General features: G+C 35.7%; 1 protein-coding gene across 1 annotated transcript; it reads left to right on the top strand.

The window, feature by feature from the left end:
- The first annotated feature begins 17,647 nt into the window (after nt 1–17,647).
- Nucleotides 17,648–84,564, top strand: LOC138702774 (potassium channel subfamily K member 13-like). Its single transcript, XM_069830074.1, has 3 exons — nt 17,648–17,684; nt 76,597–77,036; nt 83,785–84,564. Exons 1-3 carry the CDS (start codon nt 17,648–17,650, stop codon nt 84,442–84,444), a joined length of 1,137 nt encoding a protein of 378 aa, XP_069686175.1. The 3' UTR covers nt 84,445–84,564.
- Nucleotides 84,565–144,179: the final 59,615 nt, after the last annotated feature.

Consider the following 144,179-nt stretch of genomic DNA (forward strand, 5'->3'; position numbering starts at 1 on the left):
CATTACTTTAATTTTCACTTTTCGTTATATGAAAGTAGTCGGGCACTTAATTCATACACAGAAATTTAGTATCGTGTGAACAGCGCTCTCTTGCATTTCGTTCGTTGTTTATATCTGCTCCAAAGACATCTGGTATAGAGTGTAGTTCTGACGGCAGGAGCTTTCGGAGTTGCGCTTGAGCGTGGGTGCGATTCCAGCTTGGGGCGAATACCTATTTGAGCTCTTTCCTATGTTTTTCCAACTGTAAGGCGAATGTCAGGTAGTCATATTCTCAGCTTCATCTCGCCAAATACTATCTCGATATTACCAATTTGATCGGAACTGTTCGTATGTACAACGTCGTTAAATAACCTTCTATTATAAAGGCACTTTAAACCTTAGGTAATAATTAACTTCCAGATTTCCATGTTTTTGCATATTATAAATGTTGACGAGATGTTAAAGTGAAGATTAAGTCTACCGGCAGAATTCTATCAGGTAACTTCTCGTTAAACAATTGAGACCCGTAAAGAGTTTCGTAAACATTAAGGACGTAGATAAAGAATGTATTTGAAGAAATATTAATAGACTATTTTGTGGTACACCAAGACAAGTACTAAACCATATCAACTTCAACTAAATTATTTATTATATATATATATATATGATTTCTGACATCATTCTGATGAAAAAAGTTCCTATATACATGTGTCCGATTTTGAATAATTTCGGATAAAATCACGTTTCTTTCTTCCGTAACACGCATTCTTGTGAACTCTCTCCCTCTGGACGCCTGGATCTGTATGTGTTAGCAGCGACACAAAATCTCGTGACATCAGGATCACGGTTAGAGATAGCGCAACACTATACAACGTATCTATCTAGCATCCGAACAACGGAAGTTAGGGAAAGCTGCGCGCGCAGTTCACACTCGGGCGGCTACGTGTATTACTGTAAAAGGTGGGGGTCTTTGAAAACCGGCTTTAATGCAGATTTTTCAGGTGAGTAATAACTTGAATGTTCTTTAATGAATTTATAATACACCCAGAACCATTGTTGTAAATGATTTAAATGCGTAAACCTTCATAATATCTACGTCTATGTTTATCAACCATAATATCTACGTTTATGTTTAACTCACTCAATTTAAAAAATATTACTTATTTTTATATGAACTTTTTTCATCAGAATGGTGCCAGAAATCACATCCTAGAGTATTGCATAATCTTCGTGAATAACCTATATATATATATATATATATATATATATATATATATATATATATATACAGGGTGTATCAAAAATACGTGTACAAACTTCAGGCATGGGTTCCTTGCACCAAAAGAAGGAAAAAAGTTCATATGAAGATATGTCCCATAATCCTTTGTTTCCCCGTTAGGAACTGTTCAACACATTGGTACACTCATAATATGCCAACACACAAAACTCATAACCAATGCTCGAAATGTCCTCCTCTTGCTTCTAGACATGCATGCACTCGTCGAATCATGGACTGTCGCACCCTATCAAATACTCCGGGATGATGTTGAATGATTTCGCAGGCTTCCGTGGCACGTCGATGAAGAGTTTCTTGATCCGGGATGTCTGCTCCATAAACCAATTGTTTAAGGTGGCCCCAAAGATAAAAATCCAAAGGATTGAGGTCGGGAGAACGTGCTGGCCATTGAACTGGTCCTCCTCTGCCTATCCATCTGTCATGGTAGACACCAGTCAGTGTATCTCGAACAAGGCGACTAAAATGTGCTGGAGCCCCATCATGCATGAACCACATGTTTTGTCTTATGTTCAGAGGCACATCTTCGTACAGTAATTCTGGAAGAGTGTTTTGGATAAAGTCCCTGTAGATAGCACCTGTAAGACGTGCTGGTAGAACGTATGGACCTACCAGACAGTCACCTACAATTCCAGCCCACACATTAATCCTAAATTGTTGCTGATGTCTAGCCTGAAATACAGCACGAGGATTCCGATCTGCTCATACGTGTTCATTGTGGAAATTGGTAATTCCATCTCTCCCAAACGTTGCCTCGTCTGTAAACAAAACTGATGAGACAAACAACGGATTGGCTATTTGTGCTAGAAACATCGGCAAATGTTCTCCCGTGGTGGATAATCGGCAGGCGAAAGACCCTGCACACGTTGCGGATACAAGAGCTGCTCGTGAAGTACCCTCCATGCTGTACTGTGTGATGTACCAGTTGCCACAGCCAATTGTCTTGTACTGATACCTGGATCGTTTTCGGCACAGTGTAAAATGTCTTCTTCGAGGTTCGGCGTACGAACAACTCTTGGTCTTCCTCGATCACCAGTCTGTGGTGCAATGGTTCCTGTCTCAGCAACGCGACGATACACAGCAACAAAGGTTTGATGATTCGGTTGTCTTCGGTCTGGAAACGCCATCTGATACAGCAGTACAGCCTCGCGTCCATTACCATTCGCGCGACCATACATAAAAATGATGTCAGCCTGCTCACGAAATGAATATCGTCCTGCCATGGTTGAACGAAACACGTTAACTCACTCCACGTTCACAATTGCAACTTTGAAGACAGACTAATGACAAATGACACATGTAAACAAGTCTCCATGGCAGCACTTCGCCATCTGCAGTCCATTTCTGATACAACGAGTCACAGCCTTCTATGAATGAGTGCATAAAGAAATGAAGTTTTGAGGTTGGACCTCGAAGGCCGTTGAACGCAAACGTTTAGTAATAAATGAATAACGGGGAAACAAAGGATTATGGGACATATGTTCATATGAACTTTTTGCCTTCTTTTGTTGTAAGGAACCCATGCCTGAAGTTTGTACACGTATTTTTGATACACTCTGTATATAGGTAGTGTTTAGACAGATCCATTTTTTCGGATCCGAAATCAAAGGTATAACACTGTAAACATAATCTTTACGCAATTTGCAAATCTACATCCATACAACCCCTGACTCACTCAATGATGCAATACACAATCTTAATGAGGACCTTGTTCTATATCGGCATGAACCAGAAAGTTCGGTTTGACTCTCAATGTAATAAAATCACAAGAAATCTTAGTGGGACATCAACGTCTATTATTCAACATTACTCCTGCTCTTCCAGTCAAATTAAATGACACAATAATCGCCTTTACTTCCTGTGTTAAAAATCTTGGAGCTTACTTCAGGGGGGGGGGGGAAGCTTTCCATACTACATTCCTTAAACAGCATTAGAAAATTTCTCTCGCTATCGCTAAAAAAATACAAGTTAAACACTAGTAGGCTAATGCACCATTTTGATTATTGTGATTTTCTACTGACTGACCTCAATGTCAATGTCAACCAGTCGCATAGATTACAAAGTGTTCATGATTCTTGTCTTCGCTTCGTCTACAATGTCCGTCACGCCGACCACATTACCCCATCCTTTCAAACTCTAAACTGGCTACGGCTTAATGAATGTACAAATTTTTATTCCTTTGTTCTCCTTTTCCAAGTCCTTCACACCTCTACACCTACCTACCTACCTTGCCTCCCGCTTCAGTTACCTGTCACCGTATCACAATCTGTAACATTCACGCAAAATAGCCGTGTACTAACCATACCAACACATAAGACAACATCATATTCATCATCATGCAGAATCTCGCTATCGCGCTTGTGGAATACCCTACCCAGTGTCATTAGAGACTGTCTGAATTTAACTATTCAAAAACAAATTTATTAAGGTATATGTATACATTAGGGGGTGAAAATTTAAATTAGGCAATATTTAGGGCTCTCAATATTTTTAGCTACAAGAATACATTGTTATTAAGAGATTTAACTATTTTTAAACAATTGTTCTTTGAAATTGTTTATAATAATATTTTTTTTTGTTTAAAAAATTTAATAAAACGGTAAACATGATATCCTCTTTCCTAATGAAGCTATTTTCAAAATTCCTTCACTGTTTTATAGGAAAAATGTTTGTCTAGTGCCTGAATAAACTTTGAATAACATTTTGCTATAATTTACCATAAATATCTTAAATTTTGTAAAATATTAGACAAAAAAAGTATGCAACCTTCAAGAAAAAAATTTTTAATGGGACTGTGAACATGTAGATCAAATTTTTATTTGATTCATGCACTAGATTACATTCCAAGCTTCAAAATGATACCAGAATCATACGTCTATCTTTTTTCTTGGATGAGATATGATGTTTTCCTTAAGCCAATATGTCAAGAGACTGTACTTACGGGAAACGGCAGTTGAAAGTTAGGCTGTCAAAATCCTCCTGCTTCATACGTTATACCCTCAGCAGTAGTCTCGCGATCCACCTTCATTTTTTTTCTTCCTCTCAGGTATCTTCTTCTGCTTCTTGCTTCTGGTGTAGCCTGATTTCTCTTCATTATATCCTTTACAACCTTCGAAGAAGATACGCCCGTAGTTGTGTTCAGTCCAGGTTCAATTCCCATCTTCCTTAGGATGTCCAGCTCCACTTCAGGACCACGGTTGTAGTGGCACACTGCATCCATTACACACAAATTCAGTGTTGCATGTCCCACATAGGTTTCTTTTGGACACCTTTTCCAGATCATCCCATTGAAGGACTCGTTAATGTTCTGGGTCTTCCCATGCAGGCACTTCTGCAACATTTTATCGTCCGTCAGTCTTTCGTAGACCGGTTTCATTTGTCTAATCACTGCAATGGGAATACCAGGACCTTCATGCCTTTTGCTTTGGCCACTTGATAAGTGCACCAACTGTCTTCACCTAGTGGACACTTTGCATGAAGTGGCTGGCTGTCATTTGCTGCGACATGGAACATAGAGGCCCAGATAGCTCTTTTCATTTTTTCTACACTTTCTGTGTTAGACCTGAGGGCAATACCAAAGTAATTTTGAAGTTTGTCTATGAGGGCTTGAGTCAGTTTCCCCTTTCCACCGATCTTTTTGGTCTTAACTAATTGCCTAAGACCTTTGCCTAAACGCTTTTGGTAATGCCCCACACATTCTAATTTCACAATCTCTTTCCCATCATATGGGTCAAGTTCAGATACAGTTTTGAAACTTTTTGAGTCGCCATCTCCTAAATATTGAGTATAAAGTAATCCTCTATTTTGGACTGACCTCAAAAAGAGCCTACCTGCCCCAACAGGTTCCATGTTAGGTGAAGATCCCTTGTAGTTACAGGAGCATACTGGTACATGGTCTGCTAGCCAAGTCTGATATGAAGGTGACTTTTTGTCTTCCTTAGCATGCATTCTGCAAGACATGCAGCTTTTGGACATTACCTCCACATCGAGAACTTTACCAGTTTTTACTGACATGGCTGTCACAACACCCGACAAAGAAGAAAATCCCCTCCGTTGCCACGTTCCATCAACTGACACTGCACATTCATTGCTACCAGTATTTTCACGTACTTCATTAGCAGCATCATTCATTGTATCATAAGCAAGCTGTGTTACCACTTTGTTTACATACTTGATATGACCCTGATAAGAATTTTTACTGAGGCCACATGGCAAGCCCAGAAGGTAACATAACCTGTTCAGTTCACTATAGCCACAACCAATTTCTCGGCTCGCATAGACAATTCTCCTGTTTATTTCAAAATATTTTGAAACTTTGTGGCTTGAGAATAATTCATCAGAATTATACCCACAGGCTGAACAAGCTAGTTTCACACATACTGCCAAACCATTTCTCTTGCCACTATTCAAACATAATGAAACTGAACCCACCATAAGACATTCTGGACAAGCCAGTAGTAAAATTAATTTTGTTAAATATCTAACATAAAAAAGAATAAAGCCATAATGTTCTGTGTGTTCACTTGATGGTGGACAATGTCTATCTGTAGTTACATTTGTTTCCTTCTTCTTCCCATAAAATTTCCTTTGCTTCTTCCTGCTTGTATTACGTTTGTTAGCCATCACTGCCACACAGCACTATAAAATAACACTAAACTAAACGCACTATAATAACTAACACTAAAATAAATATGCAAAGAGAACACTAAACTGAAACTAAAGGCACAAACAGCTGGAAATAATATTCATAACCTGTGTAACCACGTGTATGAAACTTGTACATAAACAACTTTTCTTTCTGCTGATTTATTTATAATTTCTGTTCATAGATGGCAGGAAGGCTAGAACTGTGCACTATCGCTATCTATGAATTATTTGTGAACTATTAGAAATTCCAGAGTACTTTGAAATGGGTAAAAATGGCTTAGTATTTCAGGAAAAAAATCTGACATTTTGACAGATAAAATGGGGTGTAACCATTTGTTACTATCATAGAAAAGTGCCATTATCTACAAAACTACCAGTCAGAATTAAATAAGCAAACCAGCAAATGAAAGAAGAAGAAATGCTGCATCCAAAACATACTGTTTCAAAAAATGCCATTTTTCATAATTTTTTGTGTTTCTAACGTATACATATACCTTAAGCATTTTCTTACTGCGTAGAGTGCAATGCAGTAAACTGAGTATTCTAACTTATTGCAAGCGTTTCGAAATTGTTACTGTTTTGTTTCTCTTGATATCTGCACAGTCAGTTACTTTCTTCTAGATATCTAGTCATTTTCCTTAATCCCTAACATATTACGCAGTCAATATATTGTACTTGTCTGTGTCTGTGTCTGTGTCTGTGTCTGTGTCTGTGTTTCTCCTCTTTTTGCATTTTTGCACTTGTGATTTTTGTATTTGTAATTTTATTTCTATTTCTTATTTACTTCTGCTCTCTGCATTTGTTTTTTGCATATGGCTATTCGTATTCTAGTGGTGTGGTAGAGAAGGCCTCACGGCCTTAACTCCGTCAGATTAAGTAAATAAATAAAACAATAAATATTTGCAGTTTAAATAATTGATTATGAAATCAATTTAATTTCAGGAATCATTTTCAGACTTATTGCATAGGATAAATTAACGTTTGTAAACTTCGAATATTTACAGTATATTTATGTATTGTTTGCAGACAACGAAAATTTTCTTTATTAAAAATCAAAACAAAAATATTCCTATTGTGAGTATAAATATATGGATATGTGCTGAATTTATTGCATACCGAATGTTTATTTCATATTTTAAAACCAAATAGCCTACATATAGAATTAAGAGAAATGTATATATTTTCTGGTAACATTGTCGTATTATTGTCACTTGTAGCACTATCTAATCTTATTGAAGTCAACTAACCTTAAAATAATTTATAATTGCAATAATGAACCTTCATTGATTTGGTGTTAACTTATTGAGAATTTAATTTTTATTTAATTTTATTCTGTTAATAATGTACTGAAGATGTTATTATTACAGATAATAATTAATAAAATGAAACCCTATAATTATATATACTGTATTGCGATCAAATTCCAGCAGAATTAATATAAGAGGGTGGAAGCGCATTATCTAACGAAATGTATAAGCTTGTACTTGCTATTTGGGAAAAGGAAATTGTACCAGAGCAATGGAAGGAGTCCATAATCGTACCTATCTTTAAGAAGGGGGACAAGACTAACTGTAGTAACTTTCGAGGAATATCACTTTTGTTGACGTCGTACAAAATTTTGTCCAATATTCTTTTGAGAAGATTAACTCCATATGTAGATGAAATTATTGGGGATCATCAGTGTGGTTTTAGGCGTAATAGATCAACTATTGATCAGATATTTTGTATTCGACAGATAATGGAGGAAAAATGGCAATATAAGGGTACAGTGCATCAGTTATTCATAGATATAAAAAAAAGCATTTGACTCGGTTAAGAGAGAAGTTTTATATGATATTCTTCTTGAATTTGGTATTCCCAAGAAACTACTTAGACTAATTAAAATGTGTCTCAGTGAAACGTACAGCAGAGTCCATATAGGTCAGTTTCTGTCAGATGCGTTTCCAATTCACTGTGAGCTAAAGCAACGAGATGCACTATCACCTTTACTTTTTAACTTTGCTCTAGAGTATGTTATTAGGAAAGTTCAGGGTAACAGAAAGGGTGTGGAATTGAACGGGTTACATCAGCTTCTTGTCTATGCGGATGACGTGAATATGTTAGGAGAAAATCCACAAACGATTAGAGAAAACACGGGAATTTTACTTGAAACAAGTAAAGAGATAGGTTTGGAAGTAAATCCCGAAAAGACAAAGTATATGATTATGTCTCGTGACCGGAATATTGTACGAAATGGAAATATAAAAATTGGAAATTTATGCTTTGAAGAGGTGGAAAAATTCAAATATCTGGGAGCAACAGTAACAAATATAAATGATACTCGGGGGAAATTAAACACAGAATAAATATATGAAATGCCTGTTATTATTTGGTTGAGAAGCTTTTATCCTCCAGTCTGCTGTCAAAAAATCTGAAAGTCAGAATTTATAAAACAGTTATATTACCGGTTGTTCTGTATGGTTGTGAAACTTGGACTCTCACTTTGAGACAGGAACATAGGTTAAGGGTGTTAGAGAATAAGGTGCTAGGAAAATATTTGGGGCTAAGAGGGATGAAGTTACAGGTGAATGGAGAAAGTTACACAACACAGAAATGCACGCATTGTATTCTTCACCTGACATAATTAGGTACATTAAATCGAGACGTTTGAGATGGGCAGGGCATGTAGCACGTATGGGCGAATCTAGAAATGCATATAGATTGTTAGTTGGAAGGCCGGAGGGAAAAAGGCCTTTGGGGAGGCCGAGACGTAGATGGGAGGATAATATTAAAATGGATTTGAGGGAGGTGGGATAATATGATAGAGACTGGATTAATCTTGCTCAGGATAGGGACCGATGGCGGGCTTATGTGAGGGCGGCAATGAACCTCCGGGTTCCTTAAAAGCCAGTAAGTAAGTATATTGCATCACTAACGTCTACTGCTTGGAAGCCCTTTCGGCCCACTCCGACCATTTCTTATCAAAGAATCAGTGTCGCGTTGCTAGTCCAGCAACACCACTTCCTGATTTGTAAGTCTCAATTTTCTCTCAAGCTGATTTCTTGTTCGCACACTTCTTGAAGTTATCATCTACTTACATTAATATTTTTTGTTGGTCGTTGCATAGAATCTGTTCTACCGTTGAATTCGTTATTTAGTGTATTCCATATCTCCAATTTTTGTTTTCGTGTAAATGCATCGGTCTTTTTAAACTATGTACTGTATTACATTGCTATATTTTTTTCACCAAACTGAATAAAAACTTATTTTCGGCCTCTGAGAAATTGCGCTTCCCTTTATTTACGAAATTATGTTCTACAGCAATGTTCAATGTAACTTAACCGAATTTTTATAATAAACATTGAAAAGTTAAGCTTCATCAGAAAATAAAATATTAAAACCACTCATACAATACCAATATGGCACGGTGGTGTGGTGCTTAAGGACTTGCATTCGTTGGATATGGTGAGGATCCATGTACTGTATATGAAGAATAGAGCAGACAAGATGATGAATTGACTACTGTTGCGTTCATCTGATGAAAGTTTTCTTCTACTTGTCGTAGGATCCTTTTCCTCTCGTCCCGATATCCGCTTCTCCATATGAGATGTGTGAACTGAGCACAAGTGCGTTGTTTGTGGTGCTAGAATTCCAGTTTCTGCAAATCGCTGGGAAAGCTTATTGAATATATTTCCGCATGTTATTTTGTGCGTGCTGGATATTTTTTAATGTTGAGGACATGGATTTGCCGGTTGCTTCCATTTTCTAAACAGTAAAAGAAAACCATATGGGCAACTCCCGTGTGAAATAGTCTCCCATTGTGAACGTTTACTACCTATGTAGTATTCTGACTAGATGAACGTCGTAAGTACGAGTACAAGTATGATAGTACTGACAGTAGGCCTACTCGTTTCATTACTGCCCTGCAGAAGTGACTGAACCAATGAACGATTTTTGCCACTTAAAATGAATTCAGCAAACCCGCAATGGACATCCTGGAGAAAGAAATCGAAATTAGTATAATTAGAATCATATTTCGCTTAACCACACTAGGGGTTATAGAAATTGGACTTCGGAAACTTTACCTCAGTTAGCATTGCAGTATATCGCAATAGTCATCTCCATGTTCTTAGGTGTAAAGGATCGTCGGTTTTCTGACAGCATGTTGCGAGACATCGAGAAACTTCTCTCCACATCAACGGATGTCATTGGTGCATACTTGAAGCAAGTGAGATCTCGTAGTGAATTGTACAAATTGCAGTAAAAATGTAGTCGAAAGAAACTGACGTTGCAAAAAAGCCGTAAAAACCTAAAAAAAAAAAGGCCAAAAAGGACCAATAAGTCGAAAAATGTCAAAAAGGCAGAAAAGGGCAGATAAAATCCACCATTTTCTGACCTATATTGATCCAAAATGAACATATAATATATTGGGTCTCGTCTTCGGACACTCGAAAGAAAAGTATTTTTCCTCAACTTCCGAGCCTTAGTGATGAGACTGTTTCAGTCGACATCAAAATAACCACGACTTGCTAAAAACTACCCAAAATATGACATGATCTGTTGCCAACTTTAACATAGTCGACCAAAAAATCACGCCAGTTGGCGGAAAATCATGTACCCCAATTAATTTAAGCCAGATTCGAACCTATGCTCGTGCGCGGCCTCACAACCCGAGTCCAATTCGCTATACCTCAGCTACCCCGGTGCACTGGAAGTAGTTAGAAGGCTACTTTAAGAAAGCAGTAATTACTTTCTAGCGCACTGTCTTCATCAAGATTTTTGTTTTATATTTAGATTCCAGTTTACCGTAGTTCTTTGGCTACACAAAGGAAGCAATAAAGAATTGTCTCTTTTCTTCTATGTAGTCGCGCGTTGGCAGACTTCAAAGCCCTACAAGTACCTGCGCAATATCGCAAATTCTCTTCCCTTTTTTTAGAAACCTTCTAAGTAATGTAAACAGTGTTCGAAACGAGGCGCCTGCGATGTGTATGTCTAGGCTCTTCGATGCTGTACCGCAGATCTCTGACGTAGTATCCTATGGGAAACAGGAAATTAGATTGGTAGTATGTCTGTGGATTCGCTTGCAGTGCTAATGGCACTATCATTCCCGACCTTAGTCAGGGCTGATTACCCCATGCAGTCGCTCCGTGAACTTCCCTCTTGTAGCCATCTTGCGATGCTTATAATTAGTTCAGAAAATATGTACACTAATTACGAGAATATTTTTTAATTTCCCTATTTAGCAAAAATATTACCTTGTTTTGGTAACTGCAGGCATATCCGCCGCTGTGGCTATGTGTATAGCTCGTCCGTTCTCTTGTGATTGTCTTGTTACACGGGGTGATTCATGAGGATGTACCGTCCCTTACGGAGCTTATTTCCGAAGACATTCTGAGCAAAAAATGTCATATAAACATTTTTCCTAATCTCAATAGTTTCAGAATTACACTAATTTCAAATTGTTAGTAAAATATCATTATTCTTGTGTTTTAATGGTAAAAGAATTTTACAGATAGAGATGAAGTATTGAGGAGTATCATTTCTTTGATAAGCTAGTAATCTGAAGCTAAAAACGTGTTGTGAATTCCATAGTTGCTTCGTACAGATTTTTTTTCGATTTTTAACTACAAAACTACATTTTCTTGCTCATTTATCACAACAATTGTTACAAATCATGCCGCTCGCGTAATTAAACTGTAAAGAATCAAGTTTTTAAAGTCGTATGATTTGTAACAATTTTTGTGATACCTAAATGTGTAGGAATGATATCATTTTTAGTTAAAAATTGAAAAATAAAATATATATATAAAGCAGTTAACAACACATTTCTAGCTTCAGAACACTAGCCAATTAAAGAAATGACACTTTTGATTAGTTCATTCTTTATTTGTAATATTTTTTTACCCGTAAAACTAAATAAAAAAGTATTTTACTAACAAATTCAAATTAATGTAACTTTTCAAATATTGCGATTAGGACAAATGTTTATATGACATTTTTTGTTCAGAATGTCATCGGAAATAAGCTACGTAAGTAAAGGTAAATCCTCGTGAATCACCTTGTATATTTGCATTGGACATGAGTTATGCCGAACCGATGACCAGGGAGCCTGCATTTGTGAAATGTCAAGTGTGTGATCAAAAAATCTCTCTCTTCTTCTCGCAGTGGTAAGTCAGATAAAAAGAGGCAGTTGAGCATAGTAAGAAAGAAAGAAATGTAGTTATACATAACAGAAAAAAATACAGTATAAATAGTCGTAAATTGGATGTTAAAGAATCTCAAGAAATTGAGAGGATATTAACACTGCACAAAGCCGCGTCTGTGGCTGTTTTGCTAGATCGCTGGACTTCCATCCAGGTGGCCCGAGTTTGATTTCCAGTCAGGTCTGGGTGGAATTTGTGGTCGACAAAACAGACGTTGCAGCGTAGGATTCACGAATACTACCCAAACCACCTGCCGGACTTGGACAATTATCGTATATACATGGTGAACCTTAAATAATGTTATTAATTTCCAGGGTTATTCTTTGAGAGATTTCAAACTAAACAGTTCAATACAATTTTGCTCATTTATGCTTCCTTTTCGAGATAAAAATTGTTTTATGTTAAACACATTTTTATAGCGTGCTTTGAGAAAGCTATTGAAATAATTCCCTATACTTTCAGTCAATTTAAGAGAGCAGTGTATTATGATAATAAATGATGGAAATAATTTTAGTTTTGTCCTTTAAATATGCAGATATTTGATCCGAACAAATGTACCTTTTCGTTCTGTAATAGTAATATGCGTTACAAGAGCGGTATGTTGACGTTTTCATGTTCGAGGAAAAGATTTAAAAAGCGAAACGTAGTTGTGCGAAGATCGTTTATTACATACCTGAAAGAGGAATTTCTAATTAGTTTCAATGAAATCTCCATCTTGGTTTCTGTTCAATGACGGCAACTTTGGAAAACAAATATATCTATCTTCAACATTGTTCCTATAAAATGTTTTCTGTGTATACTATACTGCAGCAGGCCGTGATATACGTCTGTCTTTTTTTTTCCCCCAGTCTATGATGAGTCTGGAATCTTGTTGATTTTTCACGGCTTCCTTAATGTTACTTGCATTACAAATGCAGTAACTTTTGTGGTGTTGTAGAGTTTACTTAATTTTTGCAAATATTTAAAAACAATAATTAACAGTGCAATTTAGGTGAAATTGCAGTGGTAAGTTTCCAATTTATAATTATTACTATATTGAACGTCTTTAAAAATAATATGTTGAAAGCCTAAATCAGTAAAATGAATATGACGCTTAAGCGGTAAGAATAGGGAAATTGTTATGTGTGTTACGTTGGGAATACTGAATGTGGTATTTCACACTTACCGCGTATTGGTTTTGTGCGGAAAGCAAGCAAATACGCACGATCTCGCACAAAGGAATTTTACAATGTTATATGAATCCAAATATGCCAAAGAAAGATGCTGAGAAAGATACTAGGCTTATCACTGAGGGACAGAGTTCCAAACGAAGTGCTACAAAAGATGGCAGCAATTAAAGATCCAGCACTGCAAGCCACCAACAACAAATGGAAGTGGGGAGGCCATGTTGCACGACTTAGAGACGGAAGATGGACGCAAAAAGTCACACTATGGGATCCCCGCATTGGCAAGAGATCACCCGGAAGACCAAGACGAAGATGGGCCGACCTCTTGAGTGAACGAGTAGGAAGCCATTGGTCAAGCAGAGCAAGACATAGGGAAGAGTGGAAAAACATAAGAAGACAAGTGAACAGCGACTAAAGCCAGTGCGACAGAAACAAGCGAACAATACCAAACTGTGCAGAATGTGAACCAAGTGAACAATTCCACTCTTACGCGGAATAGCTCACCGCGTGAGACAAATAGAGCTCTCCCTCTATAGGAGGAGGCCTTTGCCCTTAACGGGACATTTTTAGGCTAATCATCATCATCATCATCATCATCATCATATGAATCGTGAATTTTAAAAACAACATAAGTGAATTTTTTAGAAAACCCATTTTATTACCGAATCTTGAGGATCTTGTATTTCAGAAATTTTAATATTTCAGCTGCGTATATTATGAAGTGCCCTAGTTTCGGAACTGTGATGGGACATTACTTTGGTCATTTTTTTTTTAATTTGTAGGTCGTTTTCTTTTCCTTTTCATACAGTAATTTAGCTGCAACACATAAACAGAGTGAGTCAGGAGGAAAGGTACATGGCGTGAGGTGCGATAATATTGGTGATTCTGAACAAAAAAGTTTATATAAACATATGCCCTGTTCTTAACAGTATCTGACATACAGCTGCTTGAAAATCGGGGGCGTCAGTCACATGTCCTTCATTAGCAGTGACATGCAGAAGCAACAAAGACGACATTAGGTTGCAGTAGGATTAATGAAACGTATCCTAGACGTTGGATCGGTCGCGGTGGAATCATTTCTTTGCCACCGACCTTACTACATTGCATTACTGTGTGTGGGGTTGGCTTAAGAGCGAAGTCTACAAGCGCAAAGTGGAAACAAGGGAGGAACTTCTCGCTCGCATGTTACATGCCTGTGCTCAAGTAAAGGAATGTTCGAATCAGCTCAGATCAGCAACACAGCAGCTGTCTACAAGAGCTGCAAAGTGCATTGAAGTTGACGGTGGACTTTTTGAACATATTCTGCAAGAAAAGTACACAATTAAACAGAACATAAGGTAACCCTGTTTTAATTTACTATCCACCTGCACGTTTTCCGTTCCTCATTGTTTCAATTAGTTTTCTCTGAACCGTTAACAGGGCATATGTTCATATAAACCTTTTTATTGAGAATTACCAATAATATCACTCCTCAAACCATGTATCTTTCCTCCTGATTCACTCTGTATGTATTGCAACTTATATGCTTTATTTTACAAGTGTTCTTCAGAAATTTCTTTCTAATATTTTGTCTCCGATGCGGTTCTCAAATACATTCAAGTGAAATATGTGGCATACTGCAGTATTATACCAGATCCTTTGTACAATTCCGGTTTGTTTATCTGAAAGAAATAAAATGGTTACAGAATTGATGAGTTTATATGAAGCATATTAAGAGCGGTGTTCTAAATCAGGGCTGGGCACCGGAAGCGAATCCAGACTGTAAACGGGGACGCTTAATATTCATCCGTCACGGAATCAACGCTGCGAGGTGTTCGGCGGGGAAGAAAGGGGTTGAAGAGAAGTGATAAGACTTCCCGTGAGAGAGAGTAGAATCCGCTCTTGGTGCCCAGCCCTGTTCTACATCTTAATATACTGATATCTGATTTTAATCTTTCTTCTATAAACGATGCCCTAAAGTGTACTTATAATACTAAATATTGTATAATACAAATTGCTTTTACGGAAAAGGTTTAACTACATTAAGAGGTTAGGTACAGGACAGCTTACAGCAGTAAAATGTTTGAAAATATTCAACAATTTTTTCCTCCATTATAGTATCTTGCACAATACTGAAAATTGATATGTGTAAAACACTGTCCTTCTGCTATATGAAAAAAATATATATATTTTTTTTACGATTATTTATTTTTTTTTTTCAAAATTAAAAATGTGAAATTCACTGTGCAGTGATGAAGCGTTTCCCTCATAACTCATAAACTTGTTAACTTTTTCATATTCTCTCTCCTTTATTTTATTGCTGAAACTCATGTTTACAATATCATGCTCTTTCAACTACATTCCTTAATAAATATTTTTTTTTATTTTGTGTTAGAAGAAAATACTGATATTTGACCATTTTGTAAAATGAATTTATTTTTTATCAGACAATCTGTCAAAGATAGAGAAGTGATCTTGCATCATATTGTAGATATTATGACATGCATTAATACACACCTGAAATATCATCACAGAATGTTGGATAGTATTTTAGTTATGTGGGAAACGCTTCATCACTGCATAGTGAACTGAATTTTGAAAAACAATGTAAATAATTTTTTTAAATCGTAAAAATATTTTTTCATATAGCAGAAGGACAGTGGCAGTGGACATATACTAATTTTCATTATTTGACAGGATACAGTAATGGAGGAGAAAATGTTGAATATTTCCAAACTTTTACTGATGCAAGCTGTACCTAACCCCTTAAAACGAGTAAAGGAATATAGAAAATATAACCCTAATTTTAATACTTCAAATTCTGACCTACTGTCGGAACCAAGAAGACAGAATCGATGCCTCCACTATTGACTGTGCTGTAGGCCAGACCAACTACGTACGCTATCGTAAACTCTGAATCCAATCTTGTAGTACATCGTATTTCAACTGAATGAGCTTATTTCCATTCTTCTCTTTGGGGTTACTGTTAGGAGTTTCAATCATGAACTTATTTTATTGCAGTCGTTTTCTTAAACCGCATTCGACTCTTGAAGTCGTCCTCAATCTTACCGATATGCATTTCATAAAATGAGAGTTGTATTTTCTGCGTTGCTTTACTTAGTTACAGTTTGGCTCCATAAAAGTAAATTTTATTGTAATATAGTATATGGTTAGTTCGAATGGAAGACAGACAAGGCTTCCTATGTTCAACAGGAGTATTGGCCACAGTTCGCTTTCAGGATATTGGCAACAATGGTTATAGAATTTCTATTGTTAGGTGGGGTTGTCATTGCTGATTCGAATAAATTAGAAAAAGAAAAGCGAATGGTGCAAGATAAAAGCACCCAAAAGTAACAGCTTGCTGTAATTTGTCTCTTGACTGCAGAAGGGCGTACACCTGCTGAAATCCATCGCAGAGTAGTTGCAGTATATGGAGAGACATGCCTAAGGAAGTCAGCTGTAAAATATTGGTGTGTGCAATTTCGTTCCGGACGAACATCTCACGACTAAGGAAAACTCTCAAAGCTACTAGTATAATACCACATTAAATTCAACATGTTGATGCTCTTGTCTAGGGTGACCAGATGTCCACTTTCGTCCGGACATGTCCTCCTATTTAGGCCTTTATCCGGGGTCCGGGCGGATTTTTTAAAATCAAGAATTGTCCTCCTTTCCGTAACTTGTCTGTCTGATATTTTGAAAATATCTGATTTGACGCTTTTTTCAAGTAATTTGCCTGTATGTGGCAGCAGCATCGACGGAATATACTCTTTGCCAACGATCATAACTCTATTGATTCACATTTTGTGCGGTCTTTTTATATATTTTGATAATTATAGTTCCCATGGCTTTCATGTAGTTAACTGTAAAATCATTTTGTATTAAGTTTTATCATACGTATACTGTAACAAAATAGATATTAACATAATTTTAAGTATAATATGGGCCTAAACCTAAATGTAAATAGATATTTTCTGTCCTCTTTAATAACTTTCATTAACATTATTATCTAGTTTTATCATATCAAGTTTCATCATAATTATTTTGTAATATTAACATACTTGTAAGTATGATATGTCTAAATCTGTACTGTAAATATTTTGTAATAAAATAGATATTGACATAATTTTAAGTATAATATGGGCCTAAGCCTAAATCTAAATAGATATTTTCTGTCCTCTTTTTTTCAAACAGTGTCCTCTTTTTTTTAAGATTTGTGTCCTCTTTTCTATCGATATGAATCTGGTCACCCTACTCTTGTCCAAGAGAATAGAATAACGATTTAGCGAATGTCAGCCAGGGAAGTACCAGTATTTATAAAGCTCTCTATAACACCTGCAGTGTCACAGAGTTTGCTAGCTGGAGATGCCACATTCTTTAACTGCTGAGAAGAAATAAGAATGTTTGATGAATCTGCAGGACGATATGAGAAAAAAGGTGAGTGTTTCCATAATTTTGAGTAACACCCCCGTCGGTCTAGCATGGAATGGAAACACACCTGATCTCCTAGCCCTAGAAAGCTCAATTGCAAGAATGTACAGAAAAGGCCTTCTTTCGTTTTTTTTTTTCTTTACGACTATTAATATCGAATTCATTTGTAGCGAAATTTCTAGAGCGTGGACAAATTATCAATTACCAATGCTATACAGACATTCTCGGACATCTTAGATAAAACATCAAGAATATATACCCAGGCTTTTGATAAGAAGAGTGATTCTACTCGATAACAATACTCGAGCTCAACTGCCAGATCAAGAAGTTTAATTTATAAAAACAAGCTAGTTTTAGAAAAGGACGATCCTGTATGGATGATATTTTTATTTTAAAGATAATTACAGATAAGAGAAGAGAATTCAATTTACAGACACACCTAACATTCATTGGCTTTGAGAAAACCTTTGATAGTGTTAACAGACAGAAGTTATGGTTATGAGATATCGTATTGAAAGGAGGATACCGTGAACATTTACGACAAGCTGTAATGAACCTTTACAAGAACAGGATCCGTTCGAAAGGAAGCCAATTACAGGATATAAAAACTAACCAAGGCCATAAACAAGATTAAAGCTTATTCTCGACACTTTTCAATATAATTTGATATCCTAATTAGAGAAAGGGAGCCACCGACGTGGCTCAGTCGGTTAAGGCGCTTGCCTGCCGGTCTGAAGTTGCGTTCGGGCGCGGGTTCGATTCCCACTTGGGCTGATTACCTGGTTGGGTTTTTCCGAGGTTTTCCCCAACCGTAATGTGAATGCAAGGTAATCTATGGCGAATCCTCGGCCTCATCTCGCCAAATATCATCTCGCTATCACCAATCTCATCGACGCTAAATAACCTAGTAGTTGATACAGCGTCGTTAAGTAACCAACTAAAATAAAAAAAAACGGAGAATGGAAAATTAAAATTAAAACTGAATTAGAGATAAAACTAATATTATTATTTAACAACTTACATTTCGCAGACAATTAAGTGATAATACAGGAAAATGACTCACTGCATGACATTAGCAAAAATTATGAAACGAAGACTATGGCATTCTGTGGCTAGTGTCCCGTTAGGATAAAAATAATAGACTAATTGATTATTCATTTTGGAACAAGTTCCCATTTTCAATATTTGGGATGCAGTATAACATATGACGAAAAAGATTTAGATAATAAATTGTATCGATACCAAGTCCTATATGGAAGAATAAGAAGACCCCTGAAATGAGAAATACAAAGTTCTATAAGGTAATGGAGACTCCATAGTTGATATATGGGACTGAAACACGGACACGTAAAAAGCTGAAATGAACAAAAAAATCCAAGCAGCAGAAATGAAAATTCTTAGAGCTGCAAAAGGAGCTATTACATTAGATAAAATTAAAAATGAATTTACAGTTCCGTCACCCCAACATATGTAATATGCCGCACAGCACAATGGAACTTGGACAGTGACATATACGCGATATTTTTCTGACAGCAGAACATCACACCAGCATAGTAAATTCTTCGTTAACACATACTTATCACATCCAATTTTCACACAAATGTTAAAATTTATAATATTTATGTAGTGTCACACAGAGATAAATTCGTACCACTGGGTAAACAACGCTTGTAACATACCTTTCAATTGTGTTCTCGTCTAATCTAGAAATGAAAAAAAAAGAGTAAACTTAATTTATGATTTCCAAGTTTTGTAATAAAATTAGTCAACTTCACTTAAAGCTATATGTTGTTGCATAGAAAAAAGTAAATTGCAATGTAACTAGACAGTCAAATTATACAGAATGTTCGGAAAGTCACTATATAGGCTACTTGTATAACCCAGTCATAGAAACTTTTCTTCTGGTGTTATATTTCCAAACTCACGGCCACGTTGTTATCTACAGCTTTTGTCTGATTTTTTAACAATACATAATCTTCAAAAAAATCTATGACCCCCACGCTCCCCACACCTACCACCAGCAGGCTTTTGCAAAATGTGCAATTTATTGAGATTACTTACGCATACTTGATGAATTTCAAACTGCAATAAACGCGTACACAGAGAGAATTTCACAACGAGACTGGTGAAAATGTTTGAAAATAAAACGGGTACATACATGTATTAATGTTCGTGGCACTTTCAACATTTATTATAAATTTACAGCGGAAGTGCACAGTGACTTTCGTAACATCTGTATAATGGACTAACACATAAATGTAACGAAAGCGAACTCCTTTGATTATTATATAAGCTAAATACGTTTAGATTAATTCGTTATCTGTTTCGATTTTATTATGTAACAACGGTTAGTACTTGAGTTGCACGAAACTCAGCGGACTCGAAGCCAAACTATAAACAGTTCTGTAAATATATTTAATTAGACACAGAATCTAAGCACAGTTGGTTCTGTCGCTACAGTGACAAACCACGGACTAAAAGATCCCAGTTTAAGTTGAAAATTTCAATATCGTCATAATTGTCAGAATGGCTCCGGATTCAATCATTTTCTATCCCAAGGATAAAATGCGGCCGGAACGTGGTGCTAGCCATGTCATCTCTTCTACTGCGTAGGAACTCCACCTGTCGACCTTCTTTGCGCTTCACGGACCATTAGAAACTTAAAATCAGAAGTAATGACGAAAAGTTGTGAAGAAGTGTAAGTTATTTTATCAAATTGTACTATTTGTTTTATAGCTGTTCAAGTTTTGAACCAAGAAAGTGCTGGATGTTTATTGTTTCGTTGTTTAATCGACTGCCCGAAGACAGGTTTGAACCTTAGGCCTATTGTTTGTTAAATATTAACTAGTAACTTGAAACAACACTAAGTACGTACACATTAAACGCTTAGCTATTAATTGCACTGCATCATAGACTTAGTTGTTTAACATCTATCTCAGAAACAGGAAAAATAGTGTGTGTCTATCACAACAAATACTTTGAAAAATGACCTATTGATTTAGATAAATTAACGGAGGTACAGCAATCGGCGTCCACAGCTCATCTTGCTTTCATTAAATTTGTTCTGTCTATTCTCACTGATGTTACGGTCAGTCTGTCGCAGCTGTGATGACTACAGCACTCTCCAATATCTAGCCTATTAAATATTCAAATAGCCGTCCTTTCTTCACCAATTCTAGCAGGTACAGCACGACGAGAACAGCACAGATTGTTCCAGCAGAACGCATCTAGTTTGGTTGAAAGCCGAAACAGAAATTCGCTTTCTCTATAAAGCAAAGGACGACGTAATAAAATTACGTGCAATACTAATTTTTTGACTTCAATTAAGACAAACAGTAACTTCTTTTCCATCATCATCATCATCATCATCATCATAACGATGTGTCGCTTAATCCGTTCCGTTCAAACTTCTAGCGTTGATCTCTCCATCGTGCTCTCGGTCGTCCTATATTTCTTCTTACTCTGACAGAATAATTTAACATTCTGTGTGGAATTCTACTTCCTGTCGTGTGGTTAATATGGAGGGCATCATGCTAGAAGGACGTATCAACAAAACTGCAAATTTACATTAGTCATTTAAATATAAAGTAATTTTTTCTATCCTGTCTACTTAACAGGTTCATTCTTTGATCCTTCCTCATGCCCATTGTAATTCTCAAACGATTGTTTTGAAACATAAATAAGCTTCATTAGAATATTTCAATAACGCTGCATTTGTTGATAAGCCCTTCTAAGTATGATGCCCTCGTTGTGTTCTTGCCAGTTTCTTCTGCGATCATTTATTTATTTTTTTTGCATTAAAATTCTTCACACAAGCTCATTTCTAATATCTTCACTTCTTCTCCGTCTTGGAATGTTACTCAGCTACCGATGTCAAGAATCTCATTTCTCACGATTCTAGTCTTTTCCTGCCCTTTTGTATTAGGGTCCACGTTTCGGAACCATATATAAAAATCTGGAATGGCCAACTTTATCTGCCTCTCTCTCTACCCCTAGTTAAAACTTAAAAAAATGAATGACGTATTGGCGAGTTTATCTTAATTCATGGTCAATTTACTACATTGGTCGAATGGCTTTACTTTCGCATATTATGGAATTTTTATTCAAAATCATTGGCTTGAAACTACAAAACTTTTGAGAAGGAAGCATAATATCTAAATACATATTTTAGTATCTCGTACAGTGAAAATTATTTTCGACTACTGTGTAATCATTTTTTGTGTGTTAACAGCATTTTCTATTAAGCTATTGAAAAAATCCCTTTTTACTGTAGATTTAGTAAATTAATTTTATTTTGGAAGATAATTTTTTCTTAAATGTCTTATATAACGTAAGAATTTTAAACTAGCAAGAATAAAGGAGAAAAACATTTTTCTTCGAAATCATTTATATAAATTTATTTTCAATTATATTCCTTATGTACGAAAGTCTTGGATATCAGTCTTAAGAGTCGACGAACTATTTCTTTCTAGCAGCTACTTTATGAATCAAAAGAATTTACAAAAATTAAACCCAAAGAATCGTGTCAAATTACTATAATACAAGTTATATTATTTTTATTTAATTTAACGCCTGTAAATTATATTAAAGGAAAGGGTTACATATCTAAATTCTATATAACCATTTTCAGTAAAATTATATAACTTTTAATGCATGAATTTTAAAAAATGACTGCACAATTTGAATTAGGTGGTTGTTTTTACTTTAAATCTTTTCTATTCTACCTCCTCTTTCATCTGATTTTCACAGCACTGCGATTTGCGAAGGGAGATTAATTGGAAAGCACTAGACTTCTCATAAATGCGGGTGTTCCTTGTCATGAGATCGGGATGACGCAGGAGCCACCGCTGAGCCATCGCATGACAATGGACAAACATCAAGTCCAGTGGACGGATGATAAATTTCTTCCATTGCCTACGCCGTAAATCAATCCTAGGAGGCGCATTCTCTAGCCACATAACTGTCTTGATAGCGGACATTTGTAAATCTAGGTCTAGAACTTTAAAATATTGGTCACAATGTACCTGAAATGCTATGGGAAAATAAGAGTACAAATTAATTTTTATGTTAATGCTTTTAATTTACTCAGGCCCAAGCTACATGTGTTGCAGACATACTCTATATGCGTATCAAGTATATTAAATTTGTCATATATACTCGTAGAAAGGGAGAGAAGCTTAATCTCGGCTCTGAACTTCTCAGACAGACGTAGAGCGCATCACACTTCTTAAGAATATTTCACTTCAGACGAATTCATCAATTTGGCAAGAGTCTTGTGCATTTGAACTTTATTTTTTAATATCTAAAGTGTACGACTAACTGACAAACAATACCATAATGTAGATTGACCTTTTGTAGTATTGAAAGCATATCTGACGCACGTTTGTAGCGCTTAATTTTTTTTTTTTACAAAAAGAGAAAACTGTACATAAAAGACATAAAATTCGAAACATTAAAAAATTTCGAAATTTATTCAGAACTTATGAAAGTCAATATTTTTATATTCACACAGAATTGATTCCTAAGAATTTGTCCCTGGAAATTTTCTCTTAATCATGAGTGTAAATTGGTATCATCATTTATCTCAAGAGTCCTCATCTAAGAGAAATACATCGAAATTTGTACGTACATCATTTACCTTTGTAAGAGGTAGTGAAACATGTACTTTATATCAAAATTATAATGAAAATGATGCTGATGATTAGTCACTGCGTTGGAATGCCTGCGAGGAAAACGGAAGTATTCCGCGATTTGTTTCTGCAAACACAGTTTTTGTCTACCACAAATTTCGCACTGTCTTGCCAGTATTAGAGAACGACATAGAAAGATGATACACTGATCTAGGATTCCTACATTTTATCATCAAAACAGGACACTTTCCGTAACTATATCATAAAAATAACTGCGTGTTATTTGCGTATTATTTGCACATCATTATTTATTTATACTAGCCTTTAACTTGTAGAAAACACCACAGAGCATAATCAATAATAAATTTTACCTGAACTACACTATTAACATCACAAATAAATACCGGAAGGAAATAAAAACAAATGAATGACATATTATACCTTTCGTAAGGTATATGAGAGAGCTTTGTTAAATAAATTTAAGGTATTAGGTACAGCTTACAGCAGTAAAAGTTTTGGAAATATTCAGCATTTTTTTTTCTTCATTACTGAGCAATTCCACGTGTAACTGACTGACATTTACAGTACACTTTGACAGCAAAATGTCTGCCTAAATTGTATAATGGGTTGAAATTAGACTGTGTCACCGCAGGATTTTATAGAGGGAAGTGTACACTTAAGATACATATAAAAATAAACGTCTTTAATAGGAAAAGTATACTATTTATTTACGTCCAAAGTGTGTGTAACAGACTGACATAAATGTCAACTCTCTCTTCGGGTGAACATGGTTCTCCACAGATTTCTCTGAATTGTCATTGCTGATACAATTTTGCAAAATATAGTTCGGAAAGGAAATTGTAATCTTCAGTTTAAGTTGAAAACGACCTCCAAACCACGATTAGTAATGGAGTTATGGCCGAAAAAGTGATGTGTAACAGACTGACCTCATTCTGTAACTGACTGACATCTCTGAATTATAAAATGAAGTTGCACTTACAGAACCGTAAATAGTACAAAATAAGTAGTAAATTAACATAACGATTAATTTAAATGAATAATATGTTTTCTTTCTTTCTTTCTCTCTTTCTTTCTTTCTTTCTTTCTTTCTTTCTTTTTTAACCTCTCCCTTGTAGGTTCATTTACACGACGCACGCCACCCGGGCCTTACAGGGCCGCGACCTGTCGGGAGAGGAATTAAACTGTGGATCACATACATACTTTTTTGACCACACAAGGACATGGAGGGCCTCCCCGGACGAGGAATCAGCTGCGATACAACACAAACATTGAAGACATTACACAGCATTCACTCACACACATGAAAGGATTAAGGGAAGGATCGCCGTCCATGGCCGGACTTTCAAGAGGTACAATCCCGGCATTTGCCTGGAAATAACTGAGGAAACCATGAAAAACCTCAGTTAGGATTGCCGGCCCCTGGGGTCGAACCCCGGACCTCCCGAATGCAAGGCCAGCCCTCTACCACTCCGCTAGCCCTCTCGGTTAATATGTTTTCCAGAATACAAAAATTAGTTTGCTTAACCATGCATCTTAAATGACACATATTAATGCACATACAAGTATTACATAGGCCTACTTAATAGCATATATAGTTCTTTCTCTGTGATTAAATACTGTATATACAAGCCATATGCATTGGTGTTTAATTTTAGGACTATAAGAGTGTCACAGCAACCTTGACAGCGCTTATCACTCTGTATGGCATCAACTCCCCAGCGTAAGACCGTATGTTACGTTATTCAAGCGCGTTCCTAATCATCTGGCACTGACCTCCTTATCTATTACGATAAGGTGATGCAGATCACAGTTTATATTTCCCATGCCTATGGCTGTTATATATTATGTTCATAATAATAGATTAGAATGTTGAGTTCTACTTTTAGATTGAATTTGAACCATTGAAATTAAACACGTAGAAGCATTCCACGGCACTCGTTGACTCACTCATTTAGTCTAACAAGTACTGTATGTACTGCAGGAACACTGTCAATATGTCACTTGTTATCTGAACAAACTTTAGTTTCTTTTCACACACGGAACCTGTAGACCTTTCGCACTGATTGTTCACAAGACAGTTGTACATATTCTACAACATAGGGATCTAATACTTTCACTTAATGAACTCCATGAGATGCCGGAATAGGTGCAAGATATTCAAATCGTTTTTCGAGATACTTTTTTCCTTCGTCTATCTCAATCTGTGCTACTTCCTTAGCAATAATTTGGATGTTTTTATTGCTCACAATGTTACAAAATTCTGTAGCGCTTTGTATCTTCTTCCCCGATTTCGCAAGCATCCATGCCATCCTTTTTACTTGGCCTCCAATCACATCCACGGCCCCTTTGCCATGATGTGACCGAAAGAAGTTCCATTCTATGTTAAATCCAAATATGCGAGCATTGCTCAATGTTTACTTCTGTTTAAAATGACTCGCTGCTTTATCTGAAAATATTTTTACCACCTCAATATTCGGAAGAATCGCCAAAATTTCCGAAAACATTTTTCATAGACAAACATTCACTGCATAGCCTATTTGTCATGTGCTACATAATCTGACACTAATGCAGACGATTTCTTCTGAACTTCCCTGTCACCTTCCTGTTTAAACCAGGCAACAGCAGTAAATATTGAGACTTGCTTATTGCTCCAATGAGCTGCCTGAATCTCATTTTGCTTTTTTCAGGTATAATTACTGCACACTTATCACCAGTTCACGTATAACTTCACCAAGGCCTTCCAAGTAACTAAGCATGCTGTGAGAATGAACAGCATAACAGCTGAGAGCGCGACATGTCAGTCACTCACAACGCCGCTGCGGAAAACGAAATCATTTTAGAAGAAAATGTTCTAATACTTTTGTATTGGTCATGTACTGATAACGCAGAATAACCAGAATGCAGTACAAATAATTATAATGATTTTAAGTTATTTAGGATCTTAGGATACTTCAACTAATTACATATTTACTTCAAGGAAAGACCAAAATATAGTATAAAAAAAGACGGCTCGAAATAAAACAAATTTACGTGTCCAAATTGTGACACGAAACATAAATATCTATACGTGTTTTTTTAAGCGTTTGGAATATGACAAGATCTGCAGCAAGTTATAGACAAAAAGAAAGAGTATTTTAAACATTATCTTACGAAATAAGGCGATTTAAAGTATAAAGAAACATATTTCTTCAACAAAAATACTCCTACATCAATTTCAAGAAATTCACCTCAGTATGACATTTTCGTGGAATTGCTCTACTGTATCTTGTACAATAATGAAAATTGGTAGGATGTGTAAAACACTGTCCTTCTGCTATATGAAAAAAATATATATACATCATTACAATGAGAAGAGTTCGACCGGCACCGTGGATCGTGTCCCGGCATAGCTCAGTTGGAAAGAGCGCTCAGCGCGCAGAGCTGAGAGGTTCCGGGTTCGATTCCCGGTGACGGAACGAATTTTTTTCGAATTAATGGTGATGTATATATATTTTACGATTTAAAGAAAAATATTTTCTTTTTCAAAATTCAAAATGGTGGCAGTTCACTGTGCAGTGATGAAGCGTTTCCCTCATAACTCATGAACTTGTTAATTTTTTCATGTTCTATCGCTTTTATTTTATTGCTAAAATTCATGTTTACAATATCATGCTCTTTCAACTACATTCCTTAATAAATAATATACTTTTTTATTTTGTGTTAGAAGAAAATACTTATATTTAACCATTTTTAAAATTAGTTTATGTTTTATCAGACAATCTATCAACGGTAGAGAAGTGATGTTGCAACATATTGTAGATATGACATGCATAAATACAGACAAAACATTTCATCACAGAATGTTGAACGATTGTTTAGTTATGAGGGGAAACACTTCATCACTGCACAGTGAACTGCCACCATTTTGAATTTTGAAAAAATAAATAAATAAATCGTAAAAATATTTTTTTTTCATATAGCAGGAGGAAAGTGTTTTACACTTACTAATTTTCATTATTGTATAAGATACAGTAATGGAGGAAAAAATGTTGAATATTTCCACAGTTTTTCTGCTGTAAGCTTATCTAACCCCTTAACACGATTGCCACCATTCTGTCAACTCAGCTTTGTCACTTTGCACCTTTCTACTAAAATATAACATTTTTTTTATTTGGCACTTAGCACCTTTTTACTTTTCCGTATAAGTATATTAACACAATATGCATTAAACTTCATGTCGTTTATGCGACATAGTTGTTTGTAGCAAGGATGGTGTATCTCACACCGAACAGTGTGAATCACATTCTGCAGGTCCATAAATCTGGCTTAAAAATGTTTTCTTCAGCTGAAACTCAAAGAAGCTCATATATTTAAATTCGCTGAAATGTCATTTCGCTCTAATTATTTTCTTCACCTTATATTTAAAAGATATCGCGAATATGTCCGAACGGCATTTCAAATTACAACAATTTTTAATCGGTTATTTAAAGACAATGTATCAACTGTGAAGATATCCAGCGTCGATGGAATTGGTGATACCTAGATGGCATTTTGGCGAGATGAGCGTGAGCAATCGCTACTGGATTGCCTGGCATTCGCTGTATAGTTGCGAAAAAATTGAGACGAACCCAATCGGTCCAAACGGAAATCGAGCCCACGCACGAGCGCGGTCACGGAGCAAGCTTCATGTCAGTGACTCCATACACTAACTGGTGGAATGCTGTACACTATAACGCCGAAGTTCACGGTTTCGATTTCCAATAGGGTCATGGATTTTCTCCAATTATTGACGTAATCCTTCCTGCTGCACCAAAGCCCTGGGGTTAACTCAGCCTCTAACAGAAATGAGTACCAGAGAGTTACCTTGAAGGTATAAGCGGCAGACACGTAAGACTAACACCCTTATCGGTATAATGTCAATTGTTTGCAGATGTCAACCACTATACCGTGCGTTTCAAAATTCACGCATATTTTCTACTACAGCTAAATGGAAATGTTTTTCGAAAAACGCTGGGACAAGTCAAAAAAGTATATTTTAAAAGACACTTTTCACAAAAACAAACCATACTTGATATCATTGTTGTTAGAGTTGTGACGTCATCGGAAACATTTTTAAATGACACCTTGTATTTTTTCTATATACCACCTGAAAGATATTATTCTCCATGGTTACCCAAGCTATCAATTGTTTTGTACAATAAACGTTGCTATGGTAACAAAATAGATAGTTGAATTTCCTGGTGTTATGGAAGCAATTTATTCGTAGAAATTAACAGAAAATAACGATGTTATTAAGTGAAAGTGAGAGAATTGAGATTTCAATTGTGATTGGATATGATAGGAAACGTACACAAGATGAAGTATGTGCACATTTCAATGAAACACATCCAGATCGACCTCCTATTTATCACTCTACTGTGAGTAGAATTCAAAACAAATTCAATGAAAATGGACATATGAGAGATGTACAAAGATCTGGTGGACCATCATCAACTATTGAAGAATTGGAGCTAGACATTTTGATAACAGTGAAAGATAATCCACACTCTTCACTTACTGAATTACAATCTATATTTGATAATCGAGAACAACAATCATAAGCCAGCGTCGTAGCTCTGTCGGCTTAGGCGCTTGCTTACCGATCCGGAGTTCCGTTCGGGCGCGGGTTCGATTCCCGCTTGGGCTGATTATCTGGTTTGGTTTTCTCCGAGGTTTTCTCCAACCGTAAGGCAAATGCCAGTTAATCTATGGCAAATCCTTGGCCTCATCTCGCCAAATACCATCTCGCGATCACCAATCCCATCGACGCTAAATAACCTCGTAGTTGATACAGCGTCGTTAAATAACCAGTTAAAAAAACAACAACCATCTGGAGACTGCTGTGTCGTAATAAATATCCTTATAAAGTAAAGCCCATGCAGGAGCTAATGGAAGATGACGGAGACAGAAGATTGCAATTCTGTGAGGCAGTGACCAACCTCTGCGATAGAGACCTCTGATGAATCTACATTTTGTTTGAATGGAGAAGTGAATAGACGAAATTGCAAGTACTGATCAGAAACTAACCCATGCTGAATGGTAGAAACTCACACGGAATTTCCCCAGAAGATAAATGTATGGGCAGTGATTCTAGGATGCAGAGTGGTTGGCTCTCAATGCGGACCGGTATTTAGAATTTTTGCGTGAAGAGTTAATACTAGCCGTTGCCGTTCTTCTCCCAAATCTCCAGAATCTCAGACTTACCTAATGATTCCATCTGATATCAGCAAGATGGAGCATCTCATTATGCTGATCCTGTACGGCAATATCTGAATGAAGTGTTTCCTGATAGATGGATCGAAAGAATAGGATATGTAGAATGGCCTGCAAGATCACAGCATTCAATTTTTGCACAACCCAAAGCGGCGAACCTCAGAGGGGTGTACAATTAAATATGCTTCAAGTTCTCGATCTCAGCTCATCTACAACATATACAATTAATTCAACAAGTTCTTTCTCGGTGTTTAAGGAGTTACAATACACGAGAGTCTCAATGTGTCCCACAGAAATAAAATCAAATAACGTCAGACTGGGTGACCTTGCTGGCCAATGAATTGCCCCACCACGACCAATCCGTTCAAGAATGCTCAAACTCTGTGACTGAAATGAGCTCGTGTTCTATCGTGTTGAAACTAAATTCATCTTCTGATACGAAGTGGCACTTCTCCAAAAGAGCCTGATAGTAACTCCCGAAAGTAGATGGGTTTTGGAGCATTGTTGTCAAGCCCAAACAGAACGTTGTGAATAATGTCAGTCCAAATATTTACAGAAAACCTCTCCTGGAGAGTACGAATCACCGTGGTACAAGGATTTTCATGGATCCATATGCAGTTTTTACTACTATTGAAAAGACTTTTCAAGTGAATCCCGCCTTGTCATTTCCAGAAAAAGTAAGTACGGAATTAATACTCTTTGTTCTAGAAACTGTGGCAGAAACATGACGTATTGGAAAGGAATTTGGCCGAAGTTCCTTCACCTTATGAATCCCGTAGGAATGACGATTATTACCACAGGATTTCAAAGAGTGCTGTGGCTCGTATTACAAGCGTTAGCAACGGAATGTGTTTGTAGCCCTTGTTTCTCGAAAGAAGGGGTGTGAACCCATTGATATCTATCACACGCATCAGAGTCTCCTTCTCATCTGTCTCTCTATCAAGCGATAACGAAATAACATCAAATTTAATAACCTTTGAAATGGAAGTCATATATGTGGATGAAGTTGTGCGTAAGCCTATTGTACAGACGATGAAAAATAAGTGGGACGGAGAAAAATTCTCTCCGGCACCGGGATTTCAACCCGGGTTTTCAGCTCTACGTGCTGATGCTCTATCCACTAAGCCACATCGGATTCCCATCCCTATGTCGGATCGAATCCTCTCAGTTTAAGTTCTACCTCTTGGGTTCCTTGGCCTACCCTCCTTCGGTACATCATAATAATATGTGATATGCGAATAATCACTTAGTGATTTAAGACGGCGCTTATTCCGTCGGATCCCGGTCACTTAGTCACTCATAACGAGTGCACCTCTGCACATGTGTGTGGACATGGTCCCACTGTCATACATCTATGACGCAGTGCATGAGGGTAGGCTACTAGAGGGAACCCAAGAGGTGGAACTTAAACTGAGAGGATTCGATCCGACATTGGGATGGGAATCCGGTGTGGCTTAATAGATAGAGCATCAGCAAGTAGAGCTGAAAACCCGGGTTCAAATCTCGGTCCCGGAGAGAATTTTTCTCCGTTCCACTCATCTTTCATCGTATGATGACGCAGAATATCTGCACGAAAATATCACATGTACTTCGGTACATCATAGTAATATATCTATTGTACAGACGCCATGCCTCGACAGCACCGAGCGCAAGTTAATTACATGTAAAATGTTGCATGTCCTACAGAATGTAAAAACTTTATGTTTACAAGTCCAAAATGAAATAACGCAGTTGACAAAACATACTACTAAAGTGCTGTAGGTCTACTGTACTACGGTATTGGAATGGAATTTCGGGAGAGGGCATTACGACCCAGCACTGCGATATTTAAGATCTACTGCGCTAACCCTCAAGCTAGACGCATTTCCAAACCCACACCGGGTGCCTACCCAGGTTTTGAGCAGGCAATTCTACTTGTCCCTAGACCGGCCCCCTCCGTGCGTTGCCAGCCGGCGTTCGGGGAATTTTATGGATTGCTGATGAAAATGGAGAAATGTTGACGGAATGATGTGGGTAAAACGGTAGAAACCTAAGAAAAACTCCAACTGCGACCTTGTCCGCAGTATCGCTATGGATGTATTTCAACGAAGAATCCCAGACTTCACCGGGATTCGAACCCGAACTTCCTGCGTGTCAGGCTTAAGGTCTGTGGTAGCCTACTGTGGTATTGCTTAGGAACCAGAGTCCTGCATTGGAGTTAAATCGCTCGCTTGAACTCGGTCGAGTGTCGCACCCTCGAGTGAGATACGATCGGTCGTGATACGCTCGTAATAAATAGAAGGACAGTACAAGGTCATCTCACCGACATGTCTTATCTTGTATGGAAGGCGACAGATAAAATACACATATGTTTTGCTCACACGGTAAAAATAAGGCTTTATTTTCTGCGTTTATGACAAACATTTAATGGAACAGTCATTTGAACGTACCAAAACAGGAACATGAAGTTATAAATAAAATAGTATGAAAAACTTCGATATCCAGTTAGTATTGCTAATGAATAATTATTCAATACTTGATTTACCACATATATAATATGATAGGTCCATACATAGTAGAGTTGGGCAACACGATTCTTTTTCAGAAGTCGATTCCAACGATTCAATCATACATTACGAATCGATTCTAACGATTCGTTCACGATTCTTCTCAGTCTGCGATTCCAACTATTCTTTTGAATCGTCAACGAATTCACGATTCTTCCTACTCTGCGATTCCAACGATTCGTCAACGAACGACTTACAGGACACTTTCCTTTGCAAACCACGCGTAGAACAAAAACGTTCTACATCTCTCGCATAGATGGCATAAGAGGCGAGACATTGGATTGTCTCTTTCTCATTGGCTGGAACCATTCAGCATGACCTCCATTAATCTACAAAATTACCCAAGATAATGTTTCTAAATTATAATTTATCAACTGAACCTTATTATGAAGTACATTTTTTGCATTACATCTCTATTTAACTATGCACATTTCAGGTTTGTGTTCATTATTTTCCATACTTAACAAATGCAATACATATTTTGATTTCACTCTCGCTCGGGAGCATTCGGCACGGTTCGGAAATGTCCGCTGACAGGTTACATCAAACAAGTAAATAGAATCGTGGGTTACGATACCATGCCGATTCGTTACCATTCTTTTGAACGACGATTCGTTAAGATTCTTTTGAACGACGATTCGTTGATACCACGAATCGATTCTTACGATTCTTTATTATTAGTCGTTCGAATGAACGATTCGTTCGCGAATCGACCCAACTTTAATACATAGTGTTCCGCCTATATGCTGGGACAATGTAGAAACGTTTTATAAAATATTATTGATATAGCAGTAGATTAATAACAATATTAGTACAGAGATAACGTCACAGAAAATATAATAAAACGAATAATCATGCTGCACAACTGTTACATACGCAAAGATTGATATACAATACTAATTAGTAGAGATTATTATTATTATTATTATTATTATTATTATTATTATTATTATTATTATTACTAAAAAAACTTGATACAGTTCTTGCATTATCGTGATTGTGTTCTCCGTTTATAATAATTATATTTACATTCAATAACATCTATCAGATGTGGCAAAAACAAAATCACTCCTGTGTGGGGGGGGAAAAAATTACCTACAACATTTATATTACATTTTAAAGCAAGTTTTGTAGTTGTACTATGGAGAGGTTAGTTAAACACTGCAAAGTTTTGAAATGATGAACATCTATGATGTTACTACACAGTTCATCACTGTAACAAGAACGAATGTCTAACGCTCGGCTTATACCGTTCGAGGATTTATCGCTCGTGACAATTTTACCTATCATGCATATGCGCTACCTATAGGATTATGCTATGAACTACTTGGCGCTCGAGCGAAAACGTCCGATGCAGACCTCTGTTAGGAACCTTTGACGATGGTTTATTAGGAAAGAAGCATGACTGGAAGATGACAAATCTATCGAGTCAAAACACACAAGACATCTGCTGATCTGGCTAACATAACATTGAGCGAGCAGTGATGCGTGCCTCAACGAACATTCAGCAGATCAACACCGCAATGCACCTGGTTTATGAACAGTGGCATTCCAGTGTGAACAAAACGAAAGTAGACCGTCAGACATACTGTACACCACTGAACTCCAAACTGCCTAACCTCTAGCTAGAATGGCAGTATCTTTGCTAGTAGCTTAGAGATGTAAAGACGCGTTGACGGCCGATGCTTATCTCAACTTGCAGATGTATTACATACGTAGCCTATATTTCTTACAAAAATAGATATTAAATACATTTATGCTGGGTTGCAAGAAAGCATTTATTGGTTCGTTAAACATTATTGCTCCTATAATTGTTAATTTAGCATCAGTAAGCGTTGCAAGAACGACCTTTAAAGCCATTGGTTCGTTAAAGCACTCTGTAAATTACAGGTCGAAAATCGGATCTGTAAACTGTTAACGAATCGTTAGCCGCCTTATTGTACGTATATTTCTTGTTTTTGTATCTGACAGTATTAAGTAATTTCGTGGATATGTTATCATCAGAAGTAAATAAGTAAAATGTAATATTCATATCACAGTGAACTCGAGATTCATGTGTGTATAGGAAAAGTTTTGTGAATAAAACAATTTTATTAATATTATAGAATCGTTTGACGTAGAGGTTATGTTTGATATGGTACAACATCTACCAAGACCAAGAATACTGAGAGACAGATCGAATCCTCTAGAAGAATACGATAATATTGATTTTAAGGGTAGATTTAGATTATCGAAAGACACATTCATGGCTCTCTTGCATGAAATAGGGCATTATATTGGAAAACAAATCGCAAGCAGTAAATTGCCTTGCGCTATTACGCAATAGGAGCGTTTCAGAATGTGATAGTGGATCATATTCATGTTTATAAATCTACAGTTTGTAGAATAATAAGATGTGTGACTGCATTGCAAGAATGAGAGAACAATACATTACTATGCCTCGAGGAAATTCTGTACAAACAGTAAAACAGGATTTCTTCTCAATTTGCAATTTTTCCAACATTATTGGTGCATAGACTGTAGCCGTATGAAAATTCAAAGCCCTAGTGGACACTTGAATGAGATGTACCGAAACAGGAAGGGTTACTTCTCTATTAATCTGTACCAAGAATCGTTGCATGTTGGCCTGGGTCAGTATTTGACGCCTGTCTTCCGCAAAGTTTGAAAACAGTGACTATCCAAAAACACAATATTACCATAGCGACATGCACGTATACTCGTAATAAGCGAATTATTTGTGCCGGCTACGATGGCTCTGTCGTTTTGACTCTTTTCCGTTTAAAGATGGAATACCTCAGGGGCGGCTTTTGGGGCAGTGCCAGTGTGCCATGGCACCACCAATGAAAGAAACAAAAGATAATATCCTAAAAAGGAGTTGTAATCGTTTATTTCTACACATTTTATTCGTATTTCATCTGAACGAGCGCGCGCACAGATCGGGACGCACTCTTGTAGCGTTTCTCCGTACGTTGGAGCCAGTTCAGTGTGGCACTATCTGCCTCCATATAACACTGTACAAAAGGCTACTGATTCTAATTTATATGCGTTTCTTATGGCAGACTTTGAGCCGAATTCAATTTGACTCAGTAGTTAACATTCCGCCCGCTAGAGCAAAGTAATGCAGAAATTTCGCTAGATGGCAGGGTTGTTGAAGACGTTTTCAGGGAACCATCAAGCGCAGATTTGCACGAAAACACAAGTTAAAGTTCCGCGCCAAATCTTAATGTAATGTTGCCAATTCAAAACTAATGCACACATCTTGGATTTGAATATGTAAATTATTATCCATTTAATTATATTGTATGCAGAGATAGTCAATCATGGTTCTTTTTAGAAATATTTTTTATTTCATATTGTGTAACACTATTTGTTAATTTTGTGTAATATTTGTTTTATTTTGCGGCAACTAAATATCGCTACACTGTTGCTAGTATTGATGCTTTTGTTAACGATACATGAGATCTGTGCAGGACATGAACATGTGTTATTCAGACTGATGCCTTGGATTCATCGGCCTGTTTAAATAAAGTGCAAACGTGTTCATTTATTATCTATATCATTGTTCATCTCGTGTGTTTTTGCCAGTAATTTTGCTAGTTATAAAAGTTATTTGTATTTGACTAACAATACTGAGAAAGTTTTGCATTATCTGTATTTGTAAATTTCGTTATTAGTTTCGGCAATGTTATTGTAACTGTTACTAGATGCATTATTAACTGCACACCTGGTAAATAGCTGGTTTAATTAATGTGTGTTATATAACATAATGTAAACGTGACCTGTGATTATCATCTTTTACTTGGGTGATTTGCGTGCAATCATTCCCCCTCCCCCCCATTTTGGCACCACTACCAGAATGCCTCACCGGCCGCCACTGGAATAGCTAACAGATCGTTAAATATCACATTTGCAACGACCTATACTTTAAAGACTGGAATAATTTAAAGGTCCGTTACTTAACGAGAGAATAGCAATTTATGGAACAGGTTTCTTGCAACCCAGCATTAAACTGTTAGGCTATAGGCATTAAACATTACTGAACGTATTAAATATGTTAATTAAATTAATTTATTGCCGTATGAGCAACGCTCGTGTTCCAGGGTTCAGAATTGCATTATAAGTATTAGAAAGAACATGAGAAAATGAACGTATATTCAAGTAATTAAATGAAAATATTAGAGATTACAAGCAATCTGTGACAAAATAAGTAACTACACTAAGAGTTTATAACTAACATTAATACTACTAATATTAATAAGTATATAAGATTAATATTTATTACTTAATTGTCTACCACTATGTTAATTTTTCTTAATAATTTGTTTAATTTTTAGTTTAAATTTCATCGTTCTTATATTTTCTACATTAGGATACTAATAAATAAAATTATTATACATATAGTTTTAAGCCATAGTTGAAGCATGTTTCATATCAGCAGCCGTTAAACTTTCCGATTCTCTGATATGAAATAATATATTCTTCTCGTATTTTAATGATCCAAATATATGACATTTATGATATTTTTCTTGTTTTTTAGTAGATTATTTTACGACGCTTTATCAACATCTTAGGTTATTTAGCGTCTGAATGAGGTGAAGGTGATAATGCCGGTGAAAGGAGTCAGGGTCCAGCACCGAAAGTTACCTAGCATTTGCTCATATTGGGTTGAGGGAAAACCCCGGAAAAAACCTCAACCAGGCAACTTGCCCCGACCGGGATTCGAACCCGGGCCACCTGTTTTCGCGGCCAGACGCGCTGACCGTTACTCTACAGGTGTGGACTCGAGTCTTGATCATCATCATTCTCGAAATAGCATTTGGTCGACGTGGAAAGATTTCGTAACTTTGAATAACATACATCATTGAAATAAATAATATTATAAATGTTTAAATGAGACAAAGACAAAACAGAACAGTATCTTAATTATCAAAATGTTCTGGTTCTATTGTATGATATTACCTATGGTTATATAGTGTAAATAGAGAAAAAACAATACTCAAATAAATTGTATTTTCTAAAAAACATAAAATACAACGTTAATATCTTTTTACTTGAGATTGCACACTTGATCTCAAACATATGAAAAGAAAATTCCTAGTGTTTTAATAAGGGCCTAGTAATTCAATAAAGACTGGGGAACGGATTATTATACACTGAAAGGTATAGATGATGCTTCAAATAGGCTACTTCATTATTCATGCATATATAACAGTTGCCAAAGTAGATAAAAGTTCAGTCAGGTATAAACAACTGTGGGGATTCAAGGCTGCTTTACGTTCGGGACTTCCGGAGTGATCAATCTCGGCGTCTCGAAACACTCACAAGCAGTCTTTACGTCAACGACGCGACGCATACAACATTGTCGTGCGGGTTTTCGGCTTTCCGGGCGCTGTTAATCTTGCTTTCTCGATCGTTGTTCATCTCTAATATTTTCCGTGTCATATGCATAAGACTCGGAATTATGGAGACCACCAAATCGGAAATCATGTTCAAAACTTAATTAATATTGCATTACATATAATAAATGTCATAGAATTAACCCAGAAATTATATTTCCATGCCATTTAAACAAATGCAAGCCTCAATGGGGAAATTTACTGTATGAAAATACTGAAACACAAATGGATATTTATTGTTAATATTAAAACCAGAAGTTGTACATCAAATTAAACATAAACAGTTGTTATTTTCCCAGTGGTAGAAGATGTATTGCTTATTGTAATTTAATTACGAGTCAAAGTTATAACTATCATGTGCCGTTGAGTGTATAAAAGTCTGATCTTTCACATAGCGCTGAATTCTCTGACTCAAGATCTGGCTGGTACGATTCGCTGTGCTATGATGTGTATCACGTAATGAATATGTGCTCATCTCGCGAGAGTTCACTTCACGTAGCAATTAGTTCAGTATTGGAATTGCATAATTTTAAATCACTTAAGCACATTGAGCAATCTGATTAAACACAGAACACAATCTGGAAATAATTAGTAGGCTCCTACTGCTCGTTACCACTAGCACAGAGGAGTATGAATTAGTAGGTAGCAACCTCAGCATATGTCGAAAATAGAAACTTTTCTCTCTAATTAAAACAAAACAATAATAACCGATATCGGTCAAGACTATACCTGACACAATGAAAATTACTGAAGGACTGGATACAATAATCTTACTTGCAAGTGTAAATTAATCAATTTTAATATACAGAGTGATTCACGAGGAGTTACCGCCACTTACGGAGCATATTCTCGAAGAAATTATGAGCAAAAAATGTCATATAAACATGCGTCCTATTCTCAATATTTTTAGAGTTACGCTAATTTGAAGTAATTGAAAATACCTTTTTGCTTTAGTTTTAAAAGGGTAAAAGAATATTACAATTAGAGAGTGAACTATTCAGAAGCAAAATTTCTTTAATTGGCTAGTATTCTGAAATCGATGATTGGAACGGAGAAAAATGTACTTCGGTACAGCGTAATAATATAGCATTCTGAAGCAAAAAATGTGTTGTTAATTCCATAGTAGCTTTGTACAGATTTTTTTTTTAATTAACTACAAAATTACACTTTTCTTACGCATTTATCACAACAATTTTTACTCGTTTAAATCACGTCATTCTTGTAAACTTTTTAAGACTGTACATTAGGATTCAAAATTAAACAGTAAAGAATCAAGTTGCCATTAAGTCGTGTGATCTGTAACAATTGTTGTGATAAGTGTGTAACAATAATGTAATTTTTAGTTGAAAATTAAAAAAAACAATCTGTACGAAGCAACTAACAACAAAATTTTAGCTTCAGAATACTAGTCAACTAAAGAAAGTATACTGCTGAATAGTTCATTCTCTATTTGTAACATTCTTTTACCCTTAAAACTAAAGAAAAAATTTTTTTGTAACAACTTCAAATTAGTGTAACTCTGAAAATATTGAGAATAGGACACATATTTATATGACAGTTTTTGCTCAGAATGGCTTCAGAAATAAGGTCCGTAAGTGACGGTAACTACTCGTGAATCATCCTGTAAATATATGCCATTCTACCATATTTTATCACATATAAGATCTTCCGTCATGTAATTTTCCATTAAGATTTTTCATTAGAACCAATAATTTAAAAACTAGATATCGCATATTTCCCTCTCTTGCCAGCATGCTATTTATACTGATGAAAGTGACAGCACAATTTAAGGGAGCACTGGCGTACTCATACAGTTGTGCGTTTGTCTACTGTTCTAGAGCTGTCGTGCGTGAGTTCGATTCCCGCTTGGGCTGGATTTTTCCGATGTTTTTTCCCAGCTGTAAGGTGAATGTCAGGCAATGCATGACAAATCCTCGGCCACATCAGAGTAAATGAATCGCTATTTGTTAAAAGGCGGAAGTCACATCTTTTCAAAATTAATTTTTTATTGAAATGTGTTCTCTTACCATAGACACATCAATTTTATGTTAAAAGAACTTTAAAAAACCAGTAAAATGATTTAAATACAACATAACATTTTATAATATATGTTAAAAGTGCGGATGTCCTGGACAGTTTTTTGTTTCTCCTGTAAAATTTGTATTTTAGGACTTCCGCCCTTTTAACAAATAGCGATTCAAATGCCATCCCTTTATCAACAATTCAATCGACACTAAATAATTTATTTATCGATACAACGTCATTAAATAATCAAAAAGAAAACAATGCAGTTAAGAGAGAAGGAGAAAACATAAAAGATTGTGAATGAACAGTGTTCAAGATACCGATATTCAACTGAATTAACAGAACCTAGGTATGTAAAATATTTCCTATTTCAACTTATTTACCTGTATTAATTGAGTCATTTATTGTGTCCTTGTCTTGTAAATTTGATGCATAACTTCATTACCTCTCTTGCCTCCAGCTGAAATAATCCGATCCTTAGAGGCTTCACTCGAAATTTAAGTGAGTTAGCTAATTAATGATAGCCTATTTGTGTTTCCAACATCAACGACTGCTTTATGAGCCCTCTCAGAAAACACTCTAATAATTTAATTCCTCCCTTGTGCTCTTACAACAGTCTCAGAACAGCAAAAACTAGACAAAATAGCCATCATAAATGACACTTAAACTGCCAGGAAACTAAAATCAGACAGCTATGATAGATTTCAGAAAGTCACATGTCTAGAAATAGCCACATCAATGGTTAAATGGATTTGGTACGTCTTGGCAACAACATGAAGTTGAATGTGGTACTTATTGAGGAACAATGTGAATCTTGAGGACCTCTATATGCCTAAAATTCTTTTATATGCAGCTTCTGTCAACTGAAATGGTAACTGTATCTCATCTGCTATCTGTAACTCATTTTTTTTTTTCAATTTTTTTGGATTTGATACCTTTTGGAATTAAGCTCCACAAATTTGAAGTTGGAACGAATCCTTGTTGATGATGATGATGATGATGATGATGATGATGATGATGATGATGATGATGATGTTGTTCCTTTAATTAACACTGTTTGAAAACACAGGTTCAATGTGGATTTTATAAGAAAGAATACATTTGGGCGTCGAGTATTTATGTTCGACTTCTGATAATAGGCTATTGCATATAATTGTTGAGGAAACATCTATGTGCGAGTCGTTGAAGCCCATTAATTTGGCTTAAGTGTGTAATATCATATAGATTATTTAGTCACCGTAGTGAGAAAAAACTTCGTTTGCCAGCATGGGCTCATATTTTTAATACAGTATATCAGCCGTTGTTACAGTAACTGGAATAAATGTATTTACAGGTAAGCTTAACGCTGCCCGGATATCGGCAACTAATAGTCGGAATGTATTGATTTCTATTTCATTCTGCCGAATTATGTATGAGCCAAATAATTCAACTTTTGCAAAATCTGAATATTCATAACTTCAGTAGCACTGCTATATGGTGGTTCCACACTACAACTAATAAACGTATATATAAACTTTTTGAAATAGTATTTCAGCTTTATAAGGCGTTACATTCGGTGTAAATAGTTTAATAATTTATATAGGTACATATCTAAGGGACATTTTCTCCAAATGAGTTTAAACTTGGATTTAGTTTAAACTGGTTTAAGCATGAGTTTAAATTAAAAATAATTTTGCCCACGTTAGTTTAAACTTTGTATCAAGTTTAAATGTGGTTCAGACTTAAACATTCTGCAATGTAGGTTTAAACCGGTATTCGTGTTAAACTTCATTAATATTATATTAATACATCTGTGATTTTTCTAGTAAAAAGGTTAGTTTTGACTGCCAATATTATATGATACATAAGAACTGAAAGTCTTGTAACCCTCCTCTCTTTGTATTTGATGTGCATCCATTTTGAACATGTTATAGCAGATGTGTGACAATGGTTGATACTTTACGTTCCAGCTTGTTTAGTGGCACGATCATTATCTCGGCACAAAATGATGAGGCGCCATGTCCTGTGTGAAATTTTCCTCAGCAAAGGCGGTGCGATTTCCCTGAATGCCTCCCTAACAGCTTGCTTCAAATCTTAAATTGTCTGATATCGATGTTTCGAGACATGCTGCTTAATTATTCTCTACAGGAAAATCACACCGCCTTTACTGCGGAAAATTTCACACAGGACATGGCGCCCATCATTTTGTGCCGCGACAACGATGGTGCACATGCTGTTCTTCACTAAACAAGCTGGAACATGAAGTATCAACCATTGTCACACATCTGCTATGACATGTTCAAAGTGGATACACATAAACTTACAAACAAGGGGATATGACAAGACTTTCGGATCTTACTGAACTTCAGAATAAAATAAAATTAGAAAGTAGTAAATACTAAATGACGCGCCATCGGTTTACTTGGCTCTGATTGGCCAGTTCCGATCGAGCTTATTGTTGAGCTGTTTTTTCAGTGTGGCCAACACATGTGAAACCTTCAGCATGTAGAGCCAATATTCGTTTAAACGGGTGGACTGTCGTTTAAACTAAACGAGTGTCAGAAATTTATGGAGAAAATGTAAGCACGTTTAAACTATATACTAAAGTTGAACGGGTTTAATTTATGGCAAGTTTAATTAAATTCGGAGAAAATGGCCCTATGAACAATAATCAAGATAAAGAAAACTTATTACATCGATACCAGAAAATTTAAGACTGATCAACACCATCGCCGAGCGAACAACGTCAGCCGAGCTCTTTCCTTTACAGCAAACATCGTCGTATTTCCCATCGAAAGTATTACGTCATCAGAAAATTAGATAGCACTAAGTTTGGAGGTAATAATTCTGCTGAATCATTTAGCATTGGAGGTTGGAGACAAGTTAAAGGCTTATTTTTATACCAAAGAAAGAAGAGCTAATTGGTATCAGTGCGATACATTGTTGTATTTATGCCACTTTAACCAGAATCGTACCGTATATTTACATTATTTTTCGAGCGAGCTGTGTCAAAATTAATTGCATCGTTCATCCTAAATTATAATGATTACCAGGGAAAGGATTTATATGTAAATACATATTTACTTATAAAGCTAATATAATTTATATTTTGCATTATCTTTATGTTTCACAATGTGTAGGGTTGAAAAATCCTACTTTTATTTTCCATATTTTTCCATATTTTAGAGTTTAGTACATATTTTCGTTAATTTCCATATATTTTCCATATTTCATATAAAACAGTCCATATTATATTAGGTTTAACAATAAAACAAAACAAAATTCCATTAACTTTTAAAAATACATTTCAACAATAGAGATTTAAACACATGTTCAGTAATCCCTTTAACATCAGAGTTATTTGAAAATTAGCAGTCCTATCAACAATGGGAAAGTAAGTTACAAAACTGTATTAATTTAATTTAAAATTTTTAACAGACTTCAGTTGTGCAGCTCAACAGTTAAATGCCAGTCAGAGTACACATAGGTTCAGTTTTGTAAATCATACTATAAAGACGGTAAATATGCCAAAAGTACGTCATTCAGTCAATTTAAAATCAAAACTAACAAGTTACATTTCAGAATTTAAAGAAGATGGTTTATCAACTGACAATAAAATATTATTTTGTAATTTGTGTCAGTGTGCAGTATCATCTACACAAAAGTTCCTGGTGCAACAACACATTACAACTAGTAAACATCAGGCCAACAAACAACTAAATTCCAAGCAGAGACAATTGTTTTTAACACAACCAACAACATCGAATGTAAGATCTGAGTTTAACATCGACCTGTGCCGTTCTCTCATCTCTGCTGATATTCCTCTCTACAAACTAAAGAATAAGGTCTTCAGGGAATTCCTTGAAAAATATACTCAACATACAATCCCGGATGAGTCAACACTTAGGAAGACGTATGCTCCATCCATCTACGATGAGACAATACAGAAGATAAGAGATGAAATTAAAGATAGTTCAATTTGGGTTTCCATTGATGAGACTCCCGACAAAGAAGGTAGACTTGTTGGTAATGTAGTTATCGGTTTGTTAAGTGAACAATATTCTGAACGAATTCTTTTACATTGTGATGTTCTAGAAAAGTGCAATAACAAAACTATAGTTAAACTGTTCAACGAAGCTATGGGTATCCTGTGGCCAAAGGATATTATGTACGATAATGTGTTATTCTTTATTAGCGATGCTGCCCCTTATATGGTCAAAGCTGGACAAGCATTATCTGTTGTATATCCTAAATTGACTCATTTTACTTGTGTGGCGCATGCATTTCATCGTGTGGCAGAAGTGGTCAGAGACAATTTCCCTAAAGTAGATTTGTTGATTTCATCAGTGAAAAAAGTATTTCTCAAAGCTCCCAGTAGAGTTAACGTGTTGAAAGAAATGTACCCTGAAATTCCATTGCCACCAAAGCCAATTTTAACTAGATGGGGTACATGGCTAGAAGCAGTTGAATATTATGCCGAACATATACACTCTATTAACAATGTTCTCCTTGCATTGGACTCTGAAGATGCAGTCTCAATTGATACTGCGAAAACAGTTACCTGTGACATAAGTGTGAAGAATGACTTAGCTCACATTCAGCATACATTTTCATGCATCATAAAAACGCTCAAAAGTCTCCAAAATAGGCACCTTTCACTATCTGAAAGTTTTGAAATTATAAATAGTACTGTGGAACAACTGAATCGTGGTAGAGGTAAAGTTGCAGATGCAGTAAGAGCTAAGGTGGACACTGTACTTTCAAAAAACCCTGGATATGAAGAACTACAAAAGGTTGTTGCTGTGATGAGTGGTGAATCAACAGCGAAGATTAACTTGGACTTATCCCCAGCAGACATTGTGAAATTGAATTATGTACCAGTTACTTCTTGTGACGTCGAACGCTCTTTTAGTCAGTATAAATCTATCCTCAGAGACAATAGAAGAAGATTCACTTTTCAGCACTTGAAAGAAATGTTTGTAACCTATTGTTATGGTAACAGACAATAAAAACTGTGTTTTGTTGAAACTACATTGGAAGATAAGGTACGTCCATTATATTTTTTGTTTAGTTTGATTAAAATGTACCAATATTTAACGTACATAGTCATTTTTTTATAATTTTAAGTCCATATTTAATTCCATATTTTGGTAAAAATCCATATTTAATTCCATATTTTGGTAAAAATAACTACATATATATTTACATATTTCATATATTTTTAGTCCATATAAATCCGTTCCCTGATGATTACAATATTCAAGATTTTATCCAAGCTATTCAACTTAAAACTAATTCTAAAACACATTTCATTAGGATTTTAAAATTTAAGACCTCCCTCAAAGAAGGTTGTATACCACATTTTCGATAATGTTGAGTTTCTGGTGGTATAAGGTTGTACATCAAAGAACTGACAATTTTTTCTATTTTCTGTAAAAATCATGCAAATGTGATATACAACCTTCTTTGAGGGAAGTCTTCAATTATCTCAAGTAACTGGTTACATTAATCGTCATTATTAAAGATTTAAATTTCGGAGAAGATATTACTTTGACACTTTATATCCGTTCCTGCTATAACAACAGTAAATTCAGTGTTTTGTAAACACTGTCTTTAAAAATAAACAATATTTTAATTATTCTTGCTCCAGTGTATTGGAATATAACATAGAAGTAACCTGTACTGAAATACAGATACTTTACCAATCTTGCTTACAATTTCACCAACTTCCTTCCACAACATTTCCTTTTTATGGGTATCTCTGTACTCTTTTGAATTCATACCATACAGGGCAGGATTTTATTTATTAATTTATTTGTGAGAAATTGCTAAATACACGATGTTTTGCAGCCATATTGTGATATCGTTATTCGTTTCTAAATGAACGACGATCATCGCTGTCAATTTGAAGCCAGTCAAATCAATCCAGAGCGATGAACGCCAACGCAGATCGCTGCAGCCCCTCAGAACGTTGTGAAGAAACTAGCTCCATTTATCCATTAGTTCTACTGCATTAATTTGGCTTACTGTTGCATACCATTGTAAGTTTGGAATGTAAATTTGAAAAACAAAATTATACAAAAATAAAGAACCTAATCGACTTACTTAGGCCTACAAATGATTTTTAACGAACCCACAGGTTCATTGCCGCCCTCAAATAAGCCCGCCATTGGTCCCTATCCTGTGTAAGATTAATCCGGTCTCTATCTTCATATCCCACCTCCCTCAAATCCATTTTAATATTATCCTCTCATCTACGTCTCGGCCTCCCCAAAGGTCTTTTTCCCTCCGACCTCCCAACTAACACTCTATATAGCCTACGCATTTCTGGATTCGCCCATACGTGCTACATGCCCTGCCCATCTCAAACGTCTGGATTTAATGTTCCTAATTATGGCAGACTAGAGTTAACATTTGTTAACCCGAATCACGTTAAGTGAAGTGGGTAGGCATTAGACACAGACACACAGTTAACATTTGTAAATTTAATTAGAGTTGAAAATTTACAATGCAATTTTTTTTCAACAGGACCAAGTTTGTTTACAATGTAAAATTGTTATCGCAGGCGGTGAGGTACTGTAAGTTCGTTATCCTCTTTACGCTGTACGTTGCCTCCAAGTTTTCAGGGTTTGCAGGCAGTCTACGTTGACGAGCACGATTCATGCTTCTTTTCAAGGAGCCTCTTTCTGGTAGTTGAAGTAGCATAGGGACTTCACGCAATCTTTTCTAATTAATCTTGTTGGAGGTGTTTCTGGATGAGTTAATGCAAAACGTTTTAAATTGGTGACAATTATTTTTTTCCTGGAGGATTCCACACTTGATGCATGGTTGTGTTCTCTGGTCTCCAGGATTGTGATTGTGTCGCCTTCTGTGACAGCATGCCCATTGCACAGCCCTTTACTGACGCAGACCCAATATATATTACCGTTTCTTGTGTTTCTGCGCTGTCGGTAGTATAGAAATCTGGAGTGAGACAGTTGATTGCCTCCTCTTGATGTTGGAATGAACTCAGCCGCCATATTCTGTAAATTTTGATTTCCAAACTTCAATTCCATAAACATGTTACCAGGGTTTCGAAGACAATGATCATACACAACAATGTAATGAACGTTAAATCTAGTAAGTAAAAGTAGTAGTTGTAATAGTTGCAGTAGAAGTAGTACTGCAGTAAATACCATTAGACTAAATTAAATTAGGCGAAATGTAGTAGGTTAAATACCAGTAGGGTACATTACAGTAGGCGAAATGCGACAGGACAAATATCAGTATGCCAAATGGTCAATACAATAGGTAAAGCGTCTAGTAATCCCTAAATATTTAACTTGTGTGGAAGGTATTAGATGTGAGCAATTACAATAATTATTTATTAATTCATTACATGAAGTATTATGTATTATTAAGTGATAATTATTCATAGACGGAGGTAAACCTTTCATTGTTCCAGTAGTAAGAATCTGGCTAATAAGATTAAACGCATAACAGATATGTTCGATATGTCTTTTCCTTCCTTTCCCTTTTTTGTTCTCTTGATCACCAGATGAATTTATTAGCATACCCTTTTATTGTGAATTTTATTTAATTTTCGTATTTATTTTATTTTTTATTATTGTTTTATTACATTCCATTTGTTATAGTCTTCCTTACGTTTTCTATAATATTAACTATTTGTACTAAATGAGTTGCTTTTACTATATTCCAATGTATTTTACTTTCTTTTTTTTTTTCTATTATGGTATTATTTTCATGTTGTTTAGTGTCGATTTTATTATGCTATTATTATTATTTTGTTTGTAATATGTTAGTATTCTGTTCTTTAACTTTTTGTTAAATTTTCACTTCTTGTATACTTTGTGACCTGGTAGAGTGTAAGAGTGTAAGGCCCTATGGCCTTAACTCTGCCAATATAAATAAAGAATTATTATTATTATTATTATTATTATTATTATTATTATTATTATTATATTGGTTGCCTGCGACAATGCTTCGAATATAAAAACTTGCATTATTAACGAGATGGGGTGGAAACATTTTAATTGTTACGCACATAATATCAATTTAATTATTCAAAATTCACTAAAAATGAGCCTATTGTTGACAGAGTTAAATAAATACTAGCATATTTTAAAAAAGCGTTTCATCAGTAAAAAAACTTATGAAGTTCCAGTGCGATTCTACTGTATAAAATCACAAGAAACGTTTGAATTGAAAGATGTTCCCACGCGGTAAAACTCAACTCTGTTGATACTGCAACGGCTGACTTTGGTTCAAATGCTGTAGAGTTCGTTAGTTCTAATTAATACATTCCTACTCTCACTTCTGCTGAATGGAGAATATGTATTGAGCTCTGCAAAACTTTGAGACCTTTTGAGGAAGTGACTCGTAAGATGAGGACTGAAAGCATTGACTAACGTATGTGACAAACTTTTAAAACAGCCCTTCCATTCGGTGTTGGAAGTTGTGAAGGAGTTGAATGAAGGTGACACAAGGATTTCCAAATGTTGAATGCAGCAAGACATGAGTATGCATTTTTTATACCCCCGTTCTAAGTTACAAGCGTTTTCTTCGCAGCTAGCAAAAGAATCAATTAAGATACACGTCACAGAATTTGTGGTAAGGAGTATAATGAAGACAAGTGAATGACAGTTGACACTCCAGAATAAAAAAAAACGTAAAGTTATGCTGACAGTGATCTGCGAGATGTGTTCTCAAATCATAAAAAGTTCACTAATTAATAGTTTTGAATGACAATGAAAAGTATAGAAGTTCATAAACAAAGCATTGACTATTGGGACCTTAAACATGCAACTGTGTACTTTTATTGATTCATATTAAATTTTAGTTCTATCATAAATTTAATGTCGGTCGAACATCGTTCCTTTTTTTATTATATTGTACTCTATGTAATCAACCGTGTGTACAAATAGTCTCGTAGGGCACTTCTAGATGGGATATGGGTTAGTGCTTTACTTCATCTGTACATAGGCTAGATAGCAAAATGAAATTCGACTTCGAATCAATGAAAATAATATATTATGCCTGTCTTAATCGATGACTTTCTCTAATTGGCTTATAATATTATACCTTATATCTGTGGATATTGGAGAATGTTCGAGAATTTTATTATTTCTGAAGTTTTTATTGTAGGCCTATCTACTTAAGTTAGTGCAATTTGTCAATGTCCATATAATAATAACCACAGGAGAATGAAGAAAGTTACACAACGCAGAGCTGCACGCATTGTACTCTTCACCTGACATAATTAGGAACATTAAATCCAGACGTTTGAGATGGGCAGGGCATGTAGCACGTATGGGCCAATCCAAAAATGCATATAGAGTGTTAGTTGGGAGGCCGGAGGGAAAAAGACCTTTGGGGAGGCCGAGACGTAGATGGGAAGATAATATTAAAATGATTTGAGGGAGGTGGGATATGATGGTAGAAACTAGATTAATCTTGCTCAGGATAGGGACCAATGGCGGGCTTATGTGAGGGCGGCAATGAACCTTCGGGTTCCTTAAAAGCCAGTAAGTAATAATAACCAGTTAAGTATTACCCTAGATCATATATGTAACAGATAGGTCGGCCTTATAGGCTTTGACGTTAACAACTTTTGTCATGTTTACTACGCTGCCATCTAGTTGTTACATAAGGAGTCACGTCATAATTCCCATTTGAATTACTTTATACTTCATTTACGTACAAGATCTTCCAAAGAAACCTGAATGCTTACATATGCTCTATGCAGATGACACAGTTCTCTATACAAGACATTATAATATTATTTTCGCCTGTCAACAAATGCAAGCAGCCCTTGATTTACTTACTCAATGGTCAACAAAATGGCGAATAAAGATTAATGGAACTAAATCACAGGCAGTGGTTTTCACTAAAAGATTCCCACACTTACCAGAAGAACTCACAGTTCAACAACAAAACATACATTTCAATTCGGCTGCAAAATATCTCGGCATTTATCTTGATAGAAGACAGACTTATAGACAACATATAGGTTTAATCAGAGACAGAGCTTTTCAACGTTTCATGCTGCTGTACCCTCTTTTCAAAAGTCGGATCTCTCTTAAAATCAAAGTTTTATTATACACTTGTCTGATCCGTTCATACATGCTATATGCTTGCGAAATCTGGTCAAATACACATATACGTCATATTAAACGACTGGACGGAATGCAAAGATCAGTATGTAGGACAATCACGGGAGCAGACTATGACATCAGTAACTCTCAACTATATGAGTCACTAAATATAATGCTATTTAGTGATTATATTCAAAATGCCAGAACCAAATTTATACAATCTGTAAAAACACATCCAAATCCACTGTTCAATAGTTTAGTAATTTCTAGTGTTTAATGTATGAGTGATTTCTTGTAAAACACTTCACTCCTGGTGAAAGTGTTGAATGTAAATTATATATATTTTTATACTGAATCATGTATTAGGTTACATACATCTTGTAAAAGGCATGGGTCCATTTTGCGACCTGGTACTTAAATAAATATACATTTTTGAAAAAAAAAAAAAAAAAAAAGTAAAAGTTGAATTGCATTAGCGACTGTACTGTCATCTCGTATTCGTTTACGGCGGACGGATGGCGATCCTGGCGGTTGTTCTCTTTAAAGTGCTTCCGATTTTAACATGGCGATGAGTTACCTGTTACATATAATATGTTCTAAGGTATTCCTCGAACATACCTTCCACTATTACCAACATTTTTTTAAATATATTGTTCTGTATAGCCTACTATTGTTTCTAGGATTTATTATTGTTCAGAGGATATATAAAAAATCTGTACTGCCGCACTAAGCTAACACCCTTAACCTCTGTTACTCTCTCAAAGTGAAAGTACAACCATACGGAACAACTGGTAGTAGGCTTGTAACTATTTTATAGATTCTAACTTTCAGGTTTTTTGAGACCAGACTGCATTACAAAAGCTTTTCAACCGAATAATAACAGGCATTTCTCGTATTTATTCTCCGTTTAATTTCCTCCCGAGTGTTATTTATACTTGTTACTGTTGCTCCAAAATATTTTAATTTTTCCACCTCTTCGAAGGATAACTTTTCAATGTTTATATTTTTATTTCGTACAATATTCTGGTCACGAGACATAATCAAATACTTTGTCTTTTCGAGATTTACTTCCAAACCTATCTCTCTAATTGCTTCAAGTAAAATTCCTTTGTTTTCTCTAATAATTTGTGGATTTTCTCCTAACAAAATCACATCATCCGCATAGAGAAGCAGCTGGTGTAACCCGTTCAATTCCAAATCATCTCTGTTATCCTGGACTTTCCTAATGGCATATTCTAGAGCGAAGTTAACAAGTAAAGGTGATAGTGCATCTTCTTGCTTTAGCCCGCAGTGAATTGGAAAAGCATGAGATAGAAACTGATCTATACGGACTCTACTGTACGTTTCATGGAGACACATTTTGATTAATCGAAATAATTTCTTGCGAATACCAAATTCAATAAGAATATCATATAAAACTTCTCTCTTAACCGACTCATATGTCGATCTGTTTGTGTGTGTCATATATAAAATTTATTCAATTTGTTGTCTACACAATTGAGTTAATCAGTCATATCTAAAAGGACTTTATTGCTTTTTTTTTGCTAAAATCACTTAAGAACGCTATCATCTTCGCATCATTTCTGTTAAGAAAGAGCATTATTCTATGCATTTATTAAGATGTACACAAGCTTCACAGTATTCACGGCGTTTTTGAAAAGATCCTATCCTGCAATCAGGTCATTTTTATGGAGATCTGATTGCCGTTGTAATTTCGGAATAAATCCCTTTTAGAAATGACTGATTCAATTATTGCTATTGCACCCAAAAGACACTCCTAAAAGATTTAAAAGTCCATGACTATATACTCGTTGGACTAAGAAAAGGACGAATGGAATGTAAAAGTCGTGTCAGGTTAATTAATTTTAGATACAGTAAATGCATCTAAATAACTGCTAGTTAACGAATAGGCCTACGTGAAGTATGCAACGAGAAGTATTTACAATTTCATATCGCATGATATATTAGAATCAGATGACTGTAATATTTTATTGCAGTGATTAGTTTTCTAGTTACGGAGTTCGTGGTCGCACAAGACTGAGAATGCGTTCAGCAGCCGCGCATTTTATTGGAGCCACACTGCGAATCAATTTCCTGTTGCAGGGTCGTCTTTGTTTTGGAGGATTACGACCCAGCCAGCAGCGCACGATCGTGCCATGCATGTAATTCAAGATAAACACTACGTAATAGGAAATGAAATTCTCTTCTTCTGTATTTGATAAAAGGGGATTATTAATGGCAAAAATGATGAGAATTTCAAGTTTATTCACGACACTCTGTAATGAACTCTAATGGTCTAAGTTTTCAGGTCAGATTGCTCATTTTTGTCTGCAGTCTTATAAATCACCATTATTGGCAGACAGGCATTTTTCAAACTTCTCTTCGCCATAGACGGTTCATCGGTTATTAATATATCCTGTTAGCATTATAAATAGTCTATATTGTTAGTCAAAATCGTCCAAAATATGCCGCATAATTGAATAGCCTCCCAGAACAAGGTTGTAACCCTCATTTCTTATAAGTAGACTATTTCGTGAATAAAGGTTGTTAATGTGTAATCCTTGTACACGTATTAAAATCACCTGACTGTCAACCTTGCTCTAAAAATTTAAAAGTATGCAGAGTACAATATGTTTTCCCCCCCCTTCTTTTTTAAGAATTTCGTATTCGTTGGTTACAACTTTTTTTTGGGCGGCTATTCAATTGTACATTGACGCTCAAAGGTATCCGACCTCACTAATCGATATTTTTCGATAAATTGTTCGTGTAAGTGTCGCTTCTTTAATTATTACCACAGTCTACTATATACAGTCACGAAGCTCAATACGTAGTAAATATGTATCCATAGATAGTTGCTAACCACTAGGATCGTTAATATCGCCTCATTACAAACAATGCGAAATAGTACCGGCACGGTCTATTGTTCCTAGCATCCTCATAACTCAAGCTTCGTGACTATTACTAGACTGTGTTATTACTTCTATGAATAGATGGCGAAGGTATCAGTCAGTGTCGCCAATAATACATAAATATACCTGCATTATAAAATTCAGAAGTTCATCCCCTTCTAATGATTGTGTAAAAACATTAGATTTAGCAGGAAACCGCTGATAATGCCAATTATGATAATAATTTGTACTTAATCTACATCGACATTCTCCCAAATACTTTTTTTACCTGTCCAAATAGTAGAGTCACCTATTGAGAAATAACGGAACTATTTTCAAAGTTTGGCAATTTCTTATTTCTTTGGTTCTGACTTATCCCGTGGGTAGAAAGTTCGCTTACACGATCATAAAATCGTAGGTCTCATACAGTTCAACGTCAGTGTACCAGTACCGTAACATATTACCATGTCAACTAAAACGTAATAACTATTTTATAACGGCAAAATTTGTGCAATAAAATTAATATTATTAAACGATTTCCCGTGCAATAACATCTGAATACATCACTGCCGCCATAACAACTCATTCTTCATTAACCATGATATCAAACTATCCATCATTACAAATCTTAATCATAGTTGTAAGACACACACATGACTTAATAAGGCTGGTCAACAAAAATTAAACATATTTTTTGTTAAAAGATAAAGAATGGATAATTCTTATACCATTTTTCGTGCTTATTTCAGACCTGTTTTCAAAATTTTTCTATCACCCATGGTTTTTGAGTAATTATATGATATACTTCAGTATAGTATTGATACATTGTAACATTTTACCTAAAATCATATTTACTTGCCTAAAATGTGTGTGAAATAGATTTTAGGCTATACTTCGCTTGAGAAACATCTCTTTTGAGTGTCCAGCATAGTCTGACAGAATATTTGGGCTCCATTTTTCCTGCTAGGGTCTTTCCATTTCAGAAAAATCCTGATGAAAACGCTCCCCATGTTCGTTGCTCACAACCCGAAGTTATTTTGAGAGATACATGACACTCCATCACGTTATAGTTCTGAATCAGCTCGTAGACAATTTCTCTGTAATCTTCTGATCTGCGGTTCCTAGAAAGTAATAATCTGTTGAATGAGCCCCATGTTCTGGAAAAGGCATATGATGGGATACCTTTAGCCAACCAGTTAGGCTAATAGAATTTACTTGGAGCACAACATATTTCAGGGGCCCAGTTCCTGTCCCCATCTATTTTGCAATCAAAATAACATTCGTAAGCTCTTTTAACTAGTGTGTAAAATTCACCTGTGTGCTTTCAAAGTTAATTAAGCACAAAAGTAACAAAAATTGTTTGTGATTTACACAGTATTTCGGGGTATGTTTCACTTCATAAGATACTTTTTACTACACTTAAAATTAGGGCAAATAAAACATGGGTTATGAAACTTGTTTTATGATTGTAAGTTCCAACTCAACTGAGCATTAATAAAAACCTCTCGTATTCTTAGGAATAAAATTCATGGTTATGAATTCTGACTTCACAGGCAACAATGATCTAAAGTTATAGGTCAATGTTAAAGCAATAAAATGAAATATTTGAAATATTTTCTTTGCATTAGCATGTTAAGGACTGTATATAGCAATAAAAATAAATCAATATTTCTAAAATTACAAAAAAAAAAAAAAAAATGGTGGGTGGTAGAAAAATTCTGACTTTAATTTTGGAATCAGCAGATGACATTACATAAGAAACAACTGAAATTTTACATTTAACAAAATCATTGTTGACCAGTGTAATCATTATTAAAATAACATGCAACTATATATGTAGTATAATTGTTAAATAGTAACACAAGAGAACATCATTACTGTTATTAGAATGAAATGAAATTTACGGGAGTGGGGCACTATGGCCCAGCACTGTGACCTTTATGAGCTATTGCTCTAACCTTCAAGCTAGGCGCATTCCCAAACCAACACTGGCTGACTACACCAAGGTTCGAGCAGGCAACCCCCCTCGTCCCTAGACCAGCCTCCTCTGTGTATCTCTACCTGTGATCGGGGAATGCTATGGAATGATGACGAAATGGAGAAATGATGACGGAATGATGTAGATGTCTAATACGGGGAAAAACCCCAACTGCGATCTTGTCCGCCATAAGTGTCACTATGCATTATTCAATGAAAAATCCCAGACCTGACCGGGACTCGAACCCGAGCCTCCTGCGTGCAGGCCGGAGGTCTGACCACTCAGCCATCGCAGGGGTAATATTGTTATTAATATTACTGTAATATTATCTAAAATAATAATGTTTCCATGGAAGTTATCCTATGTGTGTTAGATGGATTCATTCGTAGTACCAAAATAACTCGACTATGCTACAGTACTTCCACCTTCCATAAGAAAAGGAGAAAGCCATACACAATAATATTATTCATATTAATTCAGCTCATTCAACAGAAATTAGAGTGAAGCGTAATGGCGATGCGAAAAATATGTCGCGAATCGTGATATACAGAGCAGAATAAATGTGTCGGAGGAAGGAGTGAGACAGAGCAGAAGTTGCTGCGAAAATGGTCGTTGCACATATTAAAAGAACATTCAAATGAGTCTCCTACTTTCCTTTAACAGGGACGAAATTGTGAACGTGAATTTACCTGAAAGAAATAATTTAGATCTACTATTACGCACAGTCAACCATGCTTAAAATATACACCTAGACTTCTACCATTTTAACACTATAACAGTGCATCACAATGCCACCGTACAACATCACAACAAAGAACAATAATATTTGCAGCTAGATGCAGCCTGCAGAGCTCAGTTCGAGTACCTGTATGCTACCCTGTTCTGTTTCATTATTGATAGATGTGTTGTTTGCTTACTGCAGACTTTCCCTACTCCATAAATCAATGTTGTTTTATTTTACTTAATTACTTTTTGCATATATATTTTAATCTTGGAACCCTCAGGTGATCTTTGATCCTTTTACCTATAACAAAATTATATTCTGCTGTCCCGTGATCCTGATCTCGATATTGAATTATGTAAAAAATAAAATATTTATGTAGTTATGTACTAGAGATGGGAAAAGTTGACATTTTCTCGTAACAGTTACAATTATTCCAGTTCTTTGAAAATGCTAGGGATGGGAGATTATTCGAAATTTAAAATTAATTTAACCTGAAGGAAGTTAACCGTTATTATCTTTTAAACATTTTACAGTCAGAAAATTAGCCAGGAACACAAAATGACAGGTTATTTGCAATAGAAACCACAAAATGATTTGCAATCAATAGTGATGAGGTAAACTGCTCTTTTGTGATCACTGTTCGACCTATGATAGTTCATTTATGATCACGATTATCTTAGACAGTGAAACAGTGATAAACAGTGATTGAACTGCGAACTTGTTCACTGGCAAGAAAGAATAACTTAGGAATTACACATCTTATCTTAAACCTGCCCATGCATGTAATATTATTATTAGGCTATAATCAAGATACAAGACAAGCAACTCATTGCGACCAAGCGTTGAGCCGTAATAATAATAATAATAATAATAATAATAATAATAATAATAATAATAATAATTTTATGTGTGGTATTCTCTATCTATCATTCCATTCCCCCCTCATCAGAAATCTTAATTCGCACTCTGGTCCTTAGTATCTTTACTAAATGATGTAGGCCTACTGAAGAAATGTTATCTTGACCACTTAAGATTAAAGTCTCCATACTTAAACTATGAAGTGTCAACACTTTATTAATGAGGAAGTTCGTAAGATTTATATTTTCACTTTGTTTCATTCTAGAATATGAACATTAACGAGTTACTTAAAATGTTGTCTCATGTTTTCTAATAGGAATAAAATGGTTATTTTAGTACAAAAGCAAGCTGGCATTGACAAAGCTAGGGAAATGTTTTAATAGGAGTACTTTCTGTACGTATTTATATTTTAAATATAAAATAGACATATTGACTCGTGCCATAGATTAGATTCAAATTAAAATCATAATTTTAGTGACATTTATCTACTACATACAATTGGTTCTATATAGGTTATATTCTGTCTGCTGCAATAAAAGTTTCTTCGAATTTCACTTCTTACAACAATAATAATGACATGATGGATAATGAATGCACTGAAATCCTACAAAACTTGAATTTGTTGTAGAATAATGCTGTGGTGATAATTCATTATTGCCGTCGCCGCCAATTGAACTAGAGAAAATTGCCAGATAATATAGCATTGGAGGAAAACAGCTGATAAAAGATTACAAAACAACTCAAAATCTTTACCATAAGATCTTACGGATTAAAATAATGATATCGATCGAGACAGAAACATGTACACTGACGATCAAAGATATCTGATCCGACTAATCGATAGTGATCGATAATTTGTTGGTGTAAATGTGGATTCTTTAGTTATTGCTTCTATGAATAGATGGCGAAGATAATAGTCACTGTTGCCAATTGTAGATAAATATCCCCGCATTATGGAATTCGCTTTTTCATCCCACTCAACTGATTGTAAAACAACACTGGGTTTAGCTGGAAACCGCTGATATTTTCAACTGTGATAATAATTAATGCTTAATCTACATAATCATATTCTCTGACACTTTTTTAACTATCCCAATAATGGTGCCACCTATTGAGAACTAGCGGAACTGTTTCAAAGTTTGTCAATTTTTTTATATCTTTGGTTCTGACATCCTGTGGTTGGAAAGTTCGCTTACACGATCATAAAATCGTACGTCGGATACCTTTGAACGTCAGAGTACCCCAGGATTAGAACTGCTCCTCCAAACTGTAGTGGATACATCTCCTTCCAAAGATGAAGCTGGGCTTTCTTCTACGAGCACTGGCAATACTGAATTCAATTCTTCGCAATGTCCTTGGGCAAAAGTAATGCGTATAGAATGAACACTTCTTTCAAATACTGTATAATCAAAGAATATTTATAGTGAAAAGGAAAATGAAACCAGTTAAACAGTGCGTTCTGATTATGGAAAATATTAGAAAAAAATACTTTTTCAGAATACTGGGTGCTTGCCGTGGGACTGAAGCCGGATGGTCTATGGCGAGTCTATGGCGAGTCCTTGGCACCAACCCCTTTGATTTGATTCCCCCCCTTTGATTTGATTACCTGGTTGGGTTTTTCCGAGGTTTTCCCCAACCAAAAGGCAAATGCCGGGTAATAATTTGGCGAATCCTCGGACCTCACCTCATCTCAGTACATCTCGCCAAAATATTGTAAAAAAAATTGCACAAAATTGTAAAAATTGTAGAAAATTACTAAATTGTAAAATTATAAAAATTTGTAAAAATTTTAATTGTAATATTGTAAAATTTTGACTTGTTCCACATCTTAAAGCTTCATTGCTCATGTAAGATCTATGGAATAAAATAAATGAATGAAATGAAATGAAATGAATTGACAAAAGGGTTACATTTATTGAAAAATAACTATTTCATCAATAAAAAAATACAAAGCACCATACCTAGAAAGGAAAATGGTTTTGAAAAATTATGTTACCCACGACTACAGTTTTGGGATCAATGGTCAGAGGATACCTGTATGTAAATATCTGTTTTCCCAGCACAGTTGATAAAATAAAGGAAAAATAAAGGCACAGAAAATGCAACATTTAGTTTAACTGGCAAAATTCTGGAGGCAGTAAATAAAAAATTACAAGTTGGAGGGATTTTCTGTGATTTATCCAAAGATTTGACTGTATAAATCATAAAATGCTGCTAGATAAATTAGATTATTATGGAATTAAAGGTGTTGCACACCAATGGTTTCACTCATATCTCATAGATAGGAAACAGAAAGTTGAAATCAATACAACTATGAAATCTACATCGACATGGGGAACTACTAATAATGGAATTCCTCAAGGATCAATATTAGGTCCCCTACTTTTTCTAGTGTTTATAAATGATCTTGCCCCCCTTATAAAAGATGTAGGTCATCCCATATTATTTGCAGATGACATAAGTATAGTAATTACAGCCAATAACTCCAACACATTCCAATCTTCAACAGAGGAAATTCTCTTCAAAATATGTGACTGGTTCTCAGTCAATAAATTAGTATTAAATTGTAACAAAACTAACATAATTCAATTTAAATCCTGTCCAAATTCAACGTCGCAAATTTCTAGCGCAATAATTAACAATAGATCCCTATTAGAAACAACGACAACCAAATTTCTTGGCTTAAAAATCGATAATGTGTTAAATTGGAAAAATCATGTTAAAGAAATTACCCCCAAACTAAATTCAGCTTGTTTTGCTATTAGATCTATGCAAAAGATAGTAAATATCAATACCTTAAAAACAATATACTTTGCATACTTCCACTCGGTAATGAGTTTTGGAATAATATTCTGGGGAAATTCCACAGATAGTAACAATATATTTCTATTACAAAGAAGAGTAATTAGAATAATAGTAGGTGCGAAATGTAGGGAGTCGTGTAGGACTATTTTCAAAAAACTACAAATAATGCCCATGGCTTGTCAGTATATCTTTTCATTAATAGTCTTCCTCATATGTAATCGTGAAAGCTTTGTAACTAATTCAACAGTTCATAGCATAAATACACGTCAAAAAAATGACTTTCATACTCCATCGGCAAGTCTATCGTGCTATCAAAAAGGAGTGCGTTATATGACAGTAAACATTTTTAATAGCCTCCCTATCGATACAAAAAATGAAACTCAAAACATAAAATTTTTAGGGCCAAATTAAAGAAGTACCTAATTTCTCACGCCTTCTATTCTGTAGGTGAATTCATGACATTCAATAACACTTTATGAAATTGATACTAAAACTATGTGTTGTACTAGTAGACTATATTGTAAATCTCGTCTGTATATATATTTCATCTAGACTGTGACTATAAATTAAGATTTTATAATAGTATTAAGTTTTTTGACTTGTTCCATATCCTAGCTGTAAGCATATATGAATACCATGGAATGTTAATAAATACAATACAATACAACACGAGACATTTGCTAGACATGTAATTCAGAATTAAAGGTCAAGCAGTACTGAAACACCCCTCAGCGACAGACGCGGGAAACGTATCTTCAAACATAAGAAGAGTGAGGAAGAATTAAATGAAGTCCAATTGTGCAGTTTAATTAAGCAGTCTAGATTAATACAATTAATGAAAATAAGTAAATACAAAATACAAACACAGTATAAAAATAGAATAAAATATTAACACATATCAGGAAAAAACTGAGTTTATAATGAAGTTTAATACATTTCAGGACAGACTGAGTAGTAAGAACTCGTATTTTGTCTTTCTGTTCTTATGAAATTCATTACACAAGAACCTTCGCTATTTAAGTACTCTGCAAGAGTATGGTGTATGATCAAGAATTTGCTGAAAAAAAAATCCTTGTTTCCCATGCCCCACACGATCGGTTGAAAGACTGGTGAAGATAGTCTGGGATGCTTGAGCTACAGTTTGTGGTGAAAAAAAACTATGCTTTTATCAGGGCCACACTGGATACAAGAAAGCAACTCCAGTCCTGTGAGAAGAAGGCGGATTATTTTTCACGCAGAGCAAAATGAAAATAAAAACAGAATAAACAAACAATAAAACAAATAATAGGCTAGTAGGTGGGTGGGTAGGTGGATAGAATTCGTTAGCAGCTATCTCCCCGTGGTGACTTCTGAATTGATGCCTCCTGTAACATATATTTTTTAGTTGGTTATTTAACGACGCTGTATCAACTGCTAGGTTATTTAGCGTCGATGAGATTGGTGATAGCGAGATGATATTTGGCGAGATGAGGCCGAAGATTCGCCAGAGATTACCTTGTATTCACATTACGGTTGGGGAAAACCTCGGAAAAAACCCAACCAGGTAATCAGCCCAAGCGGGGATCGAACCCGCGCCCGAACGCAACTTCAGACCGGCAGGCAAGCGCCTTAACCGACTGAGCCACGCCGGTGGCTGTAACATATTTGACCTCTTGTTTTGCATTCCTGTCATCTCTTCGAACTTAAAAATAATACTCATTTTCTTTTATCTGCCAATAATAACAAATCATAGCAGTCTGCATCAAGCGAAGACTTGCAAAGATGATTATTTTAGAAAAAAATATATAATGAAAAATAATCCCGCTGAGCCTCGGTTAAATTTCTTCTAGGATGTTAAATTTTTTGTGCGAAACATTGACACCATTATGCAACTTTTGTGACCCCTTAAATTTTTAATTTCGAAAAAAATTGTTTCTGCTTTTTTCGATAAGCCCTATTATACACACAAGCTAATACAGTTTGTAGGAATATAAATTGCACTGCTACATCGCCATTCATCGTCGAAACATCCATTTATATTTTCCACATTTTGCAAATTATTGTTTTGCTTTGATGTTAGCGTCCTGTTGGCGTTGTGAATGGTAAAGAGAATCTTATGTTCATGTCATACTTTTGTGTCCTGGCATTGATGTTAACGTTTTCATTGCGAATAGCCCTTTATGCTTTAACCTAGGGATACAAAAGTGTGCTACAATTGAGGCATACGTCACAAGCCGGAACAAGTGACTCATATCTTCCTTTCATCCCAGACGTCAATGGATATAATAATAATAATAATAATAATAATAATAATAATAATGTTTTATTTTCGCTGGCAGAGTTAAGGCCATAAGGCCTTCTCTTCCACTCAACCAGCCTTAATCAATATAATACATAAATTTAAATTACAAATATTTACACTACACTTAAAAGGTTCTCCAGCAATATTCTTCACTACATATTTCTTTAAATTTAGATAAATCTATAAGGTAAAGTAGTAACTTAATTTATGAGCTAATTTAATTTAATGAATTATAATTAATTTAATATTTGAAATAGCTAGTAAAATGATGAAAATTAATTTAATATAAGCTTACTAGGACTATGTTACAGGGAGAATATATATATATATATATATATATATATATATATATATATATATTTCTATTTCTATAATGAGAATATTAATGTAATTGCCATTAGAGGTTTTGTAAATCTATTTATAGAAATTAATGATGATAATAATAATAATAATAATAATAATAATAATAATAATAATAATATAATAATAATAATAATGGACAGATGTTAGTTTCATTATAAGTAACAAATATTAATCAGCAATTAATCTGTTAAGTAAGAATTTATGTAATTTTGACCTAAATGAAGTTATTGCCCAACAACCCCTTATATCACTCGGAAGCGAGTTCCAATTTATAGCAACTGAAACTGTATAGGATGAAAAATATAAAGATGTCTTGAGGTAGGGTATAATGAGTAAATTGTTATGATGAGATCTTGTACTTAGCTGATGATATGCGGATAAATTTTGAAAACGAGGAGCCAAATAGATTGGGGTAGCGGTGCGCAGAATTTGAAATAAGAGAACAAGAGAATGCAGGGCTCGTCGATCGCTTAGCCTTAGCCAAGACAGAGTTTGGAAAGACGGGGAAACATGATCATACTTACGAATATTACAAATATAACGGACGCACGCATTATGCACACGTTGTAGCCTGCTGCTCAAATTTGCATTTAGGTTGCTTAATATAATATCGCAGTAGCCAAATTGTGGCATCACAAGTGTTTGTACAAGGATTAATTTTAATTTATCAGGAAGAAAGTGCTTCAGTCGCTTTAATGAGTGAATAATGGAAAATATTTTTTTGGAAGTTTGATTCACTTGTTCATTCCATTCCAGGTGACAATCCATATAAATGCGAAGGTTCTTCACAGTCGTACTGTATGGAATAGTAGTATTATTTACAATTGTCGCTGGCAAATTTTGTTTGTCACACTTCGATCTTTGATGTTCTATTAAGATTGCCTGCGATTTACTTGCATTTAAATTAAGTCCGTGCGTTTTCGACCATATGGATATAGAATTCAAGTCATCATTAACTTTAGTTATAGCGTCATTTATGTGGTTAGGTCGAGTATGCAGATAGATTTGTATGTCGTTGGCATAAATATGGTGTCGGCAGGATGTTAGTTTAGAAGAAATATCATTAATATAAATAGAAAATAGTAAAGGTCCTAGGACAGAGCCTTGTGGTACGCCAGTTTCGTGGTACGCCAAGTGGAATAACGATTATTAATAGACACGCACTGTTGGCGTTCACGAAGATAGGAGTCCATCCACGCTAAGGCAGTATCAGAAAAATGCAGTACTCTTAATTTTGCAATTAGTAAGTCAACGTCTACAGTGTCGAAGGCTTTGGAGTAGTCTAAAAGTGTTAGTATTGTGATCTGTCCTTTGTATAAAGCTTCACGTATATCCTCAGTCACTTTAAGCAGTGCAGTCGATGTGCTGTGTCCCGTTCTGAAGCCTGATTGGTAAGGGTCAAGAATATTGTGAGTATTGAGATAATCTGTCAATTGTTTGTGCACAATTCGTTCCAAAGCTTTTGAGAGAACAGGAAGAATACTAATTGGTCTATAGTCATTAGGTGTTACAGGTAACTTAATTTTAGGAAGGGGACGAACAATAGCCTTTCTCCATATGTCTGGGTAATGTGAAGTCATTATGGATGCATTGAATATATGGGTTAGTGTCGGAAGAATTATGTCCATAATTTTGTTCAGACGTTCTATATTTATATTGTCTACTCCTTGTGATTTTGACTTGATGCGCTTTAGTCAGAAGGTGTTATGTAGGAAAAGAAGAACTTGTCTCGTGCTGGGGCGGGTGTAGAGATTGATTCATTAATAGTCTGTTGTTTCGTTGCGGCGTCAGGTGCGTGGGTATTGGTGGATGTGAAGTAATTGTTTAGATCATCTAGACAAATAGTATTGTCAATTTGTGACTTAGATTGTCCCAGTCCCATTGACCTAACATTTCTCCACATATCGGATGCTCTAATATCAGGTTCAATGAGGCTGAAAGCATGTCTAAGCTTAGCATTTCTAATCGTCTGTGTGGTCATATTTCTTAGTCGCTTGTACCGCAAGAAATCTATGTCACTTTTTAGTCTTTTGAATTTCCGAAAAGCTTCGTCTCTGTCTCTATCAGTGATCGGATTTCTGTAGTCATCCAGGGAGCTGGAGGTCTCGTAATGCGTCTAGTTTTTAATGGGGCATGTTTCTCATATAATGTAATAATAAGGTTGTTAAAAGCTTGTACTTTTTCGTCTACTGTTCGGAGAGTCCAAACATCACGCCATGGCAGTAATAACGCGTCAGAAATTAAAGAGGCGTCATTGATATGTTGCAGATCCCTATACTGAATGCGTTTTGGTGTTGCCTTAGGACACTGCAATGAATACTCTACAAATATAATATCATGTGCAGAAATCCCAGGCGCCGGTAGTTGTCCGTGCGTTATTATTTTGTGGGGATTTGTAGTTGCTATGATGTCTAGTAGTGTTTCTGCAGTCTCTGTGTGATGAGTGGCTTGGAGCGGTAGAACTGTCATATTGCAGGCTGCAAACATGTTTGAGAGCCGTACACTGGAAGGGGACGTTACTAGAAGATTGTTGTTAGTCACCCATTACTACAACGTGTTCATAAAGCGGCAAAATGTCTAAAAGTGAACTTTCTACGTCAGTTAAATGATTTATCTTCGGTCGTATATAGACAACGCACAGAAGACACTTTTGTAGACTTGCATAAATTTCAATAAATAAATATTCAGGCCGTGCACTGTACTCTGAGGGAGAATGAAGAATAACTTTAGGTCGAAGATCAGATCTAATGTAAGCTGCTACACCACCGCCCCCTTTGCCTGTTCTGTCATTTCGACACAGTAGCCTACATAACTATTAATATCTACAAGAGAAGAGGACAGTATAGGTTTCAACCAGCTTTCGGAAATTAGAATTGCATGCATATCATTTGGAGCGAATATGGAATAGAATTCATTGAAATGACAAATAACGCTTTGAGTGTTGACGTGTGCTACCTTAAGGTTAGTGGGGTGGGAAGTGAAAGATTGTTTAAGGAGGTCAGCTGTAGTCGGTGTGGAAAGAGAAAGTGGAGGGTCGGTGACATTCCTAGACAGGCTTGGCTCTATTGTTAAAAGAGGGTGAGTTACAGCCAGAGGTGACTCGCTAGGGGTTGTTGGTAGGTTTACACTTGTCGGAATTTCAATGGTGCCAACTTACGAACTATTGAAACTAACAACTGTACTTACCACTTAGCGCAGCTATTCTGTAGGTTAATTGGTTAGCTTACTTAAAACTAGCACAAGAGAAAAAACACTCAACACTCAATGTTTGCTGCGGATGTAATACGTCTCTTTCCATTTTCGGTGCTCACCATAATTGCGCCATCAACAGTCCATACATTGCGCAATCCGAAACGTGTGATGCAATCCTGTAAAAGTTTGTACCGTAACTGGGTTAGATCCTCTCTAAGCACAATACCGCTATTTTTAAGCTTCTTTTTATTCCGATACATTTCACTGCGTTTTCGATAACTAACAAACTTAACTATTATTGGCCTATGCTTGTTTTCACTTTTACGTCCAACACGATGACTGCGATCGATGTCAGTGTCACTAAGTTCCACACCAATCTTTACGGAGATGTCTCTGGCGATGCTGTCCGTGTTTTCGCCTTCAGTTTCTTCCACTCCAAAGATGCGAAGACTCTGCCTTCTCTGGTATTGCTCCAGATCGTCCGTCTTCCTCTCTAGCTTCTCCTCCAGTGTTTTTTTTTTTAATATCACGTTCTGCTAGGTAGGGGGAGAGGAAAGATGTATGCAGTATGCTTGCGGACGTCACAGATAAGTAATTCAAGGCCGGGGGATTGTGGACGGGGTACAAACTCTTTTCCCATGCTTCCACCCCTCTCTTCCACAGTTCTGCATCCCTGTCTTAACCATTACGCTACTTCGCTCCCCATGATTTGGTCCTACTTTCCTTTAATGTTGTCTTTGTTTTAAATACATTAGTGTTTATTATGCCTCGTATTTTTTTAACTGTACAGCTTCATATTGATATCCTTTTCTCCCTAGTGTAAGATCAAGTTTCCTAAGTAGTTTAATGTGTTTACCTGTGCCATTACTTGATTTCAGATCACGATTTTGCTTTCTAATGGATCAGGTACTTTAAATGTCATTATTAATAGTTTTATTTATAGAGATTTTTAGCACATATTCTGTTATCAGTTTGTTTAATATAAATGCGGCTTTCTGTAAATCATTGTCTTCAGTTTCCGATGTGATTACCTGGTCGCTGCAAATAATAAGGCATTAAGCTGTATTTTCCTTGAGAGTGGAATAATTGATATTTTTCTTTTTTGCCATTTTGTTATTTCATTCATATTATGCATGTTGAAGAGAGTGGGTGAAAGGGAGCATCATCGTTGTACACTTGTGTTAATCTCAGCAGAGTTTCATAATTTGAAATTCGAACGGACCCTGGTTAAAATCCTGGTTGGAACAAGTTGCCTGATTGAATTTTTTTTTCCCGGAGTCTATTCCTGCTTGGGTCCCGCACCGTGGCATCGTGGTCTAAGGCATCTTGCCTAGGACTCGCGTTACGGAATGCGCGCTGGTTCGAATCCTCATGGAGGAAGAAATTTCCTCATGAAATTTCGACGTGTATGGGAACGGTGTCCACTCAGCACCATGATGCACTTGGGGAGCTACGATAGGTAGCGAAATCCGGTTGCGAATGCCAGCTATAACGGCTGGGGAGATCATTGTGCTAACCACACGATACCTCCATTCTGGTTGGATGATCGTCCACCTCTGCTTAGGCATGTGGGCGTGAGGCCAGCAGCCGGCTGGTCGGTCTAGACCCTTCATGGGCTGCAGCGCCACAGATTATTAATTTATTATTATTCCTGCTTGGACTGAATATTTGGTTTGGTTTTTCAGATTTTTCCAACCGTAAAGAAGAATGTCGGGTGATCCATAGCGAATCCTTAATCTTATTTCGCTACCATCATATTCATCCGCACTAAATAACCTCGAAGTTGTTACATCGTCGTTAAACAATCGATCAAGAAAGAACGTTAGTATACACAATCAATAAAACTCCTTTATCGAGTAACCAGAGGGCGCAAGGCCAATCTTTTGAATCGTTTCGTGAGAATTTTCAACTGACATTAAAAATTATTTAATAGCGAGATATCTTATTCGGATGATCGATGTAACGCAAAGTCCTTGCTTAAGATAACACAGAACTAACACAAAAAAGAGAAACACTTAAAGAGATAAATCGAATCAGGATGCATTAGATTTGAACCTATAAAAGTTAATTTTTCTCTGAGTGAGGTTCTGGCTGATATAGATATGTACATCTAAATATAAACTGAAAAGCGCACAAATGTGCATTGTTTCAACCTTAGTTAGTTTGCATTTGCGTAGTCGCGTATTTATCTTAGTCTTTTTGTGCATAGTTCTATGTGGTAGCGTTCACAGACTTTACCACACAATTCACACACGCATGCTTGGGTTGGGTCATGATACGTCTTGTTGGTACATATTAGGTGATGGAAGCCGTGGATTGCCAGTCTTGTCACGACGTGCCGCAGTTCGAAATTTGGGGTCGTCCATGTTCGGTCTGTCATGGCTCCGGTGCCGTAGAACTCAGGCCATAATTCTTCTCTTTTTCTCTCCAAGATCTTCATTTGGTTTCCAAAAGCCTTGGTCTGTTGTAGCAAATACCGAAGTTTGATGTCTTCTATTAGGAAAGGTTCTCTAGCTAGGAATATACCAATCGTGATCTAGTTGTTTTTGATAGCCCAAGTGTTCTTTTTAGATATGTTGATTTTACCTTTTCTGATGCATTTAGGTTACTTTCTGTGAGATGATTCCATATAACCTCAATCTCACTTGGCGTTATGTGTTCCAGGAAGAAAGATCGTTTGTAGCCTAGCCTATATATCTGAAGTCTAAATAGTTAAATATTATGTTACTAGTCAGCGATGTATGCAGTAGAGGGGAAAAGGAACTGGTCACGCTACCCCATTATCTCCTGGTTTAGTTGCCTTAGGAGTAATGCCTTATTGGTATCACTTGTGAGGTTCCAACCTGTATTTGGAAAGTTGATTGAACAACAACAAAAGTTAGGTAAATCTTGAGCTACAATAGAGAATGTGTTAGTTATCTATCGAGTATTTCAACGAGCTTTACTATTAGGCCTTTTTGCAGAAAAACCAGACGATTTCTGTAAGGAGTCCTCAGAACCTATTCAGATGTCAGGAAGTCAAGATTTGAGTGCAGAGAACCCCCTTCGACCACTATCTTTCCACAGTGGTAGTTTTTCTCGACCAACTAAAAATGCTGATGGTACTTGGCGTCAATCAGAATGGATTCGTGGTTTTTATATCTCTACTTCACTTCCAAATTGCAAACAATATTGCGTCAAATTTACGAATATGATGAATTTATGTACCGGTACTGAAAGTTCTGTGAAACATTATACGAGTAGTATCTTACAGAATTCATAATCTGATAACGGAGAACCAATCAACAGCAGCATGCACTTCACTTACGTGCTTACCTGAGAACGTAAGAACATTGTGAACTCTCCTCGTTTCTTACATTATACAAAGTATTCAGAGTTACTGCAATGTTACATGAAGAATCTGGCCACCTGCTAGCGCTATCGGGCACCGATATTGTATTTCATCAGGCATCGAAAAGTTGCTTCTCTTGTGCAAGGCTATAGCTGAACTCACGCACGATTTAACAGTCAAGTCTGTTTTCGGAGAAAAAGTAATGTGATACGATTGTGAATTTCAGAATGGAATAAATCCTATGACTCATTCGCCAGGACATTACTTTACATGAAGTCAAAAATAACACGGATTTAGGCGTAAAAATTTTCTACTACAACAAATTTAGAGAATTAGTCTTAAAACCTTCTATTTAGGATTTCAATACACTCTCCATCTATTTAGTGTTATTTTAGTCATCCTATTATTTCATTGTCCGCAGGGTCGGAACTGAATATTCAACTTTAACGTGGGTCGTTTTTCTGTGTAGGTACCATTCCAGAAAGATAAGGAGTACAGCATTGCCTCTTCAAATGGGAATTGCGTCGATGCCGCCCACGATGTACACTTAGCGGCAAAAAGAATGGGCCGACTCTTGGTCGATAGAAATGCTAAGTTCCATCGCGCGGTTCACTCGTGGAAACGTAACCCATTGCAAGGCATTGCTGCGGTGTCTCTTCATTGAAAGTCGTCCGTCTATAATGTAGTAAACCTTACGAGCAGTGTGTGGCCCAGTGGTAAGAAGTCTGACATCTGTACCAGAGGTTGTGAGTTCGTCTCCTGGTATGGTAAAATTATTATTTTAACTTTTACTTACCGGTAATGTATTAGTTTAAATGTGAAATGGCATTTGTTAACAAACTTCGTTATGCCTGCCTTGTAAAAATATTATTGCCCATCACCTGTGGGCTATTAATAGGTGAGACCTGGCCTGTATAAACAAAAATACTGTTTCACATCGTAAAAAACCGGACGCATATCACACACAAATAAATAATTAAATTAACAAAAACAAACATTTTTTTAATATATTAACAAAACAAGGCTGTGGTGGGGACTAGTATCTCGTCCACAAACCACCTACGTCAGCAACTGCCCTCATTCTGCGCGGCATGGAGTCCACAAGATTATGGAACAGGTCTAAATTCTTGGCCATCTCCTCCCACGCATCTAGAACTCTGTCCCACAATTCCTCAGGTGTCCGAACGGGTGGTTGTTCTGCCCAGTTAAAGCGTAGGATCCTTTTGACTGCAGCCCACAAATTTTGACTCGGATTCATGTCTGGTGAATTTGGAGACTAATCTACTGGGTCGACATCATGCCTCCTCGTAAACCATCTTTGAATCCGGTTGGCGGTGTGTACCGGATGATTATCCTGCTGGAAGAAAAGTGTTCCTTCTGGATATCGTTTTCGGGCGGAAGGGATCATTACATTTGCCAAAATGTGTTCGTAGAATTCTGCCTAAACCGCCCGTGGATGCGTTTCAGAAGTCCTGCCCCATCGTATGACATCCACCCCCAACACGCGACCCTCATACAATCCGACTTGTTAATAATTCCTCTCACGAAGCGTTCATCGTATCGGTGGCCATTCATACAATAAACTAGGGCAGTACTATCGTTGTTATTGGAGACAATTACATCATCGGAGAAAATGACATTTCTCCAATCGAAGTCCTGTTGGAGAGTAGCATACGCAGAATAACCTATGTGAACCAGGACAATGAGTCATTGTTTCTGTGCCATCTTCAAGCGTAATGACGAGACAGAACGTTGTATTAACATATTGCAGTATTGCTTGATAGAGAGAGGGAGGTTTATTATTTATTAGAGTTTGGGCATATTCTAAGACATATCGCCACATAATTATAGCTTTGCGAGACACATATGTTGGCAAATTTGTAATTACAAGAAATAGGTTTGGGGAGATTCGAACTTTGAGCTACTACTATCAACTTGTTCAATAGATCAAAGCCGTAACGACTTACGCTACTGTGACTGTTAAAATCAGTTCGGCATAATACATGGTTTTCCTGTTCATATTCGCTCCGGGTGATTTTGTATTTATCAATTTTATTATTTCACTCTTCAAGGGCCCTGATGTATCTAGAATCAACCCGTCATTCGATTTTATTACATATTTTAGACTCTTAAACAAAATACAGCAAATTTAAATGGTTTAATTATGTGTTACCTGTGAACTATGGCTTTGACGAGACGAGCATGCGCACAATGTTATGTCTCTGGAACTTAGAAATTGTCGGCTGGTCCATTCTTTTTGCCACTAAGTATACCTATTGGTTAGTTGAAGGTCTTCATTCGTTCATTCATTGTCTTGTTATGTTTCTGCTCAACATTGATCAAATAGAGTGCTTATTATGTTGGCAGATGCATCCTCACTTGTTTTCATATTTTACAAGATTGTGTGCATCACAGATTTTCCTAAAACAAACCATCCAGCCATCAGGCATGTCGTTTCTTTATACAGGCAATCCCAACAATAACGATGTCGTATTAATTATATTCATAAATGTTTCAGTGGTTTATATCTTTATAAAAAGTGTCCATGTTAAAAATAGTTGCTGCAGATCTGTGATTTCGGTATAAGATGTACCTAGAAAAGATTCATGCGGACTGTTCTCTAATTCTTGGTTTTTTTGAACCGACGCATGCGAGTTGCGAGGTGCGAGGTGGACTAAACGAAAGATAGTGAGTGGTTTCTTTAACTGCGAGGTGCGAGGTCTAGCGTTTTTTGATAATTCCAGCAGAGAAAGATGATATTTTTAACTTTTTTTCTGTAAAGATGTTATAATTGTTTTTATATATACTTGCAGACAACAATGTTAGTTAATCATAAACCAGAATAAAATTTAATATGATATCACACTTTTTCTTTGTACGAGTATAAAATATCAATGTTTTATGTTACTCGATTTGGTGTAACCACGTCCATTTCTTGCCTCATCCATTGTTGTACAAATAAGGTATGACGCATTCGATAAACTCTTAAACTAATGTAGTATGCATTGTTTTTGTAAATAAATTGATGTATTTAATCATAAAGAATAGATAATGAACTGAATTATTATTTCAATTTATGATATATTATGTAATTTATCATTCCACATTATACAGACGTGGATAAATTATTAGAGTAAACGTTTTTCTTGGAAACATAATATAATTCGTCATATCAACTACCAGTATAATTCACAGAATCTCCATTGTTGTAAATATGATTGTTAAGATTTTCCGGTATATTTTTCCAATGTTTAAGTATATTTTGTCTGGCTGTGTTGGTACTACTGCGGTTTTAATTATAATATGCTGCAGAAGATATTCTCCCATGGCCTGCAAGATGACCGAACATGAACGAAATTGAAAATTTGTGATCTATACTGAAGAAGAAAGTGAACAAAAAGAGGCTTACAACAAAACATGGACTCATTTAATCACTGTCTGGTATCTGGCTAAATGATGCTGATATTCAAAGAAAGTGTCAAACTTTGGGTTCCAGCATCCCTGACAAAACCAACGTGTTAATAAAGAATAAGGGAATGTTCACAAAATATTAATAAACTCCAGACTCAATTTTCTGTTCATTATTTCTGTGCAAAATACATTTTTGTTCATTCTTTCTGCCGATAAATTCAGCTTTGTTCAACATAATATGTTATAATATTATAATTAATTTAGTCTAATAATATTTGTCAAAGTCTGTAGTTTATGTAACACAGACATGGGGTTAAAACTTAAAACCAGACTCATTGTTGGCAGGCACTTCTCCAGCTCAGTGTGAAATCAGATTTCGAACCGACTGGTGTGATTGTGAATGTGATTATTTCCGAAGTGTCCAATATATTCTTGATCTGCTTTATTCAGTTTTGAAGAAACATGCCGTGCAAAACTCCATACAAAAGTTTAGAGATGTGTGGAAGAAACGTTGTGTTGAAAGATTGGTTGGAAGAAGTTGCCGGTGGTAGTTCGAAAGCTCCGTGTAAATAGTGTAAGGTGATATTGAATGCATATTCAGATTTAATTGTCCATGCTGATAGGGATAAACACAGACAGAGTAGCGAGTGTTTTTTCTGTTGGTCGGCAACAGTTGCTGAGATACTGTGGCGGAAAATTAACTTTGTGGAGTGGAAAAATATTTCCAACACTACAAGCTTCTGGGCAGAGGTGACTGTTATTCAGTTTCCAGAGAATTAGAAATAGTAGATTTTTTCTTTTAATTTTAAGTCTCGTATTTTAATTATTTAAATACAATTTCAATTAAATTACATATTAAACGATTTATCCTTCTATCAAACACGGATGTTCCCTGGACCAAATGTCCTATTTTATTTATGTAATTATTTTATATTTATTTCTAACAAGTGCAGCGAAGCGCACGGGTATAGCTAGTAATAAAATATAAGTTCATAAATTTAAGCAATTGTTACCAAACCTTCAATTACAGCATATGTATATTAGAAGCAGAGATGAAACGATTCCTTCGTAAACACGATACCAGCGTACATGTGACTCGAGTATTGTACAGCTGTCAAAAGAAAAAGTGGCCGCTCTCCTGAAATTAAGTTCCCTTCGGGTATCTTCGCTATAATTCGGAGGCAGGCGATGTTACATGTTGTTGGACCACGTTGCCTGATATCTACAGTTATAATTAAAGTATTCTCTCTGTGATTCGATAGCGTAATGGTAGCGTTCAGGCCTCTTATTCATGAGGTCCTGCGTTCGACTATAACCTCGTGCTTTTTATGTTCTTTTTTGTCATGTTTTTGAGAGAGACAAACTATACATAATGGCTCCTTTCTCTTTTACGATTATTTTAGTAATTAACATCAGGTTCATTAATATATTATGCCATGACTTTATCATTATCATTATGATATTGTGGCTGCAAATGGAAAGAAAAAATATTTTATTCTCAATAAAAATATCTTTCGTGGCTTAAACAAAACAAATTTACTGGCGTCGGCCTTAAAACATTCAAACAATTAAGCGTTCAAAAAACAAAACAAAAAGCCACAATTCAATATTTAGTCTATCTTCCTCTTATCTCGATCATCTTGCAGTCGAGTGGGCATGGAATCGACTAGTCTTTGCAAATAGCGACTGTTCTTAGACACGATATTCCAGGCATTCTGAACATACCCACATACATAAGTGTTCTGTCCATGGGCAGGTCTTTCATTGCAAACCCAGCAATCTCCAATCTTTCCTATTTTCTGCCTTCCTCTTAGTCTCCGCATATGATCCACATATCCTAATGTCGTCTATTCTTTTCAACCAGAGACCCAACAAATTCCTTTTTCTCTCTCTAATCAGTTCCAGTATCATTCTTTTTTCACTCACTTTTTCAAACACAATTTTATTTCTTATTCTGTCTGTCCACTTCACACGCACCGTTCTTCACCACATCCACATTTCAAATGCTTCAATTCGTTTCTCTTCATTTCGTCGTAATGTCCATGTTCCTTCCCCATACAATGCCACACTCCACACAAAGCACTTCACTAGTCTCTTCCTTAGTTCTTTTTCCAGAGGTCCGCAGAATATCCTTCTTCTTCTATTAAAAGCTTCCTTTGTTCATGTTTGCAGTTTTTCTTGGGAAGGATAGGCCTAAATGCGGTAACATCCCGTTGCTTTCCGCACACCACTATCTCTTTCGCATCTTATTAAATTCCAGGGGACCCAATTGTGGAGATGAGGAGAGTGGATTTGACTAATTGGGCCCTCCGAACTTCACCGAAAGTCACGGCAAGGGTTAAATATTAATTCTATCAGGATGTTTGACCCGATCAGAGACCGGGAAATCTCAATTAGCCTTTGCCCCCCGCATCCTGGACTAGCTTCTACGAATCATCAGAAAATCTTAGAGTGTGATTGGGCCAATTTTTCCGAAAATGTTTCCACACTTTTGCCCTCGTAGCTCAGCGGACGAACGTCGAAATTTAGATGTCAACGTCTCAGATTCAATTCCTCGTTACTCCTTTTCATTTTATTGTGGTTCAAGATAGTATAATGTAATAATACAAAAAGAAAAACTAATACCAGTATTATGCAACTGGATTTTTCTAAACCTAATATTAAATTTATGTTATTTATATCGCTAAAGAACGATTACAATATAAATAACTAGAATATTATTTATACAGTATCACTAAAGAACGATAACAGAATATAAATGATAAATATCGGTTTGTTTAATTAATATAAGATATTATATAATACTTATTTAATTATCTAAATAAAATAACCTATTTTACAAAGAAGGATGGTTATTTGTGTTATAATAATTACTTACATAAAATACAGATTATTTATATTGCGAAAGAACAATAACAATATAAATAACTTGAATATTATTTTATAATGCTAATGAAGGAAAACAATATAAATAATAACTTGAATAATATCTATATCGCTAAAGAACTATAACAATATAAAAAACGTGAATATTATTCATATCGGAATTTCACAGATTTATTACAGATGTATTTAAGAAATTGTAGAAGAATAGTAATTAGTAACAGTGTCCTATTTATTCTTCTTGGAGCCAAATTTGTAACTTTTAAAAGTGTGGTTACTATGTTGAAGTGTATGTGTTGTAACGGATGCTTGATTTGTTATGTATGTGAGTCAGTTATGTGATGCTTGATGTCGTCGCAATGTCGTAATTATAGTTTGATTGTGTCTGTGTGACTATTGTGTATTAATTCATGATGTATGGTACGGAAAGCTGCGTATTTGTGTTATAGAAGTGTTACGTATGTGTGTTGTTAATGTTTTTGTATGTTCCAAATTGATACCTGATATTTATTTTGCAATCGCAATGCCTAATTTACGGTTTGTTTGTTTTGTTTACATCGCGTAAGCTATTTAATTTTCTTTTCTATTTCTCTTTATGCTTATCTTTTTTGTGTATGAAACTATAGCCCTAACATACATATGTAAAATAGAGCTAACCACCATTGGAGATACAATACTAATAATTGTTATTCATATCGTTATAAAACGATAACAGAATACAAATGATGACTTGAATTTTATTCATATCTCTAAAGAACGATAACAAAATATAAATAACGTGATATCCATAAAGAACGATAACTGGATATAAATGATAATTTGAATAGCATTTACATCGCTAAAGAACGATTAAAAAATGAAATGGAAACTTGAAGAAGGCCCGAACCCACAACCTTTGAATCATTAAACAAGCTCTCTACCGCTGGCCTACGAGGCGCAGACATGGAACACTTTCATAGTTCGGGAAGTGCTTGTAGAAGCACATGCATCGTGTAACATCGCCGTGACCTGAAGTGGACTTTGAAAATATTCGTTGTTCACGAGTGCGGCCACTTTTTTTTTTGACAGCTGTACATGATGTCAGAAGGAAGAGGGTTAGAATTGTTTTCTGTACCGTCTGGATACAGCAACATTGTTGAACTGTGGTGATACGTATCCAGTGCTGTAGTAAGTGAGCGAGTCTATTTCTAAACTGTAGTGCAGTGTTATTGTCATTACTTTATATATTGTCATTCTAATATATGTAGGCTTCAGTTGAATTGTACACTCAGCAGAGGACTACCAAGAATAACAACTTACGTTGATTATATTTCACTCCAAATGTTCCGAACAGATAGTGTGCAACGTTTATGTTCCACCGAAGTATAATCTGTCTGTATGTCTGACACCTGCTCTTATTTACATCTGACCGCTATGCAGAGTTCAGAAACACCCACACTGTATGGTTGAAGTGTAGGCAACCTTGTGTTCATGGAAGGAGAGGTTTCATCATTAATTATGAGGTACTTAACATTACGGAATTAAGCTTTTAAATCAGTCTGCTGCATACAAAGTAAACTGACCAACACTCTCATCACCTACATGGCTGGAGAAATGTTAAACCGTATCATCAACATTACTTTTTTTATAGTGAGGTATTTGTTTGTCGTGTTTTCATGACTGTAGGGAACCTTAGCTCTTACGATCTTCCTCACTTTACTGTTAATAACCTTGGTCAATTTCGTATTCCTGCCAGATATTGTTCCGACCTAAGACAGTAGACGTATTTTATACAACTAGTACAAAGGGTGCATTATTTTCCTCTAACACGTACTCACCTCACCTCTCCTGTTGTGCGGTTTTTTCAGTTACCTGTGTGTGTGTGTGTGTGTGTGCGTGTGCGCGTGCGCGTGCACGTGCGTGTGCGTGTGCGTGTGTGTGTGATATATAGCGGGGACAATAGTAATTAGTAGTAAGCTACTTTATTTAACGACGCGTTCAACTACAGAGGTCATTCAGAGTCTAGAATGATGGACACAAAATAGGACGGCAATCTGGTCAGCACGCCCCAAGCGCCTTAGATCTCTAGGAGAGACGGTGTACACAATTTTGCAAGAGACTGATAAATTCCAGGACTGTCATAGAAGTAATGGTGAAATAAGAAATCATTTGGCTTGAACCAGAGCCCATCCAATTCGTAGTTTCTGCGCTCTCCCGACAGGGCAACGTAGATTCTCATGCACAATCTCCTGATTCCTTTCCACGTACTCAATTTAATCGATTGTTCTTTCCTTCCTCTTAAGGATATGGGAATACAACACCACAAACGACGGCTGGCAAGGCTGTGGTGATACTCTACGGCTTCCTGGGCTGCTCCGGAGGGATCCTTTTCTTCAACCTGTTCCTGGAGCGCATCATAACTTTCCTGGCTTTCATTCTGCGCACCTTCCATCTGCGACGGATCAAGAAGCGCATGGGGAGCGCGGCTCTGTCTGCACGTCGCGCTTCCCGCATTTCCCGCGCCTCTCTGCCCGACGACTTGGACGAGGACGACTCCAGCCTCGACAACTGGAAGCCCAGCGTGTACTGGGTCATGCTGTACCTCACTCTCGCCTCCATGGTGCTCGCATCCTGCGCCGCGGCTGTGTACAGTCCGTTCGAGGACTGGAGTTTCTTCGAGTCCATCTATTTCTGCTTCGTCTCTTTCGCTACCATTGGCTTCGGGGACTACGTCTCCACACAGGTGAGTACAACGCATGTGCAGTAGTCTTCAGTGTTTATGAATTGATAGGATGCTGATTACAGGTACTGTCTGGTTCAATCTCTGCCGACGATGATTCACTTTAAAGGCAATAAAATCTTAGCATGGCTTTCTTCAGAAGCGGGTAAATGTTGGGGCCCGAGTAGGCCGAGTGGTACATTTACGGCACATAAAAGAACTCTGTTCACAAAAAAAGGCTTCAGAAAAAATTTATTGACCATTTCTCGTCTACGTCGAGATTTTAAAATAATACTTTCTCATTCATTCATTCATTCATTCATTCATTCATTCATTCATTCATTCATTCATTCATAGCGTCCTGCCCAAAGGTAAGTCTTTCGCTGCAAATCCAGCATTCTCCTGTCTCGTTAAAGTAATATAAATTTTAGTAGGACTAACATGAAGTTTTGAGAATTTTACGGACATAAACATATTCAGTATTGCAGATAGCAAGAAACTAGTTAATGATATACCGTGCTGTATCTGTTTGTGTATAAAGATATATTTTAAATTGTTCGATAGTTAAAGGGTGATGTTTATTTATAATATCTACTAATAAATTCATCCAGAAAAGTAGAAATCTGGTGGGTCATTGTCTTTACTAGGGTTGGCGGTTTCCTCCCAAAAACATTGCTTTAGGTTAGATACAGCCGAAATGTTGTTCTGACAAGACGTACAACGAGACTGGTTAAGTGATTATAGAATGAAGTGAGATTCTTATTGACTCATAGTCCACGTAGTCGCGCTGCCTGACATTGTTTACTCTACTCTGATTGGTCTGTTTCGGCACAGTACTGTTAAACTGTAATATAGTTATTGTTTATGTTCTCTTCCCTTCGTTTTCAATAGTAAATGTAACAGTCACCTTATAGTCTCAGAGTCGGAAATCGCCAGCCTAGGTCTCATTATTGGAAAAAAATTAATATTTACTCCGAGTCGGTTCTAATGTTTTTCTTCTTAATTTTCTTACATTCATAAGAACATGAAAACAAGCTGTGCAGAAAGTACTTTCTCAAAATCATGTCCTAGAGAGATTAATACTTGTAATAGATAGCAATTATCTATATAATTATGTCTTCAATTATAAACTTGAATGAAAGTAATTCTAGTACTTAAACAGATCTACATAAATAGCTTAGAATAAATAACCTAGCATTAGTCATTTTGGAAATAGAGCAAGAAGTAGCATAAATGCTAACTTCAATTACTCTACTGGAGTACATAATATTACCATTCTGTTATTATTGTTATCAATGAACTCTCGTACACGGCAAATAATACTTATTTATATAAATGTATTTACTAATTATTTACTTATTGATGCAAATATATTCCTCTATTATTGTAATTGGAAAAGTAATGATTTAGATAAGAATAATTGGAAGAGACTTGGGGATACCTTCATTCTGCACTGGATTGATAATTGTTGAAGATGATTATTGTAATATTACGAGGGCTGTTTTTTTTTTTCAAACTCCGATTGTCCATAAAAAGCAGGTGTAAATAACAAAATGAATTTATTCCCAAAGGTTATGTACTGTACAAACATGTTTCCTTTCCGACATAATCACCGTGAAGATTGAGACATTTGTCATATCTGTGGACGAGCTTTCCAATCCTTTCTGCATAGAATGTTGCCGCCAGTGAGTTGAGTTGGGCATTAACGTTGTTTTGAAGCTCCTCATTAGTCTGGAACCTCTGGTCTCTTATCCACTTTTTCAGTTCAGGCACCAAGTCGAGGCATACGTCGGGAGTACAAACACTTCCCATCGAAATTTCTGAAGAAGCTGTTGGGTTACAGCAGCGTTGTGAAGGAGGGCGTTGTCATGAATCAGAAGAACTCCAAAAGTCAGCAAGCCTCTTCTTTTGTTTTGAATGGCTCTCCGCAGTCGTAAAGTCAGACAATAAACAGCTACATTGATCGCAGATCCCGGTTCAAGCAACACACCATTTTGGTCACAAAACACGGTAGCCATAACTTTCCTGTTGTTGAAGGTTTGTTTGAACTTTGTCGGTTTCTTTGGCGAGATTGAGTGCATCAATTGTTGTGACTGTTGTTTTATTTCGGGGTGACACATTGAATCCAGGTCTCATCTCCAGTCACAATTGATTTAAAAAAATCTTCACCTTCAGCCTCATAACGGCTGAGGTACGACAGCGTTGATGCCATTCGGCGACCATTGTGATCATCAGACAACATCTTTGGAATCCATCGAGCGCACAGTTTTTTGTAGCGTAGGTGTTCTGTTACGATCGTGTAAACAGATGATCTTGAAACTTCAGGAAATTCCACACACAACTCACTTATGGCAAACCTCCGTTTTCCTCGAACCACTTGGTCAACTCGTTGAACAATGTCTTCTGTTGTGACAGACGTACGTCCTTGTCCTCTTTCATCATGAGCCTCCTTTAAATTTCCTACACCACTCACGCACAACATCATCACTCATCAGCATATACTCGGCTCATTCTTAGATGAATTTCAGCTTCACAATTCCCTTCTGCTTGAAGACACCGAATTACACAACGCAACTCGCACTTGGCGGGAGAATCAATCAATCGTAGCAACCATGTTTACATGTCTGCTCAAAATGGCGTAATGACGTTGGAAGTAGCAGAGGTTATAGTGGGGGAGATGCGCAGTCATCTTCCGAACATCCTCTCCTCCTACCACTCAATTGGAGGTTGAAAAAAACAGCCCTCGTATATATTAAGTCATAAACTGCAACATCTTATGTCGTAGAAGTATTATCTGAGATGGCTAATGATTTTCTCTGTGAAATCAATAAGGAGTATGTGTTATTAGTGTGAAATGAGATTGGCATTGAACCTAAGCACCACAATTATTGCAAATTGGTCGATCTTATTTTTCGTTTACATTCAAAATTTGCGTATTCTGCTACACAAAAGCGTTATAAACTATAGCGCAAGGCAAGAAAGTATTTATGTGCCATTTCATAATCGAAGGAACACGCCGAAATATCATACCAGACATTTATTATCAGAATTAACACAATTTGCCTTTATACTAAGCCCACGCTTTCTGTTTCGATGATTCTGATTTAAAAGAGACACACGAGTGAAGCCATGCATTGATTCGTAACTCTATATACCTGCTCCTCCAAGTCTTGGTTGAATTAGGTTACCGATGAGGTAAGGTAGTAAGAGTGTATTGGATCGACTTTTTCTCTGCAAACATGGCGGAAAGAAGTGCGATAGGTTTTGGAAACAGCCATGAATTAGTACTCTGGAGCAGACTTTTAGGTATTTACTTCGTGCTGGAACTTGCCAATCCTAACGTTTCGGAACCTCGTACAGGTTCTCAGAGTTAATATTTGCTTTCAGAATTCCATTATCTTTGGCCGGGTTTGAAATAAACATCATCGAAACCTGGAATAAGTACGTTAACTATTGTCGGACCATTGGTTCTGTGCCCCTTCAGCGCTGTCGTCGTTCTTGGAAAAGTTAACGTCTGTACTCACTCCATTCCACCCGCTTTCCTCCCACCACGTTAAACAGCAGGCCACGAACCCGAGCCCCTACCACGCCGTAGCGGAGAGGTGAGAAATATGTTCCCAAATTGAAGCAGCGGAAAGCCGCTATTTGTTAGGTAGAAAACGCGCGGGATTTCGAAACCGCTATTTGAATACGTGTTGTATTGCGTATCCGAAAGCTAAATGTTTTTGTTTAAAGGAACAATACTTCCTTTGCGATACCTTTAATACCGTGTCTCTACTGTCAGCAGAGTTGCTAGGTTTTCTGCGAGGTAAGTCGGGTTATCAGAAGCTAACCTAAGACATTAGACTTGTCAACAATTTAGCCTATCATAAGATTTATAGCAGTTTTCTGCATAGTGTTCACGTGCTTTTTAATATAATAGGCCTATTCACCTCCGTGAGAAACACTAAAATACGAAGGACACACAGTGCAGTGAACACTACAATAATTTTTTCTTTTACTGACCGCGAATAGCCTATGTTTTAACAATTTGCTAATAAATTAATTTTGGAACCGATACTGCAACAGTTTCACTATCTGACGATGAATCCATGTTTAAACATAGTTCACCAAACTACAAAACGCAGCAATTGTATGTCTCTGTTATTAGTGTAAAGTACGAATCAAAACGCTATCTTTCTTGCCAATCAACGCACTTGAAATACACAATGTTTACTAATTGCGAGAACAGCGACTAGGGACCGGAACGGAATAATCAACAATGCAGTAGAACTAGAAGAAGTATTATTTTGCGAGTTTAGTTGCCTTACGGCAATCAGCTGGGATACCTCATAGACTTCCTAAATATCCGCGGATTATCTCTAGGCCTATGTTTACAATGATACCATTTGAGTCAATATATAAATAAAATATCGGATAATGGGAAATACAGACTAATTTGCTTAAATATGTTCAAGGCTAATATCTTTAAAATCGGGATTTTTGTCAATCCCGACTCCCTTTAATCGGGACTCGACAAGGAAATTGGGAGTATCCCGCCTAAATTGGGATACCCGACAACCCTGGCTGTCAGACATAGGTACTGTGTTCAGACTTGCATAATTTTCATAGGAACTCTGAATGTGAACATTCATAACCACGGTTAATAAAAGAATTAATATGTCAACTTCTTAATTCAATCTGTAGGTTAAACTGCTGCATGAAGTCAAAAAAGTAGTAGCAGCAGTAGCAGGAATAGTAGTAGTAATAATACCAGTAGCAGCAGCATTAGCATAAGAAATTGTTTCATTAATCCGTAACTAAGACAAGAATTACTTTCAAAAAGGGTGGAAACACGTGACAGTTAATTACTTTTATTGAAGTTATTTTAAACAGTTCCTAGGACCTTCGTTACGGAATTCGCGCTGGTTCGATTCCTCATGGGGGAAGAAATTTTCTCATGAAATTTCGGCCAGTGTATGGGACCGGTGCCCACCCAGCATCGTGATGTACTTGGGGAGCTACGATAGGTAGCGAAATCCGGTTGCGAATACCAGCTATAACGGCTGGAGGGATCATCGTGCTAACCACACGATACCTCCATTCTGCTTCGGCATGTGGGCGTGAGGCCAGCAGCCGGCTGGTCGGTCTAGGCCTATCTGGGCTGTAGCGCCACGGATTATTTTATTATTATTTATATAAAAAAATGTATCTTTATAATTTATGCAGTTTCTGTATGTTTAAGTTCGGTGAATAATTTTATTAGTCATGTATGCACTGAAACATTAGCTGTTTTAAGAAAATGAATGATAGAGTGAGAGAAGGACAATAACAGTGTATAATAACGTAGTTTGAAAGGTAATCACTATCTTCGAAATGAGTTGAACACACTGAATGATTCAATGTAGGGTAGAAATTCTCTCTGCGGATTGCACCTATCCACTTTCGGTTAAGGGAATCTTTACTCAGAGGAAACTTGAAGTGTAAAGAGTGGCAAGTACAATAGTTTGTGTTCCGTAACATAATATGGAGGAAAAAATCGTCGTAGAAATTAAGGATTAACTAACCAGTGAAATATAACATTCCTTCCTTCTTTATCGTTACATCCGTGTGCATTACTGCAATAAAAAGCAGCACACGAAAGAACCATGCTTATTCAGCTCTATCAAACAAATGGCCGCTCGTTGACTGTTCAATTTGGGAACATAACACTAGCGCCAGTGAGCGGTCTAGCGGTTATTTAGTAAGTCTATGCACGAACCTTGCCGAATAGGGATGTTGCCAAACTTCCGTCAAACGGTGTCATAAATAACTGGTCCTCCATGCTACAATATTATTTCTTTCAATCAAAATACATCTTGTATTTCTACATTTTTTAAACCTAAATCCATATCTCGAATCACTTTCCGTAGTTTTTCTCTCCAACCTTGGAAATTATTACTCTCTCGCAAACATCAGTAATTTCTTCAATGTTGAAACTTCTTTCTGAACGGTATAAAATTCTTGTATCTTTCTTCTTAAAATACATCGGTTCATATCATCTACAATAATCAAAAGTTCCCTTGGTCTGTTCTTCTCTGGTGATTCTAGCTTTTCATCTCCTGCACAGATTCCCTCTCTCCTGATTTTCTTTATTAGGAGTTCTGACCTGTCTATATAAATTACATAAAATGTTGTATTATTAGTATTAGTTAAGTAAGTTATTTAATATATAATCAATTGAAATAAAATAAGCCTCACCTGTGATGTCAGTTGCTCTTTTCGTTGCCTGATTTACAGGAAACAGATATTGACATGTTTGTTTCTCTTCATCGCAAAATGCTATTACGTACTTGCTTAATAATATTTCTTTCGCCACTCCGTGCCACAGTATTCATGTTGAGTTGACAACACTGGACTGCAAGTGCAAATATTGTAAACTGTCCCGCAAGAAGGCCAAAATTGTGAATAGTGGGGAACAAAGGGAGAGAGATATAAAAGAGAGAGATAGGAATGCAGGGAGGGAAATGAATTACCGAGGCTGAGAAGGAATTAGAGTTCAGTTCGCATATCTTACGGGGGCACAGATCCGATGGTCAGACTATACTTACATCATCGAGCTCTGGAATAGCGTCTTTAGTATATTTCAGTACGCATGTAATGCTCAGAGATCACAAGTATTCTTACAGATTGTAGAATTTTCTCCCTGAAAATGAGAATTTTCACGAAATAATTATTTTACTCTCAAGACGCAGACTAAATGTGAACGACTAACATTGCAATGTTTATTGATAAAGTCACGTTACTGTTGCAGGAGCCGTCCTACCCGCACGTGCACTGGTACCGCTTCGGCAACTTCGTGTTCATAGTCCTGGGCTGCTGCTGTATCTACTCGCTCTTCAACGTCACCTCCATAGTCATCAAACAAGCACTCAACTGGCTCATCGTGCGCCTTGACTGTCGCTGCTTCGAGGACGCCACCGGCGCCGCTGGTCGCATGTGGAGACGACACTCGATGCGGATCCAGCAGAGCAGACGTCGACGTCGGAGACGCTCAAGCGCCGGCATGCCTGGGAACCTCCGACGCCATCGTAAGCCTCACCTGGCTGCAACCTTCGGTCGTCGAGCGCCGGTTTGCGGCGTCGTTTCAGACGGAAACGCCAAGTCACCCAACAAGGACGGCGACTCGGACTCCATGGGCTACGACTCGGAGGGAGACGGCGCCGGCGGCAGGCGTCTGTCTGGAGAGATGATTTCTATGAAGGACTTCCTGCAAGCCAACAAAGTGTCGCTCGCTGTAATGCAAAAGCAGCTGTACGAGACTGCCCAGATGCAGAGGGGTGGATATCACCATGGAAATGACAGAGGGTATTATAGTGGTGGGCGCAGACCTCCAGGAAGTTTCACGCCAGGAACCGTGGGTCCTTTGGCAATTGTTAGTCAGAAATTGGGTGAAAGCGGCAGCGGCAGGTAACGGGCATCGAGACCGCAGTACCCAGCATTGTAATATACAAGTGCAGTGTGGACAAAAGAGAACAGCCAACTTTGGGATAAAAATGCAGTGTGACGTTATATCTAGCATTCCACTTCAATACCAGGGTGAAGCATTTCTTAAAGTAACTTGCATCGTGAAGTTGAATTTTACAAGAGAAACTTCCTTGAATGAACTTATCGGTTTAGCTTTAAAAATAGGAAGTTTAATATTTTAAGAATCTCAAATGGGAAGCGTTGTAATGTATTAGACTTTAGTATGAAAGATATAACGCTCGAAGTTAAGATATGTACAAATATATTGATGGTAATTTTAAATTTAATTTTGAAAAGTTCAAAAAACATTCATATTTGCGTAATAGGTCCAATAATTTTATGGACTACAATTATTGTGAACTCCGATTATGTATTTGTCAGCATATCCATTTTCAAACTTACTTTCCCAAATATGAACTTCTGCCAAAGTTGATATAGTCGCTGCAAATAGTGTTCAAAAAACTTAATGTTTCTTTTTTCCGAAATCAATAAGACTATTTTCGTTGCAACTATTTCACGAAGCTTGTCGTTCACAGGGAGTCATGAGGAAATAAGAAAGAATCACTATGTAGAAAGAAACGACTGCACATCAATCCAGGCTTCTTTGTCAGATATTTGTTTGAGAATTTTTAACGCTTCGCCTAAGGTTTTGTCTAAGTTTTACATTTGCAAGTTGTTCATATACTGACATGATGTACTTAGCTATTACGTCTGTAGCAAATTTCACGTAATCTAACGTTGTTCACACAACCGCAGAGTAGACCACTACTTGTAAAACGCAATATATTCTGGTATGCAATGCATAACGGTGCCACACAACTGCTGTTTCAAGAATTTTTTGACTACCACGTTCACTGATGAAAAGGAAGGTTTAGTCCACAAAAGTCAGTAATGACAAAGAATAATTAATATTATAAAAATTCGAAATTCAAAAGTAAATTTACTTTCCACTGCACGTTCTATTACAACTGTTTTCTAGAAACAAGAACACTACTGCATTAATTTCAAAGAAAAGTTGTCCATTACAATCAGGATAAAGTTTCCTGTAACATAATCGATAAACAATGATAATGAAGTTGAGGTGTTAGCTTTAATTCTGCTCCAACAATTTGCTCGTTGGCAGCAGGAGGACTTGGAAACTTTGCTCAGTTTATCCTTTTTATGTCTAATGCCAAGTAAAAAGGTTCTAAAAATATGTAATTAACTACCAGAGCTAGATCAAGTAGCATAGAATCTTATCAATACAATTTCACACTATCATTCTACAACGCTGGTATTTCTTTTTTAGGGGAACAAGTATGGTTCTATTAAATTCAGGATTTCTGTTGTTAAAATTGGTGTCAAAATAATTAGTAATAAGTGAATCTATTTTGTGGCCTCATAAAACAGTAAAAGTTTAGAATAATAACTCGTCTCTGTTTTTTCCTTAATACTAATAAATTAATGCTCACGTGATACGAGGGTCACTTTGAAAGTAATATCTCCGTATTTTACATCTATTACTACTGGAACGACGAAAATTAAATTTACATGTCTGCTACTTCGATTCGGTTCGAAATTTGCCAACGGCCCTCCGGGATCAAAAAATTAATTAATCTTTACGTAGATTCTTCGCCCAACAGTGCATATTACTGTGGAATCCCGGCCACCAAGTCACTTAGTTGACAGCTCTCCTTGTATAATGGCAGTTGACTTAATATATGTCAATATATTATGTCGAACTTCGAGTCAGGCCTCAAAGGAAAAAGCACTGGAGGAGAGGGATTCGATCCGGTGCTATGGATTGAACTTCGGCGTAGCTCAGCGGTTAGAGCTCTTGGTACGAAGAACCAAGGACCCGGGTTCGATATCCGGCGCCGGAGCTAATTTTTCTCCTCTAATAACCATTGTTACCATAACAGATATATTCTGTAGGATCAAAAAATTAATCTTTACGCCACTTAAACGTTTTTACAAAGAGGGCTTTCACGAAGACTGAACTCACAGCGCAGGATCGGAGTGATAAGGCAATGCTTATACTAACCTACAAGTAACAAATAGCTGACACAGTTGTAAAAGGGATGCACGATAAAATTCCTTGTACATTCAAACTCACAAATTAATACTCATTTGTGCCGATATCACAAAGTCGAAAATTGATTTTTGTCGAGCTAAATTGCACACTGTGTGATGGAATAACTTTACAATGACACATTAATAATATTTCAAACTCTCAACTGACAGTAAATTTTTAAAATGTTTTCCGCCTGCTTCAACGCATGCATGAACATATCAGCCCATGGAATGTCGAATGCTTTCAAAGATTTCAGGACGGCCGGCGTCGAATGGTTTCGCAGGCTCCTACAATATGTATATTACTGAAATATCTCTTCATTTGGTATGTTTTTTGCATAACCTATTGTTTTCAGATGCTCCCAGGGATAAAAATCTAAAGGACTGAGTTCGGGCGAACATGTAGGCCACGGAACTGGTCCTCCTCTATCTATCCATCCGTCAAGGTAGATATTAGCGAGTGCATCTCCAACTATGAGCTTGAAAAATGCTGAAGCCCTATCATGCATAAATCACATGGTTGCTGTTGTTGCCAGGGGCATATCATATAGAAGTTGTTCCGGAAGGGTGTTTACAATAAGCTGCCTGTAGATATTGCCTTAAGATGTACTGGTAAGTCCACACCTGTGGAGTAATTTTAGCGTGTCTGGCCGCGAAACCAGGTGGCCCGGGTTCGATTCCCGTTCGGGCCAAGTTACCTGGTTGAGGTTTTTTTTGCGGGGTTTTCCCTCAACCCGATATGAGCAAATGCTGGGCAACTTTCGGTCCTGGACCCCAGACTCATTTCACCGGCATTATCACCTTCATTTCTCATTCAGACGCTAAATAATCTAAGATGTTGATAAAGCGTCGTAAAATAACCTACTAAAATAAAAAAAATACTGGTAAACATATGGACCTACCAGACAATCACCCCATTACCAGCCCATATATTGATAATGAACTGCTGATGGTGTCTAACCTGAATTGTACCGACAGGATTTTCGCCGGTCTACATATGTTTGTTGTGAAAGTTAGTGATACCATTCCATAACTATATCGGACGTGTATCGGTAACATCCCATTGTCTGCAAAAGATATATTTGAGGAGCTTGGTATCAAAGTAGTTGGACAACTCCACTATTTTTTTTTTTTTTTTTTTAAACAGGATAGGCGAAAAACTAGATCCCTGGAAATCAATGTCACCGTTATACTTAATTTTTTTTAAACATTCTCATGGGTGATAGAAATATTCTTTGTCTCTAAATGTGATTAAAACTAAAATTCAGATAGAAATTTAAGCTCAAAAAGTAATGTTGTCCATTTCTGAAACTAAGTCATGGAGTTGTCTGTTTTTAAACCAAATGAAGCCATATTTAAAGTGGAGTTGTCTGTTTTTTAAACCAAACGAAGCCATATTTAAAGCAAAATTGTCTACTTTTGAATCTAAGTCTCTTCTAACTCAGTTTCAAAGCAAATTTACGTAAAACAGTATCTATTCACCCCCAAACCGATTATATAAACAATCAGCCATTTTAGATTCGCGATGCATGATGAGAAAAGGTGGTACGAATGTGGTTTTCTCATTGGTTACTGAAGGAATTGTCCTAATTTGAAACCAAGCCATAGTGGAGTTGTCTACATTTTGATTCTAAAGCGCACAATTAAGTGCTATTTTCGCTCTGTTCTGTCTGTTTTTGAACCTAAATAGTTCCAGAATCTCATTCAGCACACAAAATTCTATGAAAAACAATCGATATCTCGAAATCGCAAAAAATGAAGTTGTTTAACTTTGATACTATGCTCCTCATTTATTAAACTTACAAACTTAAGTTGTTGGATTGTGCCTCGAAACGTAATGAGTGGCATCTTTCAATCATACGGCAACTCATAAACTAGGAATTTCCGAACACACGTTTTTCTTGTTGTGGAGAACTCGTTCTCAAAGTTTGTCTCAGCATTTTTGTTTTACCTTCTATACAGAAGCATACAATTTTCCTTTCAAATTTTCTAAGTTCCAAACCCTAAGGCCACATCACTTAAGCTACCTGAGAATAAAGGTAAAGTCCTTCATTATTGAAGAATCAGAGTCCCCTTTTGTAAACCCATTTTTTTATACAAACTATGTGCCCCGAACTGTAACCGATACATACCACCTATTTTGGTGCAAAAAAGGAACAACTCACTAACAAACTTCTACAAAAACTGAACAAAAGAAACATGCACATTGTGCGATATTCCTTCTATTATTACTATTTTATATACATTATGTAATGTTCTGTAACACTTAAGTTACACAAATTTTAAATGCCCAATCTAGGCTGCCCTCAATTCAGTGTCATATATTGTATTTATATTTTTAGAAATGATCTGTATAGCGCTAAATGCGCTGATCGATCAATAAATTGTTTTAAAAAATGTCCAATTTCGTAAATACAAATGATATGTTAGAAATGATTACATTCATTCATAGTTTTATGTTCAAGGCCTTTCACTGCAAACATAGCGTTTTCCAATCTTCCCTCTTTTCAGCCATCCTCTTAGTCTCCGCATACGATTCATATATCTTAATGTTACCTATTTTGTATCTTCTTAAGCAGCGACCCAGCCAATTTCTTTTTCTCTTCCTGTTTACCGGTAGTTTCAACATTATTCTTTTCTCAACCACTCTTTCTAGCACAACTTAATTTCTCATTTTGTCTACCTATTTCACACGCTCCATTTTTCTCCATATCCACATTTCAAATGCTTCCAGTCGTTTCTCTTCACTTCCATCTTTCTACCCCTAGTTTCACACTCCACACACAGAACTTCAATAATCTCTTCCTTAGTTCTTTTTCCGGAATTGCATAAAGATTCTCCGTTTTATATTAAAAGCTTCCTTAGCCTTTGCTATCCCTGTTTTGTCTTACTGGCAGCTCATGTTTCTTCTACTTACACTACACCCAATGTATTTGAAGTTGTCCACTTGTTCTACTGCCTCATTTAAAATTCGCACATTTACCTTCTTCATTTTTCTTTCGATAACCATGGTCTTCGTCTTGTTTACACTCATCTTCATCCTGTACTGCTCAGTTCCAGTAGCATATATCTTACTTGTTAGTATCGTCTCTTCTGCTAACAGTACCATATCATCAGCAAATCTTAAGCATGTTATTCTTTTTCTTCCTGTCAAATGTCCAAAATTTTTGTTTTAAAAGTGTGTGTTTTGAATGGCATCCGGAACACGAAAGTTTATCTACTTATTTGGATGCATATTTTAATCTTTCTAACCATAAGTTATCTTTCAAGTAACAATTATTTAAGCATATAAACTATAAATAGTAATATTATTTCTAACACGATAAAGGAATGGGTTTTGCGAAATGGGCAAAACGAGGCTTAGCTATAATGAGTAGTGTAAGTCATCTTCTGGGCACTAACATTTTCTTCAGTACAGTATGTATAATAAATACGTTTATGTATTTAGCAGTGTTTGTCGTATTCGTCGCCTTCGCCTTCATCATCATCATCATCATCATCATTATCATTATCATTATCATTATCATTACCATTATCATTATCATCATTATCATTATCATTATCATCATCATCATTACCACAAACCTATTATCCCTCCTGAAAAAAGAGGTAGACTTCAAATCTGCCATATCTTACATTTTTACCACTGTCTCTTGTACACATGACTGTTCGAAGTCGTAGTGCACGAATGAATATCTTCTGATAAAACCTAATATTTAATGTTCTTCCTAATATTATTTCTACTGCATTCGCTTCACGTAATTATGTAATATTGCAATCAGCTCATTCCTGATTTTTGGTGTGATTTCAAAATTAACATATTTTCGAATTATTTAATTTCTATCTTATCCTTGTTTTCTTAACATACATAGCACAAAATGCAATGCTTTTGGCTGAAGTATATTGTATCTTTCATTTATATGTGCATGCTTTACTACTAATTCCACAATTTGGGACATCTGACCGACATCTACGGATGACCACTAGGATAGAGAATACAAAGCAGAGGTTAATTTAAAAATAAAATACAATATGATTTGCGGAGAGAATACAGAACAATGATAAATTTTAAAATGAAGTACAATTACTCGATTTCGGAAAAACATGAGATGAAAGTACAATGAAGAGTAATGAAATAAAGTAGGATCTGAAAAGAATTTGACTTACTATAACCTGATTTGTAAATGGAAATTTTAATTTTACTGTTATGTTTTTATAGAATATGTATTTGTCCAATAGAGCTAATTTTATATTAAAATATGTGCAGTTTTCGACATTTATTAATTGATTATGCTTTTATTTTTAAGTCATAGAACAAAAATAAGAGTCATTACCTTATGAATGATATACTTTTGTCTAATTTTAGAATTTGCTCTCTCAAATAAAAACTACATTTACAATATACAGTATATTGAAGAGCGCTACTTCTAGTTTCATTCACTCCGCGGAACGCATGTGAACGGCTCGTGATTTTCAAAGATATGTCGACCAATCAGATAATATTTAGTCTGGCTAAGTTTTGCAAAATAATATAGGCGATGTCGAACTCCTATCTTCGTTAACAGTGATGTACTTCGGAAAAAGGTAAATTAACGCATAAGTAATTGGAATCAGACCCATATTCATTATTTATCAGAAAAACTCTGGAAGTGTCAGTGTAACTCTCTGTAACCCTGCAAATATACATATTCATATATATTAAAATATTTGAAGGGTTCAGAATTATAGTGGGCCAAGCGCCATTTACTAAAATCGTAGAAAACAAGGGTAAAATGAAGTTATCACCATAATTCAATGGAAACATATAGCAAGTAATATAAAGAACACACATTCAAACTAAATGATATGTCAATCTTCATTAAACTATGGTATTCACTTAACTTTAACCCTTGCTTTCTCCGTTTTTAATAAATGACGCTTGGCCCACTATGGCTATGAACCCTTCATTTGTGATGCATTACTATGTTATTCAGTAATACTAGACCCTCTCTAATATCACGTGAGGTTATTCAGTAACACTGATTGATTCCAAATCGTTTTTTATAATAAAAATACACATAGGTAGATAAATGTTATCTTATTGTATAATATTGGGATTATATTAGGCCTACAAAAATTTTGATAATGTAGTCATTTACATACAAATTAGTATATTGTCTGAATTCACGGTATTATGAATTAAAACACTACGTTTTAAGCAAATTTACTACATCGACTTTTAATTTCTCAATTCATTTATTTTAAATTATTAGGTTCATGCAGATATTAGACACATCTGTATACAGTACTATACAGTACATGACACTAATTGCACGGAGATAACAAGTGAAATTTTCAAGTCCTGTTATATGTAGATGTATAACCATTGTTAACTTAGTGTACAAAGTAAAATTTGTGATTATATTATATTATAATCTATATACAAGAACAGAAGATGTTTTTTTTTTTCAGATTGACATGGTTGAAAGACTTATAACAGTGCGTGTGACGAATAAGTCTGCTGACGATTCTCAATGTGTTGAGTGTAAAGTATTGACACTGTTATCTAAATGGTGAAAATTAAACATCATCTCAACGCAGTCGAGTGGTTAACAGACACAAAGACAAGGCGAATCTACGAGAATAAACACTTATTTTATTTCGATCTTGTCAGTTCTAGATATGTGTTATCACTGAAACATTTAAGATAATTTGTTTGAGACTGTGATATTTTAACAATCAGAAGTCTTCAGAGTTGCAATTTTGTATTCCTTCCACAATTCCTGCCCATAAATTCCTTTCGCTTCAGATAAAGAAAGCTGGATGCCCTTCATATAGCATACTATAATATTTTGAGCGAAAGCCCAAAATGATATAAAACTTATACATTTGGACAAATAATATGTTACTAATATTTGTTGCACTCTTGTGGTAGACGAATGAATAGCATGTGTCATGCTTTTATTCGAAAGCAATTGCTGTTTTATATGAGGCGGTCAGACGCAAAGAAGTATAAGCACACTTACGTTATTTTCGATAAAATGTGATTAAAAGTTACTAAGCATTCCTAGTCCACCGTTGTGGCTGAGGGGTTAGCGAGTCTAACTCCGAATCCAGCGGGCACGGGTTCGATTCCCGGTCGGGACGGGTTGCCTGGGTGAGGTTTTTCAGGCTTTTTTTCCCCTCACTCCTATGGATGAATATCAGGTAACTTTATCAGTCAATTGAAACCCCCACTCATCTTGGCCATTTCCTTTGCTCTCTATCATCCTTTCATTCATCATCCCGTTACTTCTTCTGGTTTTCAGATCGCTCTACAGGCGGCCCTCCGAAGCTGCTGGTCCTCTCGACCAGTCTCCGTGTGTTGTATTCAAGTGATTATGGATAGCTTCTGCAACGGAATCCGGGGCAGATCTTCTCGGGGGAGGATTTCCGCCTCGGACCGTTAAGGGAGTCTTGGGGGGGTTGCAGAACCAAGAGTGATACATGGACTCTGGTGGCTGTAGGGACCGGTCGTTAAGGGGGTCAAGTGGTTAGGTCGGTGCGCAACTCATCCCGTATAGGGGGGTGTACAATAGACCTCAGGTCGTAGTGCGTGGGATGTTCCCTCCCTCCCTCCTTCCTAACAAGAAAAGAAAAGCATAAATTCCCTTTACCACTGAAATGTTATATGCTGCACTTAAATATATTTTTTTAGACATGTCACATCTCTTTGCTTCTAACCGTCTCATATTATTCTAGTAAATCAATTATTGGTGACTGAGCTCTTGTAAAAGCCGACATCTAGAAGTGACAATAATGGAATTAAGATTTAAGTTTGAGAATACTGAAATGATTAAATTATTTTAAATGAGACTATTCAATATTAATGAATATAGTTACACCTTCATACTATGCATTCATTCATGCGTTTACCTATTTATGAGTTCACATCCATAAATTATTCAAGCACTCATTCATTACTTCATGATCCATTTTTCATTTCATGTACTCGTATTCGTTCTTTATTTAAAGTATACTTCTTTAGATTACGTAACCATTCAATATTTCAAATACTCTTTCATTATTTCATGTACCCACTCATTATTTCAAGTATTCGTTCATTATTTCAAGTATACTCCTTTGTATTATGTTACTATTCAATGCTTCAAATACTCTTTCATTATTTCATATACTCGTTATTATTTCAAGTGCCCATTTATTCTGTCACGTACCCATTTATTATTTCATTTACACATTCAATAACTCATATACGCAGTCATTATTTCAAATACATTCATTACTTATTAATTTCCTTCCGATTTAATTCACTCATTATTTCATGTATTAATCCGCTATGAACTTCACTCCTTTACTACAAGTAGTTTACGCAACATTATCAATGCGTGCATTGAATCTATTTTAATTTATGTTAATTTATTTAGGATTACGTTATTTTATCTATAATTGTAAATATCAAACGCCTCTCTTCGGTATCCTTGTCATCGCGTTCATAATTATTATTTGAGGACTCGGATTTGATCCCCGGCGTCGATTAGAATTATACTTGTGAGGAAAATGTCAGAAGATATTATCTTAGTCAGGGGGTTAATTTTGACTTTGTTCTCATTTTATATAACGTAATTTCGTTAAATAAAAAATACGATGTGGAGTTTGATGTAAGACCTTGCAGCTCTCAGACTGATATGACTGGTAAAATACAATGCACTGTCTTCTCTGTGTAATGTTTAGGATCGTGGACCGATTTCGGTGTGTATCATATTCTCATCATTATGAAATGTCTGAGTGTGTCCTTGCAATGTCTCTAGTCTAGGCTGCAAGTGTACTCCTTCTTTCTGGGGATTTTGATGCAAAATGAAGTTATCAATAATAGCAGTGGAGAATTTCCTTTTACTTCTCCGCAAAGTAAGTATCAAATAATTACAAGTATTCAACAAACAAACAGTTCAAACACCAAATAAAGATTAAATGGAAATGTGATATGTTTTTCTGCACGTTCAACCAGTCTATTGGAATGTGCAACAAACTGTAAAACTATTCCTTGTATAAGTTTAAGTACAACAATGTGAATATTAATAAACCAACTTAGGAGAACAGATATCAAGAAATGAGAAGCAGTGTATAGCCCTATCATGACGTATGATAATTTGCTCAACATATAATTTTTTTTTAATTCAATACTTCAAGAAACGGAAGAAAATATACGTAGACTAATAGTATTTCAGTTAGACCTATACGTCCTGGTCCTCTTTCATTTCATCTTACAGCATTCTCAATTGTCTTAAAGTTAACTGCCTCGAGTTATGACTGTCAACAAGCAGCTAAATCCTGTTTATTTCCTATTATACTGCAGTAAATTTTCTGCTTTTAAATGATTTCAGATCTGAAGGTATAAAACTATTTTTATAACACGTATATGATTTGCTAAGAGAAGACGTAACTAAATTAAATATATAATTAAATTTAATATCGCGATAATAGTACCTCACAAGTTCACTTGTTGTGCACAATTCTAAAGACTATTGCACTGTAGTGACTATATTTTCAAGCATGCATTTAAATATTATTCAACATTATTTTAGAAATTATAATGTATAATGGGATGAAAATACCTGGAAAATTAATGTAGGACAACTGCAAGATAGTAGCGTATTTTATCGTGTTAATACTTATAATCCCTTCATCCAGGAAGTAAATTTAGTTGTTAAAGAGGACAACAAAAAGTGTTAATTCAGCATTTGTACCTATTTTTAAGAAGGGGGACAAGACTAACTGTAGTATTTTTCGAGGAATATCACTTTTGTTGACGTCATACAACACTTTGTCCAATATTCTATTGAGAAGATTAACTCCGTACGTAGATGAAATTATTGGGGATCATCAGTGTGGTTTTAGGCGTAATAGATCGACTATTGTTCAGATTTTTTGTATTAGACAGATATTGGAGAAAAAATGGGAATATAAGTATACAATACATCAGTTATTCGTAGATTTCAAAAAGGCGTATGACTCGGTTAAGAGAGAAGTTTTATATAATATTCTTATTGAATTTGGTATTCCCAAGAAACTAGTTCGATTAATGAAAATGTGTCTCAGTGAAACTTACAGCAGAGTCCGTATAGGCCAGGTTCTGTCTAATACTTTTCCAATTCAATGCGGGTTGAAGCAAGGAGATGCACTATCGCCTTTACTTTTTAACTTCGCTCTAGAATATGCCATTATGAAAGTTCAGGATAACACAGAGGATTTAGAATTGAACGGGTTATATCAGCTTATTGTCTATGCAGATGACGTGAATATGTTAGGAGAAAATCCAGAAACGATTAGGGAAAATACGGGAATTTTACTTGAAGCAAGTAAAACGATAGGTTTGGAAGTAAATCCCGAAAAGACGAAGTACCGGTATATGATTACGCCTCGTGACCAGAATATTGTACGAAATTTAAACATAAAAATTGGATATTTATCCTTCGAAGAGGTTGAAAATTTCAAATATCTTGGAGCAACAGTAACAAATATAAATGACACTCGGGAGGAAATTAAACGCAGAATCAATATGGGAAATTTCTGTTATTATTCGGTTGAGAAGCTTCTGTCATCTTGTCCGCTGTCAAAAATTCTGAAAGTTACAATTTATAAAACAGTTATATTACCGGTTGTTCTGTATGGTTGTGAAACTTGGAGTCTCACTTTGAGAGAGGAACAGAGATTAAGGTTGTTCGAGAATATGGTTCTTAGGAAAATATTTGGGGCTAAGAGAGATGAAGTTACAGGAGAATGGAGAAAGTTACAAAACGTAGAACTGCACGCATTGTTTTCTTCACCTGACATAATTAGGAACATTAAATCCAGACGTTTGAGATCGGCAGGGCGTGTAGCACGTATGGGCGAATCCAGAAATGCATATAGAGTGTTAGGTAGGAGACCGGAGGGAAAAAGACCTTTGGAGAGGCCGAGACGTAGATGGGAGTTTAATATTAAAATGGATTTGAGGGAGGTGGGATTTGATGATAGAGTGGATTAATCTTGCACAGGATAGGGACCGATGGTAGGCTTATATGAGGGCGGCAATGAATCTGCGGGTTCCTTAAAAGCCATTTGTAAGTAAGTAAGGCTACTGTGTGTATATTTAAATATGAATATACGAATATGCCACGCAAATGTTGCGTACCTACCTCGACAGACAATTATTTAACTGGTTCGAAAGGCAGTGTATTTCTTATTCCCTAAGGAAGAACATTTACGCCGGAAATATGTCAGGGCGATACGGCGGGATAATTTTGTCCCAACTAAATACAAGGTAAGTATTTAGGGCTAGCTGGTAGGCCTAATTAATGTATATAATATGTATGAATAATGTTAGATATATATTTTGTGCAAACATAATTTAAAACCCCTATCTTGTAAATAGTAGGGGAGAGTCGGGTAGTATCGGACAGTGCGTTTCTTTCATCTACCACCATATGGTAGTACCTGAATGATATGGTTACGTTTCTCTATGCGACATCACAGAAACGTAACCATGTCAATCAGGTACTATCATCGTGTGATAGATGAAAGAAACTCACTGTCCGATATTGCCCGATGTCCGATACTACCCGACTCTCCCCTATTGTTTGAATGTGTATCATCAACCTCTAAATAAGAGGTCATGTAACATCAGCTGATGTGTTGTATTGCTTGAGAATCAAAAACTAATTAGCAGGGAACGGATTTATATGGACTAAAAATATATGAAATATGTAAATATATATGTAGTTATTTTTACCAAAATATGGAATTAAATATGGATTTTTACCAAAATATGGAATTAAATATGGACTTAAAATTATAAAAAAATGACTATGTACGTTAAATATTGGTACATTTTAATCAAACTAAACAAAAAATATAATGGACGTACCTTATCTTCCAATGTAGTTTCAACAAAACACAATTTTTATTGTCTGTTACCATAACAATAGGTTACAAACATTTCTTTCAAGTGCTGAAAAGTGAATCTTCTTCTATTGTCTCTGAGGATAGATTTATACTGACTAAAAAAGAGCGTTCGACGTCACAAGAAGTAACTGGTACATAATTCAATTTCACAATGTCTGCTGGGGATAAGTCCAAGTTAATCTTCACTGTTGATTCACCACTCATCACAGCAACAACCTTTTGTAGTTCTTCATATCCAGGGTTTTTTGAAAGTACAGTGTCCACCTTAGCTCTTACTGCATCTGCAACTTTACCTCTACCACGATTCAGTTGTTCCACAGTACTATTTATAATTTCAAAACTTTCAGATAGTGAAAGGTGCCTATTTTGGAGACTTTTGAGCGTTTTTATGATGCATGAAAATGTACGCTGAATGTGAGCTAAGTCATTCTTCACACTTATGTCACAGGTAACTGTTTTCGCAGTATCAATTGAGACTGCATCTTCAGAGTCCAATGCAAGGAGAACATTGTTAATAGAGTGTATATGTTCGGCATAATATTCAACTGCTTCTAGCCATGTACCCCATCTAGTTAAAATTGGCTTTGGTGGCAATGGAATTTCAGGGTACATTTCTTTCAACACGTTAACTCTACTGGGAGCTTTGAGAAATACTTTTTTCACTGATGAAATCAACAAATCTACTTTAGGGAAATTGTCTCTGACCACTTCTGCCACACGATGAAATGCATGCGCCACACAAGTAAAATGAGTCAATTTAGGATATACAACAGATAATGCTTGTCCAGCTTTGACCATATAAGGGGCAGCATCGCTAATAAAGAATAACACATTATCGTACATAATACCCTTTGGCCACAGGATACCCATAGCTTCGTTGAACAGTTTAACTATAGTTTTGTTATTGCACTTTTCTAGAACATCACAATGTAAAAGAATTCGTTCAGAATATTGTTCACTTAACAAACCGATAACTACATTACCAACAAGTCTACCTTCTTTGTCGGGAGTCTCATCAATGGAAACCCAAATTGAACTATCTTTAATTTCATCTCTTATCTTCTGTATTGTCTCATCGTAGATGGATGGAGCATACGTCTTCCTAAGTGTTGACTCATCCGGGATTGTATGTTGAGTATATTTTTCAAGGAATTCCCTGAAGACCTTATTCTTTAGTTTGTAGAGAGGAATATCAGCAGAGATGAGAGAACGGCACAGGTCGATGTTAAACTCAGATCTTACATTCGATGTTGTTGGTTGTGTTAAAAACAATTGTCTCTGCTTGGAATTTAGTTGTTTGTTGGCCTGATGTTTACTAGTTGTAATGTGTTGTTGCACCAGGAACTTTTGTGTAGATGATACTGCACACTGACACAAATTACAAAATAATATTTTATTGTCAGTTGATAAACCATCTTCTTTAAATTCTGAAATGTAACTTGTTAGTTTTGATTTTAAATTGACTGAATGACGTACTTTTGGCATATTTACCGTCTTTATAGTATGATTTACAAAACTGAACCTATGTGTACTCTGACTGGCATTTAACTGTTGAGCTGCACAACTGAAGTCTGTTAAAAATTTTAAATTAAATTAATACAGTTTTGTAACTTACTTTCCCATTGTTGATAGGACTGCTAATTTTCAAATAACTCTGATGTTAAAGGGATTACTGAACATGTGTTTAAATCTCTATTGTTGAAATGTATTTTTAAAAGTTAATGGAATTTTGTTTTGTTTTATTGTTAAACCTAATATAATATGGACTGTTTTATATGAAATATGGAAAATATATGGAAATTAACGAAAATATGTACTAAACTCTAAAATATGGAAAAATATGGAAAATAAAAGTAGGATTTTTCAACCCTACACATTGTGAAACATAAAGATAATGCAAAATATAAATTATATTAGCTTTATAAGTAAATATGTATTTACATATAAATCCTTTCCCTGCTAATTAGTATTAATTTATTTCGCACCGCAGATATGCGAGTTACATTTTGAAACCCAGAATATTGAAAGAGAAGCATCAGTGATGATCCGAAGACTGGGAGATTAAGAACAAAAATAATTATAACGTCCCCGTCTTAAGAAAGGTAAGGTGCAGTTTGTACAAAGAGAAACTAATTAGGCGGCAATGGTAAACTTCATCGGTCCCTGCTTAGGTTGTTGCACACATTTCTTAAACAATGGTATCTACAATCTTTGGCAGACAACTACTACGTGACTCATGTAAGGAATTATGGGCATAGTTTACAAATGCTACACCAGAGTCGCATTCGCAGAATATCAGTCGATAGTCTTCAGTTTGAACCCAGTCAGGGCAATATTTGCCAAGTTCGATTCCTGACATTTAAGTGGTTCTGAATCCCGTTGTACTGCCATGCGTGCAATAACGACCGAAGCAGTGAAGCTGAAGTTTACCATTGCCACCAAAGTAGGAATAATTCTATTCTGAAATTTATGCCCCCATGATATTCAGTTGAGCTTGATAAAGTTACAGCAACTGAGTTGGCTGTAACATTTGAGCCGTTCAGAGCAGAAGTGGTGCAAGTCAAAATTGGGTAATGAGGTTTAAAGTAAAAATTCTGTAAAATACAGCGCAAAGTAGCAATTAATATATCCTTCGTGCTATCCACTTACTACTAATAGTTTAAATAAATTGGATATTAATTGCTACTTTGCGCTGTATTTTACAGAATGTTTACTTTAACCCTCATTACCCATTTTTTACTTACATCACTTCTGCTCTGAACGACTCATTTAATGGTGTATTTTTTTTTTTTAAATAAAACATCACCACTCGTACAATTCACAAGACTGTGGTAATACACTTTACTCTTGTGTTTTCAATGACTTTTCAGTAGCGAGAAAAATAACTTGTGCGTGAGCCAAAAGTGAAGCCGTAGTTACAAGCGTTCTTCTACCATTCTCACTGGAATGGCTTCTGAACGACTTAAAAACACCCAATTCTCAATTGGTTCAGATACGTCAAATAGGCTAAAGGTGACTAGAAGCATTTCCCATAGTGGTGACACATTTTTCTGTAAAACATGGAAAACGTAATGATATTCTAGACTTCATGAAAACAGTAATGAGAATGCTGAGGACATTTCAAATAAAATTATATCAATTGTTGCAGAAAATGGACTTAGTTCAAATAACATTGTAGATTATTCGGCTCTGTTCAGAAAAATGAAAAACTAAAATCATAATATAGTAAAGGCTAATTGTTGTTGCCACGTGCTACATAATTGTGCCAAATTTGGTTTTAAATTTCTTAAATATGATATTGAGGCATTAGTCTTGGAAATATATTCCGACTTCTCGTCGTCATGTAAGAATGTCGAGGAACTTAGGTCGTTCTGTGAATTTGCTCAACAGGACTATTTTCAGATTTTGCTTCATATTCCAGTTCGATGGTCGTCCCTTCAATTAGCTGTTGAACGCCTTGTTAAAATGTGGTGCGCGCTTTGAAAATGTATTTTTGGCAAAAGGTGAAGAAGAAACGCATCCTTTAATTTCAAAATTAGTATGTTCCCAAGAAGATGAAGTACTAAATGCACATTCATTGTAAGTGGCAGAATGTTTTCTGTATTTTGTTAATTGTACACTTCCAATTTTCTGTAAGACGATTAAATTACTAGAATGTAAAAAATACGCTTACGATCGAGGTGCACAAAATCATGTTGGGAGTAAAGACTCAAATAGAAAGCCGTAAAAAGGTCTCATTTTTCTGTTTTGAAGTAAATATGTTGTTTGAAAGTCTCACAGAGGCCGAAAAACGAACTGTAATGGAAGATGTATGGCAGATTGTTGCAGTATCTAGCCAAGTGGTACGATTTTAGTGACAACAACATATTTTCAATTATATATCTGTTCTTGATCTATCTGTTTCATTTAATGACATAGTTCATGTAGCAAATAAATTGCAAATTACTTTCGAGTTAAGGAAATTAACTCTACAACGACTGATTAATTTTAAAGACAGTGATAACAACACTGATGCAAAACTGATAAAAATCACTGTTGCAAACTTAGAGTATCTTTTTTCGAAAAAGTACGGCCCTTAATATGTTAATAATCAGTGTTGCTAAGTCAGCGGTTTTGTAGCTAAATCTGGTGTTTTCAGGACTATGGACAGCTACAGAATTTTACAGTCAGCGGCTAGCTATTTATTTGGCGTTTTTTTATGATTCTGGCAGAGGGAGATTATATTTTTTAAGTTTTTTTCATGTAAAGATGTTATATGTACTTGCGGACAACAATGTTAGTTAATCATAAACCACAGTTTAGTTTGGTATTATCACACTTTCTCATTGTGCGAGTGTAAAATATCAACGTTTTATGTTAACTCCATTTGGTGCTACCACGTCCATTTCCTGCGTCATCCATTGTTGTTGTACAAATAAGGTATGCCGCATTCGTTAAACTCTTAATATATTGTTTGCATTGTTTTTGTAAATGAATTGATGTATTTAATTATAAAGAGATAATGAACTGAATTATTATTTAATTTTTCATTTCGCATTATAATTTATGTAACACAGACATACTTCAAACTTCAAACCAAACTCAGTGTTGCCAGGCACGTCTACAACTCTATGTGAAATCAGATTTCGAACCGACTGTGATTTGATTATTTCCGAAGTGTCCAGTATATTCTTGATCTACTTCATCTAATTTGAAGATATACATATTTTATTTAACGATGCCGCATAAAACTCCATACGTACAAAAATTTAGAGATGTCTGGAAAAAACAGTGTTGAAAAATTGGGTGGAAGAAGCTGCCGGTGATAGTTCGAAAGCTCGGTGTAAATGGTGTAAGGTGATATTGAATGCAAAATATTAACATTTAATTACCCATGCTGATAGAGATAAACACAAAAAAGTAGCGAGTGTTTTTCTGTTGCTTGGCAACAGTTACTGAGATACAGTGGCGGAAAATTAACTTTGGGGATTGGAAAAATGTTTCCAACACCACACGTTTCTAGGCAGAGGTGAGTGTTATTTCAATTTCCAACGGATTAGAAATATTAGGTTTTTTTTAATTTTAAATCTCATTATGGTTCATTCCAAATTTTAGGTTACGATTTTCAGTGATGCATGTGATGACTGTTCCTTCAGAGAGCTAGTTAAACTGGCATTTTATTTCCTTATCCTACCGTTGTCAAATGCAGAGGTTGAGAGGCTATTTAGCCAGATGAATCTTGTGAAAAAGCACAGGAACAGGATGGAAAATTCCAAGCTAAATACAATTTTGACCATTCGAGTAGGAATGAGAAGACTTGAAAAATGTTGTTGCACTTATGCATTGCCCTAAGATGTATATTTTGTATTTCGAATTTGGAAGTGATGTATTAAGAAAAATCTGGAGTTCTTTTAACTACAGTTTAACGGTTTTTTTAACTTGTGCAGCGGTAACTGGAATTCTGAGTTGGCAACACTGTTAATAATAATGCGACATGTTCTAGCAATTCCATTAAATAACGCGCATGTGGAAAGGGTTGTCCTGAATGGTTTGTGGACAGATGACAGGAACAAAATGTCAACAGAACTAGTTGAAAGCGAAAATTTGTGTTAAAATGGACTTGAGTATACGCTGTCAGGAATTCTACAAAATAGCCTTGGAAAACTAGAGACTTCTGGAATCTGCAAGGAGTTACAAGAAATACAAATTTTAAGGTAGGTCTACGTCTATTCTTAATGCAGTAAAGATCTAATTATTGCTGAATTTTTAGCAATTTTATAACTTTTTATGTGAGACTCTGAAAAAAATTAACTAATATGCATTTAAGAGGTTAGGTACAGCTTACAGCAGTAAAATTTTTGGAATTATTCAACATTTTTTCCTCCATTACTGTATCTTGTACAATCATGAAAATTGGTATGTGTAAAACACTGTCCTTCTGCTATATGAAAAAAATATTTTTACGATTTAAAACAAATTTTTTTCAAAATTCAAAACGGTGGCAGTTCACTGTGCAGTTATGAAGCGCTTCCCTCATAACTCATAAACTTATAAACTTTTTCATGTTCTCTCGCTTTTATTTTATTGATAAAATTCATGTTTACAATATCATGCTCTTTCAACTACATTCCTTAATAAATAATATATTTTTATTTTGTGTTAGAAGAAAATACTGATATTTGAACATTTTTTAAAATAAATTAATTTTTTATCAGACAATCTATCAAAGATAGAGAAGTGATCTTGCATCATGTAGATATGACAAGCATAAATACACACAAAAAATTCATCAAATAATGTTGGATAGTTTTTGGGTTATATGGGAAACGCTTCATCACTGCACAGTGAACTGAATTTTGAAAAAAAAAAAAAAAAAAAAATGTAAATTATTTTTTTAAATCGTAAAAATATATATATATTTTTTTTTCATATAGCAGGACAGTGTTTTACACATACTAATTTGTATTATTGTACAAGATACAGTAATAGAGGAAAAAAATGTTGAATATTTCCAAAATTTTACTGCTGTAAGCTGTACCTAACTCCTTTAGAGAGCATATTTTTCTGTGCCATGCCTAAAAATTTTGCCATCATTGGATTTTATTTGACGGAGAAATAAATCCCTAAATTCTGCAAATCTGGCATTAAAATTAAAGAACTTGTTGAAAACGCATTTCTTTTTTCAGGATTTCAAATATTAATTTATCCGTCAAATCAAATCCGACACTGTTGAATTTTAACCGTTCCTTTAAATTTCAATACAAAATGAAATATAATAATAATAGCTACAATAATAATAATAATAATAATAATAATAACAATAATAATATCAATAAGTCCAATAATAGTAATAACAACAATAATTTTATAGACTACTTAAATCTCCAGGTTTGGCGATAGTTCAATCTGGCAACTCTAGTTATTCGGCAAGTTAGTAGCCTACTTCTTAGCAGTTCTAGTCGCAAGCTACATGTACTTGCTTCTTATAGAATGGGTTGGGCCAAAGTCGCTAATTTTGTGAAAATGAGTTTTTAATGGGATACTGCTCTTTGGGTGTAGATACACGGATTTAGATATGTGGAGAACTAACTCTCGCACTCTAGACCTTATTATTATAACTTAGGATTTGTCGTTTGATTTTGAAAGGAACTAAGTCATTGACTTAGATCGTTTCATATTATCGCCGCGCTCTCATGGTTAACATCCGGCAGGTCTTTGACGGCCTCGTTCATAACATTCTGCAGATCTTTGAAATTTATTTGCATTATTGTTTTCAATTTCTTATGCCGCCGCTCCAATCACGCGCCTCAATTTCAATATTGCAACCAATAAGCTGCTTCCATTATTAAATGACACCTACTTGTCTGATCCACGTGGACTAAAACCGAGGTTGCAATGTCTTGTGCTGAGGACGAACATTAAGGTATGTGATTAAAAATTATTATTAAAGAGTTATTATTAATAGTTAAGAATGTCAACGTACTCGTATATGAAATAATAATAATAATAATAATAATAATAATAATAATAATAATAATAATAATAATAATAATAATAGCCATTTAACAATATAACAAACTAGTGCTTATTCTTATCGAGGAAGTAGACGTGACAACGTGACGCTTAGAGTGAAACTTACAGAGCAACAATCGGTCGGCAAAATTATGTTTTAAAAGAACACCGCACGTTATTGTATGATGCCGGCATGTTAAGTATGAGAGCGCGGCGATATGGGCCGAGTGAATAAAGCTGAGCAAGTCCTTTTACTTCACTATTTTGAATGAAATGCTTCCAATATGTTGAATAAAAAAGAGCTCAGCCTCCTGCTCATGATGATGCAACAGCAGACATGAGCAAGTGCTTACCGTCGGTCCAATTGCTCTCTGATTAGAAAAATAATGTGAATAAAGTGATGGATTTGCTTGAGGGAATGAGCAAAAGCTTCTGAAAACTGTGAGTCTGGTCATTAGCAGATTCACCTGTCTATAGAGTAGATCATGGCACAGTTTCACAGACGTTGAAATTGTAGATGACGAGGGTGTCGAAGAGGGTGAAGATGAATAAGTGAGTGAAAGAGAAATTTTACGTGTAGGACGTGAAAGAAGGGAAGAAATAAAATTGCTCTTATAATAGAAAATCATGAACTCTTTAAGTCATCCTTGCGATTGTGACTGAAATTGATTGTAATGAAACACCAATTAATTTCACATTTTATAGTTTTACATTTTGCTAAAGAAATTAAATATGTTCACAACCACTCAGAATATAAAAAAGTGATATACACATATCTTTAAACACCTACAAGTAAGGCCATTAACATAACATATAACTAAATTTACTGAAATAGAATTCAAATGTGCTTCTGACTGTAATATCTTATTTAGGCCTAGTTTATGTAAAACTAAAGCACATGATAAACTCACAAATGAAATTACCTAACTATTTATCTTGTTTTCAAAGAGTAATATTTAGTTTAGACTTTAGAGTACACCCATTTAATTGACTTATATTTTGTAGAAAAATATAACACACACTCAAAATATGACTTGTTTATTATTTAAGTACCTCTACTTCAGACTAACACAATTTATATAACATGTGAGTTAACCTACCTTACTATGTAAAATAGATCATGATACAAGTCTAATTATTATCCTTATGAACAAACACGTAGTAGTATGAAAAATAGTAAAGTGTACAGTCCCGAAATTATAAAACATAAAAATTAAAACTTTCATCATTTTCAAGACAGATTTCATTTTCATTGTTGTGAGGTGCAGTGTGAGGTAGGCCTTCCTTACTATTAAGTCTTTCAATGAGCAATCGTTCTCTCTCAAGCTGAAGCTTTGTTAATTTATACTGTTCCAACAATACTAGTCGTTGCAGTTCTGTGTTGGTAAGGCTTTTAGTTTCTTCAGTTTCAGAAAAATCGTGTTTAGCTTTCTTTGAGGGCGGTGGTTTGGGTGAAGACACTGTACTACATGATGGTGATGGTTCAGAATGTGCAGACTGCTGAGGTCCAATACTCACAGCTTCTATAAATAATAAATAACAACTTGTAAGGTAATAGTACTGCGAAGAATTGATTGTAGCGTTGTGTGGAGTCCTGTACCTTGTTGCGTTACATAATAGACCTCCATCAGTTTTGCTTTAAAGTTAAAGTGAGATTTATCAAGTAAATTAGATAACATAAAACTTTAATTAATTATTTAGCAGTTGTAGTAAAGACAGTAGGCCTACCTGGAATTTTGTTCAATGTAGGATTTGTGTCCCCTTGTAGTAGATTGTACAGTTGTCTTTCCCAGGAATTCAGGACTATTGCTTTGTTTTCCGTTCTGTTAAGATCAGTCTTCTTTTTAAGTCTTGTTTTGATGTTATTGATTTTTTTTAGCAATTGTTTAGATGTGATAGAAGTTCCGAAATTAATTTCATATAGTTTCTGTATTTCCTGAATAGCTGCATTTTTTCTATTTTTTGCATCTGGTACCTGCGACTTCAGGAGAATATCCGGATATTTGCTTATTGCTGAAGCCAGAAATACTGTTGTGCTCTCAATAGATAAAGATGTTTCACTTTCTCTATCCGAATCTGTTGAGTCCATTTTTACGTCTCACTTTTATCCACTTACAGATACGAATGAAATAAATTTTGGTTCTATGCAGTTCATAATAATGAAGTCGGACACCTGCATTAAGATTAAAGGGATGCCGACACGGCCAACAATGTGGAACACTACAGCTTAGCGGTCCATATATGTGACTGACAGGAGCACGTGCTCGTAGATTAGAAGCACAGGGTTGGAGCATAAGGTAATTTTTATTCACATTATTAGAGGCTTATCCTCATGCTCCAACCCTTTACTCCCTATCATTTCCTCATGCTCCAATCTCGTGCTTATACTCAAATGCTCTAGTTTTATTCACTCGGCCCAATAACTGTTTCCAGAAAGTGCCAACATTAAAATGTTAAATTAAGACTTCCGATTTTTTTTCTCTTAAATTGCTGTTTTACCATTGTTGTGTAAGCGAAGTGGTTATTCTGTACTGCAGGTGAAAGTTTATTATATTCTGTGCGAAAATGAATTAATATTCACAATGAATACTGAGAATAATAAAAACAGAAAGAAATGTGTAAAAAACATTTGTGATTATAAAGGTGAAAAAGTCAAACCTGCAAGCCTGTTGGATATGGAATATTGAGCTGCAAGGGAAATATGGTGCCTGCGAAACAAACTGGAGATACTTGTAGGTTAGAATCTTCATTTTATGTTAATTTTTAATAATAATGTCAACATTACTATTTGGTGAAGGAGTAATTATTTATTTTTACTAGAATTTGAGTGCATTTTAACTTAAATATCCGAAAAATTATGTTGTGTGTTCAGGGTTGCCAGATTTTATATCTACCAAGGAGGGACATTATTTTTCCAACATAATAATTATATAGTACTCGTCTTAAAGAAATATGATATGAATATGGGCAGAGTTGACATTTTCATGACTTTACAAAAAAGGAAATAAAAAATATCCCTTTATATACAGTTCAAGAAAATAATATGAATCTCAAAATTGAAATTTTAATAAAGAAAGACATATTGTAGATATATTATGTTTCCAAGTAGAAAATAATATTTATCTGGCTGTAAGTTGCATCACGTTTCTCTGGCGTCTTTCTTAAGGGCTTGTGGCAATATCTTATGCCAAATTATTAACTTAATAACTTAATAGTACTCTATATATATTTTGATGTACCGAGTACATATGATATTTCCATGCAGATATTCTGCGTCATCATATGATGAAAGAGTGATGGAACGGAGAAAAATTCTCTCCGGCGCCGGGATTTGAACCCGGGTTTTCAGCTCTACGTGCTGATGCTTTATCCACTAAGCCACGCCGGATACAACCCCGACGCCGTTTAGAATCGTCTCAGATTAAGCACCATCTCATGGGTTCCCTCTAGTGGCCGCCCTCTGCACTACGTCATAGATGTCTATGAATGCAGGACCGAAGACCATACATGTGTTGAGGTGCACTCGAATGAGTGACTGGTTGGCCGGGATCCGACGGTATAGGCGCCGTCTTAAATCACAAAGTGATTTATTACGCATATCCCGGCCAACTAGTCACTCATTCGAGTGCACCTCAACACATGTATGGACTTCGGTCCTGCGTTCATAGACATCTATGATGTAGTGCAGAGGGCGGCCACTAGAGGGAACCCAAGAGATGGAGCTTAATCTGAGACGATTCTAAACGGCGTCGGGGTTGCATCCGGCGTGGCTTAGTGGATAAAGCATCAGCACGTAGAGCTGAAAACCCGGGTTCAAATCCCGGCGCCGGAGAGAATTTTTCTCCGTTCCATCACTCTTTCATTAATAGTACTCTCTAATAGATTTCCTCAGCTGTTTTTTTATTAATTGTAAAGAACAAATTCCAAAAGATGTCATCAGATGTGACAAAATTATTTAAATTTCGATGTTTATTAATTGATAACAATGACATAAAATTTACTATACCTGAACTCATATTTATTATGTGACAGCATATTACTGCTCCAAACCAGTAATTTCACATACCGTATAGTGTACATTTTCAGAGCTTCCTACATATTTATCACTGGACTTTAGCATTTTCAACAAGCTTGTTACCATTCTTTGTGCCATGCATTTGTGATGAACGTCTCTTTTCAAATGTTTCGAAATATCATATTCATCACCGAATTATCTGTTACAAACCTTACACTTGACAAAATATTAGTTTTTTTTTTTTTCAATATGAAAATCTACATTGTTAAGAAAATTAATTTAAATTATTTGTTACTCAAGCCTAGGACGAAATAGTTACTAGGTAACGATGAAATTAGAGGGATTTTTGTGTCCCGCCTCGAATCGAAGTGGGACTCGGGACTTTCATATGAAAATCGGGACATGTCCCGCCAAATTGGGACATATGGCAACCCTGTGTGTGTTATAAGCCTTAGATGTAAGCTCAACTGCTTCAAAACTATCGACGTGTCATCCCAGGGTAGGATCTTAGACAATTGCACAGTTTTCACTCAAAAAATGAGCAGGATATATTTATGAAGGGTCTAATCGAGGTTTCAAACATTAAAAAGAAGACGACCAAGAAAAGGTGATTATTACGAGTATTTCTTACTTCAATAGGAAGTATAAAGTAAATTGAAAAAAATATCCTACTCCAACTCTTTGAGAAATAAACCTTTCATATCGAATTATATGTATAGTGCACATACTGGAAAGTGATTAAATAGAATTGTCAACGACATATTATATTGGAAATGTAACTGAGAGTTCTGGTTACTATTCATAGCGATAATACAATGAAATAAACACATATCCAATTTGTTTTCAACAATGCGTTCTTGTTTATACAAGCAGTTAAATATAAGTCATACTATAATAACGTGATACCGACATTGCAATATAACTATGCAGCTGCACACTCTCTCAACGACCACGACAATGCGATAACAAAACAATTTCCGACTTCCACAAGGTGTTCAAGAACAAACTTCAGAAAATATTTATGTATGTATTTATTTACACTGCAAGTGGGCAAGCACCCGGTGGCAGTGGTATATACAATATTAACAATACACAGTTAAAATGATAAGCTATACACAATAAAATTTACAATTATTATCAACAATTGTTGGTAAAATGTTAAATGAAAATTAAAAAAAAAAAGAAAATAAAATAAAGAGAAAGAGAAAATGCCGCCCCCCTGTAAATTCTGCACTAGTCAGCCTAGGTTGCCTAGGCCTAAATGCGGCACCGTGTCGACTGACAGTGCTTCGGTCCATACAGACAAAAATAGTGAGATGGAGTTGAGAATAAAAACTGAAGACATACTTTGACTTTAGTATCCCGCTGTACAAATCATGTTCAAAATTGCACTAACATAATAATAAAAGTGAAAAAAATAGTACGCTTAATATGTTGCTGTATCCTAATTCCTCCAACACATAGGCTATAATATATATTTTGGACATCGAACGAAGCATGAGAATTAACATATTTGCTACCATTCATAACAGACGAGCATGATTTTCAATCATTATGCGTGGGGTAAGAAGTGTAGTGAATGTAGTCTATAATGTCCTTGAAAGAATGACGTTACCCCCAAATTCGGAGAAATAAATCGCTAGGGAATGAAAAGTTCGTCTATTTGAATCATCGTGTACGCTGTGTTCACACACGCGTGTTTTACATAGAGCAGCCGTGGCGAAAATGCCATGGTGCGCCGAGCCACTGTGTAAGCTGCAACGTGCATAGCACTTATGGAGGGAGGCGGACAACCGAAGGGGAAGTTAATGTTTAGGACGTGTAACGAAGATAGAAATGAACAAGAAAACATAGGATACATTATCACAACCTAAAATTAACTGTCTTCAGAATGTCTCTGCGACAAAGTTTCAAAATCAGGAATTATGTCACTTACTGCCAATCGTAGTTGATCACGAAGGTATTTGTCTGTCAGTCGTGATCTAAATTTGATTTTTACTATTTTCATTGTTGAAAATAATTTTTCACAAACATAAGTTACAGCGAACATGGCTTCAACAGAGCAAGCGAAAGAACGAAGCTTCAAATATTTATTTTTTTCCAAAGATTTGAAAAGTTCAATATCTGTCAAGTCCTTACATCTAGCTTTCATTTAACGTCACATTGTAAATCTGTGAGTTTAAATTGAAAATCTAACCGCATTATTCGTACATCTGCTGTAAAAGAATCGACGTACAGAGATGATAATGATGATGATGATGATGATAATAATAATAATAATAATAATAATAATAATAATAATAACACTTAACCTTTTAATGTTTCATCAGTAACATGTAGTAACTTATAATGCCGTTTTATGTTATACAACCGTTTTCCTAGTAATATTTGTGAACAAATCATACATTTAATATTTTCATCATATTGTAAGCAAAAGAATGCGTCCTCCCATCCTACTTGAAACTTTCGTTTTTTATAGAGGTACATGGTTTCGAGAGAGATATTGCGACGATACGCCACTCGCAGGTCCGAGACAAATACAAATAGAACGGAGTTTGACTCCAGTGAGTAAGAGGGTGGGGATTGTGGAAGGTAGGAAGCGAGAGAAAAGCACTGCGAGCCACAATGTGCTCGTGAGTCGCATTTTCGCCGCGGCTGACATAGAGAGATTCGAATCTCGGTCTTTGGAACGAAAAGAAAGAGCTCTTCCGCTAAGCCATAAAGACTTCTTTAACATACATATAACCTACGTCGCTATTACAACTTAACTTCATCCTCGATGCTTAATTTTTCCCCGTGTGAATGGCTCATTAACCCGAACGACACTGATGGTTTCACTAACCTTCGTTATCATTATAACGTCTCGTTAAATAATTTAATGACACGTTAGTCAATTTTTGTGTCACCAAGCATCATTATTGCAAACGCATCTTTAAACTCGTCGTTAATTTATCAGGACCTATTCGCCGCGTTAAAACAGTAACGATGAGTTAAGAAGTCAACAAATGGCGGACGTATTCGATGCTGAAATTCTTTATTTAGAACTTCAACATAATGGTGAACTTATATATTGTAATAACACTCGGAATAATCATTTTGAAGATTTAAGTGATAAAGAATCCCACGAAAGCTACACATTAAGAAAATAAATAGTAAGAATGATTCTAGAAGAAACTGAATATAGGATAGAATACGACAGATAGGAATCACCCACTTAACTCCTCTTCAACTGATTCTTCTCGCTTTAAGATAATGTTACGGTCAATAGCACAACATCCCAAAGAAGGGTACCTTTTTTAATGAAAAGGGTGCAAAGAGGTTTTCTTTTAGGAGACAATGGATACCCGTTAAAATCCAATTTATGACTGCTGTCCTGAATCCTGCCACACAAGCATGGCAAAATTGTTACAATTTATGGTAGAGCGATTTCCCATCCTAAATTTAGGCCTAAGAACAACTGCTTAGAATGCTTTGTATGTAATTAATTGTGACATCAATTCTGAAGGTGTCGACCTTATCGTCCGCAAAATTTTCATAGATTTCCTTTAGAAGTTCCAATTTAAATGTTCTACATTCCTCCTATTTACATTTGGAAGTATCTGTCTTTTTTTTTAATTACTGTATGACAACATAATATTCACTGCGGGCTAAAGCAGGGAAATGCACTATCACCTTTACTTTTTAACTTCGCTCTAGAATATGCCATTAGGAAAGTTCAGGATAATAGACAGGGTTTAGAGTTGAATGGGTTACATCAGCTTCTTGTCTATGCGGATGACGTGAATATGCTAGGAGAAAATCCACAAACGATTAGGGAAAACGCGGACATTCTAGTTGAAGCAAGTAAAGCGATAGGGTTGGAAGTAAATCCCGAAAAGACTAAGTATATGATTATGTCTCGTGACCAGAATATTGTACGAAATGGAAATATAAAAATTGGAGATTTGTCTTTCGAAGAGGTGGAAAAATTCAAATATCTTGGAGCAACAGTAACAAATATAAATGACACTCGGGAGGAAATTAAACGCAGAATAAATATGGGAAATGCGTGTTATTATTCGGTTGAGAAGCTTTCGTCATCTAGTCTTTTGTCAAAAAATCTGAAAGTTAGAATTTATAAAACAGTTATATTACCGGTTGTTCTTTATGGTTGTGAAACTTGGACTCTCACTTTGAGAGAGGAACATAGGTTAAGGGTGTTTGAGAATATGGTGCTTAGGAAAATATTTGGGGCTAAGAGGGATGAAGTTACAGGAGAATGGAGAAAGTTACACAACACAGAACTGCACGCGTTGTATTCTTCACCTGACATAATTAGGAACATAAAATCCAGACGTTTGAGATTGGCAGGACATGTAGCACGTATGGGCGAATCCAGAAATGCATATAGAGTGTTAGTTGGGAGGCCGGAGGGAAAAAGACCTTTGGGGAGGCCGAGACGTAGGTGGGAAGATAATATTAAAATGGATTTGAGGGAGGTGGAATATGATGGTAGAGACTGGATTCATCTGCTCAGGATAGGGTCCAATGGCGGGCTTATGTGAGGGCGGCAATGAACCTCCGGGTTCCTTAAAAGCCAGTAAGTAAGTATGACAACATAATGCATTTAGGAAGAATATCAAGAACTAAGAACTTTTAGATGTTGTTAAAATTACTGCCTCTTTCCCGTTTATCTATGATTGTTTCCTCATGCCAAACAAAGTCAGCCATGATCATATGTAACCAATGAAATTCGCGATTTCGAAGCTATGGTCGTATGAGAAATAAAACAGGCAAGGTACAAGTACAAAATCCCCACGTTAGTAAACGCATGTTGGTGAAACAGTAAACTTTTAAAGATCTTGTTAAAATTAAACGATCCGTTTGCTGACAAGTCGTTTGTGCTGATTTAAAGAAGCTTTGTGAAACTGCCCATTAGACAAATTCACACCACAGAATAGCGATCAATTTCCGTGTCAAAGAATGTATTAACCCTTTAGCTAAGTGCATTCCCAACCTAATCAACTGACAGAGCTATAGCTCGCTGTGTATAGCTATTCAAATTGCAAGCAACCATACGTACTCGTGCCCCAAATGTCACCCTCTGCACTTCGCCAGCTCGTGATCGGGGAAATACTACGAAATGATAATGATGTGGAGATCTTGAAGGAACGATGTAGATGTATCGCATGGAGAAACGGGAAGAACCCGAGGAAAAACCCAACTTTGACCTTGTCCACCACAAGTGTCACTATGGATTTTTAAATGAAAAATCCCAGACCAGGCCGGGACTCAAACCTGGGCCGTCTGCGTGGCATTCCAGTGATTTAGTTCACGCAGCCACTGCAGGGGGATTTCATATTTAATTCCTTTGATAAATTTCAGTAGTAGAACCTTTCTTACTGGCTAGACTTCAACGCAAAGTGTGGGGTTAGTATGTCTGTTGCTAAGCCACAAGTATTCAGCGGTGCATCCCATCGTGTGATTCGAGTACACAAAGATCTGTTTCATCTCTGAGGCATGAAATATTAGCGCTTTGTTCTCATTCATGTTTTAAATACAGACATGAGGTAAATGTTAAAATTCTATTGATAAAACGGCGAACCCGCTTCAGTTCCAAGCTTCTATGCTTAATAGCTAACGCTTGAACCCCTTTTGGACACATTCTTGGCTCTGATTCACAGACTGGATAAGAAGTATGGTATTCATTTTCGTATCATGGAATCTGCGCTCAAATGAAATTATTACAAAGCTGCTGTCAGTTAAACCAATAAACAATTTGGAAAATAATCGTGGTTTTGGTCTAACACACAACTGATTTCAACAGCAATTGACGTTCCGCTTTGATTTATGATGGCTCGAACGTTCAATAAAATTATTAATTGTCGGTATTTTTGCCTTTTAAGAGGAAAAATATGAAACTAATGGCGTCGCGTTATAAAGATGCATCGTTATGTCATTGTAATAGTTCAAATTTATGAGTGACATTTACGTAAGTTATTATATCATATGAAGTTATAGCGTTCCAGGTTATTGCTCCAGTGGGTCCGGGTTTCGACTCCCGGCATAAAAAAGTATATATATCCACCTTCTTGTCATGTCTTGTGGCTTGTACACTGGCCTTTAAAGATACTTGACCCCTACTAATTAATAATGATCGATAATTTGTTCGTATAAGTGTGGCTTCTTTAGTTATTACTGCTTTGAATAGATGGGCGAAGATGACAGTCAGTATTGCCAATAGTAAGGTAATTCCGGGAGAGTTGCCCCACTTAAAGTTTTTATCGTTTAAAAATTAAACAAATCAAAGCAGATATTTTATTCATGTGTTATAGCAAGTGAAATACATTAAAGTTTTATGTAAAATATCAAACAATCGATAATTCGCACACAATAAGTGGTAAAATAAAAATTAATCAGATACGATATCACTGTAATATACAGACATATAGGGGAGAGATGCCCCGTTGTGGTAATTCCCAAATTAAACTATTAATTTGATAAATAACACTCTAAATAATGTTGCTTATTTTATTTTTGCAATAAGTTCATTTTCTGAGCTCGTTTTTCAGTGCGACCACACATATGGCACTTTTTGCAGAAAGTCACTGAATCCAATCAAACACATCCTTCATTTGATAAAAAGTTCAAGACACTCAACAAAGTAGGAACTATCTACTTTGTTTCATTTGACGACACTCTCTTCATATTTTCCCCAAAAGTGTCTTCTATATCTACTAGATTTTGAAGAATTTGACTTTGAGGTTTTTGGAACTAGGAGGCTTTTAAAGATGGTGTTTCCATTTCTATCTCCACCTGTAACGCGTTCTACCGACCGCTTTCTTTTCTTCACAGCAAAAGATATTGCTGGCACATAGTTTATTTCATGAAGTGATTTGAAAGGAGTCGTTGTCGCTGAATTTGCCATTGTGGCACTTGAGCCGAAATTACAACTTCTTATCCCGTTATCATTAGAACTTGTAGCCGATAAAGTTTTCTCTTCTTTGAGATTTCCTGAAGAGGCACAGAAAGGAATTCTTACAGCTTTGTTGTTGATTGATGCATCATAAATACTGAAGAAGTGCTCAGGAACTGCATCTGGATTGAAAGGATAGAAACCTCTGGCTCGAAATCCAAATGACCTCTCTATTACTACCAACGCAGCTTTCTACATGGATAGTCAGGCTTGCTTTTTATAAGGTATCCATTGCTGTGATTCTGTTCTTGAAATAATGCTTGAGAGACTTAAAATGTTAGCGATCAAGAGATTGAATTGCCTGAGTTGCATAGGTTGGTAGGCAAACAATTGTGATTCATTATCCCCATTCTAGCATTTTATGTTATCTAAATGTGCTGAATGTTCATCCAAAATTAAGAGAATCTTGCCAGGATTCTTTTTTGGAGTAAAATTTTCCTTCAATCGCTTCATAAATAATTCTGATGAAACATAGGACGATTTTGGATTCATATAAACCCCCGTTTCTGCTAAGAATCCGTCAAAAAACTTCCATTTTTCCTCTCAAACATTGCCAGTGGAAGAAATGTTCCCTCCGAATTGCAACATGTTATGACAGAATCACTTCCACCTTTTTCGCTTGAAGTTAGGACTTGAACATCTTTGGATCCCTTTTTATCAACCACTTTTCCTTGTAGATTTGTTTAGTTGGATGCCACTTTCCTCTATTTTATGTGGCTTTCCTACAAATTGCCTTCACATAGAGTTGTTTCCAGTAGGTCAAAATACTACTTCTCTCAACATTCCTTGACCTCTTCAGAGAGATGGATGATCCTTCTGACTGCATGAGAGGTAACTCAAGGTTTCGCTCTAGGAAGAAATGCAGCCATTGGATGTTTCTTGAAGACTCCACAAGATTTCAGTCGGTGGATTGTTCTCTAAATGATTCCATAACAATGCGATGCTTCATTAATTCCCAATTCCCCAAAAAGTTACAGTAAGATCGAAGAAATCTCTGGGATTGCATTGACTAACGTTTGGTCGTGAAATGTGTCTTTCAAACACAACTTTGGACATCCCTTAAAATTTTGAAGGCCCTCAACTTTGAGCACCTATTGAAAATTTCGCTGCAACAAATTTAGAATACCGGTATTCCTTAAAATGTTCATGGATTTCAACTTTGGACACCTCTTGAAAATATGTGATCCCCTAGCAAGTTTTGGTCACCCTTTAAAATTATTGGCCTCTAATATACAATAATTCTATACTAATATAATAATTCAATTAAAATTCCAATAAATTCAGCAAGGACACTAATAATAATTAGTTATGTACGGTAATATCACTCTTAAGTACATGGGGCGTCTCTCCCTCAAACAGGTGGGGCATCTCTCCCTTTAGCATGACCATTACGCCTTATGTATTTAAGGGTAACCGTAATGGACAATTACTTAATTTTTTTTCTAGAATAGAGTACAATGCATGTACTTGTCAAATATATTTGATTAAGCAACATATACATAGCCATTATCCCAATTACGAATTTTGAAAAAATATAAATATTATAACAAAGCTTACGAAAAACAGCATTTCTTTTTCCTATTCACTTTTCACACACAAAAAAACCGTCACAAAGATTGCACTGCTTGCCTTCGAGGGTGGTATACGAATTAAACAAATGGTCCCAAGGTCGATTCCTTAGAGGTTTTGAGATAAGGAGAAAAGGAGGGTGGGGCGACTCTCCCCGTGGGGCATCTCTCCCGGAATTACCTTACATAAATATACCCGAATTATAGAATCAACACTTCATCATCCTCTAACATTTGTAAAAGTAAGTTACATACTAGTTTTAGCAGGAAACAGCTGTTATTGTCAGTTATGAGAATAATTTATTTTTAATCTACAACGTCATTTTCTCCAACACTTTTTTACCCGTCTCAATAAAAGTGTCACCTATTGAGAACTAGCGAAACTATTTCAGAATGTGTCAATGTCTTATGTTATGTCTTTAGTTCTGACTTGTCACGTAGTTAGGAAGTTCGCTTACTCGATCAAAAAATTGTAGGGCAGATGTCTCTGAACACCAGTGTACCATGGTGGAAACAAACCAGAGAACACCCCTAGTTGTGGATATGCAATGTCTATTCAAAATTTTGAAAAGGACGCTATGGTGAAATAATGGTGAAAAATTAAGAAAATTAGCTTAAAATTTATTATGACTCTCTGTTTAGACTCAGTTCAAAAAGCTAATTAATTTATATTCCCATGACTATCTTAAAGTTTTTGAACCAATACGAACTACAAATTTTGAAAACTTTGTCTCAAGGAGCCCTTTTAGTGACCTTAATATAAAACAGACCAATATATTTTTAAAAAATTAATTTCAAAATTATTAGCCATAACGGTACCAAATTTTGTACAGATGATAATATTATAGGCATGTTTGTGTAGTTTAATATTAATAATTTTTCCATGAAAATTGTAGAAGTCTTGAAATTCATGTAAGTGTCCCCTTAAATTTCCATGATTCGAATTTTTACAACAGACAGCGTGGCAATAACTGTACTCAGAAAATTCGCGTATTAGAACAACGTACCGATATAATATACTGCTCCAATTTGAACAAGATTTGAAATTAATTTTTTATTGAACAATGAACCATGCATTGTGGGTCCCTATCACCACGGCATGGCGCGTCCTCAGGTTGCGCATAGAGGAGATGGCCTTCAGATATGGAGGGTAGTTGCGAATATTTGAATAAGCAGTCGTGGACAGCCGATAAGGGGTGGTCCTCCAGCTTAGGGGTTGGGCGAAGGACTGACAACCCATCACCGTAAAAGAAAACAGCTTGTTACGAATCCATACAATAATCCTCGGAATGGGACTGATTCTCTGGCACGATCACAGCAATTGTTTTCTTCACCTGACATAATTAGGAACACTAAATCCAGAGTTTGAGATGGACAGGGCATGTAGTACGTGTGGGCGAATCCAGAAATGCATATAGAGTGTTAGTTGGGAGACCGGAGGAAAAAAGACCTTTGGGGAGGCCGAGACGTAGAGGATAATATTAAAATGGATTTGAGGAAGGTAGGATATGATGATGGAGACTAGATTAATCTTGCACAGGATAGGGAGCGATGGCGGGCTTACGTGAGGGCGGCAGTGAACCTGCGAGTTCCTTAAAAGCCATTTGTAGGTAAGTATTGAACAATGAAAACGTAGAATGTTGTCCTTATTACGAGATGAACTTCAGACACAATATTTTATAACAAATTACTTTCCATGGTCATTTACAGCCAAGTTGTGGTCAACAATGGTCATCTTACTCGATACTGCACAAAACAAAGTGAAAAATCTGTTTCTTTATTCCAACAATCATGAGCCCGCACGATCTTTACATCGATCTAGTACCTCGTGTGGCCTCCCTGAGCATGAATTACTGCTTGGCATCTGCGAGACATGCTTCTCACAAGCCTCCGAATGTTGACTTGAGATGTATTCATCCACTTTCCTGTAAGTGTCATTCAAGCTCTTCGAGGTTCTATGGCGCCTGCGGATGCATCTTTCAAGCACATCTCATGCGTGTTCAATAGAATTTAAATCTGGACTAATCGCTGGCCAATCCATTACAGAAATATCATGCTCATTCAAAAAGTTGCTGGAGACGGCTCTCGCGTTGTCATGCATCAATACAAATCCAGCACCCATACGTTCCATTACAGGCAGAATATGTTGTCGCAATAATTCTCAATATAACTAATTGCATTTAGCCGACCAGGAACAACGGTCAGGGCAGTTTTCGTTTCTAAGCTGATGCCGGTTGATGGTGTGCAGAGAAAGTTAACTGAAACAGAAAAGAAAGCTGCGTATGTGCACTGTCTTGCACACTCATTGTGGACCCCACGATACGTTTGGAAGTAGGATGTCATCAGTCAGCCGAGGTCCACCATGAGAAGAATTCGATCTATGAGCCTACAGTCAACTATTTCAAGCTGAAATATGCCTTAACTCACTTTGAAGTATTTGGCTTGCTCATACGTGCTCGATGGACTATACCAGCTTTTTTCGAAGAATTTCGACGGCAGTTAGCTCTGCCAACGTCTCTGAGGGAAGACATTGTGATAATTGTGTTAAAAAAATCCTGATTAATCACATGGTGCCACATTAATAGCAATTGCAATTTTTCATATCCTTTTCTTTGTTACTTTCTTTTCAATTTAATATCTATGTTTACATGTGCATATTAATTTTTTGAGGATATACTGAGTCCGTAAGGGCTACCCTCAATGGGGAGGCAGTTTTTGTAATAATAAAAAAATAAATTGAGCACTAAAAGATACTGTGAAAGCAATTTCGGAAAGTCGAAATGTATTGAATGTTATGAAAGTTAGTAATATATTTTGTTAAAGATTTGCCTAAAAGGCTAGCTCTGTTTGTTCAATTAAAGGCAGATGACTTCACAAATCTGAGACCTTCTGTCCTACACGGTTGGCAATTAGATTCTTGGCAATTTCTTCAGTTTTTTCCAATTATGCAAAACTTCAAGAATTTTTTCTGAACATATTCCAGGAAATTAGATAAAATCTTCTTCTATCTCCTTCTAAGACCAATATGGGACGAACTTTCCAGACCAGTGTTTGTCTGTAAGATTTTTTAAATAGTATTTTTTATAGTATCTTGGTGTGATTTCATTTTTAGTACCGACATTTTTATTTTAAATACTAAAAAGGACCTTTTCAGGCACAAACGTAGGCTTTAGGCACTTTAGATCCTACAGAATTTTAATGTACCGGAAGAGATATCTGAATAACATACATCTAGCACATAGCAAACAAAATAGGTACGTAACTATAAATCTGTTCTCTAGTTATAACCTCTACATTGCGCACGTGTGAAATGTCAATAGTAATTTTATTGCCAAGAAAGTAAGTGTATGTTGATGAATTCTGGGAGTGCCGCATTGATCATGCTTTCGATACATTAATATTATTTTAGTTCACTTTCAAGCATAAACTCTATGCTTTCAAGCATTTATAAAAAGTTGAACATCAAATGCTAATAAAAAATTTAAAGAAATCTCTTGCTTTCAGTTATATATAAATAAGCTAAACAATACGCTGTATACTTCAAAACTGATATAAGGTAAAGTACCCAAATAAGAGACAGGTTCCTAATAAGAGATACATTGTTAATTTCTCCGATATAATTTGCCATCTCTCGATAACTATAGGAAATCAATGTGTGTGCTTCTAAGACATCGTGTTCTTTGTCTAACCTCAGTTAAAAGTAAGCAACGAAGCTGAGAGCAAGAAAAGTAATTTTTCACATTTTGAACTTTTTGATGGTTTCTGTTGAGGAAGTGAACAGCAGTTAATGTAAGGTATAACAAATTTATTATTAATTTTATAAAATTGCTGGGAAAATGTTGCATATAATAAGGTAGATTGCTAATAAAAAAGATAATAATTTATGACCTTGGGTAGCTATTTCATTTTTATTTATTCCGTTCCCTAATAAGAGATACCTAGGGGTCCTATTAAGAGATAGTATCTCTTATTGAGAACCCTTATTTGGTTTTATTATGATGCCCACCTTTGAGGATTTACAAAAGGCGTTAATGCTTCTAGTCGTGTCAGTCTGTCTGCCATAAACTACATAAGAACCAATGAAAGATTAATTGAACTATTAATTAAAATTAATTACCAATTAGATCAATCATTAATTATCCATTGTCCTCAATTATTCATTACAAAAATTACTAATTGAAATGATTGGTATCATTATTAATGACTAAAATTAATTATTCATTGAGATGACAATAATATCAATAGCTAAAATCCATTAAAATTGGCTAGACCGACAATACTTACCTTACTTAAAGATCAAAACATAAGTGCGTAATTCGTGAAATATTCTCTACATATTTCAAATAAAAATCTTGTGTAATTATTAAAACTATTAAATTTAATTGTGATTCCTGGTATCGAAAATTTCGTTGGACCTGCGTAAATATCGCCACTACAGCCAGTGCCAGCGTTTGTGGCGCTTGTCCTTGAGTAAAAAGCCAGTCAGTGAGCACTTGTTGCCAGTGTAGCTGAGAACGGTAACACCCAACACGTCATGTAAGCAATCTGCCAATCACAGTTGTCAGTCTTATTGGCCACTGATTGCGTCAAAGGCAAGACACTCGCACTTTGCGTTTCTGGGATGTGTCCTTGAGTACACTGTCTAGTCAGTGGCATCTGTTACCACTTAGGCTGAGAGTGGTACCATCTCCTAAATAGATGTGACGTCAACAATCTGCCAATCACAGTTGTCAGCTTTCATGCCCACAGACTGTGGCAAAGATAAGTTATTCGCTCTCAACGTTCCATTACTTATTTCACGTGTCAGAAACGGTGACTTTAGTTATATCACAGTTACAGAAGTAGCAACAACCACCTCAAGACCCGCAAGTTTGAACCAGTGAGGAGTCGCATGTAAAGTATCTAGGGCAGGAAGAGGAACTATCATAATGTCAACTCTTTAACAGAAACAAATGAGAAAGAGTTTAGATAAGAAAAAAACAAAGAAAAGATGGAACTCGCAAGAAGTTGTTCGAAAAACAACAAAAATCACAGAAAAAATCAGTCCAAGAAGCACTGCTTGAGTTCGTCCAGTGATGAAGAATCCGATGTGGAAATGGAATTAATTAACTCTAGTGATTCTGAATATGGAGAAAATTATGATGATGGAGAGTGATTGTTTGCACTGGATTTTTTTAGAGGACATCGGGGCCCAGGGGGAAGAAATAGACTCAGTGTTCAAAATGTCGTCGTTCGACACATGAAGACTGCGGCCCTGATGAAGAACTTTTTATTTGTCCAACTTGCTCCATACAGCGAAATAAGAATTGTGTCAATTAAAGGGGTCGCAAAATAAGTGCAATCAACTTAAATTTAAAATATCGAGATCGAAGTTTAATATTCTACCATTTTTCCTTTCCCTAGCAAAATATTGACGTTAGCAATAGTAGCCTAAGTAAGATTAGTACATTCACGTCCGATTTGACCGACTTTTCGTAAACCATCTTAATTTCACTTGGAAAGATTTCAAATAAACAACAGAAGTTAGACCACTGTTGCACTGACCCCTTCAATTTTAAAATCTTCCTGAATTTATTAAAGTATCTACATAATTTGACAATGTTATATATTGCTTCAATTTTCACGCAATGATAATAATGTTTGTCCATTTTCAAAAATAAAGCTAAATAACATACGTATCTCTTGTTTGGAACCTCTTTCCAAAACATCATTATTTCCCAGTTTTACTTCTTTTTATAATTTAAAATAATAATAAAAACTGACTAAAATTTGTATTGTCAATTCTAAAAATAGACGAAATGCTGTATGTATTCCACTCATTCAGATTAAAAATGTCTATTCCCATACTCATTTATAAGCAGTTAAAAAAAAGTGTCTCTTATTTGGGTACTTTACCTTATTAACGTAAACGTTATATACGTGTATTACTATTATGATTATTATTATCATCATTATTTATTTATTTGCTTATTTGTTTATTTATTTACTTATTTATTGGTGAAATCCAATAAATTGACACAGAATAGCGATTGTTACGTAACAGTGACATTGGGTCGCTAGTAGCAGTACAGGAACAGTTGATTTCTGGAATGATATCCGGAAAAAATCGTATGAGATCCCTAACAAGTGAGGCGTTCACATTCAAACGCACTGTTATCCGTCTGAGGTAGTTTTGACTAAATAGCAAGAGACATTTATAAAACCTGATTCAATCTTTAAATAACTGGAAATTGTCATTTAAATTTCATAGGAATAAAATTAATTTTGATACTTAAAACTTAACAGAAAGGTGCAGACGATACCAACAAAATAAAAATCAATTTATATCTCAATTTTGAATTTTTTGGGATAAGAATGCCTTTGAAATTACAATCCTCAAGTATTCCCTCTCTTGTAGAAATTAATTTTGTATCTTTTGTATGTCATTCTATTGCTTCAGTGGAACGAGTGTTTTCTTTGGTGAACTTTATGAAAACAAAAACAAGAAACAGAATACTACTATAAATGGGAACGATATATCGGTGTTTACGAAATACTAATATTTTCGTTTCGATATATCAATTTATCAATATCGAAATTTAGATTCAATTTATCGTATAATATATCAGTTTTTTTTCTCAAATTTATAATTTTTTTTTTATTATTTTCATTATCAACAACAAAATCCACAGTAGACAACTCCATTAATTCCCTAAGAGATGGCGCTAATGAAGGTGGACAGTTGCATAATTATGCAACCTTGAAATGTCCAATCCAACCAATATCTTGCTCTGATTGGCTAAACTGGAATTCGAATTCACACTGTTTAATAATTAATATGCGGCACCAAATTCAAATGCAACGAGTGCGAACGTGACGCTGAGACGGGCGATTTATCTTGTAGTATTTTAGTATTCATTTAATTTCAATTTTATAGTTTCAGTAATGACACCTACAAACAGTAAGGCTTGGAAATACTTCACGAGAGTGGAAAACAAACAATTAGGGGAGAGTCGGGTAGTATCTTTCATCTACCACCATATGGTAGTACCAGAATAACATGGTTACGTTTCTCTATGCGACATCACAGAAACGTAACCATGTCAGTCAGATACTATCATCGTGTAGTAGGTTAAAGAAACTCACTGTCCGATATTACCCGATGTCCGATACTACCCGACTCTCCCCTAAATGTGATTTGTGTTTGAAAATTCTGAAAGTTGCTAATAACACATCTAGGTAATATGTTTAACCATTTGAAACAAATGCATTCTCATCTTACTTCAAGAAGAACGCTCCTGCAGAAAAAAAACTGAATGTAAAAAGTTAAGTAGCCCTATTATAAATAATATTAATTTTTATAAGATTTCATGGCCTTGTTAACTAATCTTTGTTGTGGAAATATATACTATTTTATGAAATGTTAATTTATTCTTTTAATGAAAACAGTCTGTTTCTTAAGTCGAAAATTAATTTTTCGGCTACCTGAGGTAATTCAACAAAGTAAAGTGCAAATTTTAACTGACCGTGAACTCAGCCTGGCCTCGAGCTCTACTGTTTCAGAACTACGAGTAACAGAGCAGCAGCCAACTCCAAAACCACACTGATGATCCCCAATAATTTCATCTACATATGGAGTTAATCTTCTCAAAAGAATATTGGACAGAATTTTGTACGACGTCAACAAAAGTGATATTCCTCGAAAGTTACTACAGTTAGTCTTGTCCAACTTCTTGAAAATAGGTATATAATTATGGACTCCTTCCATTGTTCTGGACATTGGATTTCCTTTTCCAAAGCTTATAAATTTTGCTAGATAATGCGCGTCTACCCTCTTGTATTAATTCTGCTGGAATTTGATCGATAAAATAAATACTCCATTAGAAAATATACTTTCTTCATCATATGAAGATAAACAGAAAGTAAATACATAATATGGGAAGACTAACTCTAGATTTCAACATAAATATGTAAATGAAAGGTACTAAAATATTTATGAAAAAAAGAGATAGATTTGTTGATGTTATATTAAAAATTATTTCTTCTATTTTCCTCGTGTTCTTTTTGATAGTATCTGGCATTGGCCTAAGAAAGGTGTGATGAATTTATTTCACTTCTGGTAGCAATATCTCCAATTTTAGCCAGAAAGTTATTGAACTCTTTGCTGAAAATTACAGAAAAATAGAATTGAAGTATAGAACAGTTTAGAAAACTTCAAAGTTTCGTGAATTTATTATATATTTATTACTAGGTCTATTATTATTATTATTATTATTATTATTATTATTATTATTATTACTATTATTATTTATATAAAATATTCACGATATAAAACGTACATTATCATTACTTTTCCTTTCTGACTTGAATGTTCTGGTACTACTCAGACAAAGTGGGTTCAGCCGCCACTGCTGGGGAGGGACATGGCACAACCCAATGAAGAGGATGAAAGAAGATCAACAACGCAACCCAACGGAGAGGATGAAAGAAGATCAACAACGCAATCCAACGGAGAGGATGAAAGAAGATCAACGACGCAACCCAACGGAGAGAATGAAATAAGATCAACGACGCAATCCAACGGAGAGGATGAAATAAGATCAACGACGCAACCCAACGGAGAGGATGAAATAAGATGAACGACGCAACCCAACGTAGAGGAAGAAATAAGATCAATGACACAACCCAACGTAGAGGAAGAAAGAGGGTCAACGACGCAACCCAACGGAGAGGATGAAAGAAGATCAACGACGCAACCCAACGAAGAGGAAGAAAGAGGGTCAACGACGCAACCAAACGGAGAGGATGAAATAAGATCAATGACACAACCCAACGTAGAGGAAGAAAGAGGGTCAACGACGCAACCCAACGGAGAGGTGAAAGAAGATCAACGACGCAACCCAACGAAGAGGAAGAAAGAAGACCAACGACGTAACACAACAGAGAGGATGAAAGATGATAAACGACTGAAACTTCTCTGGTACCAGGTAAGATGGAAAACTTGAAGGATGCAATGAGAAAAAACAGAGTGGATGTGATGGGAATATCAGAAGGGAGGTGGGAAAATAGTGTAGAGTTGATGACTGATGAATAGGACTGAAAGTTGATGAAATGTCATCTGAGATATCACAGACAATGCAAGATAAAATATAAATTCATTTCACTTCAATACGAACCAATACAGCCTACTTTTATTTTGCATTTTTCTGCTTTTATTGTCTACTGGTAATTTTTTTAGAAAATCTTCTACTCTTTGTTGCATTATTGCCCTTTTCTTCTTTTGAAAGGACATTTTTTACGTTGTAAACGTAGTCTATATTCCAGAACCTACTGCAGATTGCATCATTCAAGAATTTGCCTTATGGTTGCATCAATCTTACTTAATTCCTGATCACGTGTGTAACGTGCTTGCCCCCATTCAACGCAACAGTACAAATACTACGGCCGCAGTGCTTGCAGTCAGCATATTGTATCTTACAAGTTGAGACAGTATTGACAGAGAAAGTGCTGCTTCTATAGCAGTTTCTCAAGGCTTGCTGGCTGACCCTCTAATTAAGGGATGTGTATCATATACCAATGGCAACTTTTCAATTTTGGCAACCACAATAACATGGCTAGACAAAAGAGATCACAGCACTCATTCAGCTATCAAAAAAAAAATGAAAGATTTCAAACATAGGCGGAGTTATGGGGGGGCATGAGAGGGCAGTCCGAACTCTTTTTTTTTTTTTTCTATTAACGTTAGAAAATATTGAATTCAAAACATTTTTCTCGCTTTTGTTTATGATTAAGTTTTTCTGCTTAAATTGACGAATTAATGTCTTCAGACCATGTGTCTGGACTAAAATATTTATTTTAAATTTCTGAATGTATAAGAATTTCTATACCTCATTTGAGGAATGGTAGCACTGTAATGTTTCTTTTGTAACAGCTTATACCTATGTGTTAGAACTCTGCAGATGTTCAAGTAGCCACTTGGAGGAATATGAATAACATACTGCACAACAATGCAGAAAAAAGAAAGTGATCTCGGTATAATGTGTAAACATAAAGACGAGATTAAATAAAATAATTAGAATTTACATTTCATACGATATCTTGCTTTTTTAAATGAACAAATAAATTAAATGTAAAATTGGCCTAGGTTCAAATCATGGTTGGGACAAGTTACATGGTTGGGGTTTTCCCTCAACCAATTGAAGCAGAATTGCTGAGAAATTTTCGGAGTTGGACCTCGGACTCATTTCGCGATCATTAATTCACATATCATCATCCATACAATAGCCCGGGTTAAGTTCACGGTGCGGCATGCTGTACTTGCACAAGAGCGCGGCCGTTCGGCTACCCAATCATTCACAGAATAGGAGTGGTAAGTACAATAAGCCTCAGGCTGCAGTGCAAGCCTTCGGGGTCCTTCCTCCGAACAAGAGGAAAAACAATTGTCTGTATATTTTGTTACAATTTTACTTTATTTTACAGTACCGTAATTTCCCATAACTATGGTCCAGACACCTAACTATGTTCCAAAACGCATTATGTATTACTTAGTCCCCCAAGAGTTCGGTGTTTGCCATTTAAGGCGCCAATGTGATGGAATTATGTTCCCCATAGAAGCTTCTATCTACCATTACACGTGGCAATGATATGGATGCTTAACAAGGTCAGTGTGCATCGTTCTACTGAATGTGTGAAGACACGAAATCTTTCAATTTGTGATTGTCTGTTTTATTAAGCTCTCCTCTGTAGAAATGGTACGTTGTAGATATATGATTCTTTGTACAATTAAACCTGGCTATATAGTGTTTACTTTCAGGTAATAATTACACTGGCAGAGGTTAAGGACTCTGCGTGAAAAATGTTTAACCTCAAGGCTAAAAGTCAGTCCTCAACTATGTACCACAATTCTTCGTGGACAATAGTTGTATTTCATTTTGAAATATTTGTTTCAATAAAATGTGATCAATGTGATCATTTACTTCTGCAAATACGGTATCGCATTATATTCTAAATCACCATTTAACATTATAGTCAAATAAACAAAGAAACAGGCTGTTCCAGCATCAATGGTACTAGCACGAATGATGGTCCGGTAAAACGAAAACTTCAGTGTAGAAGGAAAACAACCGTCCATGTAAGTGACTATGAGAGCGATGAAATTGAATTGGATACAGATTATGATGTTTCCGGTGTTTTCTCCATATTTACAGACAGTGAGTCAGATATGGAAAAGAAGACGAAATCTGTTAAATTAATGCTAAAGGCACATACTGTCTTCGCGCTACGAGTTGGCGCGGGGATTAGATAGGCGGGACGGGGGAACTTTACGCTACGCTCTGACCTGAAAACTTCGTCCACTTACTTGGCTACACGGCAACGGAGTCAGGCATAAATGATTTCGCATCTTCGGTGCTGTCGCTATGACTATCATTATCACATTTTTCAAAATTTCTGGAGTATGATCTGTCCATGGTAATCGTCTGTTTATGTTCCAGCCGTGTATATTAATTCTAATCTCCCAACAAAGCCTTAGCCCCACCGCCCCCATCCTGATGAACAACAATGAGTGTTCTGGACACATTTACGGTAGTCAAAACTCCCGTAACATTTTTATCGTGCCAGAACTTGGGAAACGTTAAATTGGTAGTCCTATGTATCCGCATTTCGTCCAGATACAAAATCGGTTTTTCCACTTTCCTAAGCTTTCTTATTTGCTGTAGATATCTTCACGTATTCTAATTTACAGTGTTTTCCTCAATTTTTTTATGCTGCACACTTCTTCCAACTGAAATCCTTTTTCTTCAGTATTCGTCTTAATGTTGTCTTTCATTTCATATCAATTTTCTCTTGTAAAAGGGTAGACGTTTTTTGCAGCTTGGTACTATTTTTTTACTTGTTATTTAACGACACTGTAATAACTACTAGCTTCTTCAGTGTCGATTGAATTGATGATAGCGAGATGGTATTTGGCGAAATGAAACCAAGGATTCGCCATAGATTACCTGACATTCGCCTTCCGCTTGGGAAAACCTCGGAAAAAACCCAACCAGGTAGTCAGCGCAAAGGGGAATCGAACTCACTCCCGAGCACAACTGCAGATCAGCAGGCAAACGCGCTACCTCCTGAGCTACGCCGGTGGCCCTCTTTCTTTTTCAAATAGAAATTCTCAATTATATCTTTTTTGTTAATCTCCCGTCGAAGTCATCTACATTTGCGTTTCGGTAGTCTGGACGTTTACATTTTTTTTTCTCCCTCAGGTGTCGACAACGCACTTTCTTCTGTGCAGTCTTTCATTTCATTCCTTATACGCTGTATTGTTCTTGGGGATAGATTAGAGTACTTTTCTACCTTTGCTATAGGTTTCGTAAGAGGAATGCAAAGGCACTGTTGTTCTTTTTCTTCGTCACAGAATTATTTTGCACTTCTAATAATATTCCTTTCTTCGCTATAGATTGTCAATCCTTGTTTCCTCTTTGTCGACATATTTACAATAAACAAAAAAACTGCTATAAACCTAAATAACAGTATACAATAACATAAATTCTATTTACTATATTATTATCAACACTATTAACACGAAAAGCAAAGGATAACTAAAGCAATACAAGATTTGTAGTATACTGAAAACAATTATCTTGTTGAAACTAATAAAACACTACAGTAAAAACTCCACTATTATTTTCACAAAGTCGCAAAGATTCATAGACTCGTGCAGTAGATGTTTGTGAAACAGGAATATTGCAGTGAACAGCGCGGTGCGCATGCGCGACTGTTTACCCTCCGCCCCGTCTAAGTACTTCAGCCTCCTTCTCCTGGCGTGACAACAGTAGTTATATGGTAGTTACTTATGAGGAGGAATTGTGGCCAGGGGAAGTTTTGGAAGTGAAGAACAATGGAGCTCTTGATTCATGTAAAGTAAAAAGCGGCAATTACTGAGGTGGCGAGAAATGGAAGACATTTTATTCTATAGAACGGAAAACATAATAAAACAAATTGAAGACTCCAAATGCGTCTCGAAAAAGAGAGGTCTATTTTCAATTTCAGATTTAAAAGAGAAATGGATATTCAAAGGATCGAAATAAGCCTAATGAATGTAGTTCTCAGTACGATAAATAAACATTATCAGTGAATTTATTTGCATAATATATTGCTGAGAATGTGTTTATTTTGATACCGTACTTTTGTTCTTTAATATACACTCACCTGCGAAAAATCCGGGCCAACTACATTGTCTTTAAAATTTTTGAAAAGTGTAGGATTTTTTAATAGGTGTGCTGAGGTTCATTTAGTTATTCATTTATTTTGTGATGCGTAAAAACGTAATACTGAATACGTAATAGCCAACAATGATCTGAAAAGAAGGTTCGTTCTTGTAATATTGTCTGTAAACTTCTCGGACTCATTTCGAGCTAAGCTGAAGATGTCTACAGACTGGTAAGCTCTTTTGAGGCAGTAGTACTTCATTGTATATTAATGTCACTAAGTCCTACCGATTCTACAAAAGTGGTTGCATTGATAGAAGGTGGGAATAGTCAGCGTTATGTGGCTGCAGTTCTTGGGATTCCTCGATTGACCGTACAACGAGTGTACCATCGCTTTAGAGAGACAGGAGATTATTCCAGGAGACCCGGTTTAGGGGGAAAACGAGTAACTTCGGCTCGTGACGACCATTTTATTGTCCTAAACATATTAAGAAATCCCCATTCCATTGAGACTAGAAGAGGCTTCCAGAAAATAAGACAAGTTAATGTGAGTGAGAGAACTGTAAGAGGACGTCTGGATGAATGTGGGCTGATTCCAAAATATCAGCTAAAGGCCCAGAATTGCTCCAGCAACATCATGTTGGACGATTACGTTTTGCTCACAATCATGCTAATTGGAACCTGGGAGTTGGCGACGAGTGCTCTTCACAGTTGAATCGAGATTTAGTTTACAGATGGACGTGAAAGAGTGTGGAGAAGAGAAGGAGAACGTTTTTCTTCATGCAACTTCAGTTCACGTGTCAGTTTCCAAGGTGGATCAGTAATGGTATGGGGTGGCATTTAGTATGAAGCTCACACAGAACTTGTGTTCATTAATGGAGGTGCTTTGACTGCTCCAAGATACATCGAAGAAGGTCTAATTTAACATGTGGTACCATATGCCCCACTTATTGGTGGAAAGTTCCTGTTAATGCATGACAATGCTTGCCCTCATGCTACAAGAATCGTGGATGAGCTCCTTCACGACGTTGGATTGAATAGGATGGCATGGCCAGCAAGAAGTCCTGACATAAACCCTATTGAACATATGTGGGGCATACTAGGGAAGCGAGTTAGAAGTCATCTAACTCCTCACAGCAACTTACAGCAGCTCCGAAATGTTCTAAGTAAAGAATGGAATAGAATCGACCAGACTGACATCCAGAATCTGATCGAAGGGTTGAATCGGCGAATGGTAACAGTCATACAGTCACGGGGAGGCAATACCCGCTATTACCAACATCTGGATGGCCACAAAATCAGTTGGACATTTGGAAGAAAATTGATATAATTTGTAAGATTTTTTTTTTTCTGGGAAGCAATGTTTTCTTCATTTCATAAAGGATTTTCTGATTCTCGCCTCATAAAAAATTGAGAAACTTTAGGTGGCCCGGTTTTTTTGCCGGTGAGTGTAGTTGTTCATTATTGCAGAAAAATGACTTTCAGATTTCACTTGTTTATTGAGTGTTTATGTAATGTGTACTAATAAAAATAATCCATGTACTTTTCATTTATTTTTAATATTTCTGTGATAGATTATGTTTCTACCCTTAAATTAGAAACTCAATGTATTGATTTACGAATAATTACAGCTCCAGCTATAGTCCATTCATGCTTTCAAGCATGAATATATGAGTGGACCATAGTTGGGCAACTCAGAATACAACTATGTACCAATGCTTATTATTTTTTCTACACTTGTAATTAAATAATTTCAAAACATATGTCAACATTTATTTAATATAAACTTACAAGAGTTCGAAGCCAAAATTTCACTTAATCTGGATGAATAGTACTGAATATACAAAGAAAAATGTGACAAATGTGGACCATAGTTAGGGGAAACTACGGTACCTTTATTAAATGATCATATTCCGATATACTGCAACAAGGTCAAGCTATAATGGGGGGAAGATATAAATGATGTCCCCCATAATCTCATTACATCGGGTTTTGCTTTGCCCCCCCCCTTAGGAAACTGTTCTCTTTCCGCGTATAGTTTCAAAGAACATTTGCAACAATGAGTAGGAAAAATTGTACAAGAAGTTAGAGAGAAAATGAAAAAAAGTATTGGAAAACAACATTGGGTACCAGTCAATGTTTAAAGTCGATAAGGTTATCCAAAGTGAAAACATTGACTTCAGTAATTTTGATGAAGATTTTTCACCAGCGGACCTTAGTCACTTCAAGTATGTGCCTATGATGTCAGTTGAAGTAGAGAGGAGATTTTCAATTTATGGGAATATCTTTCAATACAACCCGAGATCCTACGAATCATTGTCATTATATTATTATTATTATTATTATTATTATTATTATTATTATTATTATTATTATTATTATTATTGAAATCCTGGCCATTTTTTTAATTTTGATATACTTTCACAAATTTAAGGTCATTTTATAAGTCATTTTCCTGAGATTTTTATGTCATCAATTTTCGAGCCCTAATTATAAACAATTGTAAAAAATATACCCTTCATCACAATGCACTTGTAAGTCAATTAAATTAACATTTATGATTTATACAGGCTTGGTCACTGGCTACGACCATTTTAAAATGTTAAATGAGAACATAGTAATGAGTAGACCGCGGGAGTGCGGGCCCTAATACGGCGATTGCAATTGACGGGTATAGAGTATGACGTAAGTCTCTCTCGTCTTTCGCCGTACTGTTCCGTGCATCGAACCCGAAACATTCAGAGTGTATTTAGCTGTCATACTGAAGAGTTGCGTGTGTGAAATTACACATATTACAATGCCTAAAACAACTCGTTCACGAAGTGCAATACTAAATAATTTAGTGGAACAATTCGGACGCGATATATTTAGGCTATTATAGAAGGAGAAAGTGTTGTATGTGTCGTGTGTAATTTCAGATTATTACGAACTAAGAAGTACTATTTTGAAAGACACTGCAGTAGTAAAACACACAAGGAAAATGTTGAACGCAATTCAAACAAAAACCAATCGAGTTCAAATAGTGGGTCAAATTCAATATAGTTTTATGTAACCTGGTACACACAAACATTCCATTCAGAACTTTGGACAATCCCCACTTTAGATCATTTCTGGTAAAATACACAAATCAATATATTCTAGAAGCAACAATACGTAAAGAATATTTACCAATTTCGTACTAGAATACGATTGCCAAAATTCGAGAAAGCGTGAACGATCAGAAAATACTGTATATGGGTTTCAGTTGATGAGTCTATAGACGTCAGTGGTAGATGTGTGGAAAATGTGGTGGTCGGTACACTTTCCGAGAACTGTGTAGGGAATAAATTTGTGCTAACTTCAGAGAAACTGGAAAAGGTAAACCATGCAACTATTGTCCAAGTTTTTTATAAGGCTGTGCGCCTTTTATGGCGGGAAAGGATTAAATATAATAATGTACTTCTTTTTGTCACTGATGCAGCTCCATATATTATTAAGGCAGCAAAACAACTTAAAGAGCAGTATTCCAACATGGTGCATTTAACTTGTCTGGCGCACGGACTGCAAAACTCCGTCGACATCGCATCAATTAGATAAGTACGAAATGTATGATTATTCATATACGCAAGACTGTACTTCTGAAGCCTGCACAGTGAGTTGCTTACCTGAGAGTTCATTACACTCGCCACGGAACGCTCCAGTCATACTTAACTTGACGGTAAAGGGCCCGCACTCCCGCGGTTTAGTAATGAGAAAAAAGTAAAATGTTTGAGGAAAACAAACTTCAAAGTGTGCAATTTACAATGTTGTTTGAATTTGCATTGCTTGACATATTTTATGGAGACTAAGAGCATGAAGAACATCCGGAGGGAAAAAAGCATCGACATTTGTACCAACTTACTGTAGATGCAGACGATGCATAATGGTGAAGAGTTACGCTTTGTTCACAGTGAGTGTAAGTCGACTATTTCCACCGTAAACATTCAGTTACGGCTAATAATAATACCTTCAATGCAAAATTGTAGTATTTTTATTTCAAATTTCCTATTCATTAAACTGAAATACCGGTACTCTCTCCCACATTTTCTAAGTAAATTCAGATGAAAATGAAGTGCATGAAATGAAGAAAAAACTAGCAATTTCTGTATTTAAATTCACGGTTTAAAACGATAAATAACGTTTAAGCTGCTTGTGCACAATCAAATTTTTCTTCCAATTCAATCTTTTATAAGAAAACTTGTTAAAGATTTGTCAATATTGAAGAATATGTATTTCAAAACTATTTTAAGTTGCTAAAAATTTGACAAGATTTTAAAACATGTGCTTCACGTTCATTGTAACCTATGTAAAGTCTACCTATCAAATATTACAATATAAATGTGTAAATCATTCTTCAATTGCTCTGTGCCTCCTGTTTTTGCCTTTTTAAATGGCCTGATATGAAGTTTCTACCTCTATCGCGTTCTCTCCCGAACATTGCACGAAAACATAACACAGTAAACTAAAAAATAGTAACTATCTTGGAGAAGTACGTGTAACTGAATAAACAACACGAAATTTGTCGTAACAAGAACGAACTCTGCTTCTTGGTCAGATGTTAACTTGATACTGCTTGTAACTAGTGATGGAGGAAATGAATTAAATACCGATATATTGAAATTGCAATATATTGCAAAACTAATTTCGATAAACAATATATATATCGCAGAAAATATATCGATATATCGAACAATTATCGATATATCGCTATTCCGTAATCAAATTGCATTTTCAGGCGTACTTTACTGTATTACAATAAAATTACTTAAATTTTAATATTCCTTTTTACCATTGAAATTAACATCATAACAGTCAAAAGCATAAGTGTAAAATTGTAACAATAAACAATACATTTTCAGTACCATATGATGTAGGTCCTAACCTAAATAAAAATTATGGTGGAGGGAGCTTAAATGATATAGTGAGAAAGAGTTAAGTGAACTTTACATGGTTAAGTATTTGATATTGGAACACGATTCAATTATTATTCTAATGCTATATGTAGCCTATATACGATTCAATCCAGGACACAGATATAATGCTCTTTTCTACCTAACAACGTAATCATTTTTAAATGTAAATAAACATAACTTGTAATTATTTTTAAATGTAAGTAAACAGAACTTAGAATGTTACAAGTTTTAACAAACTTCACTGTTGATTTGATACATTCCTTCTGTAGTAAGTTCCCATTGCAAGTTATTGTTACACTCAAACATTCCAAACAACATAGAATTATAGGGATAGAATTTTTATGCACTAAAAGATATAAGAAAACAGAATGTCACCACTAGGTTGTGCATAGAAATCATATACGTAAACATATGTCACATCGGTATTAAATCCTTGTTTCTCTTTCCATTTCAGAATATAGAAATAAAAGTTTTGATAGGCTACCCGTTTTGAGGTCAGACGGTTCCCTTTCAGAGTGGGAGTTACTCCTGCCTTGGAGAACAATAATAACAATATTAAAGCAGTAGTAGATAAACCTCCTGTCTGTCTCAAATTCGCACACGTTGCATTTTGAATTTGATGCTGCATATCAAACAGTTTGAATTCGAATTCCAGTCCAGCCAATTATTATAGTCGCGACACTTATTCCCGGCGTGACTCCTCCTCTTTGCTTTCGTCTTAGGAAGTGAAGTCTCTATAAAGTCTAGGTAAGTAGTATCGTTCTTTCGTTGCCGAGCTACCATACGAGGAATCTATTTGCCACACCGTTAAACATTATCATGTCGTAGCTCCTATGATAATAAATCAAACGCACTGTAATTCAGAAAATAATTGAGCGACAAATAACGTCTTCGTGTGCTTTCTGTGGACGCCAACGAAAGAGCCAAAATGGCGGGCGATTATATTAAGTATTTATCGAGCCTTAAGAAATGAATAATGTCTTTCTCAGCGAATCACAAGACGCACACGTTTAAATGTAGCCGACCTGCAACGCGATTGGCTGCCGGAAATTAGAGCGACGGGACTATAGATCTAGGTAATGAGTAGACATCGGATTTTTAGGCACTAAAAATTGCAGTTTTAGGCGCCTAAAATAAGCTCAAAATTTGTAAAATTAGGCTCTATTTTAATGAAAATAGGCATTTTAGGCACATCAAGGTATCATACTTATTTCTTTCACTGAAATTTTTAGTTATACACTAAAATACGCACAAAAAGGTATGTTTAAACATTAAAAAAGAATACTATATTATATTTATAAACAGAGCTGCACAAATTTAATATATTGAAACTAATGAAATAATGATTATTGATATCAAGATTACTCATTTTAAGTTATTGAAATTCAGTTCCATGCTCAGACTTTATTATAATTATCTGCACAGTACACCACCAGAATTTTTTCTAAATTCTCCACAGTTAACCTTTGCCTTTTGTCACTGAGAATCATTTTGAAAGCAGAAAAACTTCTTTCAACCGAAACTGATGTGAGAGGCGCAAATTTTAAATTAGGTACAATAGAAACATCAATACTTACTGGAACATTTACACTTTCCCCCGATATCACTCTTGATACTTTTTCCAACAATGAAAATCCTACATTCTTATTTAATACGTTGTCCCACTTATTTTTTACTTTTTTCCCAGTTTCGCCCAAAGCAGAATGTATGTTCACTTGAGCTTCCTTTACTATTGCTATTTAGCTACAAAGAGATTGTTTTTTACGGTCTAATTGTTCAATGCTTGCAGGTATGAAAGAAAAGTTTGATGTTATATAGGCAATATCGTTTTTCACTCGTGAGTCATTCAGACAATCTTTCACTGCTTTCACACACGCTGCACTATCAGTTTCAGGTAATTTATCAATAACTGTGACCACTTCTTTAAAATACTTAGAATAATACACCATTGACTGAATCCAGGTTCCCCATCGTGTAACAACCGGCTGAGGTGGGAGTGGGATATCTGGAAAGTTCTCTCTGAATATTGAAATCCTCGATGGGGCTTTACAAAAACATTTTTTTGTTTTAGAAATAAACGAATTGACAAGAGGAAATTCATTCCGGATTGTTTCAGAAACCCTGTGAAGGCCATGTGCTAGACAGGTTACATGCGTGAGGTTAGGATAAAATGTTTTAAGAAGTGGAGCTGCAGCAACCATGTATGAGGCAGCATCAGTACAAAACAACAGAACTTTAGAATCGTCTATATTACCTTAGTATAAAGACTGTAGGCCTTTATTTACAAGATAAGCAATGGCTTGGCTATTCACTTTCAAAAGTTCCTCAACACATACGAGGTGTGGAATCGAAGGTCCATCAGGACTAAGTTTTCCTACTACCATATTTGAGGTTTCATCCACAGAGACTCATATGTAAGAATCACCTATGTCCTCCCGAATGGAAGCTAAAGTTTCATTGTATATTCTGTCTAAGTAATTTTTTCTTAGGGTCGACTCAGATGGGATATTTTGTTTGCAGTATTTTTGTAAAAACTGTCTTAAAACCGGATTTTCAATTGCATTCCAGGGAATGTTAGCAGCAACAAACGCTCTGGTTAAATCAGCATAGAAATTGCTGCTGAGATTGGATGAAGTAGGCTGTGTTAGTAAAGTTTATTGCAGTTGATTTTTCTGCTGAGCTTTAGCCTTATGAGCCGCTCCTTGCACATGCTGCTTTAGGTGGCACTTCTTTTCTTGCGAAATCTAAAAATGTAAAGTAAACTGAATTAAAATAAAATCCTAATTGTTGTATTGCCGTATTTCTATCACAAAGTTAGTGGGTTCGAACAATCAAAATTTTAATGACCTGCAAATACTTTAACTATCGGAATTTAAAAGGTTAAAGTGTAGTGGTCTTAAAAAGAATTATACCTCAGGATAGCTCAGTCAATGTATAAATATTATAGGCCTACTCATTAAAATTAATAGAATTTATATATTTCAACTATTGTTACATACCTGTTTGCTACAAATCTTGCAGAATATTACTTTCCATCATAAGTGAATTCTGAATATTCTGTTAGCCATTGCCGGATCAATGTAGATTTTGCACTTATATTTTTCGGCATTATCGCGTTAAACTTCACAGGAAAACGTCCTACCGCTCAAAACTTCTCAACACAAATAAGGTGAGGGAAAGAGCAACTGTTAACGAGCATTCAAATGAACCGTTGTTATTGAGATTCAATTGGACAAAAATACAAAGTTCCACTTATTGTTGCATTTCCTGGTAGTGGAGGGCCATTCTTTTAAATATTTTGTAACGGTTTACCCTACTAATTCGCATTTTTACGACTTTTCATAAATATTTCAAAAACACTCTTTCTCCAAAAATTGTGATTTTATGACACTCTGAAGGGCAGTACAGCTAATCGGTTTCAGACCGAAAACAGTCATTTTTATAGTATAGTATATCTCTGAATCCGTAGCAGCACATGTTGTGATTGTTGCCTGCTTCAAAACTAAGGTTGGTTCTTTGTCGGCATTTATGCCTCCAAACATGTTAAATTCGGTGAAATCTATTGCGAGTGTCGTGAGATTCAAAACATTTTGTTTCCTTTATCAATGGTTTCATGGCCGGTGTGAAGCAAACTTTCCACTTTTTAAATGCCTTAAATTTCGCAGTGAATGCATGTATAAATTATGAAAAGTAAGAGTAAAATGCGAAACTTTACAGTGAGTTAGGCATTTTTAGGCGAATATTAACAAATTAGGCTCTAATAACCGTTTTAGGGCATTTTAGGGCACTATAAAACTCTTTGAATACCTTTCAATTTCCATGAAACACAAATATTAATAATTATTTTTACTTTTCTCCTAAAGAAACAAAATAGGCATTTGCCCTAGAATCCGATGTCTGGTAATGAGTGAGGTTGCACAATTATGTAACTGTCCACCTTCAGTTGTGCCATCTCTCGGGAATTATCGGAGTTGTGTAGTGTGGATTTTGTTGTTGTTGATAATGATAATTATTCCACAAAAAATCGATAAATTTATGAGAAAACCGATATATTGAATCAAAATTTCGATATCGATATATCGCTATATCGAAACGAAAATATCGGTATTTCGTAAAAACCGATATATCGTTCCCATCTCTACTTGTAACATAAATGTGGCTCATAAAATTTATATTGAGTGACAATGTGAGGTAATTTTACATTAATTATTAGGTAATGAAATATTTATAAACTTTATAATTCAAGAAAATATACATTTATTGGCCTTGTATAACGTGTTTTGAACTTTTCAAATTTAACAATTCGTAATAATTATTTCAGTTTTATCATTATTTATAATACTTCCTCATTATTAATCGAACGTGTTCGTTGAGCAGGAGCAGTGTTGCCAACCGTACGATCTGGATCGTACAAATGCGATACTTTGGTATCATGTACGATCGTACGATCCAACTCGCGAATGGTACGCAAAATGTTCGATTCTGTCGGCAAAGAGAGTAAAAACATGTCAAAAAGTGGGGATTTTAAACATTTATTACAATTTATGACATTTGAAATTTTATATATACATTTCTGCAGTATTACGGGAATATTTCACTTAGACACTTAAAGTAGTTTCTGCATGTAGCACCTCTGCGTTAAAAGTACTGTACTGTCGACTGTCGCAAAACATATTTCTATAACACTGCTCGCCTATGTATCCAGGTCCAGGCAACATAATAGCTTGATTTTGGAAAACATTATTATAGCGACAAGAAATCACGCAGTGACCATTACTTGTGGCTATTCAAAAATGATGCTGACAAACATTCCTTTGTTTATTTCCAAGTATCACAGAGAAATGGTTTCTCCCATCCTCTCGATAGTCTAAACATAATTACTGTAGCTACGTAAGCATATAATAACTAATGAGTTTGTTATAATGTTTTGAGAACCCCATAACAGAAAAGGAAATAAACATATTCAAAATTTCCTATTTTGTGCATACAAAATGGAACAAGGAACAGCCTGTTATACATAGTACTTGCTTGTGCCAGTCGTGTTTCGTGGTACGGGCAGTAAGAAATCAGATGTCATTGTGATAGGTTCTGACGTGCAAATAGACTCAGAAGATAATGATAGGGGCCCTAGTAGATCCTACTCCCAAAAAATCTACATCCAGTGTACCTAGCTATACAGGACGGAAAAAAATTGTAGAAAATTATGGTTAACAATTACTAAATCTAAAGCTTGGTTTTGCTCTGATGAAACAAATTGTAAAAAGGCTAGATGTAGGTTCTGGCTCTTCTGTTCCTGCTGTTGTTGATCCTTCTAAGATTCTTCCAAGGTAAGAAGACAACAAAGTGTTTAAAATCATTTTATGTTATGATACTTAATTTTTAACAATTTAATACTTCGAGGGTAAAAAATGATAACCCACATATACAAATTGCATATATTTTGATTTTTACTGCAAACACCAGAGGACTACCATGTTTTTCAAGCAGCATAATCCAATTATTTGTTAATATATTTATATAATTATTTAACCAAATCAAAGATAATGTGGCTTATAGACTGTGAACAACCAGAAAACTGTCAATCTCAATTTTGAGAGTTATCACTATTTACCCCCGATGTCTTCAATTATTTCCTTGTAAGAATTTTAAAAAATCGTTTAAATAAAACACTGGCCTATTTTATATGTAGTTTACGATCCTCCATTCAAAAGTACGATAATTTTGAACCAATTATGCGATTCAGTCAAGCCTCAGGGTTTTCAACGCTGAGCAGGAGGAACGGAAATACAAGTTCCAAGAAAGACGATCGAGTGAGAATGAATGGTGCATTGTTGATTGCACTTTGAAAGCTAGACTCTGGTCTCAATTATTATTATGTTTCATTCAGGATGAAAATAAATAAGAATGTGGACATAGAAGAAGAAATAACACGTAAATAAAAGGAAACATAGGTAGTATATCTCAATTAAAAATCAAATTTTAAATACTCGTAGTCGCGCGGCGTTTTCACTTAATGTAGTGCCGCCTCTGTTCCCAACCAGGGGGGAATTTGAAAATTTTAGGAGCGAATGTGTTTACTGAATGTTGTCTTGTACCGCGTTCGCTGAATGTTGACTCTTATGGACTCACTTTCTTATTTCTCTTTTCACTTTTATTCTTCCAGTTTACTACGACAACCTTTACGATTTCCATTTTCTCGTGTCACATCACCGGATCACTCGCGGCACATGGGTTGAAACTGTAGGGTGACCAGATTCACTTCAACAAAAAAGAGGACATAAAGCTTCAAAAAGGAGGATATTGTTCGAAAAATGAAAACAGAAAATATGTGCATAGATTTATTTATTTTTGTTGCTTGGTTATTTAACGAAGCTGTATCAATTACCATATTATGTTGTTTCGTTGGGATTAGTGATAGCGAAATATTTGGCGAGATGAGGCCAAGGATTCGCCATAGATGCGTAACATTTGCCTTCTGGTTGGAGAAGACCACGGAAAAAATTCAACCAGGAAATCAACCCAAGCGGAGATCGAACCCACGCCCGAGCGTAGCTCCGAATCGGCAAGCAAGGGCCTTAGCCAACTGAGCTACGCTGGTGGCTACTTAGTTTTAAGTTTAAGCCTATATTATACTTTAAATTACGTCAATATCTATTTTATTACAAAATATTTACGTACAGATTTAGACTTGTATCATACTTAAAAGTATGTAAATATCTATTTCGTTACAAAATAATTATGATAAAACTTAATAATAATGAAGGGAAGTATATTGTTAAAGGGGACAGAAAGAGAATATTCCGACGATGCTGCTTACAGGCAAATTATTTGAAAAAGGCGTCAAATCAAATAACTTCAAAATATCAGGCATACAAGTTACGAAAAGGAAGACATTTCTTGATTTTAAAAAAAAATCCGCTCGGACCCCGGACATAGGCCTAAAAAGGAGGACATGTCCGGACAAAATAGGACATCTGATCACCCTATGAAAATGGCTGCTCTACCGTATAATATTCAAATTTTAACACGCTTGCAATTAGTTGAGATTTTATGAAAAATCAATTTACTATATCTACTAGAAGATAATTAAATATTTTCAACAACATCAAGAAAAATATTAGGGAACTAATATTTCCAGTTTCAAATTAGCATCTAGAAAGAAGGTCAGAATGAAAGGACGTTATTCTGTTCAAAAAATAATCTGCTCTGTTGAAGCAAATTAGATGTTAAGAAAAATGAAAATGAATATAGGCCTACCTATTAACATATTGAATATTTTCGTCTTCATTGAACATAATATACATTGTACATGTAGTCCATACCTGTAACGGTTAGCACGTCTGACCGCGAAACCAGGTGGCCCGGGTTCGATTCCCGGTCGGGACAATTTACGTGGTTGAGGTTTTTTTCCGGAATTATCCCACAACCCAAATATGAGCAAATGCTGGGTAACTTTCTGTGCTGGACCCTGGACTCATTTCAGTGGCATTATCACCTTCATCTCATTCAGACGCTAAATAACCTAAGATGTTTATAAAGTGTAGTAAAACAACCTTCTAAAATAAATAAATTATACATGTATATTACAGGAGAAGTAAATGAAGGGTTCAGAATCATAGTGGGCCGAGCGCCATATATTAAAAACGAAGAAAGAAGGGCTAAAATTAGGTGATTACCATAATTTAATTAAACATATAGCAAGTAATATAAAGTATGCACATTAAAACTAAATTACATGTCAAATTTCATTCAACTATGGTATTAAGTTAACTTTCCTTGCTTTCTCCGTTTTTAATAAATGGCGCTTGGTCCACTATGGCTCTGAACCCTCCAGATATTTCCAGCTGAATAAACATTTTAAGAACATAGCGATGAATAGCTATTGCATTTATTATCTAAGCCACAGCGAAATAGGACAATCAAAGGAAAGCATTACAATGAGGCAAAACTCAGTACCGACAGAATGGCCAAAATGAGTGAATAGAGCAATGCTTTGCGCTAAAGTAACCGGAATAAATGCCTCTCGCTTGAAATAGGTGGTAGTGATATGATGATAATATTATGAAAATTAATAATAAGAAATTCAAAATTTATATTCTTCTTCATCACGGTTTAGGCCGTTTCAGCCTGTTCCGGCTCCAAAATGTTGTTGTATCCATCTTTTCTTGAGTCTTAGTAAATAGGTTCCATCTTCCTTGTGGTTTATAATTTAAGGCTGCCTTGGGTATTCATTCTCTATCATCCTATTTAAATGCTGTTTCGAATTTGTGCTATATTTTATTATAGTATTGTTCAGTTCTTTAATATTTAATTGATGTCTTATTTCTTTAGCTATTCTGTTTTCTATCCATTCTTTGATATCCTATTATGGCTCTAAGGGAATCATTTCTTGCTGTATGTTGGGTCTCATTTTCCATGTTTCGGAACCATAGGTAATAATGGTTATACTGCTATTGTCTCATATAGTTTTATTATTGAGTCCTTTATGGCCTTGTTGTTTAGTGTTCGTTTTAACGTACCTGTTATAGCTAAACTTATTTAGTTTATTGTTAATGTCCATTTCACATGTAAA

The sequence above is a fragment of the Periplaneta americana genome, chromosome 7, assembly GCF_040183065.1.
Source record: "Periplaneta americana isolate PAMFEO1 chromosome 7, P.americana_PAMFEO1_priV1, whole genome shotgun sequence".
Lineage (NCBI taxonomy): Eukaryota > Metazoa > Arthropoda > Insecta > Blattodea > Blattidae > Periplaneta > Periplaneta americana.

Bases quoted from the DNA above. Each gene is read 5' to 3' on its own strand.
- LOC138702774 (XM_069830074.1), top strand. From the start codon at position 17,648: ATGTTTGATGAATCTGCAGGACGATATGAGAAAAAAG. The intron at 17,685-76,596 runs GTGAGTGTTTCC...CTTCCTCTTAAG, and splicing joins AGGACGATATGAGAAAAAAG to GATATGGGAATACAACACCA. The intron at 77,037-83,784 runs GTGAGTACAACG...TTACTGTTGCAG, and splicing joins GGGACTACGTCTCCACACAG to GAGCCGTCCTACCCGCACGT.